The sequence below is a fragment of the Hippoglossus stenolepis genome, chromosome 18 (genome assembly GCF_022539355.2).
Source record: "Hippoglossus stenolepis isolate QCI-W04-F060 chromosome 18, HSTE1.2, whole genome shotgun sequence".
NCBI classification, from domain to species: Eukaryota; Metazoa; Chordata; class Actinopteri; order Pleuronectiformes; family Pleuronectidae; genus Hippoglossus; species Hippoglossus stenolepis.
Window position 1 is genome coordinate 11,427,018 of NC_061500.1, and position 144,179 is coordinate 11,571,196.

Below are 144,179 nucleotides of genomic sequence, written 5' to 3' on the forward strand. Positions count from 1 at the left end.
ATCAGTGACGCTCTCTGTTGCTAATATTTTGAAATGTCTCTTTTCAAATTGCCAGTACAAATGTAGAAGTGTCAAATCCAAACAGAGACAGGGTTCAGAGAGGGAAGTCACCAATCACATAAGACAAACCACCTGCAGCACAAACACAGTATAATTTTCAATCTTCCTATACTTCACTGCTGCTATCGATGGGTTCTGGACTGTGTAGTATTTCGACAGTGCAACAAGGATACAACAGCAACACCATGAAACCCAGAGAGGAAGGTTTGTCATATTCACTTTATTAGGATAATTCCAGACAAATCTAATACAGTATTTGATTCAGAGACAATATAAAAATACATGACATCAGTTGAATACTATCTCAACACATATTGGACCCATTTTAAATGGTAAAAGGCTGCACATTGGCAGAAAAATAACACTGTGTCTTATACTTTATAAAATCAAATCAGACATTCAGACTTATTGTGTGGGCTTCATAGGGGGTTTCTTTTGTAAAAAATTCCAGATTTCAAACATTTGCAAAAGAGACTAGAGGAAGATTATTCTGACAGAAATGTTGGCATACAGTACACCTACACACAGACACTCACACAATTGAGCATGCACACAGAAATGTGGTACATATAACATGTATATGCACACAAACACACACGCATATATTTCATTAACTGTGTATGGATCGCCTGAGGAGGAAGCTGTGGTCAGAGGCAATGAAGGGATTTGCAGGATTAACAATTGATTTAACTGACAGCCTGATTTTATATTCATATATACCTACTTGAGAATAGGTATATATAAGAATGCCTGACCTTTGAAAAAAAAATATATAAAGAATGGGTTTAATTTGCAGCATTTTATATCTCAAATGAAAAAATCTGTACTTGCTGCATTTTCACTTAAAGTTTGAGAGTTCAGTCAAAAAATCAACAACAACAACAGGATATTTAACTGAGATGCTACTTTATGGTGAAATAATCAAGATTATCCTTCTCCATCACACGCACTGAGGATACCACAATGCACACAACACAATGTCAGGATGTTAGCATCGGCGGAGATACGCTGTGTTCTTGGGCCGCGCGGGGGGGGGCATAACAGGTCAAACAGGGGGTAAAAGCAACAAACCACATGTACTGTCTGTGACATGTGCTGTGACACGCACTGCCTGCTGTATAATTGGGAAAAACACCAATCAATATGAGGATTTTAAAAACTATACAAAACAAATCTTGTGCATTTGGTAAGTGCCTTGATTTAGAGATTGTCCCAGTTCTTCAAATACATAAGAGAGGGAGGCGGGTTAAGAAAAATAGGAATATCATACAACACTTACAAAACAAAAAAAAACATTATTAAAACTACATATAGACACTACATACAAGTTCAACCTCATCATATTGCACAAATACTGAAGTGGCATTTTGTACTGGCCCTCTTTGTTCGGTCTCTACACGGATACATAAAGAAAATCTGCCGTGTACGGAGAAAACGTACACACACACACACACACACACACACACGGGGGGGAGCAAGCTACAGAGCTCAGATACATACAATGAGGAGACATTTCTAAAATGTCGTTGGTCTGGAAAACACTGAAATGTTTTAAGATTAGCTTGGAAGGTGAATAAATTATTCAAACAATCAAAAAAGAGGGAGGTGAGTAACTATAATGGCATGTGAATATATATATATATATATATATATGCATCAGTATATGAAATGTATATAAAGAAGATTTTTTAACATTACAATTCTGGTGCTTCTTGTATTGTAGATAGTATTTGAAAGGATGCCTGCTGAATCAAGAGGTTTGACATGTGATGGGAATATTTTCGAAGAGTGGCAGTAAAAATATAAAAATACATTTACACAGTGGAAGAAACAGTGGGTTCACGGATCAACCGTCACTCTACGACTGCAGCCCTCGTGGAATTCCCCCATCACGCAAGCTATCATGCATGTAAGCGATCACATGTAGCAAGAAAAAGCTGATATTTTCAACATCAAACTCATCTTTCTCAAATAATTTCCATATAATTAACAATGTTCAGTATAGCTGAAAAATAAAGCAAGAATTTAAAAAGGTAGTTGTCATTGGGTTAGAGCAGTTATCTTTACTGACTTATGTATTGTTGCAAACAGAACATACTAAATGTAGTTTTATACTATTGTTGCTTGTGATTATACCATCGAGTGCTAATGAGCTGTATCCAGAGCTGGGGTCGAATTTACAGTTTAAAGAAAAGCGGGGGAAACTTAAACTCAATATGCCAAATCTATTCATTGAAAAAAAAAATAATGCACAGATTTATTTTCCTAATTCATAAGAAATGCTAAATAATCAATCATAGAATATCACAGCCCTTTCGTTTGTACCTATACTTTTCAAGGAGTCGAGGTGGCGACTCTTCAGCCTGTGTCAACGTGTGCTTGTTCGAAAAGCTCCGCGTGGTGATCAATAACGTCCATTAGAGGTCTAAAAAATATTTTTCCCTTCCGCGGACTCGTCTCCGATCGCGAGACAGAGCAGAGCATTAGCGCCAATTAGTGGCACAGTGATATTGAACCTGAGCGAGGAACCTGGACCGTTTTATACCACATTTAATGTCAAAGTCTTGCTTTTTAAATAAGCAGAAGAGTGATGCTTTATGCAGCATAAACAGCTGCACCTTAGAGGGCAGTTCAGGCTGGCGATTAAATTGGCCAGAAAACACTTAAACGCAACACCTAAAGCATCTATTTTTGTATGTGTGTGTTATCACAGGCTTGAGTTTTTTTTACGGTTGCAACAAATCATCAGGAAGTGGTGATGGACTAATCCTGACGAGACCGGACAATGTGCAGAGGAAAAGTACAGGAATTCAACCTCCAGACAGACTATTTTAGGGAAACTCCACCCAGTGGGTGCAGCTGCATGAGTCCACATATAAACCTGAAAACTGATGTGCTAACTCCTCCTTATGGGCACATTACTCAGCTCTGAATACAGCCATACATCTCCATACTGCACATTACATGAGTGATTATTTCAAAGTTCCTTTTCCTAATAGTTTTATCGCTACCTTTTGGCCATAAACAAGATTTTAGATTGGTTTTGTTGGGTGATTAGAGAATCAAGAATGTTCCTCCAGCTTCCAAAAAAAGCTATGGGGTTACTATTTCTATATGGACGACCCGAGACCGCTTATTGCATAGCATGAAAATGGCACCATAACTTTTTGTTTTTGAGCTACAAATGACCCAGCGGGTCTGCTATAAAGTTAAACAGAACAAAAACAACATGAAAAAGACAGAAAGTAAGATTCAATTCACCAGAGAAATCCAGTGGTAAGTTTAAACTTAGCCCCGGACTTCTTAGCAATAGGAGGTAGCTGGTAACTCTTGACCTCGAACTCCAATTAGGACAAATACCCCTAAAAGTGAGCATTTAATTGGCCGAGAGATCCGAACACATCGAGCTTCTCAGTCCCCCGAGGTGTTGTTGATAACTTTTTGGACTGACCTAACTAAAGCCCTTTGTATTTTTTTGGTGGCTTAGATCTGAATGCAAAACGGCTTTTCATCTGTTTTTCAAAGTCGATTCTTTTGACTGGTTTGTCTCCTGTCTGACTATTATTGTGCTGCCGTCACACAAGCACAATTCACTGAAAGGAATGCGGTGAATTTCCTGTTAGCTCTTGGGGGATGTGGTTTGTTTTTCCTGTTGCTGGGAGCCTTTTTTTCTCTCTCTTGCCCTCTTTAACTTCCTGTCCAGGAGCTTGACAAAGAAGCTACAGAGGTGAGCGTCAGAAGCCACAGATTAGACGTCTGTTTATCTGTCACCTCGGCCCTGTGGGTTGTGCTTTTTTAAAATTTATTTATGTGAATTTAAAGAGAGGGCAGGATAGGGGATAAATGCTTCTCAAGCATTATTGAAGACAACAAAAGCACAAAACCCATATAGGTGACTTTGAGGGGAGATGGCGGCCCTGCTGGTGGTGCAGATTAGCATAATCTCATGCCATGCTGCTGGTCGGCGTGCTTTGGGTGCTTCCGATGCTAGCGTTAGCGCTGCTGTTCTCAGAGGGGGAAGGGTTGTTCGAAACTGGTTGTCGTTTGGCTCCTGAGCAGGGGCATCCTGAAGAAAGAGGCCAAAAAAACTATGAGAACATGATAACAAGAAAAGAACTGATGAAAAGACAAGAAAAGAGATACAAAAAAAAATCTCCTTACCTGAAAGACTTGCTGCAGTTGTGCTCATGTCTAATCCAGTTGGGTATCCTGAATCAAGCGGAATCAGCAGATGTGAAATTCAGACAAATATATAACGAGATCTGCTGTATCTTCACGCACAGACACTTCGTAATTAATCGTACATTTACCTGTTTTAATTTTGATGAACCACAGTGCTCCAATAAGTAAAACTCCAATCAGGAACCCTCCGAATGCAATGCCCAGGACACCAGGTAGACCGAAATCAAAGCACGGTGGGGCTGAAACATACACATAAAAAAAAACACAATGTATGCAAGCTTCAGTGACACAACAGCAACAACCGCAACGGATTGTTACTGCTATCGACAAACTATTGTGTTGTGTATTAAAGTGACAGTATTGTTGTGTGTTGATCCAGTTGCAATTTGTCAATGTAAGACCACTGACATGTTTCAGTATATTTTCAAATACTTTCCAGAGAAATAAGATTGGAGACATTTTTCCCTAATACTAGCAAACAGATTTTAGATATGATTATTGAACTTACTCCATTGAAACCTTACAACCATTTTATGGCGGTTCTTGAGAGTAGTGGTACTTCTGTCTCTAATGAATACAATATTTCTATGGCTCGTTTTTTTGCTGCGTTTAAAGAGATATGTCCATTTCAAATGATGGAACCATCACTGCCCACATGCTTCCATGCGTCTTTTACGTTGACATGGTTGCTAAGCAATATATCCACTAGAGGGCGGCGCACAGTTGACAGTTTACAACAGAAAACATAGAGGAGGTGGGGATAATCTCTTAAGAAAGAGGCAAAAGTGGCCACGTTGTGAATGGCAGCGGTCTGTGTTGCTTCTTTTAGACGGTGAATTATTTGTTCTATGATCATCTCGCTTTAACCATTCGGAACACTGCCCCCCCAACGTTTTTTCTGGTCATACTACTCCGTTCCATCAGTTTCATCCATATCCATAAGCTTACAGAAGACGTGCACAAATACGGACAATACGGCCTTTATAATGACTTTTGATGAAATAATGCGGAACTGTGATGGACGGTTACCACCACAGCTTTACGCCCACACAGACAGATTTTGTTGCAAGCTGAAACCAACAGCTGCCTCCACGGTTAGTTTAAAGATTCATGGTACAGATTTTCAAATGATGTTATGTCAAGTACTATATGATGTGTACAAGCTGAAGCGTGGCCCTTTAACACTGCCTCCCTCCCATCTCCTCGTTACCATGACAGCACAAGCAAGGCCCATGTAGAAATTATAACAGTCATTACTTTTGCAGGGTGACCTCAACCCAACAGAAATTAAAAAAAGGGTAAATTTGTACTTTATCATTTCCCCTTTTCTAATTTAATGATACAAATTTCACTTTACAATCAAGTTATGCATTTGGCGATGTTCTTTGGGCTGAGCTCTGTGCTGGCTCGCCATGCACAATGTGCTTCTCTGCTAACAGACTTAATAGAAAACATAAAACTCAGAGCCAGGGGCAATAAAAAAATCACTTTCCCTCGGAGCAGCTCTGAAAGAGAAAGAGAACAGGGCACAAACACTAAAACTTGATCAAGCCTCTGACATACAACACAGTGGCACAGACAGACTGTATTAGCCCGGCAAGGCCAACCCACAATTCTGCTCCACTCATTGTGGTCCGGCGAGGCCGTGGACGGATCACCTTGAGACGCACGTCATTTCGAGAAGGCTGTACAATAGATCATTGACAGTTTTCCCCTTCACTCAGACATCACCTAAAACTGCTCCGACATCTGATTGTACAAACAAACCACTCACTGGGCACCTATTGATCGCTGCTTCCAATTTCTAAGCTGGAAAAAAAATAACATACGCACATGCCAGAAAAATACTTTTGAAAAAGTCCTTGAAAATCATTTTCAAATCATTTCTTTTAAATAATTTGGACTCAGACCTGATCTAAACTTTGCTGCATCTGTATTCTCTGTATGAGAACAGGCCGTTAAATTGTCTCTAGACTTGAATCTGAACTTAAGGAGCTTCACACAAGCAAGCAGTCCACAGTCCCCACTGGAACATAATCCATGTGTGCATGCCATGGAATGCATATTAAGGAGAAAAAAAAAGGCATGCAAAGGTCTCTCCCCTTCTCCAGGTGCCTGTAGAGATGCTCCCACAAGTATCAGCAACGATGGTAAGAAACTAATCATCACCTTTGCATGAGTTTCTCTCACCTGCCTCCGCTGCCTCCTGCCTCCTGGTGGAAAGTGTGAGTCTAAGTACAACACTGAGCATCGCACAATACAGCTCTCCATTACTGATGTACACTAACGACAGAGGGTTTGTTTTGTAGAGACGTGCCACCACTGTGCATCATGTACATTTGAATAACTGATGCATGTAGTGCTACTGCCTCTGCTGTGTGAGCCTATAGATTACATCATTTCATGCTAATATCTGAACATTCATCATTGAGAACGGAGGTACAAAGTGTAATGGTGCACATGTCACTCATTAGAAGAATTCAATTGTTTTAATTAATTGAATTACAATAATATGCTCGTTTGATAAAACAATTGCAAATACCAACTGCATCAAACACGACTCAGAGCACTGAAACAGTGACATCTTGTGGCTGTTTGAACTAACCACATCTCCAACCGTCAACCCAGTTTGTTGTCGTGTCAGTGAGGAACATTACTTGACCCTGAATGGGATAAAACATCACAGCAAGCGTGATCGTGCTTTTCCTCTTGAGACTTTTTTTCTCAAGGCAATCAGTTGCTGTGTTAGTTTGTACAAGTGAGCCTTTGACAGCAAAGCTGAATAAACAGGAGCAGGAAGCAGAAGCTCCAGTGCAGGTGGACAGGAGGAGACAGGCAGCAGGCCTGTGCCGTGGCTCCCTGGAGCCCCCTTTATGAAAGCTACCAAACAGGAAGGATCGCTGAATGGAGCGCTCAGTCCTGCCCGGTGAAGGCAGAACGCAGCCCGCTCGCTCTGCTGATATAACCCTTGTATCTCTGACACCGGCTAAAGAATGAAGCCACGTAAGCAGAGCTACCGGACCAGCATTTTTCATTCACAGCTAATTCCATTCCTGTGTTTCAGCCGCGCCAGAAAAACATTTCTAACTGCAGACAACAGGACACAGGAAGGTAGGGATGAGTGGTTTAGTCAGCTTCCTCACCACACACACACACAGCAACACTGACACACCAGCCTCTGTGCGTGCAGAAAGCTTAAAAATAAACAATCCCTTTATCATTTTTACAAAGAACAAACTCCAGGTGTTCTTCTGAGCAGCGTCGACTTTCTTGTGCTCTTTTGCTTAGAAATGAATTTTCCTGGAGATTAATCACCCGTCTGGAGATTTCTGTCATCAGTCCAAACGCATCTTTCCCTGTTTGAGTCGACTGTGTTGAATGGTCCGACAATAGCACCAGGCCGGCTGTGTTTGGACAGCAACGCAGTCAGGCCCCACTTGGAAACACAAAGGACTTCACCTCCCTCCCCTGACGACCATTACTTCTGATTGTGGTCACAAGGTCATTCTGCAGACCTTCCTAAAGGACGAGGCTCTGCCCGAAACCCCCCTCGCCGGCTACACTGCATATCCTGAGTCCACTGCTATGACAACCGCCATGCACGGCATTTGTTGTGCACCGACAGCAACAATATGCATGAAAATTTAAGCAGCGGGCAGCAATGTACTGGCTGAGCATCGGACTCGGCAATTAAGTCCTGAAGGCAAGGAAAGGAAAATTCAAAAGTTTGTCTTTTTTATTTTGAGAGTTGGGAGACTTTGTTGTTAGAGAATAAAAATATGAAATATTCATCCTCATAGGGATGATTTGCCAAAAATGTGAAAATTGAACTCAAGGTCACCATCAAGACAACATCATGTGGAGACAACATTTCACACAGTCAAACTGTATGTATTTGGTGCAGTTTCATTATTGTGAAAGCAATTAGGTTTCTGTGTTAGTGTCTGTTAGAGAAATACTAATTCCAAATAAGGGTTTATAAAAAAGAAGATTATATTGATATAATAAGTATATAATTTATATCACTTTAAGACAGCTAAATCAATGTTACGTCAGTTTTAGTAAGTAAGATTCAATTAGAGGAAATGTTTAGTTTTAATAAAAAATATAATAGATGTAAGGAGATAAAACTGCTTAAGATTGAATTAAGACAGAACGCTGCCCCCAATGTGGATCAAAGTATCATCTGCTTCCATGAGCACAATTAAAAGAGTAAGAGAAAAAAATGAACTGGTTTATATTTTGGAGTTTAAACTGAACTCACTTGGTGGTTGCAGACACGGCTTGGTAACCTCCACCTTCACTTTTCCTCCTTCTCCACATGTCTAGTGAGGTGGTAAGAACAAGATGAAAACAACTTATCAACAAATCACAATGACAGAGGTTATGCATATTTTTAATTCCTTTACTAATTCCAATGTAACCTTTTATTTAAGAATAAAAGCATTTTCATCTTGATGAACTCCCACCTCACTGTAGCACAGTTTGACGGAGCACTCCAGGTCCCACGTGGTGGACATCACCTCTTCGAGCTGATCTAATGAGAAGCTGAGTCGAGTGCTGTTGGGGCAGGATTTCGAGGAGCAGGACTCCGGGATGAAGGGCAGTTCTTTTACGACAGGGAACGAACCCTTAGAGTACACGAAGCAGCTGATCACCTTGATGGTCAAGGCGATGTTCCCAAAAGTGTGACCTGAAATCTACAGGGGACAGAGACAACAACAAAAACTGTGAGAGAATGTAAATTCAAGAATCTGTAGTATCTGAGTATGGAAACAACTGCCAAGGAGGCCATGTGTTCACATCTGCTCATTTGTCTGTTCATGCAAAAAGATTATGCAAAAACTACCCTATGGATTTCTACGAAATTTGATGGTCGAATGCAGTACAAGTCAGAGAGGAAAGTATTAAACTTCACTTTCTTTTACGTTTGCGAAATCTGGCTTTTTCCAATATTTTCACAAATTTCCCAGTGAATAGTTTTGTAATAAATAGACGTTAAATGATTTCTTACCTCTGCATAGATTCTCTTGTCGCTCTGTACCTTGGTGCTGCCGTCCAGGGGAGAGCGGTAATCTGGGGAGGTGTACAGCTGCATCAGCAGAGGCATCTGGTGAGGAGCCGTAGTTGCGATTGGGTTGATTGGTTCTAGTGTTGGTTCTGCAACTGACAGAGGAACCAAAACAGGAAAATAAACTATATTATACAAACCATTTTGTTCAGATACTCTTTTGTGTTAAAAGCCTAAAGGAGTTAGAGTTGCAGCACAACACACAGTGTATGTAAAATAATACAGTGCATAGCAGTAATAGTGTGATAACAGTAATGATGATGGTGAAAATTACTTTGACTATTATTACAGCAGTCATTATCCTCCTGATTCTCATCTCGCTGCAGGGATTGTGTAACATGTATTATATGCAGAGCTATGACTTCTCACCATCTGCTCTAAGACACCTTTAAAAACAAATGTATAGCTTTCACTGTCTCACCTGCCCGGGCGTCATTATTCACAAGAACCAGTAAGATTGTGGAACTCGCTGGTCTGAGCTCAGTGTAGCTGGTGAACGTGCTGACATTAAAAACCTCTAAAGCCTTCCTTTGCACATCCCTCGCATTGTCACTGTTCAGCATGAGCAAGGGCTGGATTCTGATGTTGGGCAGCAGGATGTCATTGTTGGACTGTGGAAAAAGGGAAGACGCGCTCGGATTTAGAGGCTGTGTCGCACAAGAACATCTCTCAATCATTTCCACAGGAGTGGGCAAACTTATTGTGTGTGTAAGAAGTCAGTTAACTCTGTTATCAAGTGAGCGATGTAGCACTATTGACAACAGTTTTATCACAGACAGCAGATTCTTTGTCCTCTTTATGAAACCTGTCTCACATGTGCTGTTGTGGGACAATTAATGTGATAACTCTATGAGCCATAACTACTCTGTGTGTGTGTGTGTGTGTGTGTGTGTGTGTGTGTGTGTGTGTGTGTGTGTGTGTGTGTGTGTGTGTGTGTGTGTGTGTGTGTGTGCGTGTGCGTGTGTGCGTGTGTGTGTGTGTGCGTGTGTGTTCCAGGTATTACACAGTCACATTATGGAGACTTGTCTCCATAATGTGGATAAAGAGCAAATCCTCATCATGTAAATCATTACATTTAATATGAAGACATGTTTTAAGGTTAGGTTTAGGCTAAAGTAAGGTTTAGGTTTAGGTTAAGGTTTAAGTTAGGTTTAGGGTAAGGTTAGGTTTAGGAAAAGATTCAGTTTAGGGTTAACACGAGGGGCAGAGCCACACAGGGATAATAGTAGCTATGGTTAAGTTAAGTCTCCAGGAAATCAATGTAAGTCAATGTAATGTCCTCTGAAGTCATGGATATACGACTGTCTGGGTGTGTGTGTGTGTGTGTGTGTGTGTGTGTGTGTGTGTGTGTGTGTGTGTGTGTGTGTGTGTGTGTGTGTGTGTGTGTGTGTGTGTGTGTGCGTGTGCGTGTGTGCGTGCTTACACCAAACTGGGTGTACTGTGCATTGAGGACCGTCCACGTCGTTCCCTGAGGACCCCTGAGGAACACCCTGATCTTCTTTGTGTCAACACGCAGCGTTACATTGCTGCAACACAGACAACCACACATTACGTGTTTGCTAACAAAACCAAACAATAGAAACAACGCTACACGTGGTGAATTTCCAGTTTTACCTAACAATCGCATTCTCTGGGATGTTGATGATGTGAAGCTCGGCCCCATCCACTTGGTTTTTCGGGAGCTGCTGCGGCGAGCAAGACGAGAGCGAAGAAGCAAGAGGTGCGGCTTCAATCTGCAGGAAGTGCTTCTCGGCCGCGTCCTCATTTTTAAGTACACATTGATGAGACCCAGGTTTGGTTCCTGTAAACAAAAAGTAAAGTTAAATTCGAATCGTTGAGTATTTGTTGTTTGTAACAGAAAAATGACATTATGGGTACAAAAGAAGACAACAGCTCCATAAAACGGATTGCCAGCACTACTCATTCCTGCGGCAGTGGCGCAGTGATTGCAACAACTAATAAACAATTCTAGCCTGTAATTTGTATTGATTTACCAGTGGTGCTCTTGGAAACCATTTCCAGGAACACAACTGACGTTTAAATTTACGGTGTTGCACTTGTTGGTCAGTGCTGGGGAGTCACAGTCCGATCTGCAGGAGACCAAACTGCTGGGGCAGGCACATAAGCACCTTGCTGCGCTGTATATGGAAAAGAAGTCTCATGGGAGAACCCTGTGCTGCACTCAACTTTTGACCTGGTACACACTCGGCGCAATGCCCAAACTGCAATGCTGGAAAGTGGTGGGAGATACAAGTTTCCCGCAGCACCTCTTATAACCTCATCACACCAGCAGCAACACACGCAGCAGTGTGAAATACCCAACAGAATATTTTAAGCTTATTCTGCCGGGTTGGGTTTTTCACAACAGAATATTTGAACCGAGTTTGGGAAGTCGTGGATTATGCAGCAGGAGCGGTTTGAGGAAGTTGACATGTGTTGCCAGTAGAGCCCGACTGTATCGGCCGAGATGACCCTTCCACAGACATGTCGGTATCGGTGTTTGTTTGCAAATGTAGAAACTTTTATTTTACAGAATAAATGTGCAGATATATTTCTTAACTGACCTATTTTATCTACATTTTATATTTATAATATAGGTTATGTTTAGCTGTAAAATATTAATCCTCAATTAAATGTCTTTGTAGTTTGTCTTTCTTTAAGAAAATTGTACTCTCTTGATTCTTGTTGTTCTGGGTTTGTACCCTCATGGTCGAATGCACTTATTGTAAGTCGCTTTGGATAAAAGCCTCAGCTAAATGAAATGTAATGTAATGTCATAAGGTTTAAATAGTGACATCGAAGGATTTATTGCCAATTTAAAAAATTAAAATAAAAAATCATCTGATATATCAGTTTCGGTAATGTTTGACTCCCTATTGGTTGGGCACTAAATTCTAACCAAATTGATGACACAGTGGAAATTTTCAGTTATTAGCGACTATCTCTCAAAACTTCATGGGGTTAGGATATTTGTCGCAGTATTACTTCAAGCCACCTGTAAATACCACAGGTCGAGGCTGGCTTTAAGCTCAGCAACTACATAGAAAGTGCTTCTTTAAATATGGACAAACATTTCTCAATTGCACTTAATAACATGATAGCAGTGGAATCTCAAATCACAAGGAACCACGAGGGATATGTACATACTGTATTTTCTCCCCACCTACTTTGCAAATCATCCACTTGGCAGCGCACTAGTTGTGTAATCACTGCACACACTTTTCAAACGCCCACAACATCCTACATGAGTTCACCTAACACCCCAAAACAGGCCGAGACGCATGATGAAACAGCGATGTAAACTTCTACTGCAGTAGTTTTAATTCCCCTGCGGACTGTGGGCCAGTTATAGCACGAGCTAAAGCTAAGAGTGGCAGAACAACAAAGTGTTCAACATGCAATTTTAAACAACACAGTTAAAATAGCAAAAAGAGCAATACGGCCTTCAGGGACGTAAACCCATCACCTAAGGAAGTGGTTCCCAAACTAGTTGTCCAAAACCTACAGTACATCCGTATAATAGACATGGAGAAGGACAGGAAATCATAAAGAGAGATTAAAACCAAAGAGAAAGACACGACTCCATCTTAACCCATGTCAGAGCTCTGCTTTGGCTTCAACCCCCTTTAGGGAGGCTTTGCTTGGAAATAATTGTGCTTCATGGAGCATCCTGCTGCTACTGCTGCTTGCAAAAAGCAGCCAGTAATATCTTAATGTCCAGACTTAACTCAGCCATGTACGTTCAGCATTGCTAGCATTGCCAGCATGCAATGAAGTCTTGTCTTGATATTAACCGAGTCCTCAAACTTTTACATTTCATATACAGGGACTAAAAAAGGTCTCGTCGAGGGCCACAATGTTTTCACTATGATTTCATCAGAAAGAATTTTTAAGCACAAGTAAGATAAAAAAGAAGTCTGGTGATGAATTTTATCAAGAACCCTGGAAACAAAACCGCATCCATCCCTGATTACTGTACCGCAGACTCCCCCGTCGAGTTGTGTAAGGAGGAGATTTGTGTTTTGCCGACTGTAATTACTTTGCTCTCTTCAGCATCGAAAATACGGTTCGAGACCAAACAAAGACGCAGATAGCGGATCCCAGATAAACATCACGGGTGGCAGGGCTGATAAATCTGAAACACTTCAAGGCAGACAAAATCCTTTAGAGTGATCTGATGGAAATCTACCGTGTTGTCTGGTCTGCTTCCTCATTTCATGTATGGCATGTTAACATGCAATTAACTTCCTCCCAAAGACTGTAGATAAGTGGGCTGATCCCAAAAAGTGAAGCCAAAGTTTCTTGATGGCCCCCTGGTGGCTGGCTCCTCCATGTTCGAAAAGGGGACATGCTATGTACATGTTGTTTTTTTCCCTCAAATATGGTTTGTGTTTATTTAGAGAGTGGTCTTCATATTCAGAGCAGGACTTCTCTGACTCATGGTCAGATTTTGTAAAGCTTTCACTCGAAACCCTGCTCTTGCACTCAAATAGCTCCTGCTTGTGCTTAGACTCGCTCTGCTTGTGCTCAAACTGTGCACTTGCACTCGCCGTCAAATGCGAAACCTCTGCTCTCCGATCTTTTTCTTCTGCTTTTGCATTTTGTTTTTTGCACGTCTGTCAAACTTCCCCATCCAATAGAATGCCAGTTGTAGTGTGAACAGCTCTTTGTGCAGCAGCGGAGACACAGCTTCAGGATTCTCAGTCCTGCAGCAGGTCGCCTTGACAGTTTCAGAAAGAAAACTGCGAGCAGCCTCACCGCAGACCAAACAAACAACCCCTTCCAAACAGACATGTTTTGAACAGCACTCATCAGCCAGGTTGCACAAACAATTCTCACCTGTTGTTCCTGTTGATGAGATGATTATCAGGTTCCGGACGGTTGTGAAGGAAGTCACGCCGCCAAACTTCATACTTGCCCACTTGACCAGCTCCTCATCCTGAGTGGGGATGTCGTGCTTGTGGACATTGTTGGTATGTTGATTACCATGCATGGAAATCGATGAGTTATTGCTCAGCTGTAAAGCAGAAGTCCATGTCCTGTCGGTTAGTTTCATGAGAAGGCAATTTCCCGAAAGAGACACAGTCATAATCGCCTCGGCCGTAAAAAGGCATGAGTGTGTGTGTGTGTCACTCATTGCTACGGTAACAGAGGAATGACTGAGACAGCTTTGTATTTATTAACATATAAACCTCATGTCTGCGCTGATTTTGACACATCCAAACTTCTTTACCCATCCCTCTTATTCTCTTTTTTTTCCTAAACCTCCACCCGACTCTCCCTCCATTCTCTTAGCGGGGTCCTGTTAAAAAGAAATGTTTATTATGGTTAAGTGTCCACGAGCCCAGTTGCACAACCCTGTTGGAGCCAAGGTCTTTCCTTTGCTTCCTGAGTGGGGCCAGGAAATGGGACCTTTTTTAAGCTTTGTGCGTCACCGCTGTCGGCCTGAAATCTGGCTCCATACATGGTATAAATATATACATCTATCCCGTCGACGAGACACCGCTGTTTCCTCGTCTGGCCCGATGGGAAATAATGGGGGTTTACATTAAGCGTTGCATGATTAAGAAGGCAGGGGAAAAGGCCTCTAGACCATTAGTCCCATGTTAAAAGAAAAAAGACTCAACAAATAACAACTGAGAGCTTTTTTTTCTGTGTGTCCATTGAGGCTCCACCATCAATGGACTTTAATCCACTTGTGTTTGGCCTTCTCTTCTTCCGCAGTGCAAAGGCTGAATTTGTACAGCTCATTTGAATGGCGGCTACTTTCATAGACGAAAAACAATGAGACGATCGGCCAAAAATATCCTGTTTCAAATGAGAAGTTCTGCTAAAGTTCTGCTAAATTACATTTTTTATTTCATCTTCTTATATTCGTTTTTGTGCTCCCGTTTGAATTATTTCATTTTGTTTTATTCTTGGGCTGCACAATGGGCTGAACACAGACAGTGTGATTCATAATTACTGGATTCTGACTCAAACTATTCCGCCTCCTTTGTCTGTGGAAATAAGTAAGGAGGGGTAGTGCGATGAGTAATTTTAGAACCTACAGTTTATTAATTTTTTTATCAAGTCAAGTGTGTGTTTAAATGATGAGAATCACTCTCCCGACCTGTCGAGTGTGTTCAACTATTTGTGTGTTTTTTTGTGTGTCTTAAAATGGTGAAAGCCGAGTAAGCCTGAGGGAGTCATCGGTCCTTCTACATGAATATTTGATTGACTCGGGATCAAAAATAGCAAGACAGAGAACTGGAGGAATAAAAAGAAGGAAAGTCAGTCACGACAGGAGGAGGAGGAGGAGGAGGAGGAGGAGGAGGAGGAGGAGGAGGAGGAGGAGGAGGAGGAGGTAAGGGCCCGAACAGCAGGATGGGTAGAAGAAGGGAAATACCAATCGTAATCATTTGAGCGTTTAGAGTTGAATTAAACTCTCGACAGAAAAGTGGTTTGATATTCTGCAGGCTCACAGGAAAAGGTGAAGGAACCCAGAAGATGTTGTGAGTGGAAACAAGCATCTCTATCTACTGCAGATTTAAAAAAGCTCTGATTCTTTCCCATCAGCCCGTCCTGGGACTCACTGCTGTGCTCACACTTCATCTTCTCACCAAATCAATAACATTAGATTCATTCTATTCAATACTAATGTCTGCTGCTTTTTCCGGCAAGCAAAGTGCTGCATGATGTCCTGAAATAGATGTAAGATTCACAAAACTTTACGGACGGAAATCATCCTGACTTATTTAATCGAGATGTGGGGTTTTTTGCCCCTAAACTATATCTGCTGATCATAGCGGTCCTTAACTCATGTGAATATAGAAATACATCAACATATTAATTCATCTTATTTTATGCCGACCTGAAATTATTTTTGTGTTTTGAAGCAGTAAAAATAGTGAAAGGTTTTCCAAGTGATGCATTCAGGTTCAGGGGGAAAGCTCAGACATATTAAAGTCAGCAGCCTTGAATGTGAGGCATTTTTGTCGTGAACTCAAACATGGATTGTGAACACAAAGCTCAACCTTAGTGAGAGAGGCCATGTATTTCATTGGATCACTTGTTTTCTTTCATTTAGCCCACTGTCAAATCTCAAGTGCTCTGATCAATCAAACATTTCAGGACTGCACACGTTTCAAAGCACCATGATCAAATTTGTGGATAAAAATTAAGGTGAAAGTATGTGAACTGTAATTCTACCTCTCAGGGAAGTTTTAAATATAACGTTAATTCTGCACTGATATGAAAAGACACCAGTGACTGAATACACTGTAAAAAAAAAAAGGTCGGTGGTTCGATCCCTGACTCCTCCGATCTGCAGTTGATACTGAACACTTGACAGCTGTGCCGACAGCGTATGAATGGTGGCTGATAGAAAAGAAGTGCTGCGTGTAGAAGGGCTGTATGAATGTTTGCGTGAATGGTTGAGAACATTGAAAGTGCTTTATAAACACACTCCATTTACCGTCACTCAGGGATTCAGTCATTTGTAAAAAATAAATTTAACTTTTGACATTGGAAACAGCAAAATAGATTAAAACTGCTGTACTGACAAACATGCAGCAATGATCTACCCAATTAGTGAGACAGAATAAAAACAGAATCCTTTTACACCTGAAGATGCTTGATTTGTTTAAACATTAATTGAGTAGTTATAAATATCCCAGGAGTCGAGACCAAACTAAAACAAATCAATGTGAGGTGTGTTAACAAGTTTGAAAGTAGAGTTTTAGACAATCTCATTAATTTGGACCCATCAAGTCTTTTTAATAAAATGTCCTTGAAAGACTGTTTAGTTTGGACACGTTCACATAAGATGTTCTAACAAAGTCAAACTGAAAGACAATGTGTTTTTAGGTTCATCACCTACATACAAACACAATTTGACAAACCACAACAAGTGCCACCCGTTATCCTCAGAGAAGTATTATGTCTTCATTTAAATAGACACTCGAGCGGCTGAATAAAACTTTTGTGTTCTGTGGCCCCTGCAGATTTAATTCACAGATATAATCTGAGGACAGTGTGTAAACGTCAGAATCTCAAAGTTCATTGGGACATTAATTTTACAGCTCGGTGCCATCAGCCCCTCTCGTCGCTGGCCACGCTCAAACTCTTCTTCGATTTTATAGTATAGATAATAAAAACACACACACACACAGAGCGGCCTGATACACAGCAGCAGCCAGTACTTATGGAAAAGCAGCATGGTTCATTGTTTCTGTAAACAGGCTCACAGAGCTGCACAGCTGTGGCAGTTTGACTGTATGCAAACAGCTGGCACCAGACAAGAGCTACATGAGCAGGAAAAGATAAACTTTTATCGTCCCCCTCCGGAGAAATTTGTCCCGGACAAGTACATCTGGAGAAATCCGAAATTTAAACATTACTGACAAAAATAAACACTCACAACCTGTTAATTTTTCATGATTGGTTGGTACTTTTTAAAGAGCCTTGTGCATCAACAGCACACTGTAATGAAAAATGAGCTGGAGCTAGTGGTCTGTTGCAGGATCAGTGTTTTTGTCTGTTAACCTGAATGTGAAAATGAGGACACAAAGACATTTTACTCACATAAATGTGGACGTCAGCGTTGATGTTGTATAGAACGTAAATTGTGTTGGCCGACGTGAGGATGAGGTTCATTGGCTTGGCGTTTTCCATATTCAGAGAGAACATCCCCTGATCCTGCAGGGGAAGAAAAAAATAAAACATTTGTTATTTGAAATGTTATCTCACATCAGCACAAAAGTAAAAACTGACATATTGTAAGCGTAGACTTTTTTTAAAGATGGACGACGTGTCGCCAATTTATCCCACTATCTAGAAAAACGAACTGTCTTTTGGCGGCTGAGTCTGCACAGTGGAGCCGGGACACCGAGGTCCCTTCGATACACAAACTCAACCAGTTAGAATCAAATAACTACTTAAAACCAAAGTTACCAGAACAATAAGCACTTCAACACACATCAGTGTGAAACATGTATTTGAGGTTTGTTTGAACTATTTAGTTTAGATCATGTCCCATCTGCAAACATGGTGCAGGCAGGATTTATGAGCTATACTGAAGCCAGCAACCAGGGGGCGATCAAGTTGCTGTCTTGTCACCCATCTTTATATACAGGATATGATTAACATTAAGTTTAGAAATACACCCAAGAATGTCTTTTATCTATATATAAAGTTGACATATTTACAGTACCACTTGTTTCACTGCAGATTTAGTGCTTCTTTAGTTTGCATCTTCTATTTTCCTGTGAATGCCAAATAGTTTGGAGTCTATAATTGGGATGTAAATCTGCAGGTGCCATTAGCTTTAGTCGTCATAACTAGTCCCAAACCTTCACTTACACCATGGTGCCGTCCACATGGGAGGTACAGTGCCGCCCGTAGTGAATGTATTTGGTAGGTGTAGGATGCTGAATGTGTAAAATGTTATGCATATGCAAGGACATCTTCATCTGTGCAGCCTTGTCAACTGGAAACATATATTGCTGTCATGGGATCAATAAATGTAGACAGAGAAACAGGCTCCATGACAGGCTCTATTAAAATGCAATATGTTCCAGAGATCCATACTTTATTGCTAAGATTAGAAAGATAAAAACATCTTTTCACATACAAATTAATAGTAATTTTTATGACCTTTCTGAACATATGGGGATGGAAATCCTGATTTAAAGTCAGTATTTATTATTATACAGTTGTTTTTGATTCTGCAAAGCCTCTCGATCTGGCGTGGAGCGCCTCTACATGAACAGACCTCAAGTTGATGCGACGGAGAGACATTTAGCTCGCAGCACCAAGTTTAAAAATAGTTCCCGAATGCAGTTAAATTCTGTACAAGTTTGATTCCCTTTTTTTTACCCGGTTTAAAAAAAAAAATCAGTGAGGGAATGTGACAATTATCCTTGTTTTTGCGTCTGCGAAATGTCAACACATGCGTCTCTCCAGAAAAAGGCAGTGCCACTCATTTGACGAGGCTGTGTATATAGATAGGCAGGAAGGAGCTGTCTCTGCCGTCTGTCTCCAGTTTGACACCCACATTAATGCGGTAATGCAACGCCGAGCTATTATTAAACCTCTGTGCCGCACAAAAAACAAGGTATACAAGTCAAAAAGCAAGTCAAAAGCTATCAAAATTAATTATTAACCTGACGGGCAATGAATGAGCCGCGCTTTTTAATTTTAAGATTTACGTCATAACATTAGAAATCGTCTCTGGAGTACGAACAGAAGGAAGCATTTAAAACATTAACGCCAACAATAACCATAGGAAGAAGAATTTGGAGAAACCTAAAGTGTCGCTCGGAGCGATTTCAGCTATTTCTTCATTTGCAACCCGGTGTATTCCCACTTTCCTGTGCATACTGTACATAAAAGCTCATTAACATCATTTAACACATAATGTAATACCTCATTAAGCATATTTTCAGCTGAGGGTAACAGATTCACTAATCACCACCACAGTCACTCTATGAATCAGCCCTAATTAGCATGCTCCACACGTGAAAAGCTGTTTCAAGTTGAGTTTTATTCATATAAGTGGTGGTGAGCAAACCTTTTCACAGTATGATGTTTGCGTTCTAACGACTGAAATAATTCCAATTAATCTTAGCACTAATTCATTTTACTTCCGTAATAGCCCCGAAAAACTTCAAAAAGTTCAACTTTATGAATGTATCAGACAAAAACAACAGCTTGGAAATATCTGAGCGAGACTCTAATGGAAATGTTACATTCATATTTACACATTTCTGCTTTCATCCATCACGACGAACACTTTTTTTTCCTATCACTTTTGAAGATTGATTGTTTTCGGAGCAGAGCCTGTTGAGGAGACAACGAGCATGCTGGGCAAACAGTGTGAATCCCTGATATTAAATTAATTTACCCGCTACCTGATGCTGCAGGAGCCTTATGCGTGGGGATTGTGATGAGCTCTGGTCGGAGCTGTGAACATATTCAGAGTCGTAAAGAACAACCCGGGTCTGAGTGAACCGTCCAGAGAACAGCTCGGAAAAGAAGGAGGGATCGTAAAAACAATTCCACAAACAAACGTGATAAAAAAGGGAACGGTGGAGACAAATGGATCGACACTGTGAAAGGATGAGATTCTCTGTGCATACGTTTCACTTTTTGTCCAAGCCTGTGCATGTCAACTGTGTGCAACGCTGTGAACGGAGCCGCGGGTACAATCCCATTTTTATAAGACCCTCCCTTTTCATCCTGAGTGCAAAACTTTTATTCTAAATAAAGGATATACTGTAGCTCGATTGCCCTGAGGTCACAGGGAACATTAAAGAGACTGGGTTATTATCACAGGCAGAGACTCAGACACACGTCTTCCCAGAAAGGCTGCTTTGTTTTTTACCTTGAATCATGTTGCATAGAGTAATTTAATGAATGTCAGTTCCTACAGAGTTCATTGGGAGATAACTCACTGGTGTTTTCCTTATATAATCCTCTAATGAGCTTCATTGTCTGCCTCTCTACTTTCCCTCCCTTTTCGTTCGTTCGTGACTTTCATTCTTTCATCCTGAACCCTGAATCGCAACTGCGGCCGACCCCGATCACTCACCTTTGCTACTTTTGTTCCTGTGCTTTCAAGATACAATTGTTTTCCTTTTCAGGCTTTTTTATTTTTCTTCCTCGGGAGCATTTTTTTTTTTTTTTGACGGGCCTTTGCTGATGCAGTTTCCAGTTATTCTCCTTGGCTCTCCCCCTCAACTTGAATTGGCTCCGTTGGTGTAGTCTCCGCCTCGCGCCAAGAGCCCGGCCGTGCCCGGAGCCAGCGTGTGACATCAATGGCCCCCGCGTACGAGCGGCTCCACCCTATGAATTCTCCCGGCCTGTGCATGCAGCCCCCTTGATGTCCGTCTATAATTCTCCACACGCTCAAACGGAGTCGACTAGTAGGTTGTAAATCAGCGTGAAAACAAAGGGTTGGGGGGGGGGAAGAGGGTGATAAGAAAATTTAAAGGACAAATGGGACATGGGAAGCAAACCTCCCATCTGACTGAGCAGTTTGGCAAGGGATGAAGATGTCCCCCCACCTCTGTGTTTACAAGAGGAATCTGTTCTAAACAGTCCGGAGCAGATAAGAGGAGTCTGTGCTGAGAGATCTCGTGTCCACTATCTTCTTTCATTTGATAAAACATCTACTCATCATCCCACAGCAGAACAGGATATGCTAACTGTGCAATGTCCAATGCATCACGCAGCTCCAAAGTCAAATTCCTTTCGTGAACTCTCCGAAACCCCCACACCAATTTGTACTATTTCTGTCAGACAACTTGCTCCACTCTTCTTCTAAACTATGTGTCAAACTTTTTCTGGCACTGAAATATTTATTTATCACCCACACGGCATAATGTTCCTGCTATTTCGCTTCAGGCTTAATAAGATGACTGAGAGGAGCAATTCCCTAGTAATATGCTTTAAATCTATTTTGTCATCAAATAGCGTTTTTCCCTCTGATTTCCACTCCATTAAATATGATGTAACAGTTCAGTCTATTAAATGGGAGTTAAGACTTAAGATCTCAGCAACATGTCAGTAGACCCTGTTCTCTGAGGAAACCAAGGAAAACAATCATCAGCTCGCACACCGTGTAGCTAAGTAAAGTTAGAAAACTGTGTCCATCCTACCTGGTTTATCTGCAATGACGATTTCATAGTCAATGTTTTTCATAAAATGAAACTGAATTTGTTTTATTACTATTCATATAAGTAATATGAATCACTGAGCTGCTGTTATTTTTTTCTGTTAAGCAATCGAGACAGCCTTCAGACCCCAGTTCACACCATTTCAAAATAAAAGCTCTATAATTTAGATTTATGTAAAGCATTGCAGCAACTTAATAAACGTTGTGCTTTTACTTTGTATACAACCTGTTAAAGAGAAAGTGATTGTATAGATGTTGCTACCATGACAGAGATCAGCCCCCATGCCTCCTGTGAATGTCTACTCGCCAGTATGTAGAAATAAAAATAATCAAATGATCAAATGATCTGGCAGCGATTTTAACCCATGGGCTGCAAGTTGCAGAGTTGCTGCTGTAATTTGATGTTATGTTAATTTGAGGACGTAGAAGAAAAAAATGTCACCCAGTCCGGAATGATGCGGGATATAGTTTTTTTTAGAACATAAAAATGTATCTTTAGAGTCTTAAAATGATAAATTCAGATGAGTGAATTTTGTAGCATCCAGGCAGTATAAGTCAGCTTTAGTTTGTCGGTGAAGTTTTCCCTTCAGAGAAAAAACCCCTGACAGGATTTTATTAATTTTGTAGAGGTGATGGATTCTGGCAGGCGTTACACTGGTGTGATGGGGCCTTAGCTATAGAGTGCACACAGCACAAGTGCTTCGCTCCTCATAATCGCCGCCGAATGATTAAGAAAGACGGATGGAGCAAAAAATAATAAAAAGACAAATAAACGGCAGTTGCTTAACACAAGTTGTGTGAATGCACAACATAAAGAACCCTAACAAACAGGGGAAGCAAACAAACACTGATAAAGAAATGACTAATGTGAGCTGACCGACAACTCTGGACAGTGAAAAATGGAGTCTGGCACAGCAATAACCACATATAGATTAAAAGTTTTTCTGGAGCTACTTTTATTTGGGTGTCAGTCCTTTAAAAGTTTTAAAAATCAAAATGGCCCAAATACACGATCTACAATAATGGCCTGTGTGTGTGTGTGTGTGTGTGTGTGTGTGTGTGTGTGTGTGTGTGTGTGTGTGTGTGTGTGTGTGTGTGTGTGTGTAGCTTAAAAGGGGAATGCAGCAGACACAGACAAACATAAAAGCCTCTTACTTGCATCTGGTAATGGTTAGCTGGTTAAATTATTTCGTGGAGGAAAATATTTTTTTTATTTCAGAATCAGGGTTAGAGTTTGTTCAGCTACATTAAATGTACAACAATTTACTGTATAAGAAAAACTTGACAGGCGCTTAGGAGGGTCCATACCTCCACCACCAAGGCTAACTCCCTGTCTTTCCCTGTTAAAGAAAGGGAGGGGGGGAATTCCCCGGATCCACTCCAAAATTTAATGGGGTCTTTGTTGGGTTGTGACCTACCCCTCTACAGAATTTCATGGAAACCGGTTCAGTGGTTTTCGTGTACTCCTGCTGAATAACAAATAAACAGACAAACCCGATGAAAGCATGACCTTCTTTGCAAAGGCACTAAAGGTAAATGTACCAAAATGACAGTGGTCGCCTCACAGCAAGAAGGTCCCAGGTTAAAATCGTGATTTGGCCGCTGCCTCTCTGTGTGGAGTTTGCTTGTATTCCCTGTGCATGTGTGGATTTTCTCTGGGTACTCCTGCTTCCTCCCTCTATCCTAAGACATGCAGACTGGGGTTAAGTTGATTGAAGATTGTGTGAGTGTGAATTTTGTTTGTCTCTGTATGTTGGCCCTGAGAATTGTGACCTTTCCGGGGTGCATCCCTCCTGTTGCGCAATGTCAGCTGGGATTGGCTCCAGCTCCCCCTCAGAGGATAATCGATGACAGATGGACGGATGGACGTATGAATGTTGCTTCATTCTTCCCTCTTGCCTCTTTCTCTGTTTCATGTGAGATGTGCGCACTAACATCTCATCCTGCCAATCTCTGCTGTTAGTCGACCACATTGCACAAGTATAAAAACCACCTACTGCATTTTTTAAGAGATGTGTCATCTCCTTTGCATAGGTCGGCCTCCACAGTTGGGTTTGCTACATTTTAATGTTTGCAACAGACAGAGCCTCCTGCTGTAAAAGTAAACTCGGCATAATGCTCCAGACTGATTTCCCCACGTTTGCAAAAGTGCATTTCATAGACAGAAAGGTGTAAAGTGCACACATGGTGAACACATGTGGAATGCATAGACTTGACACACTGCTTCCTTCTGTTTGGTGTGACTGTGATCGATTAGCACACATAAGATGTTAGAAGAAACTATATTACTACGTAACAGTGACTGCCCACTTTAAGAATGGCTCTGGTTCAGGAAGTACATTTACATTTCATGTCATTTAGCCCACGCTTTTATCCCAAACGACTTCCAATTAGTGCCCAACTTGCCCAAGGACACTTCGGCATGGGCTGGGATTCAAGCTGCCGACCTTCTGGCTGGAGAACAACCACTCTACTCCTCAGCAACAGCCGACCATTTATTTTCTCCCTTGACGTTTCAGAAAATCCTTATAAAAAGAGTTTATGTCTGGAGCCAGGCCGAGCAGCTACAAGATGAATCGAGACCATAAAACATTTGATTCGCAGCAAAACAAAAAAACGGAAAATGGGAAAAAAAGCAAAGGTACAAGACTGTGTAGAGGTCGCTATTACGAATAAAACAAGATTTTCTTAAAAGACAGTTGATATCATACAGACTTGTGGCTTCTGCAGGAGCATTTCATATTTTTCACAATGTCCTATCATATGCTCTTTCTACCTTGGATGGTTAAAATATAATAGTTGATGACGATCAGAAAATGAATGGGATTTTTTTGCTTCCAGAATGCCTCTGTTGAGCTCAGCTGAGGATATTTTCCTTTTGCCTGTCGAGCAGGTTTTTCACTTGTTCACATTTTTCGCACTGGTTCCTCTGCATGTCGTTTGTGTGCGACGTGCTTACCGTGGCGCCAACGTTAAGGATGTGGACCTCTGCCTTGTCCTCTGTGACGAAGCTGGTCCAGCAGCCAATTAGCATCTCCCTCATGTGGAAGCACGGGTTGTTGTCAACCTTTTTCGGATCACATGTCTGACTCGAGGCTGGAAGAAATAAAGTACAAATGGTTAAGCAGTGTCAGCGGCAGTAAATAACAATTCGCGCCTCCAGCCTTAAAACTGGGGAGAACTTCTTGTATTATCAAGTCCGATAGTGCAAGTAGTGCCAGATTATCCACAACAATCTGCCATACTTCGACACGAACAGCCTATGAATGAAGACTTATTTGCGTGAAAGCCAATAAGCCGTTATCTACAGATAGATGAACCCAGCAACATTACAGATTCCATGTCTAAAAGGGGCTACGTTTGTTATAAGTCACCATGAAAGCTGTTCCCTGGTCTCGGAGGATGGATGTCAAACGTGTGGGTAGGACTATATTGTTTTAAAAAAACGGATCTTCTGGCTCACGTTTATCAGACGTGTCAGGACGCCGTGCTGCAGTCATCAATCAGGCCTGCTCACTATGCTTTCTGCTCCGAGTCAGCTGTTTAACCTGGGGATCTGTGACTCAGGAGGCTGGATTAATCGACGCGAGGCTGCGCGGCCATGGATGAGGTTGAGTATAAATGCCTGGTGTTTGACCTGGGCTATGTGTGTGTGTGGGTGTGTGTGTTCTATTGTGTTGGATTGCCGTGAGTGTGCTCACTTTAACCTGCCGAAGGTTATTGGCGGGGGACAAAATATGCTTCCTCTTTTCTCGAGAAGAACAGTGGAGACAGAATGCAGGGGTCAAATGTCTTTTCCAGCTCAATCAGAGAACTCTTTCCTGGCCCATATCCCATCTTTTACTGATTAAACACGAAAGAGTCTGACTGAGCATTATGAACGTCCTGTGGAATTGAGGGCTTTGTAGTACCCACCGTGGTGGATACAGGCAACATTCCATACTTCTACATTTTCGTTTGAAGAGCTTTAGAGCTGCTAAAACTAAGACGCTTGGAAATGCTTCTGGCCCCGTTTCACACAACAAACACTTTTCGGTCAAGACGTAGCCTTTGCTGATTCGTCAGGCTCCTATCACATGACCCCCTTCCAGATGAAAACAACCAGCATTACTCTTGGTTACCAGTGTAGTACACAACATGGATAATCAATTACAAACGCTGGTGACCCTGTTGTCTTTGCAAACAGCTGTTGTGCATTTTACAATGTTAACATTCGTAGGAGACGAGCTATTATTCAAGCAATCTGCGACGATTCCTTTTTACACCAGCACGCGCATTCCCAATGTACGTCAATAGTCACATGACATGCATTTTCAGGCGTGTAAGTATGGATGGGAATTAAAACTGATGCAGACCCAAACCGCTTGTTTGAAAATGTGTGTAGCCACGGTCTCAAACATTGATTTACTCCTCAGGGTGAAACCTTTAAGCCAACCCATCTTCACGATGTAGTGGGCTCTCGTGGGATCAGTCGAAACCACTCCGTCCTGTGCCTAATCACGAGATAAGCACATCTACAGCAAGATGAATATAAGCAATATACGCCTGAGCATCCACTGTGCGTGCCTCAATCACACCCAACAGTGGTGAGGCATACGAGCAAGCAAGTGTGATACCACAACAGAAGCATCTAATTTAGTGAGCAAATGCTGCATGACATCGTGCTCCACTGACTTTTATGATATATTTGGTCTGTTTACCCAGCAGGCATCAATCCCTCAGGGAGAGAGAGAGAGAGAGAGAGAGAGAGAGAGAGAGAGAGAGAGAGAGAGAGAGAGAGAGAGAGAGAGAGAGAGAGAGAGAGAGAGAGAGAGAGAGAGAGAGAGCGGAGGAGGTGTGGAGCATAGCGAGTGGGATGAGAGAAGAAAAGAGGAACAGAGAGGGAAGGGTTAATAGGAAATTGCAAAGTTTGGAAGGTCAACAGGATGTGCCTTATTTAGCAGGCGCACTAATCAAAGACCTTGGTCGAGGCAATGTCATCACTGGCAGTGGGGGGGGATGGACAGATTAAGTGGGGTAGAAAGCGATGAATGCAACGAACAACAGCAAAGAAGAGGGCGTGAGAACATGTTACATAATGTGTTCTTTTTTATATTTCATGGTTTTATGATTATCACTGATGGACAGAGACTTTTAATTTGATCGTAGTCATTTGTCTGATGGTGCTCATTGATTAACTTGTGTCCCAGTTTATCACCTCACTACGGTGGCCCTGAGGTGCAAATCACAATAGAAGACAACAACAAATCACAAAACAAGTGGAAAATGCATCCATCCAATCAGCAACGAGCCATGTTTATGTTACCTACTTTTTCAGTTAGATGTTAAAGCCGTTGTGTTTTGTGATTAGTTGTTGTGCTTTCTTATTTCTGATGGGTTTTCGTATTTGTCGTATTTTGGGATTTGTCGTTGCATTATCTCTTTTATCGTTGTGTTTTGTTGTCATATTTTTTCTTCGCCTCATCTGTTGTTTGTGTTTTTGTGTTTTGTTGATTTCCATAGTATTTTGCACTTCAGGGCCACCGTACCCCCCTTTATTTTTCCACCATCAAATTAAGGACACATTTGGCGCTGATTTGGAACAGGATGTGGGGGGGAAGGGTGTCATTTCTGTTTCTTATCCCTCTCAGCTTCGGACCACAGCTTTTCTAGCAAATCACGATGGAGAGCCATCCATGCTCCTTCGCCGTCTCTCATTCCCTCCCTCACCCCGGAGGTCAAGGCTGGTTTCCTGTTATTTTGGCCCTCTGTGCTAATGTCTGTTGCTCAATATCCACATCCATGAAGTTATTTCTCTCCTGTTCTGCTGTGACAGAGTTAATGGCCCATGACTGCTGCCGAGAGGTCTTGGCATAAATCACAACTGACTGTGTGTGTGTTTGTGTGCGTGCATGTGTGTGTGTTTGTGTGCGTGCATGCGTTCGTCACTAGTCTCCTTTTTACGAGACACCATAGGATATGAGGAACATTCATTTTGCCCTCATGACCCCGGAAATGCCAATGGCCTCTCTAAGCGGTTTGCTGGTAAATGAGGTATAGAAGAACCGTTCCATTCCCTGTCCTCTTTATCTACTTATATCAGTCGCCTCCATTTCCCATTCCATGAGAAGACATGTTTATGAATGTTGGTGATCTCCATTTAGATGTTAGGTATGAGAATAGAGACCATTAGGGAATTACAGAGCAAAGAAAATGGGCTCAATCCATGAAAAGTGTGTATAATCAGATTTTGAACTCAAAAGTTTGCCTTTATTCTTAATGCAGAATCAATGTCGGCAGATACAGATGTCATGGTTATTAATAAATGTGTAGTGGCTGGATAGACTACTGCCATTTACCATATTAAAAGACAGCATATGGTCAAATTAAAACACTTAACTGCCACATTTATTAAACTAGAAACATACAAAACATATTACACCGAAATGATTGAATGCTTTTATAATTAAGACCAACAAGTTTGCAGCCAAACTCGATAATGGCCAATTTGCTGTGACTGAAGCAGCCATTGGAGAGAGCACGAATTTGTGGACTGTGCCAATGTCTGAGAGTGATGAACAACCTGATGCATTTTAAAATTGCCCTCGGCAGTTCTCCTGGCTGTCTGCAGCACCCCGGAGCCACAATTAACAAGGAGAACAAACAACAACAAAAAAGGGAAACACCGTCTGGTGCCTTCACATGTCCAGGGTCTGTCTGCTCCTGCTTTCCCCGAACCATCAGGGCATTTCTGAAGAAGATAGCAGACGGGTTTGACCAAATCACAGACATCCTTTTCCCGCATGTGTTCAATTATGCATAGTGTCATCAAGCGAGAACCCACTAATGTGACCATTTTAGGACATGTCAGGGTCGGCTCAACACCAACTTTGTTCTGCTTCCATCAGTCTGTCGGCCTGTTTTGTTCAGATTAGCTGCATTTCATCTGGCTGACGTTTCAATAGTTGTGTTTCGTTGTAGCTGTTTTTATGAGCATTTCCAAAAACTAAATCTTCAAAAATCCCCCAAAACCTTTTTAAGCAGAATTAATGAAAAGGTAAATGTGATTAAAAGTGCAATAGAAACAGATACAGCGAATAATTAATGATGTACAGAAATCGCATGACTTCATTATCTCCTGGAGGAGGTTGTTTTCACCTCTGTCTGTTTATTGGTCGGTTTGTATGTTTGCAAGCAAGAATACACAAAATCAACCGAACAGATTTACACAGAACCTGCTGGAAGGATGGGACATGGGCCAAGAAAGAACCCAGTTAAATTTAAGGCAGATCCAGGAGTTTTTTTTTCCTTTTGTTAACATTGTGAGAAAGGGCATTTTTCAGCATTTTCATACATTTTTGAGAGAATCATTCTTTTTCTAATCAGGCACATTTAAGGGATTGATATTAATGAGTGTGTACACTTTGGTGCAGATCCAGAAAAAAATCTGTATCTAGTGAATTTAAATGTAAAAGTGGTTTGATAAGGGAACTGTTGGGCCTTGGCAGAGGTAGCGGCTCTACTGAGGGCCATTCTAGTTGTCCATGGAGTTTTTGATCATATCTTTAATCAAGAGCAGGGTATTTCATTGAGAGGAAATTATGTGAAAGGACTCACAATGAGCCAAAGAACATTTCATTGGTCAATGTCAAGCATGGCAGTCTGTTTGAAGGAGAATTTTGACAGGGTCATTTCATAAAAATCCAAAAGCGAGAGCAAAGATCTGGGAGCAGAAGTTGCGGGAACGAGAACAGCTTGACCATGGAGAGGAGAAGGCCTCAGACTAAAGCAATTCTGCAGCAACTGTTTATCTGAGTGCAGAAAAACTGTTTTTTACAGCACGAGCAGGGATTAGTTGAGAGAGAGAGAGAGAGAGAGAGAGACAGAACAGGTCTCTGCAGTCTTGAGGAAAAAGAAAAACAAAGAAAAACCTGAACATTAACTAAAGATAGTATCCTGAGAGTGAAAAAGAGGATGGCATCCCCCCATTTAACTCCCTTGCTAATCACCTACTGATTACAATGCTAGCATCATCGTGGTCGTGTGAAGTATACGAAGCTTAGACTGACAAATTAACTACTGCAATACTGATGTATACATTTCAACCATTCACACATTTTGCGGAAAAGAGTCAAATGACAGATTTATAGAGTGCAGCTATCCTGACCTGCAACCTCCCAGTAATGGACTGTCTCTGTGTGCATTCAAGTGTTATCTCAACTGTTACCTCCATTGTTTCCAGATTTAAATTAAAACACTCAGTAAAAATGTAATTAATCGAAAATGCCAATCTGATCCACCTACATGTTGCACTGCCCATGAGGGAATCAGTGCAACAAAGCTGAACTGAGGCCAGGAGCTGAGCCGGGGCGTTTACTGGAGACGTCAGGTGATTTATCATTATCAGCCATCAAAGTAGCCCTAGACACTGGCATCCCATGTTTCCATTTCTTCTTCTTTATCTTTATCCGAAATAGTTTGAACTAAAAAGCTACAAGTCCCTGACAGCTGCTATTAAGCGCAGAAAACTTCAGGCTTTCAATCTGCAACCTCTAGATGCCACTAAATCCTGCACACTGAACCTTTAACCGATCATCACTCTTGTGTATTTTAGTAACAATGCTTTGCTGGCATTATGTGTACAGGAAATACACTGTGGCTCCTTGCTGTCCAGTGAAAAGCAGAAGCAAAACATGTTGATGCACAGCAAAAAAAATCCAATATCATCACTTCTTGTTTCAGATACAAAGTGTCAGCAGGTCATTTTTCTGCAGGAAAAAAAATAAGTGCCTGTGTTCTGGTAACAGAGGTTAAAAGCAGAGGGAAGAGGGGAAACCTCCTGACTACAGGACAACAATCTTCATAAAAAGTAATTGGAAATTTAATGAATTCAAATAAAAGTTTTCTTGGACTAACAGATTTGTGCTGAGATTGTGAGCAGGGACTTTTTTGGAGGTTTTTTGAGACTTTATAGTGACACCAACACTCCTGCTCATGTTACTTATCCACATCTGCCAGTGAATTAAAGATCTCAAGAGCTGCTTACCAGTCTCCGGCACCGTTCCCTTAACTTTAAGAATCTGCGCTACGCTCGGGACTGACAGGCGCCGACGAGCCCTTGGATTTTTCATTTCTGTCAGACCTTAGCTAAACGTTGATTTAGATTCAAAGCATTGAGTGTACCTGGGGGCCGATAACTAGCTGCCTTTTCACTCACCTCAGGCGAGCAGGCAGGCAGGCTTGATTTCATGCCCTGTCTTTCATGTCCTGCCTCATTGTCAGTCACTGTGGCAAAGAGCATCAGCTACTCTGCCTAGAGTGCTCGATGCCAAACGAAACCTCGCAGAACTTTGCAGCTGGAGAGACTGGCTGCGTTTCAAAGAGAGACAGACAGGGAAGGGGGAAAAAAACTGGAGGGGAAACCCTGACAGCAGACAACGTCAAGACCAACTGTCTCCCTCGGTCCCCCGGGGTCGAGTAAACTGTTTGTGTCCAGGGTCGGGCGACGGAGTCATGATGGGGGGAAGGGGGAGGGAGGGGTCAGCGGCCGTATCAGAGTTATGTCTGAGAGGGAAAGGGGAACTTCAAGCCTGGCTCGACTTTCTCTCCCCTCTCTCTCTCTCTCGACTCCACATATGCATATACACACACACCTATTGTCCCGGAGTTTCCGCAACTGCAGATTGAGGCCTGACCATCCACAGGAAGGTAAACAAGGTCTTATCAGTGCTCTGCAGGGGCCCGCACTGTCCCCTGGCCTCTCACCCCTGCATACTGCACATTTTACACACTCAGCCCAACGCGCAGGTTTCCTGACCCATCTCACCTCCCCTCTTCCGAAGTCGCCAAATTGTTCCAAAAAAAAAATATGGCTGATTAATCTTGTCTGTTTTATGTATTAAAAAGAGTTTTATTTGCGTGCCTGTGCGCCAAGTGCTGCAGTGTTGGCTGGAGAGGAACAGAGGATGCGATAGCGGGTCTGGAGACAGCCTGTCTTCACACTCGCTCTGTTTACGCCTCTGGGAGCCATGCGGCCGTCGTCTCATCGCTGTCGGAAGCCGGCGGAACAACAAGTCCGACGCTGGCGTACAGAGGGACGGTGGCTCACTTCCTCCGTCGCTCGCTACACTCACTTTACGCCTTGTCGGCTGCTAGTCATTAGCCATACCGTATTAATTCGATGCAGATTAACGGGGTTGCAGTTCCCTGTGAGAAAGCTGCAGCTTGAGGCATGGAAAATATATCCTCATCCTCTCAGGTGATCTATTATATTCCAGATGCATCCTTTCCATTCGCTTACTGTATGTGGTGAGACGCCCCCCACCCCGGCCCCCCCGATGATGAAAGAGCACCAGCAAAACACAATTAATCATCTGAGAGTTAATTGGTGGACGGACAGACTAATTTAGCAAGTTTTAGTCTGACTGTGTGCGACCAAAGCAGACTGAAGCGTTCGGGATTCATCGCACAGTGGCTGCTCCCAATCACTCAGGATTGATGTAGCTTCACACAACATATGCTTCGTGTAGAATCAACAGAGATTAGCTCGTTCTACTTGACAGATTTTTGCCGGTATTTATTAATGTGTTCTAATATGAGGCTAGAATAGCAATGAAGGCGCTGATATTTTTCTCGAACTTATTTGATGGAGCCGAAAGTACAAACCATGATGCAAAGGTAAGGAAAAGTAGAGCCTGGTCGATTTAGAGGTTTGTCAAATTAATCTGCTGATAAGAGCCTTTCATCGGCGTTAATGTTTGCCGATGTAGAAATGTATTTTAACAGAAAAAACCATGTACGAAAAAATTTACATTTCTGTCTATTTTCTTTATTCAGTTTCTGTCTATTTGGTGTATTTCTCTCAATCAGGGGCTATTAAGGGGCCCCAACTTTCATTCACAACTCCTGATTCAGTAAGGTCCACATTAAAGTCATTCCTTGTTTACTGTTAGCTCTATAGCTTTGAGCAAATCCTTACAACATTGAATGTTGTATTTTGTTTACAATTTATAATTTTCCTTTGTGTACTTCAAAAAGAAACAAATTGTCTTTATTGTTAGTAAGTGGTGGGTTTTTGTTTAAATTTGAATAAACTAGACAACTGAGAGGATCACTTCAGGGACCAATCAGATTTCAACTGGGGCCAGTGCCCCCCTGGCCCCGCTCCTGGATCTGCCCCTGTACCCCTAACCCCCTATCTAAATATTGTAATGTGATGCAATTAAAGTTTGTTGACATATGTAAAAGACACCTATATTCTATTATATACAGCTGAGAAACAAAAATAATATATTTTCAAGTGATATATTTGAGTTTATATGGCCACGAGAAACAAAGCCTCTAAAAACGTTACGGTTTTTGAATCCTCTCACAGAGAGAACGATATGAGACAGCTTCTCGTTTATGATTTCATTTTCCCATTTAACTTATGGAAGTGTCTGGAGTGTGGAGAGTCTACAAGTGTAACGTCATTCCCTCGAGCATCTGTGAGAAGATTATTAAGTATCTCGAGTTAGACTGTTGGATTTGTTGTAGCTACTGTATGTGAGCAGATTAAAATAGTCTTTGAGTCATATATTCTGCTTATTTCACAGAAAGGGGAGGAAATGAAAAATCCGGTGTCCAAATCCGTCCCATCAAACGTGCACCACGTACGCGCACACAGTCAGACATCAGATCTCAGCTCTGTAAATACAGATTGACCGGTGTGGCACCTGAATCAACAGGAAAACTACCCACCCATGTGCTTGAATGAAGAGCCTCTGCCATTTTTACAGCACTCAGCTGAGCACTGACCACTTTAGAAACTAGGCCGGTCTACAGTTCACAGACAGATAGTATCTTCTCCTCAGGAAAAATGCCAAGTGCTTAAAGCAATAGCATTAAGTTTCTCTAAAATGCTATATCGGGTAAATATTCATTCCAACAAAGGATGACATTTGTTGGAATTTCTTTTATTATCTCGAGAGAAAAGTTCAAAGCAAAGAGTCTCCATTTGTCACAAAGCATTTTATGACATTTTACCCGGGAACATTTTGTTCAGCCAAAGAAGATTAAGAGACTGATGCTGCCCTACAAAATAGTTCCGCCATCAATTAAACCCACAAGAGAGATTTTAGTTCCAGTGAAATGAAGACGTATGATGGAGAACGCTGTTATCTGGAGTTTATTTAACCTGACTGGGGGTCCCTGCTACATTTCTTAAGCTTGTGCAGATCCCATGTTGGACCATGCTCAGACAGATCTGCGGATAAGAGCACATAATGCCATGCCTTATCTGCGTAGACTGCAGGCATGTTGACATGGGCACAAGCGGACGCCATGCTGACGAGGCGTTTATCTCGCCCGCGACTAATGAGCCATTCAGCGCTCATGCAATATATGCATAAGGAAAACTTTGGGGAGACTCGGCAGAGGGCCAGTATCTGGAATCTATATGATGAACGCTCACGATGTACTTAAGTCTTCATGTGCTTAAATGGTCAAGGCTCTGGCAAGTTGTTTGCATAGGAGATTACAATTAAGGTAATTCTGGTTTGCCATTTAGGGTTTAGGACAAGAGGGACCCGGTTATGTAACAGAGAGGTAAAGGCCAAAAGCTACATGAGGGCTATTGTTTTCAGCCTTTTCACATTTTCACCAAAAAGCAGATTTACATATTAACTACTAGACAGATTATTGCGAAACTTGGTGAAAAATCGCAGTATGGTTCAGGGAAGAACGCGGCAAATTTTGGTGCAGATTTGCATCAGAGGGCAGAGTCAGGGTATTTTTTTTTCCCTTTCAATTGAGATAGGATGTTTTTCGAATCATGTGTGAATCTTGATCTGAAAATCTGAATCTAATGGATTAAAATGTGGTAAGAAGTGGAGTTAGAAACCTCAAACTACCACCAATGTGTAGCCGAGCGTAATATGGCCTCGGCCTTGGCGGAGGTATGTCTGAAATAGTTGTGCACAACAACAGCCTGAATTATATTGCTGGTAATAAAAAGTGAAAATGAAAAATGAGGAGATGACTTGAAAGAGAGGCAGAGTATGCAGAGTATGCTGCACATACACACACTCATTTTCACCTGATAAGTTCTGGGATTTATTGTTAAAACGCAAAAAGTTGTTCCTTTTCGAACCATCTTGATACTAAGTGCGAGCTGCAGTGGAGATCACGTGGGAGCTGGAGGGGACGAGAGGAACGCGGCGTTAGGCTCCCTCGCCCGGCTCTCTGTATTCAAACAGAGGAAAAGCAAGGCGGTCAGAAATGGATTGTTATTTGGGAGGGGCATAACACTGAAGGAGATTGAAATCGGTCTGAGGCAGCGACAAGTGGTCGCGTCTCCCTGCCACCCAGTCTGACTGCAGGCAGAGCCGGCTCACTACAGTCAAACAGGGGAAGTGGACTGTTTTGACTCTCGACGCCATTTTTAACATGAACAGTTTTTTTTTCCTATACTTTCTTTTTGTTTTGCCCCTGGCGTATTCTACTGCAGCATGTCTTCTGAGAAATCTTTGTCATCTCTTTCCTTTTCTTTGTTTTTTTTTCTTATTCCCCCCCCACACCCCCACACCCCGACAGCCCATTTCTTTTAAATGGCAAAGTCCTTTCTTTCTTTTCTTGGTATTTTGGTCTTGGTATTTTATTTATTTTTCATCCGACGACTCACAGTCTTGTATTTCCACTTTGTCCAACTTGTGATTTAACTCCCCGTCTTTATCTGTGTCTTGTCCTTTTTCTCCTATCTCTCTGTTTCTTTAATCCCATATTTACTTCTCTTTCCCCTGATCTCCCTTCTGAACCACTTATCTGCTCTTTGACAGTTCCCAAAAAATTTGACCTCCCACTCCCTCGCTGTCTCCATGAATCAGTCTTTATGAATTCTGTTATCTCCGTCTGTCTGTCTGTCTCGCTCTCCTTCCCCGGTTGACATCCATTTTCAGACGGCCCTCCCTCCCCCCGTCGCGCTCTCCCTCACTCCCTCCTTCCTCTAGCGGCTCGCTAATCACTTTTGTACTTTTCCTTCAGCCCGTGGAGGGAGACTCTGGGGTAGGCAGAAATGCAAGCAGGCGGTCTGGCAGACAACATCATGATGCCTGGCTCCCACTGGGAAAGTTGTTGCAGCGGGGGGCATATTCAACACCACTTCCCAGGCAGGAAATGTCGCGCACGCAGTGGATGGAAATCGCAAAAATAGAAAGACTTCAGTCAGATGCGTAGATAATGGATTGTGTGTCAGACGGATAGAGTCGACTTTAAGTGGTGGCGGTTATTGTGTTTGCCATTAAAAAGTTGTCTGGAAAGTAAAATTTGAAAAACTTCTCAGAAGGACTTTACAAGTAAGCTGCTAGTGAGACATATGCATACGAAAAAATATGCATTTGCTGAAACGGGATTTAAAAGCCTTAAAAGGGAAAGTGGTCAAACCTTGTGAAGATAAAGTCGTCTTTGTGTCTCAGAAGTAAAGAGGAAATAACCCCCCGCTGATGTCATCCAGGTTATCTCAGCTTGTGCCCGGAAACTATAATATATATATATTATATAAACTATATATATATAAATATACCAGAAAGCCTGTGTTACAAATTGAGGTTTCGGGGTCTGTAAGACAAGGGTGTTTGCCAGGCAGATAATCTTTACTAAAAAGATGAGAAATTAAGGCATTTTTGGAGCTTCATGCAGCAACTAGAAATCAAGATATGATCAGCTTTCTGCTGCTTCATTTTTGACCAATATTATAATATATTAAGGGTGAAGTAGTTCACGTATTTGTACCAAAAATGACCGGTACAGGCCTTTTGGTTGAGCCCACGTTTACAGGCACTGAACCTGCAGAACTTGTTGTGTGCAGAACTCAATTTGAACACAATCCACATCATTTTTTATAGCAGCGGATACGTGGCCATACATACCTTTTTGAGAAGATGGGTTTTTAAGACATGTTGATAATAACCAAGTCTTGTAATCAATTCTTTTAATACTTTTGTAAATGTACTTCATTAGTAGGCAGCGAGTTGCAGTAGTATAACGTAACATGTAACGACTTAAAGAATGACCGCAGTTTAATGTAAAACACAATCAAAAATGAATACAAAATCATTGTAGAACCACTTTAAGGGGGACGTGAAATGTTTTGAAAAGTCGGTTATAGGCTACATTGCCTTTGCGATCATCACATCAATAAGGAAAGGTACCAAATTTATCTTCATTATATTCTTTTAAACACAGCTGTCATGACGTTTTAAAGTGTAGTGCATAACCAGAATTGAATAAACAAGATTAAGAAAGGAGCAATGTCCAGACTCAAACTGCAGAACTGACAGAATCCAAACACACGTCTTCAGCATGTTTTGTTAAAAAAGGAAGGATCAACATATAAAGGGAAGAACAAATTCCACCATTGCAAAGGCATCAGCGTCTGTATGATCCTGGCAAAAACATATTCCCCCAGTGAAATGACTGAAAGGGATTCACAGGTGCTCAGGAGATAAACCCACAGGCTGGACCATGTAAGGCCTCCAAAACAAACCGCAGCATTTTATACACAATCAACCACACAGGGAGGCAGCGTAGTGAAACTAAGACCGGGGCTGAAGCCGTCTGTTCCATTGGAGCCTGACGGACGGTCTGTTCAGAGATTATGGATGAGCCACAAACAAGAAAGCGAGGCCTGACTGATCCCAACATGTAGTGAAATTTTAATAATAAGGCTGCGAGGTGAAAGCAGGGATGATGAAACACACGGACAGGGGGTGGATTTTTTTTTTTCCTCTATAAATAATCCAGTGAAAACAGAATCTCATGACAGAATTTATCTGTTTTCATCAAATGTCAGGGTGAGATTAAGATTTGTGTCCGTGTTGGTTTTCCTCCAGCTCACGAAGACACAGACAGAGAGTCAGTGCTGGAACTACAGCAGTGGAGTCGGGTGGGCTAAACAAGATAACAACAGTTTTTACCAGCCAGCATTTTAAATCGTCCACAGACTCTTTAAAGTTTAATATTAGACAAAGTTTATTATTAGACAAACTCATGAGCCAATGGGAACATTTAGAATTTAAAAAAATAATGTGATTTGCTACATCATCTAATGTAAATCTAAATCATCTGGTATTTGGCCAATCATTATACTGCATCTGTCTAAAGGTAAAGTGTACATAAAGATGGACGACATGGCAGCTTCCTAAAAGTGAAGCCAAATCATCTTGATTTCCCCCTGGTGGCTGGCTGCAGTATAGGTCATGAACCCTACCTCCTCCATGTTAGAGGATAGGACCAAATAACAGATGTCAAACTTTCGTTGTCAAAGGACGGTTCTGTCATTTTAGGTTGGTTCCAATCACTGATCTATGATTGACAGCTGAGACTGACTTGCAATTGGGCGAGAGCATGTATCAGTGGGACCTCCACACTGTGGCTCCACCCCCTGTTCAGACTGTGGCTCCAAATGACATCACAAGGGCAAGATGCAGGTTACTTTGGCTTCATTTTTGTATAAAAGGGAGACGCATCGTCCATCTTTATACAGTCTATGATGTTCTTTAGTTTAATAGCTGCCGTATATTCAAACCATGCTTCCGACGTCATGATTTAATGATCCTTGTACGGAGTTGTCAAACTGCCGAACATATAAAAATTTGATATAAAGCTAAAACACATTATATCATGCCTTCCTGCAATAGGCCAGGAGTATCATGGGAATGGTTGCAGGCTAGAGGCTATTTTTGATTTACTTTTACTGTGTTTACTTCTTCTTTCGAGGAACTTTGGCAGTGTCTGCTTTCACAGTGACTTGCAGCTGGCATGGACGCTATTAAAAACAAACAGACCCCAAATCGCAGTGTAAATATTTTTTTTCACTGCGCCTTATTTAGTCTGAGAAAGTGTAAATTTGATTTCATATAGAGTGCACCGCTGGCCTCAGTGTGTCACGGCTGATGTTTGTGCTTCATCTGTGCGACAACATTGCAGCGCTGAGCCCAGGAGACTGTTTCAGAGAAAAATGACAAATTAATACGACAATACTGGACTGTAAAATGACAAATAAACAATGCACCACTGTTTTGATTAATGCTGCGACATTCAGCGCACAGAGTCACAGGCTGTCTGAGAACAGTGCCACAGCTCCCTCTGGGCCTCCACATAAAGCAGCTGTAGCAGATGCAACAAAAATAAATAAAGAGGAAAAAGAAAATTGTCGTAAGCTTCTTCCAAGAAAGAAAAAAATTGATAGCGAGAACAGGACTATGTGTCACAGAGGCAATTAAGGCTCCGCCAGCCGACAGCGAGACTGATCCCCTGCAGTGGAAGCTACATGAGGTCAACTCTCCGCAGGTCTGCCAGTTGGCCAAAAAATACTTCTGTATCCCCGCCACCAGCACCCCTGCTGAGAGGGTGTTTAGCACTTGTGGCAATATTGTGATTTGTCATACAGCAGGGTCAGCAGCGAAGCCAGATTCAGAGAACAGGCTTGTTTTTCTGGCCCATAATCTTAACAGTGATGTATACGCTCGCCAGGGCTGCTTTGCCTTATTTAAAAAGCAAATTGAAAATGCCAGTTCATCTTCCTGGTGTGTGTTTATAGGCCCAGAGGATGAGAAAGGTTATTTGGCACTTAAGTGTCTGTTTCACCTCCTAATATGGCATTGAATGATGACTGCGGACAAGTTATTTCGCTGCGAGTTAACGTTAAAACTGTGTCACATAATGGTAGGGTGCTTTGCGTTTGTTCTATTTTTATATGTTACAAATAGCAAAAACAATAACATGTAAAAGTGAAACCTCCCTATCATAGGGTTTAGGTGTTTAGAGATGTTCTGATACCAGTGTCGGAAATGCTTCCAGCCGAAGCGTGGTGAAGAAAAAGGGATTTCCGCTGGCGTAGCATTGGATAAAGTAGCTAAAACGTCTGATAAACAATATTTCATGCAGGAAAGTAAAACAGTGACTTTATAAATCAGTAAGAATTCAGTTTCGACGGTATGGCACCAGTGTTGCCAATGGCAACACCAGCAATCTCATAAACAATTAAAGAACCATCACATGAAAGATAGATACAAATATTTCTGTCTGTATCTTGTTATTTTTAATAGCTATCAAACTACAACTGTCAAACTAGATAAGAAAAGAAGTTCTCTGTCATTGATTCTCTGTATGTTTTGAGTAGCACACTAAATAATATATGTAAAAATATGTTCTATAAATTGTTATTAATATGTGTCTTTCGGCTGATACGCAGAGTTCAGATATTGTGAGCGGTGTCAGAAAACAGAGGGATGTGAGACACAAACATCAGTGCAGGGCACCGGGGAGAGCATGAAGCTGGATTGTGGCCTGAGGGCAAGGGCTGAGGTTTCAGATCCCTACTATGGATTACATGTTCGAATTTGATATGGATATGCAGCTATTGGAGGGAGGTGTTCAAAGGAGGACACGAGGAGGAGGACCATATCATATCTACCGGCTGCTCACATGATTTCTTGTGTCCTTAGTAGATTTTATTGTATCCCTTTATCATATTTATCTCCTCTTCTAATGAAATATCGTACACTGCCGCAGTCAGCATAAACCATCATTCAGCCCAGAGACGCCACAACAATTAGAACCTCTCTCCACAGACCCGCTGTAAAACCCTGATTTAGCTTGCAAAAACATAAAAAAGATACAAAAGAAAAGAAACACAATCACAAATAATGCTCTTTTATGTCCTGAGAATCAAACGATGTGAGAACACAAGACAAGATTGATGTCTGCCTTTGAACTGTGGGTTGCAACTGTTGAAATAAACCCTAGGAGGCCCATCTTAGGTTATACACATAAATAAATGCATGTTTCAGCATGAGCACCCAGAGATTTTTTATTTTTCATAGATGCTGAAAACACTGAACATCGGTTGGTGTGCTTACCAGAGAATGCAGCGGTGATGCAGAGAAGCAGAGCCAGCCTCACCGTGTGACCCTCCATGTCTGCTGAGTTTAAGTCTGAGGCGCTGGTGTGGGGCTGAGTCTGGGTCCCTGGGGGATGTGGAGGTACTCTTGGGGGGGCCAGAGGGTAGTTGCTGAAGCGTCCTTGTCTTGCGGCAGAGCAGCGATGACTGTGACAGCGGAAGAGCAGACAATTTTTCAGTCTTTAAAAAGGTCGAAAGGTCAGAGGGAGAGAATAAAAGAGGCGTGGAATCGATGAGGTGATGTGATGGTGGATAAGGATGGGGCTGATTTAGTGTTATACTCAGTGGACAATGTCACAAGTGTGTTGAATCTAACTGAAATCATGAAATAACACAAATATCTGATGCTGATTAATTAATATTAGTGACAACTCCTACATGAATATCAAAAGTTTAAACTTTAATTCTATGCAAGTAAATAATCAAGAAAACATTTGACATTGAGCAAAATGTTGCTTACATGCCTTAAATTCCTTCGCCGAATCAACCTCACAATATTTCTCTGCGTCTTCCCTCGAGCACAATGAGGGGTCTGAACCCACAGGGTTATCTGCTGGTCACTAGCTTCTGTTTCCGGAAGCACTACACGACATCGCTTTCTTTAAATAATATCACAATGCCCAGATCAGATAAGAGGGAGGGCTGCTCTTGTTATATGATTCATATAGCTGGAGGGGAAAGGAAGAGCCTGTATAAACTGTTTATGCACTTCCAAAGGAAAAGATGAAAAAAAAAAAAAAAATCACGTTATTTCCCTGGACTTCAAACTGTAAGTGGGAGAAAATAGCTACAACTTGCAGTGTATTTCATAAAAGTGTGCTTCAGAAATAAATGTAATAAAAGTGTGAAAAAGCAAGTGTGTCCACTAGGACTGGATGAATAAACAACATCGGTAATTCTCGTAATATTATTTTCCTCAATGGCAATATTAAAACAGTGTTATATATTCACTTCAATTTGCTTTACGCACTTTTAGCTGCTTCCTGTTTCATATGTGTCTTTGAGCATCGTTAGAACCGTGATACAAATAAAATGTATCATTTTTATTATCAATATTATCATTATTCTGTACAATTGCTGTGTGATCTTCGCATTGCTGTTACATTCTTTCTTATTATTTGCTTTTTAACTGTTTAGTATTGTAAAGCCCATTGTGACTGTATACAATTATGTATATTATGTAACTTTAAATAATCTTTAAATATATCAAAGTTGTTGATTATTATTTTATATTTATTATTATTATCATCTGTATAATGCTTATGCATAACCTAATCACAGTGAGGAGGTACAACATAACACATTCACTCAGGAGCATAATTCAGTATTTAAACTTCAAACGAGCAATAATTTCACATTTATCATGATAATTATCGATATCGACCAGTGATGGAATGTATTATTTTGAAATATGTCGCCCAGACCTTGCATCCATTTGCAGTAAACTGCTAATTTAATCAATGAGGCGAAATAACCCACTAAAATGAACAGGAAATATCCCTTAAATAATATTAACAGCCTCTTTAGCCACAATCAACAATTAGTTCGCACTTTCTACAACTTTATGACTTTATCAGTAACGGTGCTGATGATTTCACGAGCCTCATAATAAAGTTGAGTGGTCGAGCAGAGAGTTTACTCACTGTCGTCTCTTCTATCAGAGAAATACAACAGCCCTCACGTCCTCTGGGCTCAGTACGAGTGAACAACACAGTGAAGAATCACACAAACTCACCTTCTCGTGCTTGTATAAGTTGTCTTGGTGGAGTAAGTCAGGCTGAGTAATCCACAGGAGAGGAGGTGACAGCTCTCAGAGGTTTCACGGTGTCAGGACTTGGGCAAAACTTTTTCACTGCAGCCCTGGGCGGTGCACATTTACTTTTATACTCCTCCCACCACCGGCCTCTTCCTCCTCCTCCTCCTGCTCTTGCTGGGGGGGTTTTCTTGCTGCCCACTGTCACGCATCGTCCTGTCTGCTCCACAGAGTCCACTGGCTGCGTGTAAATCTGTCAACTCAACGACTGATTTGCAGTTTTCAACCCTGAATGTTAGAGGTGTCAGAAATACTGAGCTGCTCCTCGACCTCCAGGCACCAGGCTGCAGAGAGAAGAGAGGACAACATGTCCAACTGTTTCTATAGACCCCCAAAACACACACAGCTCTGAGGGGAAATCTGATTAGGTAGATGCATAACATTAGGTAAATAGATTAGATAAAATAGATTTCATTTAGAAAAGGAGAACATGAAAAAAAGTAAAAGGAGAGAGAGAGAGAGAGAGAGAGAGAGAGAGAGAGAGAGAGAGAGAGAGAGAGAGAGAGAGAGATACAGAGTAAGAGATAAATATATATATATATATAGGGATTTTATGCATAAATTAAATATTAAATATTAAGTAAAAATGTATATATAGGCCTAAATATGCTGATATTCATACATAAACACAATCTATAAATGCATATACATATACACATGTATATATTTATACAAACATGCATACATGCCTTTAACGGAATTTCTGTCAAAGAACAGTCCACATATGGAAGCAAATCAATAAAAACTTCTAATATGTTGGGGGGTTTTAGGGGGAAAAAAGTCATAAATTTGAAAATTTGGAGTTAAATTGACTCATTGATGATGTTGATGGCTGGTTTTACTTTCCCATGATAACATGGATTGAAAATGGTTAATTGTTGTTGCACTTTCCAGATTACAAAACAAGGGTTTTCTTGAGAAAGAGGGAGGATGAGGGTTTGATCCACAAAGGATCTGATTTGAAACACTTCATAATCACAGTTTTATCTGACATCTGACTGTTTCTTTTAATCAGTTATCAGGCCGCACTTAGTCTGAATCCCACACAGTGGTTGCCCAGGAGCTGCTGTAGTCCTTACAGTGAAGGATGAACCCAGTTTCATGACTCTTGGAGGGGTGATTTCCTTTAATACTAGCAGTTACACCTTTTTATATGTGGCTGTTTGCTGTAAAAAGGTATATAGATAGATGGGAAAGTGGAATTCAGCCATGGTGGCACGGTGGTACAGCGGTTATAGCCTCACACAAAGAAGGTTAAACCCCCTTTTCAATGATGAGGCCTCTTTGCAGTTTTCATGTTCTCCCTGTGCCTGCGTGAGATTTCCTTCCTTGTTTGCGTCTATATGTCGAGACGGATAAGCCGTATAGTGGATGAAAGCATGGAATCCAGACATCATTTGTTTTCTTGTTTATATCCCTGTGCTTTTCCGAGTGCGACGTGGCGGAATGTTTTCCTTACAGTGTGCACGTCAACCTGAGAGGACGTGCAATAGATTAAAAATAAGTTTGAAAAAAACACTTGTATGTGGAATGTAGACCAACCATTGTGTCAGACTTTCAGTTTCTGGTCAGCAGGTATGCTTTGTGGATTTTCAAACAAAGGAACAAGCCAGCAAACCTGAAACAGAGTAAAATCCAGGGAAGGTAACTAAACCAAAGGACGAGGAAATCCAACATGTGATGTGAACCAACCAGCAGAATGGAACCACGAGGAGATGGAGGGATGCTAACAGACAAATTGAGAGAGAGGGACACAGAGACTAAAGGAGGCAGAGATTATTGAACTCAGGTGTGACACATGAGAGCAGGAGCAGATCAAGAAGGAGGGAAACCAGAGAAAGACAGGAAGTTAAGCGAGAGAGGAAAGAAGCTTAAAGTTAAAAAACAGGAATTAATTAACCCAAAGTGTAAAGAAAGATGTAACTCAAGAAAATCTAAATATAATAAACCAAAGTCCAAGTCCCAAAAGTCCACCAAGGCCCAAGTTTCCATCTGAAAGCGCATTTAATTCCACTTGATCCAGAAATGTATTTGGATCTGCATCAAATTGTGCACACTCATAGATTTCTATCCATTAAAATGCCCCTAAAGCCCCAAAGGGTGAAATCTTTTCATCTTGTACGTACAAGTAATGACACTCATGTTTCTCCATATAAGAGCAGCAAGAATTTCGTAACCTGACATTCAAGGGTGAAAGTTAAACTTGATTAGCTGAGTTCTCGCCATCATGGTGACTGTGTGAGTCCGAAATCGATAAAAAAAAAACACCTTGAAATGTTAAAGGAGGCGATACAAAAAATCCCTGGATCCACTTCTTTTTGTACATCTGCTTCAAAATGTCATTGGGGTTGTTTTGGTCCATGTCCCATTCCTCCACCAAGTTTTGTGGGAATCCGTTCAGTAGTTTCAGTGTAATCCTGCAGAACAACAAACAACAAACAAACAGACAGGGGCAGTAATGTAACGTCCTTGGCAGCAGTCAATAAAAGATACATATTCAGTTTGAATTTGAAACATTTTATCAGTGATTTGATCTTGATTTGTATCTACATATTAAATATTGGATATATATTTTAGTCTTGTTTAGAGGAGCATTTAATTTTGGCTGCTGCTCCACCACCATCTTATAATGAAAAATAGGTAGTAGACACAACATCCCTCTGCACAGAGCAGACCCAGATGAGTCATGATCCCATCAAATCAACTCTCCGCACAGGAGCAGCAGAGGAGAAAAAACAGATCTAGTACAGACTTTTAAAAAAGGCCACAGAAGCATTTAGAATAATTACAGAACGGCCGTAGCAAATAAAATTATACAAACCGCAACTATGTCTCTGTGTCTCTCTCTCTGTGCGTCATGTGTATATGTCATTTTGTTACCTTTGCCAAGGAGGTTATGTTTTCACCTCTGTCCGTTTGCTTCTTGGTTTGTTTGTTCGTAAGCAAGATAAAGCCAAGATGACCAGACGGATTACCACGGAACTTAGTGAAAGGATGTTAAATGGGTCAGGAAAGAACCCAACTATGGGTCCTTGGCGGAGGAATAACTAGGTAAACTTCTTCCTAATTCTGATATTCCAAAAAATAAATAAGTAAACATTGAAATGAAATGATCAAATGACTCATGCAGCATCATTTAATGTTAATTGTTTTAAATTGAGAGTCAGGTGCTCTGTAGAGCCTTGAGCTCAGGTCTAACCTTGATTGCAGATCACGAGCGCTGAATGACACTTCTGGCGCAGCAATTACGTCGTTGTCACAGGATGATGATGCACAAAAACAACGTCAGCCATATCCAATGTTTATTGTACACGTAGTATTGATACTTAAAAAGCACGTCCAATGACCGTGTGTAAATGTAGAAATAAACTTGTGTGCCGCGGTTCGTGCTGTGATGCGCTGCTCTCCTCCAATCATATATTTTACCACCACAACTCATAGATCTGTCTCTTGCTGGTCATAAAAAAACACAATACGCCATCAAAATATTAGGGACATACGCTAAAAACAGACAGTTTTAAAACCGGTCTGTTAAAATGCCGGCAAACATAAACCTGTCTGTCTTTATCCTCACGATAATTCAGATGATTTTGAGAAGAATAAGAGGGACTGGAGTCCCCAGAGAGAGAAGGCCGATGCGACACCTTGAATGCAATGCACTGAGATACATTGAGTCCACTGTATAAGGTATGAAAAATATCTTGTAAAAATAGGCCTTATTTTCTAAGACTCGTTGATATTCTGCGTAGTGACTGTGAACTCGCCTCGACCTCCTTCCTTCAGGCAGCGTGAACAAAGAAAAGCTCCTGGGATGCAACACTAAATAGAGACAGTTTTACGCTCCCTGCATTCTTTGTTAATTAAATACAGCAATCCTCACTTCTGCTTAATGGCCATATGTCAAAGTTGGCATTCGTTTTTAGGTGCTGCTTCACATCTGAGGTTGGACAGAGGACGCTGGGTTTCACTGAAGCACTTCTCCTCCTTCAATGGCTTTCCTTTTCCTTTTTTTTCCCTTTTTTTAATGGAGCCTGACCCCAGCTCTCCATCCCCACCCATGAGTGGTGTTTCAATAACAGGAAACAATCGGCCATCGTCTTTCATCGTAAGTTGACGTTGGTTCCCGCATGGTGCCACTGGGTCTCTGTGGTGCCAGCCGGCCGGCCGGCCAGCCAGCCAGTCAGCCAGCCAGCCAGCAGAGGAGAGACAGAGAGAATAAAGACTACGCGCCGGCTCACTTGTTTCCTTATCGTCCTCCAAGGGGATCTGACGCATGGCCCTCGCGGCAGTAATATCCGAGACTGATATGAGGCGAACAGATTCCTGTCAGACTCACAAAACTGTTAAATGTACATACACAGTTCCATAAGGCGGCTAACTGAGAAACATGTATTATTCTATTGGTGAAATCACTTTTAAATGTAATTCAAGGTTTTTTGCTCAGAGTGAGGAAGCTAGGATTTAAAGAAATGAGTGATCCTGGTTGTTTACCCCCACCAAGGAAGTTATGTTTTCTACTGCGTTTGTTAGTTAGGAGGTTCATTTCACTTTCAGAATCCACTCATTTGTTCCAATGGGGCTTTGATTGTTATCGACAGACCGAAAGATGCGCATCTTCATACCGTAGAGTCCTGACATTTAGTTTAGTACATGAACCAACTTGTTCTTGAAGGAAATGCAGGAGATAAACCTGCAGCTCCGCCGCCAGTAGCAGACACACAGCGCGTGTGAAAAACAGACAACCGACACGCAGCTGATCTGCGGTGCAACAACAGCCAGTGAGTCCAGAGAGTTGGGGGATCGACAGTGAAGACTGGGAGATCGACCGGTAGATCGCGATCGACGGGTTGGCGACCACTGGTCTAGATAATCAATGGGAAACACTGATTTGACAAGGCGAGATAGAGCATTAGCCCCGGCAGAGGAATCAGCTCTCTGACTAACCTTCTAGTTTTTTCATTACCATTTGACTGTTGGTTTGTATATTAGCAGGATTACACAAAAACTCCACAATTGATTTTAGTGAAACTTTGTGACAGGGCCAATGAAATACACGTACAATTTTTGAGTGGGTTTGATTTAAGGTTCAGTTTGAAGAATTTAGTGACCTCTAGTGGTGAAGTTGTATATTGCAGCTGAACACCCCTCACCTCACCCTGCCCTACCAAACATGAAGGAGAACCTGTGGTAGCCTCCAGTTGTCATAAAAAGGTTTAGTTTGTCCAGTTTGGACGACTGTAAAAAACATGGCCGCCTCCGTAGAGAGGACCCGCTCCCGATGTAAATATAAAGTATTTAAATATGAAGGGCTCATTCTAGGGTAAAGGAAATAACAATTCATACGATTTAAATGATCACACACTAGTGAAAACATCACTAGGATTATTTTATATGAAATTTCTGCTAACCCTTTCACCTTAATCTTATGCGGCCAAAGTTTTTGTGAATTTCTCAAGAAATAATAACACAGGGAGAAGGATGGTTGCACATGTTGTGCACTTTTGTGCTTCAACCTTTCTTATACTAATACAGTAGACACAAAAGTATTGTGTGCGCATATATATATATTATGCAGCCTTGCACACGGTATTCATGCATTCAGTTTGTCTGTGGCAACCTTTGATTTTCTTTTTGTCAAGGCTGCAGTATGTTTTCCACCTCATCCATTTCTGTTGATACCAAACTGAAATGTGATATTAATAACTGCTCTCCTTGCAATAATGTCACACTCTGCAGCGGCAGCCGCAGCATTAAAAGCCCACTATTATACAAAGTGCATTTTAAGGTCCATCTGGAGGAAGCCTCACACAGACAGACACATATGCAACTTGATTATTAACCCCTCTGAATAATCATTAAGTATCTTTCAAGGACTTAAAACCATGTCTTCTGCAAGAGGGTTGAAAAATAAATGATTTAGTTAACACCTATCTGCATGTAAATGAATACGTGATCCTCACCAGGCTTTTCCCTGTGGGAGCTATTTACCAAACAGTGGTACACTACATTTGAGGGAACCAAAAATAAATATACTTGCACATCCCTTCCTGTGTTGTAGGGTTTTGATTAATTGCCTGGGTTGGCTCGGGTTTGAGATGAGTATTTATATCAAACATTTTTGGTACAATCCTTTTTAATCCTACCACTGGAGGGCCTCTGAAATTAAAAATGTTCAAAGCCTCCCATAGCGTCTTTAAGTAAATTGCCAGCTGTCTTGTTTGCTCCAGTGTTCTGTACTTGCCACATCGAGAAGTGGTCCTTCAAATAATCTTCTTGGGGGTTTTGATCCTCTAACTGCAGAGCACAGTGACACACAGGCTCACAGTGTCTCTCACATGTCTCTGCTGTACGTGCTGAGCTCCACCCGCCACCCCCTTTCTTCCACCTTTGTTTTGTACCTTTATTAGGTAAGAGCAGCATTCCTAGCATTCCGGCAGCATCCTCGATGACTTCATGAAAGTGCTTACAGACGCCTTTGCTTGATTGACTTTCCGACAGACACATCCTGTCCCCCCCCCCTCCACCTTCAGAAGCCGTTTTCCTCTTCCTCATCCCGACAGCGCACAGTCATGATCAGAGCTCCCCTTGGAGAGTTGTCCGGATACCTGTTGGGCTGTTTGCTTGGCCAGCTGGAAGTGTGTGTGCGTGTGTGTCTGTGTGCGTGTGTGTGGAAGGTGAGAGGTAAAGGAAGACCTGGAGGAATTGTGACCGTGATGAACTATGGCTGCAGCAGCCTGTCCTGCATCCTGTTGTGTCTACATGATTTCTGAAAAGCGTTTCCTTTTTCAACTTGCAAGGGCTGTTTGTGTGTGTGTGTGTGTGTGTGTGTGTGTGTGTGTTTGTGTCTGGGTTAAGTATGTCTTTGTTCATGGTTGCTCACATTGTCAGTAATATGCAGTAGATTGCACTTCACTGGAAACCACCACTAATAAATTAACAAGTCCAATTTTACGTATTTTTCCTATACTTTAATTTTCTTCTTTTACATTCACCACTTTAATGTTACACATGTACATCTTCATGAAAAACTACAATGTTTCTGTGTTTTAAATACCGGAATAATAAAAATCCACAGTGGCTGCCATCGCTCAACGGCATAATCGCAGTTCTTTTCCCATGATCTCTTGACACTGGACGAGAGAAGACAGGGGAAAAAACTGTGTTACGTGCATGTTGGCTCCACAGTGAGCAGCTTAAAGGTCAGGAGGCGTTTGACCTCCTGCGCACAAGACGTCACGTAGTTACAGAATGGAGGCGAGACTTTTATGAATAAACAAATGGATTTTATAGATGCGGCTTTAAGTGGAATCGTTGTTGCGTGAGCTCAGAATTGTAGATTCTTATTGTTGGAGTAGAAGTGGAGTCGAGGCATCTTTTCACCCGTCATAGATTCTGTTGTGTTTAGTCATGTTGTCGCTCATGTTTTGTCCTCATGATATTGACACGGATGGAATAAAAAGAATAAAAACAACAACCAGACACTGCTCATCTAGTCACGTTATTTTAGTGCATCAACAGCCTTGGACACTTGGCCGAAGACCTCGTCCACTGGCAGCTCAGAGTCAACCTGGGGCGAAACAAGAATAGATATAGAAGATATAGAGCAGTATATGTCAGATTTTACTAAAATTATTTTGTTTTTTTTAGTTTTCACTGTAGAATGGCGGCCACACTCACCTTCCTCACGATACCACGGCTCTCGTAGAAGGAAATGACCGGCTCTGTCGCTTTGTAGTACAGGTCCAGACGCTTCTTGATGGTCTCCTCGTTGTCGTCGGAGCGGCCGCTGGTCTCGCCGCGCTTCAGGAGCCTCTTGACCATCGTCTCGCCTTTGGCGTCAACATACAGCAGCAGGCAGGGTTTGCCGATCTGGGAATCCAAACGGTTGACTTATTCATGCTCGTTCTTTTCCCTTCATGCAGGGATGAATTACAGACAAAACACCTCACGCCCTCCTCCTACCTTCTTCTCAAACTCCTCGCCCTGCTTCACCTCACGGGGGTAGCCATCGATGAGGAAGCCCTTGGAGACGGCAGCCTTGGCGATCATGGCGTCCTTGATCATGTCCAAAACTGTGTCCTGCAAGTAGGCCCCGGAATATCATCTCAAGCCCTCACAAAGGTATCACAACCCTTTGACTTATCAGTATTATCGAACCAAAGTATTGGTTCCTCTCTCACCAGGGGCACGAGCTCTCCCTTCTGCATGATGGCCTGGAGCTGCTTGCCCCTCTCAGAGCCAGAAGCCACCTCGGCACGGAGCAGATCGCCAGATGACAGGTGGGTGTAGCCGTACTTTGCCACTATCTTCTCACACTGGGTGCCCTTTCCAGAGCCAGGCCCACCTGAAGAAGAAGTTTAGTGATTAAAAATGTGCTGAAGCTTAAAAACGGAGACAAAGCTCATGTCATGTGTACTCACCCACAACAAAGATGATCTTGGCATCTTTAATTTTGTCTGAAAAGAGCACGTACAGAAGAGGTCAAAGAGTCAAAATTTGCGAACAAACCAGGTTGGGTGAGTACATGAGGAAAGTTCCTTTTGAAACAAACCCTCTCGATGGTGAGATGTAGAATCAGTGGTGCAGGTATTCCCCATGTCTGTCTGTGCTATAGTGCAGGTTTGTGCTATAGCTCAAACAGTGTTGCCATGGCAACTGTTGTCACCTAAGTAACTGCTTACATGAAACTAAAGGAAAAGTCTGAGCTACATAAAGATCATATAAATGTTGATAATAAAAGATAAATGTAATATATTTAGATTTTATTTTAATGAAAACACAGAATTATGACTTCTGACTATTTTAAAAACTATATCATACTTACTATTTTACGAGTCTAGCATTCTGAATGAATACAGTGTCATAATAAAAAAATTATGTTGCTAATGAAATGTGATATCATTTATTTCTCAGTATAAATGATATAACATATCTAAGTGCAGTATCTTTAAATGTAATATGAAGACAGTCACTGTATTCTCAAAATCTACCAGGAGAGGGCAGTAGAGTCCAAGAAACAACAGCACTTCAGCTCATATAGCCAATAATAAAAATCGAAACATTTTCCACACCAGTGAATCTTCATGAATGAAGTCATTTGAATCAAAGGTGTATTATTTACCTGCCATTGTGTTGCGTTATAAGAGGACTTTCCTTCAACTAAAAGACACAAAAAGACACAATTAATTTCATTGAGGCAAAATAATTAACATGGGTCACAATTTTTTGGGTTAGTCCATTATTGTACAGTAAACCGACACAGACAGTATACTATGTGAAAGTGGACAGTAGGTATCAGGAAGGGGCTCCATTTTAAGGCTGTACACACTCTCTCTCTCTCACACACACAAACACACACACACAAACAAACACACACACACACACACACACACACACACACACACAGCACAACCGAGGACAGTTACCCGTTTAATCCGGAAAATCAGAGGATTGTGAAATAATAAATACTATCAATAACACTATCTAATGCAGTGGTCGCCAAACCGGGCGTGTCCGTTAATGGCGGAGGAGCGTTTCACTTTCCGAATGGATTCAGAAAGTGAAACTCTGGAGTGCTTTTACTTTGAAACGGGTTCAGGAAGTGTTGTAAATACGTTTGTGTCATAGACAGATAAACAGTGTGTTCCACTGCCGAATAAACAGAGAAAATGATCTTTTACCTGAGTTTTAATGTTTATCTGTTGAAATTATTTCACACACATGCATTTTAAAATGTTTAAACCACTTTCTGTATGCGTTTCAAAATAACTCCAGCGTTTCTGTTGACGGAATCCATTCTTTTGTTTAAAAAGTTTTTATTGTGAAATATTTGCAGGAGCGATACACGCACGGCTTTATACTTTAGAGTACTTTGAGTACAAGGGACTACTTTCATACAAGGAAATAGTCACATTTATGGCCATATTCAAGTCAAAGTCCATGTACAAAACATTGTGCAGCTCCTCTGCAGAACATATTGTTGAACTGAAGCTAAATATGGTGCACTGAACAGATGCTGTAAATATGAATTGATATTAATGTGAATATTGTTCATTGAAAAGATAAAGATGCATAACTGCCTTTCTTTGTGTATATTTATGCTCGTACATTCAGCCTTTAACAGAAATTGCAAAAACTAATAAATATGACCCTCCTCGGTGGGTTTCTTGGAAGATATCAGGCTGGTAGATCTCGGCTTATGTTTGGAATTAAAAAGTGATCTTGGGCTCGAAAAAGTTGGTGACCACTGATAATGTATCAAGAAACACATTTCTTTGACATATTAACCCTCTGGATGATGTAACACTAGCAGTATTAATCATTTTGATAATGTTATGTCAGCATGTGCATGTACATAAACTATTCTAAGCAGCATTTACAGTATGAGAGTCTCAACACTTAACACGCTTCACCAGTTTAAAACCTATTAAAATAATCTATAAAAATCTATTATTAAAGCTATGTTTAAATAAAGAAAGACGCAGGGGTGGTACATTTAGATATAAAAGAGAAAATAAACAAAGGCACTCTTGCTGTGGAACAACTAAACAGCCTTTATTAGTGTAGCTGTAATATGGCAAAGATGAAAAACAAGGCACCTATTCAGGATGTCTACATACATTTTATTATTACTATTTACTTGCCAATCTTTCCTATTTTTCACGTATTTTGAAAAATAAAAACAGTCTTTACCTGATTGCTGTAAATGGTGTTTATTTCATGCTCCTAATTCAGAATAAGATCTAGTCCTTCAACCTTTGATCTGCACAGGAGTGTAGTTATATATTGTTAGTACTGACTTTTTCTACAGAAGACAACAGCCACAAACTGTAGTTTCCTGTTTACACATTTCTTTCAGACTTGGAGACAGAAATGAGGGGAAGGAGGAATGAGGAAGGCGGCTGGCCGAGTATTTGGGCCATGTGTAAAAAGATATTGTATCTTCAAGTGGCTGCCTGTGCCTGTGTCATGTGCTCGGGTTGAAAATTAATGTGTTTGACTTTAAATAACTTGCTTTGACAGGTGCTGCCTGGGCCAAAATAGTTTCTCCACAGGCCGAACACCCCACACGCTGTCATAGAGACTTTCACCTTTCCATGCGGTTACGCTTACCCCAGTTTTGGTTGTAGTGTTACTTACATCACTTACAGACAGGTGTGTACTAATCAAGTAACATGAGAAGTTGCTGCCCTGACTTTTTGTGAAACCAGATTCGTAACAAGAAGCAAACAGGTGATTTCTTACATTACATGTTGGGATTTGGTCGTCATGGAGAAAAGTTCTTATCATAATCAAAAATATATTTGTAGGTTTTGTGTGACAAGAGTCGAATTTGACCTCGCAGGAATCTGGCTGTTTACTCACTGGCACCTGCCTGCTATACAAACAAATCTGTAACTGTGGTGCCAGGCTGATTAATAAGCTGTAACAGTGATAGAAAGGTGATATGATACAGTAGATGCTTTTACAATGCAGCATGGGACAAAAATATGAATTACTGTTGTATTGCACGAGGTCCAACTGACAGATTCTCATAGGGCTCGAACTAACACGTGTTCCCTGGTTAACTGTAACGACACATCACACCAAATACTCCCATCTTGTTCTCTGGTTCTCACTCGCTCTGCTCCTCAGCTCTACTGCTGCCACTTCTCAGGTGTCCGGTTTTATGTGAGCGTCCATTAATCCTGTGGTCGTGCAAATGTCACTCGGAGGCCGGCGTCCGAGTCAGCACAGAGCCGGTTTGGGAATCCCACTCTGGCCTATTATGGTGCCATCTTTTGAGTCCTCCCCTGCTTCTTTGGCACTTACTTTGGCACTTACACCAAATACTGTGCTGTGAATTATGGAAGTGAAAACTATATGCAGTGAAATTGCCCTCATGCATTTCCCAGCTGAGGCCGTATCAGTGCTGGATTTTGTGACATGTGGACAAAGCCATTTGGATTTTATACGGCTGTGGCTGTGGGGTAGAGCGGTCGTCCTCCAACCAGAAGGTCGGCAGTTTGATCCTCAGTCTTCACCATTTGCATGCCGAAGTGTCCCTGGGCAAGATACTGAGCCCCTAAATGGCCCTTCATAGATGTTAAATGCACTATAGTAAGTCGCTTTTGATAACAGCGTCCGCCAAATGACATGTAGTAATGTAATAAATACAAGGACTGGCTCCATATTGTTTCCCTTCAAATCCCTTGAAGCTTACAGTTGCAGAAATAATGCAATACCATGCAACTGCAGAAACATTAAAGATATAGTCACATGCTTGATATTACATCTACAGATACCAGATTCACCCAAATGTCAAGTGAGTCCCACCCTCATGTCTTATTAGACTTTTTTAAACATGCAGCCCGGCTAAAAAAAGACCCTGCCAGTCTGCAGCTGTTAAGGGATAGTGTGTCAAGACGGCTGCATGGAGATGAAGCTTTCACTCACTGCGCCCTGGAAGTATAGCAACAGCAAAGTACTGAGCGGTTCATGTATTTGTACATTCTCCCCACACACCGTTTAGTTACTAAGGAACTCTGCACATTAATTGGGCGTACTGTCTCTTTAAGGGAGAACAGGGGAACCTTTGACGTCAGTGCAGTGGTAGATATTCCATGTTGTTTGTGAAAGGATGGAGCGACATTAATTCATTGTGTGCGTGTGTGTGTGTGTGCGTGTTCTAAATTGCAAACTTCCTCTCATAGGAATCAATAGCACTCAGCCGCCTATCAGCTGTTCATGACCATTACTGAGGCTAAACGGCATGACAGTGGAATTAGAGTGTGAGAGCAGCTAGTGTGGAATTGTCCTTTAATGGGTGGAGGTGAAGGAGAATGTTTAAATGACATCAGGGTGGAGGCGGAGCGAAAAACAAATCTGGAGAAGAAAATCCTGTTTTGTATTTTGCATAGCCGTTATGAGTGTCATAACTGTACATGACACACACACACACACACACACACACACACACACACACACGCCTCTGCCCTGCACAGAACAACCTGATCCTCTGACATTGTCGACCATTTTTAAACAGTGTGACTGGTTAAAGTTTGTCGAGAAGCCAGATGACAGTTTACCATTACAGTCTTGTGTTATTCTCCATCCCATCATACAGCTCTGCCCACTCTCACTCCCTCTCTCTGACATCTCTCCATTCCTCTCCTCTCCCTCTGACAGCGTTCACACCCAGCCCCTGCCATTTTCCTGCCGATTCTTCCTCAGTGGAGCCTTTTGTCCTCTGTACTGACCTCTCTCTTGTCGTGTGGCTCTAGATCCCAGTGCAAGGGGCTGCTATCCCTGGATCCCTGTGAGTGTGTGTCTGCACAGTTCCTGCTGCACGGCAGCCCTCCCTCCCCCTTGCCATGCCTTTTTATAGCTCAGCTGAGCCTGCTCAGGCTGCGTTGCATTCTGGGTGAGAGGGAGGAAGAACTGGCGAAGGGAGGGAGGGAGGGACGAAGAGGAGAGGATGAATGACAGGAGGGTGAAATAAGAAGCAGCGGGAGAAGAAGAGAGGGGCTGTGGTCGAGGGTTTTGTTTCAGGTCATTAGGTAATAAATGTTCAGAGTGTATCCCAGCAACTTCCTTTTTAGAAATGAGATTTTGTGGTTTAATTATTATTCGTTGGTGTGAACAGAGGAACACAGATGGGGAATCAACCTTTAAGGGAAACAATAATCTGCTATAACACCACTACGAGTTCGCTTGAAACTGGGAATATTACACAGCAGTTTTGGAGTAGGTGCAATCGGGGAAGAAAAGAAAATCACAACAAAGAAAAACGGAAGCTGAATAAAAATATGTGTGGTTTGATAAATTCTTTACATTCCCTCTCACTCTTGGTCGTGCAAACGGGAAGCTTTGTGGCCCTTTGTGCTTTGTTCCACTGGAGATTGTGCTTGAGAAATCCAGTCCGTTGATTGTGTTGCTCTCAGTAGACCCAGGACTTATTTTCTAATACAATGAATAGGATAAAATTGTGTGCCAAAGTGTTACTTATGTGATTTTCCTAACCTAAAAAAAAGAGGAATTTATACGTAGAGACTTGAGAATTTTTTTTAAATCAAAAACAGCACTGTACGGGCCCGAGCACTTGCGATCTCCATGTTACGGGCATTTTGTGCATCGCGGGAAGGATAAACACCACTTCTTGCGTCCGTCACGCGGCACTGGACCACGCCCACTAATGACGCATTACGGCCCACGCCACCAGGTGTAGACCACACAATCAAAATTTTATGTAAATCTAATTAAAGTTGTAAAACGGAGCTTACCTCTTTTTGGCAGTTGGTGGTGCTACCACCATCACTACATACAGATTAATAGATCTGTTCAGGTCAAAAACACACTTGTTTCTCTTCAGATCGTATAAATCGTTCACCTTTGAAACAGTCCAAGACATCAGAGGAATCTATGACCACTAACATGAAAACAAACTGACAACACGGAATTCTTTGCTTAATAAATCCTTTGAAGTGTTGTTTTATATAAAGCCTGGGTGGAGTTAATTAGTAAGTCACAAACCAGTGTTATTCTTTCATCTTAACCCTTTGTTCCACAACATGGGTCAAAAGTTAGTTTTTATTGTCTGAATGAATTTTATCATTCACTATCTTGTTTTTGATTACCACAAATCATTATTTTCCTTTTTCCTTTATAAACAAATGTAAATTTTGTATTTCTACATCACTTTTACACACATGGGTCCAAAATGACCTATACAGTATGTATTCACTACGGAACACCTGTCATTCATTTCACACAGCTGCTTTTGCACATCTGATGCATGTAAGTCATATTTTACAATCCATTACTAGTGAGAAAGAGAAATATGTACAATACTAACTAGCTGTTAGCTAGCTAGCTTCTTTTCTGGCTAGCTAACCATTGCTAGATCAACAAAATAAAACTCGAAATATAACAGTATATACTTAATAGACTGATTGATATGAAGAATAAGCTGGGACTGTAATCACAGGTGAAAATGTTGGTGCTTACTGGACAATGCAGTGGAGTTAAAAAAGACTTCCTGTTTCAGACAACTAAGTAGATGGCGCTATGACTCTGAGTTAATATTGACATATGGAGCTGTTCAGGCCGGGACACTGATCATGTGACAGAATTTCGGTGCTGATTGGACAATGCACAGTGGAGTTATGAAAACTTTGTCTCTTTTGGCGAAGGATCAACCTTTAGTGCACCTCAATGTCTACACGGTTTGAGTTAATGTCACAATTCTGACCATGGTCTTGTCTGAGCTCATTTGAGCGGTTTATTGTAAAGCACTGTGACGATGAGTCAATATTGACACATGGATCTGTTCAGGGAGGGACTGTGATCTTGTGAAAGAGGCTTGAGGCGGATTGGACAATGCACAGAGGAGTTATAATAAATCCCTCTTTTTTGGCGAATCATCAAACTTTGATGCCACGCCACACAGTGTGACGAAAACTCACAATTTGACTTAGTTTTCATCTCCAAGGAGTCAAGATGACACTCACCGAATTCCACGTTGATCTGATTAAATGAGTTTGTTAAAATACACAACGTGTAAAACGGCAAAAATCCAAAATGTCCGACTTCCTGTTGCGTTAATCAAATTGGTGCCGGGCTTTTTTTTTCGTCCGGTCATGATACCATGTACCGAATGTCGTGAAGATCGGTTAAACCAGACGGAATTGCTGCGTTTTAGGGGGCGCAGTTAGGCCATTTTGCCACGCCCATTTTGAATTACCCCAGAATACGTACATTTTCATCAGGCCTGACGACTGACGAGTTTGGTGAGTTTGAGTATTTTCCAGCCGTCAAAAATGTGATTAATTTTCCTGAATAATAAAACGAAAAGCAATAGGGCCTTCACACTTTTAGGTGTTCGGGCCCTAATCACTGCCCAGTAGTTGTACACTTCCTGGTAAAAAATTGAGGAGGCAAACTTGAGATACCATGTTCACAAGGCAACATATGGGCTTAGTTAGGTCACGGTGGCCTTGACCTATGACCTTTGACCACCAAATTCTAATCAGCTCGAGCGTGAGTCCAACTGAACACTTCTACCAAATTTGTTGTTTGTTGGCGGCGCAGAGGCACAACTTCACAAAAACGGAGACCAACAAAACATCTGTAACATTTTATTAAAAGCATGAAAGGACATATTCACGTCCTCGAAAAGGAACATAAATACAAAATATATTTATATGTACAAATTATGGCAGAGACAAACAGAAGCGTACCGAGTACTTTCTAAAAATGTTAATTCACAAAAACCAGAAAGGAGGACATATTAAATGTATCTCCCAATGTGTCGTTTATCAAAGAGAGGTGAATCAAATGATGCGTTCTGGTTCAGAACTCAGCAACTCTAAAAGGATTGAGGTACAAAAATTAGTTAAGCAATAATTCTGGATAAAAAGATTAAATTTGTTTTGCTCTGTACATTCAATTTAGAAATGTTATGCAGTTTTTACGTCACTTGCTTTCATAACAACAAATGGATAGAAAGGAAAATCGACTACCTCATTTTGCCTATGCTGCTGCTGCTGCAAAAAGTATCTCTAAATTACAAGGTAGAAGTTTGCAAAACCTTGCAGCTGAAACCAGATGAGAGTTTTCACAGTTGTCGTACCTGGAGCAGAATATTAGCGTTACAGTGCGGCCCTGCAAATATTCAGGAAAGGAAATGTCCTTCATCCCCAACACTCTGTAGCTCAACAGAAGTAATACAACATTCTGACCACAGGGAGGCACTGTACCAGCACCACAAACTAGAACTCAATAATGTTCATGGCATTAGCACCCACCTTATGCATCAGTTTTTATTTCTATGTTAGTTAATGATGAAAATAATAATAATGGCAGTAAGTAGTAGTCTGTTATCAGATGTTCAGAACAGTTTGGACATCACTATTTTGTTTTAAACGAGTAGAGATACGAACCGGACGTTGAATTATCGCACAACTCTAAATCTTAAAATCTATGAAATAAGCAACTTCTTTCAATCATTTGGCCAGTAACCTTGGTTACTGTATACTGTGTGAGGAGGCTGATGCATTTTAAAAAAATGCATGAATTCACATCATAGACAGCGATGTGGCTCTTAATCGAGTCCGTCTTGACTTTGTTGGCGGAAGTGAAATGTTGCATATCGATCTTGTTCACGCTGACAGAAACAGTTTGTTTTAACACTGGGAGGCCGCGTTTAATACTGTTACTGCACAAATAACACTAGTTCTCTGGGAGCACTGGGAACCGCACAAATCAAATGATAAAAGCAGCATCGATCTGAGGGACTGAATTGACACAATTTGTTAGAAATCCTCATGTTTCAGTGCAAATCTACAATTTCGTTCTCATATTTCCCTAAACTCCGCTTCCGTCATTGAATCTCTGTGATTTCCACGACTTGATAAGATACTGTATGTCCGTCATGTGCTTCTAAAAACCACAGCTGACACCAGTGAATACAATCTTGAGTCTGAAAAATGCTGATTAAGGCATTAGATTGAAGACACATTTGCACGTTTCAAACTTAACCTTGTGTTGTCTTCATTCCCTCAACCACCTTGCATCGTTTCTGCCGTCTTTCTGCTTATATTTACACACATTTAGAGCATAACACACCGAGCAACATTTCATAGGTTACCGCCTATTGCACATGGAATTTTGTCTTGTTGTTAAAAAAACATGAAAACGTGTTAGTTCAGCCTTAGGTGTTGAATGTCAGCTTGTCCTTCTTTTCGTTTTTTCTCCTGCTTTTTTTTTTTATTTAATTTTTTAACTTTCTTTGACATAGAGTTGTGCAGTGTTATTCACCGAGTCCTAGCTGGAAAACCCGCCAGGCGGCTCCGGATCAGGCGACTCGGGGTCGTCCTGGTCGTCTGAGGGCAGCTGGACGCGCTGCTCGTCCATACGCTTGGCCTGCACCCTCTGGATCAGACTGAAGAAGTCTTCGTCGGGCACCGTGGGCGCGTGGGGGCCGGCTTCTGGCGGGGAGCATCGCTGGTCATCAATCCTGGAGGACTGTGGGCAGAAAGATCAATACATTTAGGGAGCGGAGTGAAAAATGTGACATAACACTACCGAGTCCATGTTTGACTTCGACTTAAGACCCAATGTTTCCATGACAACCTTCTCCAAAGTCTATATAGCTAATAATAAAGAATATACGAGGATCAAAAACTTGAGTTCTTCTCATATGCGAGTGGTGTTCTCACCTGGCACTTGATAAGCATGTTGAAGAAGTCGTCGCTGGGCTCCTGATGATCTCCCTCGCCCACCAGGTGTCCCAGGTTGTTATGGGTAATCCTCAGGCCCGGGAGGTTACCAAGATTTACCCGCTGGTCGTCGAGGCGGCGGCTCTGGGAGCTGGCGATCAAATCGAACAGCTCCTCAGTCTGGGGGGAGGTGGTAAATGCAGGATCTAAGAGGAGAGGGAGGAGCCCAGTTAGTGAAAATCATAGCCTGACAAAAAAATGACCCCACAGTTCATGGGTTATGTTGGTTTCAAGTCTTCTTCAAACCAGCACGATGTTCATTTTGTAAATTCTGGTCCCATTTTGAGTATAATAGACAATAAAATGCGATATGCATTGCGGCATGGATACCATGTGATTGAAAGCTAGTACCATCCAATGGGTAGAGGTCGCAGATGTCGGTGGGCGTGTAGTTTCCCTAAACTCTCAGTCAGCCCCCCCCTGCTCCTCCCAATACCTTACTTCTGGTTTCAAAATACTAAAATGGCGCCGGCCAAAATTCCAAACTCAAGGCTTCAAAACGGCACATAACAATTGGTGACATCACAGGGATTTCCACATGGTGCAAATGAGTTCACGTAACTAAAATTCAAAATTAATTCTAAGTGTTTAACTAAAATTAAAGCTCCACTGACCTATCATGTCGTTCAGCGCGGCGTTCTCAGCATCTTCGCCGTTCTGTGCCTCATCAAGGTGGCAGCGCTGGTCATCCATGCGGCTGCTCTGGAACTTGCTGAGGAGGTCAAAGAAGCAGTCTTCATCGGAGGGGTCACGGCCCAACTTCTAAAAAGGAAATCAAAAACAACAACAGGTGAACAGAGCCGTCTTTGCGACCATCTTGAAACCCTGTCATTACCTCCTGTTGGTTAGCAGGTTGCACAAAAACTACTGAACGTATTACCACGAAACTTGGTGGAAGGATGTGGTTTGGTATCCAGATCCAGGATTTCCTTTCACTTTCTTTACACTTTCAACAGCGCCATTGATTTCTCATGGATGGATTTTGACTTATATCTGTGAGCGTGAAGAATTTGGTGCAGATCCCCCCCCCAAAAAAAAAAATCAGGATCTAGTGAATTTAAATATGGTTTCATAAGGCTACTGTTGGGCCTTGGTTAAGGTTTGTGTCCTTTGAGTGGCCTTCTTTTATCAAGCTTTTACTGTTTTCATTATCTTTAGGTCACAAAAAAACTATTCTGTGCTTCACTCTGCAGCAGGAGCCAATCCCAACTGACTTGGTTTATGAAAAAAAATAATATGGTTCACTTTTTCCTGGATGACTTAGTTATGTCGAAACTGTGCCTTTATCCAAGAAACATGATCCGCAGGTGAAATCATTAAACTCAATTCCATTATGAGTTGCATAATGAGGATCATGAAGACGGCCAGCTTGTGTGGAGGTGATTAACTCACGAGGGGACGGGCCTTCCTGGTGAGACTACCTTGACCTAGATACTGAAGCTTGGACCATATCACAGAATGTAAAAATAAACAACCCATTTACATGTAAGTAAAAAGGGATCACGTGGTGGTAACCTGGAAAATCAGGTGGAAATATCAAGAGATGAAGCTGTAGCTGCTTTTTAGTATGATAGGGTTGTGTGGTTTTTCCATCAGAGCTAAATGAGCGAAGTCAATGTTATCTTTTAAATCACTCCTCATACCTTCTGTTTATATTTTTCACGTTTTGTTGTTCTTAGATTGACTGTGTGCTCTGTAAAATATGTTATATAATAATAATAATAATAATAATAATAATAATAATAATAATAATAAAAGTGTCACTTAACATAAAATGCTTCCTTTATTTTTAACTTCCACACATGAGCAGGGAAGTTGTTAAACTCCAGCTGTTGGTTTCAGAATCAGTTGGCAGAGCCCGTAATGTGCGTGTAACTCTAATTAATGATCAGCTGATCAATTATTCAATCACTGTCAAGCCAAGTCATTAAAGTCCACTTTGTGTTAGTGATGCTCTCACCCACTGTCACAGTCTAAATTATTGTTTTGCAGCTTTGCAACTGAAGGGGATAATTCTTTTATCAACAATGATTTGGATTTTATTTTTAAAAAATTATGTTCGACCAAGTATTCTGGCAATCAGGTGGTCAGGTCTTGTGATGCCGACGGACAAAACTGCCAACAGAGATCAGATAGCAGCAAAAACAATAAAATATAAAAAACAAGCTTTCCACTGCATCGTGAATTAAATAATGTTCAATAATACAACAGCAGTTTGAATTTTATACTTCATCCAACTTATCCTACAAATGTCAAAGGCTTCTCTTAGAAATCCCTGAGGTCTGTTCCAAGGACCGGGTTTAGTCTCTGGAAAACTGCAGAGTAAAAACTGGAATATCCTCAAATCTGGAACATGAACCGTTGACAACAGAAGATAAGCTGTGGCCAGAACATTTCAAAATAATCAATAAAATCCCCCAAAAATTCTTCAATCAATCAGTTACAATAAAGCAGCGTTTGCAAAAATTTAAAGAAAATGCCAAACAAGTCTTAGAATCAATAACTAAACAAAAAACAATAGAATAAATTTCTTAGATTCCCTCCCAATTATTTTAAACTAATAGTTGCGCAACAGTATCACAGGATGGTTGACAGTGAAATGTTATGAATATAGTTTTATAACGGATGACGTGTCTTCTCGTGCATTTAAATTTATTTAGTCCCTCTTCAGCTTCACGTATTCCACAAAACATCTTACACCTCGGTGATAACAAACAAAACCCACGACACTGTGCTGCAGAGTTGCACAGAAGCAGCAGAGGTCGTGACAGGCTGATCCTCATTAAAAAGACTTTCTGACGATACTGTCCCTCCCGACCACGCCTCAACAAACTGACCCAAATAACAATGAGACTATATTAACTCCTTAAAGTGGTAAAATGTGTACGACCAAAACAAAAGAAGATTTGACAGCAACTAGTTGAAAAATTGAAAACCACTTTGCCTAGAGCAAACTGCGCAGCAGGTCGGTGTCAGCAGACTCCTGATATCAGGCAGCAGAATCTCTGCTTCTCCACGGCTACGTTTTCTATTACAAAAATCCCACCATGGTTCAACATACATTTTACTTATTTAAACAGTGAAATACCTCTCGACGCAACACACTGTTACTCCACAGTGTCAAACATCTACGGGAGAAAAGTTAGTAACCTCCAGTGTCCTTTGCACCGTCTTGTTATTCAAGCTGTAAAACGTAATTGAATCATCTTACCAGCGGCACTTTGTCTTTGTCCTCTATCTTTCCGACTCGCTATCTCTCTCTCTCTCTCTCCGAGCTCTCTCTCTCTCTCTCCGAGCTCTCTTTTCCCCCTCGCTCTGTCCGCACACACACCTCGCTCACACTCCCCCCGTCTCCCCCTACTGTCTCCCACCACTTTACATCACTCTCTCTCCCTCTCTCTCTCTGCTCGCCTGCTGTACTCAACTCCCTCCCTCCAATTTCCTCTCCTTGTCTATCCCTCTATTTCTTCCTCCTTTTAATCTCTACCATCCCCTCACTCCTCCTCTCCCTCTCTCTCTCTCTCCCTCTGCGGCTCTACTGCAGGCCATTTTTGTCCCGTCCCGTTCACTGTGGGAAAACAACTCATTATGGGAAGCAAATGAGAGGGGGTGGGGGGGGCTGACCCTGTGGGGAGGATGGCGGTTCTGTGATCAAGGTCACATTATCAGGAGAGAGCTGCTGGTGGTGGGCGAAGGGGAGCACTGGGGTGTAAAGATGGCTCCATCGATGAGTAAACTGCACGCCAGCATCGGCCGCCAGCGAGAGACGGTGGCGCCGCATTAGAAAGGCGACGCTGTGGTTTTTATTTATTTGGATCAGGTGTGACTTATAGCAGTTGGGTCCTTGTCCCCCCCACGGCCTCCGTGCAGATCAACTCACTTCCCTTTTCTGCATTGTCCAATTAATCAAGTAGGCCAGAGGGAGAGAACGAGGGGGAGAGGAACACGTGATAATGAGAGAGCGAAAAGAGGCAGGAAGACAGTGACAGAAGAAATGATGTTGTGTGTATGTGTGTTTCACAGCTACAGTTCTGTGAGGTGATGCCATCATGGATGACAAAGGAAGTAATAAGAAATCTATTTGCCGTGTTTGACATCACAAATGTGTCTGGAATTGAAAAGCTCCCTCACCTCGCTGTCTTGCCAGTGTTGCATCTTGCACGATACAGAGAAGAAAGAAGAAAAATAAAAAATAAATCGCTGTTGTATTTTCCTCTCAAGATGTGAAAAACAACATTACAAATCTAGGGTAGTCTGAATTTTTTTTTTTTTTTTTTTTTAAATTCTACAAAGTCTACACTGCCAAGATAAAGAAGAAATTAGCATGTTCATCCAGGTTTCATGTTTCCATCACTGCTGATTGGAGCCAGAGCCGATAAAAAACAAATTTGACCAGGGACTGAACGATGATTGTCTCCATTCCCACAGCAGACAAAAGCCAGATATTAGTGTGTGTAAGTGGGTTTTTTAACCAATGGAAAAGAGGCTTTGGGAAAAACCCGCTAACTTCACTTTTAAGCCATTTTTAAGTTGACAAAACTTGACAACATAAAGTAAATAAAACGAAAATAAAAATGCTAGATTGTGAACATAACTTAATCACGATCAAACCTAATCCTCATTTGATGGTTCCACAAAGTTGGTTTACCATTTATTTTTAAAATATATTTGGATTACATCTATTTACATTGAAGATACAGTAAATCCTAATGTCATCCCAAGGTGGATTTCTCTCTGACTTATAGCTTTTGGGAAGAGCAGCCAAAGTTCACAGACCCACAGCTACTTTTAGAAAATTGGCAGAGAAAAAAAAAAAAAAAAGCGTATCCTTCAATTTCCCCTGTGTCCCCCTGTGATGAACTATCATCATGCAGCCCAGTAATGTTCTCTCTCTTCTAGGACATCAGCCTCCTGATTACAACAATTAGCTTTGTCACAGAAACAGCCATTAGATGCTGTGGGCAACGCTGAATATCAGGGATATAACAGCTGTGAAACCACATCTTCATTAAGAATCTAGTTCACAGCGAAGGGATCACCGTTGGGCATTTAATAAGATACCTACATAGCCGACATCTTACACAAGCTCATGGGAAATTAAAGGAAACGGTCCCAATTTAAACTCTGTCTAATTTTTTTCCTCGCGATTTCTTCAATGCAGAAGCCCTGAAGACGAGTCAGAGAGGGGACGAAGAACAGAGAAAGTAGAAAAGGGAATTCAGCAGTCGGCGTGTCAGATCCCCTCGATAACATCTCCCGTATTTTCTCAGGTGGGCTCTCATGGCTCAAGGATAAATGGCTGGAATATCTTAGATTTAAAATTAATTATTATTATTGCAGATGTTGGTGCGCTGCTTCAGATTTGAGGCACGCAATTTAATTAGAGCTTGTGCAGTGTTTTTCTGTCATAAGCAAATAACACTGTGCTGTGTATCTGAAATAATATGCAATAGCTCATTAGAAAGGCTGTATATGAAGAGGGATGAGACGTCTCCACTTCCTCCCACTGTCCAGAAAAGAAGCCAAAACAACCAGAATACAAACGCTACCATCTTGCGCATTTGGAGCCAGAGTCTGCGCAGTAGGTCCCACGGATACATGCGCTCAACGAAGAGTCAGTCAGTTTCACTGCATTTTTACAGCATCAAATAGATGATTTAAACCGAACTTACCAGAAAAATTAACAGAAGTACAAACATCAGTGTGATAAGGACTACCTAAAATGAGTTAAACCATCTTTGAACAAAAAATGTCAACGCGTACTTTGACTTTGGTCCATTTCCCATAGGTTAACATGGAGGAGGCAGGGTTTATGACCTATACTGCAGCCAGCCACAAGGAGGCGATCTAGACGCTTTGCCATTTGTTATCTTTATGTAGATCTTGTATGATGCATATAAGCCTGAAAGGTTAATAATTACAACGCTAAAGCCAAAAATAGAGGTTTAAAGGGATATGAAAATATATTCCTTGAGGGATGAGGAGATTGATCTCACACTCTTATCTGTACGAATAATATGAAGCTACTGTGAGAAGTGGGTTAGCTTAGCATAAAGATTGGAAAGGGGGGGGGGGAAATCAGAGCGCGCAATGCATCGCAATAATAAACAAAAACAGCCACTCACTGGCACTGGAGGCGGAACTTGCACAGTGATGTCGTCAGAGTCCAGCGGAGAGTCCAACCACGGCCTTTCGTCCGACGACTGACTGTCGGGGTAGCCTTTCCTTTTGCCGGGCTGTGACAGCTGACTCTTGGATCTCCTGGGTATACTCTCCAAGTCTTGGTTCTCACCGTTCTGCAGTAAAAAGGACACATTGTTTTCCGTGAGGGACCGATGGCGGTTTGGTGGAGCGGTGTGGGGATCACACGATACACACACAGCTCGCGCCGGACTGAAATATGAGGGAGAGAAATCACCTTGTCTGAAGAGTACTTCCACAGCTCTACACTGTCCATGCTGTTTCTCTTGGTGAATTTGGGTCTTGCTCCTAATGAAAAAAAAAATAGATACGTAATTAAACATTTAAATATCCCACAGCTTTAGAATCTGTCATAGACTTTATTCTAAATTTGTTCCACTTGCTGATTCGAGCATGCAAGGGGCTCTTTGTTTGTCCTCTTTTTTTCTGCAGCGGTCTGTAATGTCAGTAGTGGTCCTGTGACGTGCGCGCAGACTGTGAGGTTTAGGGAGACAAGCGAGCAAACAATCTGAATAAGAGTCTGTTTGCCAGCCTTGCACCAGGGAGGGATATGTGGGCCATTGGTGTGAGTTTCTGCCTGGAGAAGGGTTCATGAAAGCAAACATCACACAAAAGCCAGGCTGACTGCAGAGATAAAGACCGTTCAGCTCCTCCACGCTTTCGTTATGCGAGTTCTCTCAATTATGTGAGTGAGTGGATCGTTTGAGGTCCATTTATAATAATCTGCTTTATTTGAGGATAAATAGTTGAAAATAGACTGTGTCTCTATGTTGCTTTGAAAATGTGAAAACCCCTTGGCTCTTGGTCACATTTAGTGGACTCAGTCAAAACACAACATGTGTTAGGTCATTCTCACTTTAAGTCAGCTTCACATGACCTATAGCTATGAACACGAACAGTATTCTCAGTAATCAAGACAACACACCAAATACAGAGTTCAATAGATCAGAATCTAAAATTATTATTTATCATCAATAGTTTTAAAGTGACAATTATTTTTATTATTCATTTTAAGTTTATTTAAATCCCAATGATTAAACCCCTGGGTTTAACTTGAAATTAAACCCATTAGCCATTGTTTTGTGACTGACACACACACACACACACACACACACACACACACACACACACACACACACACACACACACACACACACACACACACACACACACACACACACACACACACACACACACACACACACACACACACACACACACACACACGATTAAGGAAACTGAGTAACTCGCTTCCATGGCGGTTAAGAAATCGAGTCACATGAAACACTGACGCAGAGGAAAACAGTGGCTGAGTATATGGGTAATTCCACCTTCAGAGTAAGAGCGGCATGTGATTCTTTTGTTTACTTGTTTGACTGAACATTTTTCATTGTGCCAAAATCTACAGCTGAATAAATCACAAGGAGAAACACAACCACAAAGGTCATCACAGAATTCAATCTGAAGTAAATTGTTGGAATCTGCTGAATGTGACCAGATTAAAGTTTACATTATGACCATATAAGGGTCTAAACATCATTTGTACTGTACCATGATTAAAGAGCAAATTCTAATTTTATTTAAGTCAATTGCACAATAGTTATAATTAATACAACTTAAGAACAAGGACCTTCACTCTGATATATGTAAATTAAACTGAATGATTGCATATCTCATTATCTGAACAACTTAAATGAGTGGGAACAGTATTGCAATGTTTCAATGACAAAATAAATAAGTGGTATTAAGTCATTCCATTTATAACATCCACTAGGTGTACATGACAAAGATTTTTTAAGTATCTCTTAAATCAAACTCTCCGTGATTTATTATATTCATTTGTATACACTCCTGTTTAAAGGAAAAGTTCCACATTTTGAGAGATATGCTTATTTTTGTTTGGCAGAGAGTTCAATTAGGATATCAATACCACTCTTACTTCTATCCTTAAAATACAAAGCTACAGCCAGCTAGCTTAGCATTACGACTGGGAATAGTTAAAGCTTGGCTCTGTCCAAAGGTGATCTGCCAGCACCTCACTTATAAAATACAAATAAGGTAGAAAGAACTTGAAGTGTTACCTTGCATCTCAAACTCGGAGCTGGAGGGCGAGAGGTCGCTCTCATTGACGCCCAGAACCTCCATCAGCTGCTCCACGTTCATCCTGGCTGTCAGTTCCCCATTCCTGTCTCCAATCTGAGGGAGAAATACAAAGACGGGGACGAGGATTAAACTAATTAGTTCAAATACAAGAAGACTTAACTTTTAACTTTTAACGAATACTGTGTCATACCTCCTTCGAGATGTCCAGGTGCTTTCGTGCATAGTGAAGAGCTTGTTTGTGGTTCGCTAAAGACACGTATGCATTCCCCAGACTCCAGCAGGCACGGCCTTCACCGACCCTATTAAACCACAAACACACATATACACATTCAAAAAACTATTCCTCCGCTTATGCATGCGAGTGTGTGCCTGCATTAGATGTAGTTTACACGAACTCTACCTGTCAGTCAGCTCCTGGGCGATATACAGGTGTTTCAGGTGGTAGTCTATGGCCTTCTCATACTCCTGCAGAAGAGTGTAGGTGTTTCCCAGGCTGTAGCAGGCCTGAGCCTCCATCACCTGGTCCCTCAGCTGCCTGGACAGCTGCAAAGTTTTCCTGAAGGAAAAGAAAAATTATGGTAAAGAGGGAAATGAAGGGAGGTTTTGTAGATGAAGACAAAGTCTTCAAAGTTTTTTTCTTTCTTGTGTTTTAAGAGTTCAAATAATGCATCAGAATCATTTATATTCCCATATAGTCTCATTTTCTCTTTTGCATTTCATCCAACCTCCACTAGATGTCACACTGCCCTCTTTCCTCACCTGTAGTACTCTGTGGCTGTGTTGAACTGGCCCAGGAAGATCAGGGCATTCCCCAGGTTACTGTACGCCCGCCGCTCTGCTGCCTTGTCCCCAAATTCTTTGGCAATGGATAATCGCTGTGAATGACACAGCAGCGAGGGTCAAGTCAAACCACAACAGCACAATATATGTATATTAAAAAAACAGGTAAGTTCAACCAAATCACGTCATTTTACTTTTCTTAAGACTTTTCTTTAGACCCAGTGTACAAGCACAGGCTGTTACGCAAGTTCATGCTGTGAGCTCTGCTGAGCACATCATTTCATCACCAGAGGTGCTGCTGCAGCAGTGGTGCATCAAATCAGCCCCTCTGCTTTGGAAGCAGCATGCTCTCCTCTGTTGCACACTGATAGATCTGTGATGGGGCAACGAGAGCGCCTTCTCCCATGAGCAAACAAGTGGTTTACAAAGGAGAGTGACAGGAAACACATGCGGGGAAGCCTGAAGCCATTCTTACCAATGATTCACCAGAAACCAATTTCCTCCTTTTTTTCCTTTCTACCAGGGGCTATCAATCTCTGCACACAGTGTGATGGTACAGCACGAGATGGATCAGGATCCACTTACAAACTCAGGGAGGTGAGAAACATGGTAGAGGTAGCAGCGCCTGCTGTCTTGTATTAGCACTGCACTAGGAAATAACACATATTTTGATGAAACACTATGTTGTATTCACACTCTATCCCTGTCCTTGCATTCACTGCATAGCTGGCAGCGAGCACAAGGACAGTTATTCTCTTATGTAGTTTGCATAAAAATGGATTCAGTGAAATGAAAGTAATCAACACTTTCTATACAAGAGGTCAGTTCCTCCTTCTCTCTGGAAACTGAATATTTTGCATGTAGAATCTTATCTAGCTTTCTCAACATGGAGCAAATACATTCAGTTTGCTAATTCACTGAGTGTAGTCATCTTTATAAAGGGGTTATCTTCTTATTACTATGAAATATGCGACACTGATGCTGCACATCTTCATCATCAAATAAACACTTAGGACTTGGTCTGTCATAAAGGATAAAGCTCAACTTTTGATCACAAACACAATCCTCCATCTTTGATCACAAAGTGATTTGACTAAGTCATAACCTCCTGTTACTTAGTGGTAGTTATCACTAATTCAATTCAGTGGGAACCACTTCTGGGCTGCATATGACAGAAGTGAATGAAGAGAGTGGACAGGATGATGAATGACACAAGGCAAATTAATATGTGATGCTGTGGCTGCAGGGACGACACTCAAAACATTCATGGCCAAGAGGTTGATACAAACTTGTTCAGTATTGTGATATTAAGTTTAAGATTCAATTATCTTTTATTCATATTTTGTATTCATCAAAACATTAATAAAAGATAATTGAAAGCAATTCCCCTCTGATCAAGTCCATTTTATACACATTCTGCTGCAGATAATAACACAGCATCTTCAAAGTCACTGAACAGCTGCAAGATGAACAACCTTGTGTCACTTATAAAAGTTAGGGTGCTGTTCTGCTGACACAGTGTCCCCGTTCTGTTCTGGCACATTAACAAGGCTGATAAATCACACGGGGGGATGCTGTAGAGACACGAACACGATGCTGGTGAACATTGTGCGGGTTTCTCACCTGCCGATGGAACTTGATCGCTTCGACAAAGTTCCCCAGCAGGTAGTGGGTGTTTCCCAGGTTCCCGTAGGCTCTCCCCTGAGCAGCTCGGTCTCCAAGTTCTTTCACCAGGCACAAGTTCATCCTGCAGAGGAATTTACATACCACTTAAGTAGCTGAATGTAAATGATAAGTAGTATCTTAAATATATGGAGTCAATGTACTTGTTCTACAGATAATCATGCTGTCATTGGAAAGCAATCTAAATGGCAAATTCATGTTCTGCATATGAAAATGCAAGATTTTAGAGAATAGAACGGCTCATTTTAGGTTGTGAAATTGTGAAAATGCTGCAGCCAAAGCTTGGACCAAAATAGAATTACAAATTTGAGCAAATTTGCAGGTAAATTAAGAGAAAACTCAAATCCAGATGTGGTGGGCAGTCACAGACGTATTGAGGAACAGCTGAATAACCACCAAAGGTGAGTCAAAGTAGTAACCCTTACCTATTTAACTGATAATTCATAGAATGCAGTGAAACTCTATTTTCCATGCTGCTTCTGTGATTTTCTGTTGTGCACATTCTCGACACTGTCAACTATACATACTCATAAAATCCAGTGGCCCTTTGCAGTGTGTCTCTGACTTCAGCAGGCAGGTCCCCCGGTTCCTGGGTGCAGCCCCATAACTGCTGTTTGCCCTTTGCATGAAACACATTTCCTATGTTGTACAGAGCTCGGGCTTCTCCAACCTACAGCCAGAAAATATAGAGATAAGGAAAAGAAAGATTAAAGTTAGTCGGGTTGGACAGATTTCCAGCTTTGTCATGAATCGTTTCTTGTGCAGTGTAACAGCCAAGATCGATCGAAGGCTCCTGACAGGCCGTCGGATGGTCGGGTGAATTTCTGACAGAAACTTTGGTCAGTCGTCTTCATGCTCTCGCACCGTCGAATCGATCCCCGAACTCAGCGCCTTTTTTCTCACTTTGCCTGTGTGATATGGTAATCAAAGTGAAACCAGAACACGGCGACTTGACACATCATCCGGACAGAAAACAGAGAGGCCGGGCTGGTCGAGCTAAAGCAACAGCAAACCTGCCTGATGGATGTTTCTTCCTCTTTCTATCATGTCCCGACATACCGGAGAGAAATGTCGTCACCTCTTTTTGGACGGCAGTACAATTCACCCTCTCTACAATTATGAAAGAAAGAAATTTCGACTTCTTTTTCTTTGACGAGAGTTTGACTGGTCCGGAGGGGCCGACAGATACATACGGTGTGAGCAATCAGGTTGTTTCTTGATGGTCGGACCGAGCAGCACAACAATCATGAGCTTTGGTTTTCAATTGCCAACGATTTACTCGAACAGTGTCAGTTGGAATCTAACAATATTTCTAAAACTGCACAGTGTACGTCCAGCTTAAGGAGCAGATAAACATACAAAGGTCTCAATGTATTGGTGCGTCTGAAGAGCTTTTAAGGACATGCTATTGAAAGGAAATAAAAACCTGCATGTTACCTTGTCCCCCTGCTCTTGAGAAATATCCAAATGTCTCTGACAGCAAACAACAGCCTCATCGTAGCGCCCCAACACTTTCAACGTGTTCCCGAGGTTCCCACTGGCTTTTCCTTCTCCGATCCTGTCTCCTATTGTTCTGAGAAAGCAAACGAAGACACACTGGGTGTTAGGTAACAAAGACCACAGTCATTTAGTTAAACAGTAGCCATTAAGAAGAGATGCTGTGTAGCATTATTTTTAATTGGTGGCTCACTTCCCGAGGACCAGGTCCCAGTGGCCCTGGTGAGACCATAACTTAACAAGATAAATCTCCCCCGGGTCTTTAATCACTTCCCTGCTGAAACACCAGCTGCACTCACTGCAGGGGAGCAGATTACTTATATGAGCTTAATACCCAGCTGCTCCTTGTTGACTCTTACTATATGAAAGTCCCCTCACTTTTCTTGGAATATTCATCGTCTGAATCAAAACAAAATTAAATCAGCTGATGATCCTTTATGCATTTGATACATTACATCAAATCTGTTGGAGACAGTGACCTGGTTCTTCCACGTCTGACAACATCTATATATCAAAGAGTAGAAGAGTCATAAATACATAATTCAGGCAAAGGCAAACCTCTCTTTCTATTTATCTCTTATTATTTATCATTGATTATTGTATCAGAACACAACTTAGAATTTTAGTTAATTTAATTGTTGCAGCTCATTTGTTCTAAACTATATTGGTTTATTAGCTGATGACTCAAAAACATATTAAACTGAAAATCCATAATTTTCAATATAAAATCTGTTCAACTTGACAAAAAAAAAGCACCTTCACATTAGAGGTGATATTAATTCTATTTCATCTGAGATAAATTTGTGTAGTAAGTTTTGTATGGGATTCATCTGGTTTGGTTTGCTGGAATAAATAAATACATCTTTTTACTTTTCTTTCACGCCTGGGACTTAAAACAGATAAATATTATAGAGGGTGAACAAATAATAGAAACTCAAGCCTCTATTACCTGATTTTTATGTTTTTTTATGAATATATCTCATCTGATATAGCAGTATTGGAATTTTTTGTCTTTAATAGCAGTGTTGGCAGCGGCCCCCAAAATTCAACATCAGTCAGGCTCAATTAAAGGGTGCACAACTTGCCTGGCCAAGGTCAGGTCATGTCTGTGGTACTCCAGGGCTTTGCCATACTCCTTGAGGTAGAAGTAAGCATTGCCCAGCTGGCTGTAGATGGCACTGAGGGTCTTCAGGTCTTCTGTGCCGACCTGAACGGCTGCCTCAAAGAACGCTGTCCCGCCTTTAAAGTCTCCAGCCTTGCACAGCCGCTCTCCTTCCAAGGCCAACTCCAGGCAAGAGGCCTCCATCCTAAATGTTGCATAAACAAACAGGTAACTATTGTTAACACACGAGCATGGTCAGTGATGTCAGTGATATGGCCCCTTAGTATTGAGGCAGTGCAACTTCTTCTCAGGCCAAGGCACAAATTGGCAGTATCACCATGACAACAAGGTCCAGCCATATCCGTGGACTGTTGCCTTAGCAACTGAGTTTAAGCTCTAAGATGAGCACCTTGAAAAACGTGATCCACTTTTCATTCATTACTGCTCATATGAGCCTGATCTTTTACATGCAATCCTTGACGCATTTATAAAGACAGTTTTTTTCTTTGCGTATAAAGCCGATGATGCCTTACAACATTTTCTGACAGTAAGAGACTAAAAGTAATGTCATATTTTATACTATGTATGGTGAATGCTTTCTATGACTTGGATAAAAGAGGAAACCAACATGGTAAAAGAGATGTCAAATTTGTGTCAATTGACAAGTTTCTTCTTATAACATATTAATCAAATTATAGCAATCAAATTATAGCAGTATAAAATAAGTGTGGTATTGTGTAGCATGTACCAAATATTCATGAATCTAAATATTGATGCATCTAGTCAGATTGGATGTATCTGTCCCAAAGTGAGCGCAGTCACAACCAGTGCAATAAGGGGTTTCATCAGTGAGTTGTATCCAGAACTATACTGTACATCCCAGATTAATTGCATAATCCAGGATAAACTGAAGACCAGCCAATCTGGTTGCAGCTCCAAATTCCAGATAAGGTACTAGAATGTATAGCTAAGCAAGGATTATCCTCGAATCTAAATCAGTTTTTACAAAAGTCACCATTAAAAAAGGAATTGCAAGGAGATGCTCACCACAACGATGTTTGTATTCTATAGTCATGTAAAAATGAAATGTACTTCTGGCTTCCAGCTTGCCAAAAATTGGACTGTCACTAATGCCAAAACGATTCATTGTAACTGATAATAGTAATTTACCAGAGTAGTTACCATTTGTCACTAGGTTTGCAAAACCAAGCGACAAGATGAACACAGTTCTGGGCAGTACCTGTGCTTTTGCTTGGTTCGCACTCTGTCCACATACACCTGAAGCTCCAAGTGTAAAGGCTTTAGCATGGCCTGAGGTCGGGGTCCCCGGTGGACGAGTCGACATGTCGCGCTCTCTGCCCCGGTCAGAGGGCAGGGCGCAAATGCCATGAGGGTTAACAGGCAAGAGCTACGTCGAAAACCCTACACAGAGATTGCAGTCCGTTCAAGTAGTACACTTACCACTTAAAATACAATGAGACTATGAGTGATATGATATATATAGATGGGATTTCCAGCTACAAAAACAGGTCCATATGAAGTCAGTATTGTCCACTGAATAACTCCAGTAGAATCTACAATGTCAGCAACATTGTAGCAAACCTGGAAGAATTCCAGCTGAAAGCTCTACACGCAGTCCGAGAACAGCCAAGAATCACATCTGCTTTTCAAGTCCAGTCCTCGAGAACGTTCCAGAAAACCAAATGTTGGACCCTCTGCTCTCCAAGCCGAGACAGTCAGGAGGGGATTGTAGAAAATTCCACAAAAGACCAGATCCAGTTTCAAATGTTTTTCTAAGCAAAAACATGTTGGTCAAGAGTCTACAAAGGGCAGGTTTCACATATCCAAGTGGACTTCATGAAAAAGGTTGAGATGTTCAGTTCTTCGCCCCCAAGAAGAAGTGTTCTCTCATTTGACCCTCGTCAACTTGGGGGGGGGGGGAAACCAGTGACGACAAAGTGAGTGCAATTCATCTAAGCTTGACCAATGCCCCAATGAGAGACAGAGGGGAAGGATGCGAGACAGAAAGAGCGGATCGCTAATCCAGTGACCTGCAACTCGTTGCTGGAGACCACACAGCGCAGTGAGCGGCCCAGACTAATCCAACTCTCTGCTGACACCGGCAGAAACTTCAGTAGGTCACCGGCCAGGGCTAATAAGACTGTGAGTGAAGGGGATGCCAGGATATGAATGAAAACACTAGACTTGTACTGATGTTTATCAATTGTTTTAACTAAAATCTCAAATAAACATTATGATATTCTCAGTTGAACAACTGAATATGGAAACGAAACTTACACAAGTTTAAAAAAAAACTGTTCTTTTCACTACAAAATAATCAAACACGAGTCAGTACCCTCAGACACACCCTTAGATAAGTATGCGTAAACAGGCGACATCTGTCTGTACACGTTCGTTTCGCCCATGTTTGTGCACGTCTTCTGAAAGTTAACAGATATGGACAAAAGAGAAGAAATGGAGTAGTACCACAAGAAAATCGTGGGGGGCAGTTTCGCCGATAGTTCAGGCGAGACATCCATAAAACACAAGGAAGAAATTTCACCATCCACATGTTGCAAAGTATTTCATTTCCTCACGGACCACCGCCATGTACAACGTGGCCGCTTTAGCCTCATTCCTAAGAGGTAGATAATCACAACCTTCTCCACCATCACCATGTTTGTTTTGTTAGAAACTCTCGACTCTGTTCTTCCCTCTAGTGGATGCATTGCTTAACAACCATGACAAATACAGGACGCATGGAAATATATGGGCAGTGACGGTTACGTTGTTTTAAAAACAAATGTGTCTTGTTAACGGCAGCATAAATGAGCCTTTAGAGCAGGACAGGACTTTTTTTCCACGTCAGACATTCAACTTGTTATGAGCAGAAAAAGCCCATGTGCTAAATATAACATCAACAACAACAACTGCTTTTGTCCTATTCAAGTGTCCCAGTGAGCCGTGTCGGTAACGGGACCCTGGAACTAAAGCGGCTAAATGGAATTCAGCCATCATTAATTTTATGATTCATGGCAGTGCTTTTGTTTCTGGTCTACTCGAAACAAAGGTAATGCAGTGACGCCTAAGAAACCACAGACTGACACCATAGGATGTAGCCATGCATACCCTCATTGAGCTAGAAACATAGTTTGACCCTGTGTTACTCACCACAGGAGTATCTAACACAGAGTTCTTCCTTCTCTCCCTATGTATATGAAATGTTACACTGTGGTACAAATATATATTGTGAGAGTACATCTCCCAAATATTCAGTTGAAAAACTTTCAATGGATTAAAACTAACCAGATAGATGTTGTTGGCTGTCCTGGCAAAGTCTGAACTAACCACATTTATACCTGACACATGATGGTACCTCATGTATAATCATAAATGATGATAATTATAAATACTACCAACAATTCAGCTCATTAAAATATAAGACAGCCCACAATGACGTTATACAGACATTTTAAAAAGGAAACTTACCTGAAGGACAAAAGGTCTGATGCAAGACGAAGCTGCCGTCATATCACTCTAGAACTACTGCCACTACAACAGCTCAGTTTTAACCAGTGGCTCTTTGAGCGCAATAAACATCTAAAATAAAAAGTTCAGTATCCAAAAGGTGAAATGAAACGTCCAAACTGCCTTCATCATAACGAATGATGCGATGTGATGAGTGCTGTTGTGGGGGAAAACACATCCAGGCCCTGGGGCAAAAGCACTCCAAACATCTTTTGGCAATAACATCGCTCTGTAAAGGCGGACAGAGGTGGTTACCAGGGTAGAAAACAGTCAATAAAAATGTGCAAGGTCGTGTCCTCTGTATTAAATAAATGGATTTAACAGCAGCAGTCTGGATTTTTATGGGGGGAGACTCTACAGCTCTGAGAACCCTCAGCCAGAATGAAACGGGGGGGACTACAGGATGGAGGTCGACTACAAAAGAAGATGAAATATTTCACTCACAACAAGTCTAAAAACTTCAGTCAACTGTAGACGCAGAGGCTTTGGAAATATATCAATGCAGTGTCTTCAGGGAAAGTTGAGGCAAGTAGCTACGGGGGTGTTGTGACCAGACAAAGGGCAGCAGATGTCCAGGTGCAGACGGTGATGTTAACTACCACAAAGTTGTAAATCCTTGAGTTTTCATGGTTTGTGGAAAATGGGTGTAGCCTTAAAAAGGCCTGGCCACTTGGTTAAGGAACTTCAGCTGTGCAGTTGTAAAGTCAGAGGCAAATATATCACACCTTATCTAGGTCAAAATCGGTAAATGAAAAGTACAGCTTGATGGCTAGCCTGACCGTTAAACGACAGACGGAACAAGGATAAAAGACTGAGAAAGAGGCCTTTACGGACTTGTCAGAAAAAAAATAGGACAAGAAATAAAAGACCAACAAGGGATTTGTCTTTTTGAGAGATGGTTTTCACAAAGTGACTTTCATTCTTGTCATCTTTGTGGTTGGCAGAAGAATGGATCTGTGCAGTGTGGTCTGCCTTTTCTCTCCTCTGATTACCACTCTAATTGGTCTGTTTGAGAGACACTCATCCCATAATAGCCTGCCTGTGGTCTGAGAGATTCAGTCTCCCAGTGCTGTTGCCATGGCAGCAGAGCGCACATGTAATATATTGGTCAGGTTTCAGGGAGGAAGTTACAGAGGTGAAACTGAGGTTTGTGTGTGAGCCAAACTGCGCAAGGTCTCAGGTTCGCCCTTTCACTGGGAAAAAGAACAAGGTGAACCATATTTCACAATGCACCTTCTACCTCTTGTATCACTCTTTTCTTTGGTCTTTGTGAATTCATATCCATTCTGTCCGCCTTCTTACCATGACAGTGCAACAACATTGAATAATATTCAAACAATCAGCATTTGTACCAACAGTCTAAAACAACCTTTTTCTAGGTCTAGATTCATTCATATGTGATCAAAACTGTGTCTCAACGAGCTTAGCATGCCCATGACCGGAACTGCACAAAATCAGAATACAGTAAGTCTCTAGTTTATGTTTCCAGCTGTACTTCATTGAGCCTCTGCAAAAATACATTTACTGCAAATGTTTGTCATTCCAACCCATCACCAATGGACCAAACAGAGTTTTCTCCGTCTTAGAGATAGGGTGAGGAGCTTGGACATCCGGGGGGAATCTGGAAGTCAAACCGCTTCTCCTTCCCAGCAAAAGGGGATAGTTGAGGCACACACAACTGGGAGAAGACCCAGGGGTCGACCCAGAAATCTCTGGAGGGATTACATATCCCATCTGGCCTGAGCAGGCCAGCAGGAAAGCATTGCTGGGGAGAGGGATGTCTGGAATACCCTACTTGACTGGGTACCTCTGCGACTTGAGCTCGAATACGTGGGAGACAATTGAGGGTGTTTCACGCTCTCCATCAAACCACAGTGTTTCAACATGTCACAATGAAAGTGCGTCTGAAAGTGCGTTTTTAGGAAGCAGTCCTTTGGATTCACCTCAGAAAGTACAAGTTAATAAGTACAGGTCAACTCCAGATTACTGTCAAATATGGTTAAATATGGAGTAGGACAATCCATAAAGGCAACTAAAATATATGGTGCAATAATTAATGCTCATATATGAAAACACAACATGAATTTAATTCTATATAAGATAAGTTCAGTTAAGTTTTTGTTAATGGAGCTTTTATTTGATCCATAGATCCTTGTTGCAAATTCTGTTCCCATGAGTCCTGGCTTAGCTAAGAAACTCTGCACACTAATCCAGCCATAATTACAGAGTGCCGCGGCTCGTTGTCACGGAAACCAAAGAGAAACTCTCTAGGAATGTTTTTTTCCTCTTGCAGTGCACGGCTCTTCCAGCTAGAGCAGAGCTTTCTCCGGCTTCCTTCTTTTGTCTGATTCTGCTGTAAAACTGCTTTTTCATTCTGCACGATTCTGTTTCCCTGAGCTCACAAAACTTGCTGTCAGTGTGTGATATTAACTGAGCAGTATCATCAACTGTGGACCAAGAATAAGCAGAGATTTTTTATTTTTAAGTTACAATATCACATTAGATTTTCAGGAATGAAATCGATTGTATTTTTTTTTTATTTGGTGGCCGGATTTCAAGATTCCCTGCATAAATGATGTCATATTTACAATATTCTGCATTATTTTCATAAGCATTCATTTCAAAGATCTACGATGTAGTCTCTGAAGAGCATGACAATGATTCTTATATATCCTTTCAGAATAAGGTGACATTTAAAGACACCTCCACTTAGGCACATGATGTGTAAATAAGGACATGAAACTGTTGTTGCTTTTAGTCAGTACGAGGGTGACGGTATAATCTTAAACAGTTGTGGGCACTGATCATCAACCACTGTGCAAGACTGCAAAGAATAAGCAATGTGATGCCACTTCAGATAAGTAATGACATCTCAGCAACAACTCACAGACCAAACTTTCTGGAGGTCTTGATTATATTATAAACTAACTTTGATGAAAATGTAACCAATTTCAAAACATATATATATATTTGAAATTCAACCTGACTTTTGTAATCACTCTGAACACTGTTAATCTTTAAATCTCATACTGCTAAGACAAATATGGATAAGGTGGATAAGAGCTTTAAAACGATATGGGACCATTTCAATGTGACATACAAGGACAATATGGCCAGAGTCCCCCGAAAAATTTAAAACTTGGTTAGCCGCTATTCTCCTTATGATCCCAGATACATGAAATTTCAGTTTCATGGGTTTATCATGTGACCAAATCAGCATAACAAATTTCTAAACAAAAAGGTATTTTAGATAGATCAATATTTCCATTAACCACACTGAGCCTGACAAACACATAGGTTGCGTCCTCCCAACATGACTACAGGAGCTGTTTGGTGACAAAGACCCCACACGTAATACATATATCCACAACCCTCATGGTGGAAAAGGTCATGTATTGACTTTATCTGTTTGTAAAATAGAGGGAGAGCAATCACACCGGGTAGATCTGACCATATGACCGTGAGCAGCACTGTGACGCACTCTTTGTATTTATCTTTGTGTGTGTTCAAGTGTGTGTTTGTGTGTCTGTGTTTGTTCAAGTGTGTGTGTGTGTGTGTGTGTGTGTGTGTGTGTGTGTGTGTGTGTGTGTGTGTGTGTGTGTGTGTGTGTGTGTGTGTGTGTGTCAGGACGTGACAACCTTGCAGGGCTTATGAATGTCACTGTGCAGGTCAACAGTTAGAAACAGCCCCAGCAGCTCATTATGGTTCCACTCAATAAAGACAGTGACAGTCTGTAAAGTCTAAAAGTTCGTCAGTTAAATATGTGACTACATTACAATAAAGTACATTACAGTTTTAACACAATTACCTTATTGTTTTTGCATAGTCCATCGGTGATATGACTGATTCAACAACACTTGATTGAAAACAAAAACGTGGATGCCCCTGATCAGCTCAGTGTTATAAGAGATAAGCAATTTTCAAAATGTCAAAATATAAAGCAGTGACGCATCAAGTTTTACCATTGGCCAGGAAACACATGACATGATTGGTAGGGTGACACATTAAATGAGATTAATCGATCAACTGATTAGTCGCTCAACAGAAAATTAAAAAGGAACCTTTTTGATCTTGTCAATTTTGGCTTTTCAAAAGTGAGACTTTGACAATTTGCATTGCCATTTATGGGATATTATTATTATTAGATTATCTTTGGTTGAATAATATGATTATTCTGAGCTTTATTGTTATTCCTGAAGTTATGGGGAAACTTTTGATTTGTTTGTAAATGATCAAAAATGAAAATAATAATAGTTGCTTACCTGGTAATAAGAAGTATAAACATAATGCCTTAAATGTAATGGTTGTCTATGATGATGTCTAGGATATGTAAAGAGCATTGTTAAATGTTTAATATGAATAAAATGTATTGTCATTATTGTTATTGATATTATGTTTTGTCAAAACTGAATAATCACAATCTTTGTGTTGGATCGTCCTCAGATGGGACTTCCATTGACAGACAGTGTGAAGCTCGGGTTAAAACTGTTTGACAACATGCAAATATACAGACAGTGACACAAGATGAGACAGACAATGTGCAAATGAGAGGGAACGTGGTCATCACATATTCACCGAGTATGAAAAACATGTGTCGAACTGCTACCGACCACATGCACCTAATATGCCTCAGGTTTCAATAGAACTATGTAACTGCACTAAAATGTGTTTGAACCATCTCAGGTGTGCAAAACCTTTACACTGTATATATTCTGTTTACATTGTACATACTACTTTCTATTGTGTTTTTATTGTATTTAATTAATATCAATGAGCGTATATTGTCACTGTGCACTCTTGCTGCTGGTAAATTTCCCCATAGTTGGACTAATAAAGGATTATCTTATCTTTTCATCTATTATTATATCTTATCTTTCAGACTCGGGGCATCTGTGCATCTTGTGTTCACTGCTCTATAAAATCTGAGCCATGTGCACTGTCAAATGTTGTCCAACCTGTGCATGCACATGCACATGCACATGCACACACTGTATCTTCCTCCTACGTGCACATTTTATGAGGCTCCTCTCAGTCTGGCACATTCCAGCCGCAGCAGCTCTATGACCCGGGCCAGGAATGAGGCTTGGATCCGGGCTCTGGCTGCAGCTGTGACCGGCTCCTGGGCTTTAATAATAATGTAAAAAAAATAAAAATCACAGGGAGCTGGCTGGTCAACCCCCCCCCCTCTCCTGCCTGACTCCTCCTTCCGAGGAGAACAGGAGCTGGCTGGTATAACCCTCCTCTTCTTCTCCTATTCAGCCGCTCCCTGTTGTTGTGTCTCCCCCTAACAGACCCAGCACCCTGACCCCCTGTCACCCACCCCCCTCCGGTCCTCCGCTTCCTACCTGGAGTGCAGCCTCTTACTGGCCAGATCCTGGTCCACACCGTTAGCAGCCGACTGAGCCATAGCCCCGCTGCTCAGCTGCCTTCCTCCCGCTGCGGAGCCTCCTCTTCCCGGTGACTTCCTCCACAGGCAGCTCCCACTTTCCTCCTTCTCCTCTGCTGCGTCTCTCCCTCTGTCTCCTCTTCTTCTTCCTCACCTTTCTTCTTCCTCTCCCTCACTCTTCCTCTCCCTCACTCTGCAGCAGCGATGGCAGCCGCTCAGGAAGTGAGGAAGTGAGGTGTCAGGCTGAAGACACCATAAAAGCACGAGGCCCCGCCCCCTCAGCGTAACGTCACGGGCACAGGGCGTTCCTTATGAGTGTGTGTGTGTGTGTGTGTGTGTGTGTGTGTGTGTGTGTGTGTGTGTGTGTGTGTGTGTGTGTGTGTGTGTGGTGGCGAACGAGGCCAAAGTGTGTTTACACCTTCATCAACTCACTTCATCTACACACACGCTGTGTCTTCTCCTGCAAGTCTGATGCTCTGTGAGTCTGAAACATAAGATAAGATAAGATAAGATAAGATAAGATAAGATAAGATAAGATAAGATAAGACAAGACAAGACAAGACAAGACAGGATCAGATAAGTCAAAGTCAACTTTATTGTCAATTCTGCCATATGTACAGGTCAGGACATAGACATGATTACAATTTTCTCTGATCCCCGGTGTAAATATATAAGTAGACAGAATAAGTACGCAACATAGTAAGTACTCAAAACATAGTACAAAGTACAACATAGTATTCATTCACACATGATGGATAGGATGAAGAAGCGTAGAGCAAATCAGAATAGTGCAAAAATAAGATATGCTTATATAAGATAAGAAAATCCTTTATTAGTCCCACTATGGGGAAATTTACCTTTAGCAAAAGTGCTCAGTGACAATATATGCTCATTAAAATGAATGAAGTACAATAAAAACACAGTAGAAAGTAGTGTGTACAATGTAAACATAATATATAGAGTGTAAAGGTTTTTCACATGTGATAGTGACATTGCACAGATAGTTTAAAGAGAAGAGGAGTCCTGCACACTTTCCTGTACTTGCAGAAAAACTTTAACTTTTTGTTTCGGGCCTGTGGCCCTTCCTCTGATGAAGGCAAACGAAAACCTGTTTACCTGATGAAGTTAAAAATCATCAGGTAAACCAACGCTGTTTTTCTCCTCCGCACATATATACTGTATTTTTAAGATGTGCATTGGCTTCACGGTGTTGTTCTACGGATGGTTTAAACACATTTTAGTGCAGTTACATAGTTCTAATGAAAACCTGAGTGAGACGTATTGGGTGCATGTGGTCGGTAGCAGTTCGACACATGTTTTTCATAATTGGCGAATATGTGATGACCACGTTCCCTCTCATTTGCACATTGTCTGTCTCATCTTGTGTCACTGTGTGTATATCTGCATGTTGTGAAACAGTTTTAACCTGAGCTTCACACTGTCTGTCAATGGAAGTCCCATCTGAGGACGATCCAACACAAAGATTGTGATTATTCAGTTTTGACAAAACACAATAATAACAATAATAATACTCATAATACATTTTATTTGTATTGCACTTTTAACAATGCTCTTACATATCAGATACATCATCATAGAAGACCAATAAATTTAGGGCATTATGTTTATACTTTTTATTACCAGGGCTGCAACTGTTATTATTTTCATTATTGATAATTTCCCAACAAACCAAATGTTTTCCCAATATATATATGTCGTATTTACTTCTTAGTCTCTTTTCCCGTCGTCCTTAGTCTCTGTCTCTTTTCCGTCGAGTTTTCATGAGACTTGAAGCATAGCATCATGAATAGTGAATGGTTTTTTTAACTGACTTTATTTATGTCCTTTTTGTCCTTCATCACTGCAAGGTGAGAGGACAAAATTCTCCTTATGATAATGATTTTGTGAATATGGATGATGTGCTAATTCTTACTCGGCTGTTCATGTATGAAACATCTAAATGACCCAGTTATCAGGTATAAAAAACTCTTTATCAAGCTAATAGATAGATATGTAATATTTCTGTAATGGGTAAAAGAACATAAATCTGTCATGTGACAAACCTTGTCTGGGACCATGTCAGACGCCATCATCCATTAAAAGGAGCTGATTGAGAAAATCGTTTTTTAGAGCTTTCAAAACAAGAATTCAATGTGTTGCCAGAACTGTTCATCCCGGTGAGAATCAGCCCACCAGCCACTTAGCTCTCAATGTGCTGTTTGTCTGGTCTGTCAGAGTTCACCTCACCCTCAGGTTACGTTTCCCTCCCGCCCCCTGAGAGTCAGCGAGCTGACACCCACCCACATCTACCTGAGGGTTGGTTACATAACAAGCAAAAGAGAAACAAGGCTCCTCACAAGGTCCTTCCTTTGTGTAAGACTGGAGGGAAAAGTGCATCAATACTCTACTGCTGCCACTGAGACCTGAACAAGGATAAGCTCTAAGAAAAGAGATGGAAGACAATTCTCTTACAAATCACTGAATTCACCAGGTTTAAAATGTGACCAAACATTGTATTTACTTGTTGTAAAAAATACCAAGTGATATTACTGTTCATGTGTGAGTTACATTAAATCAAGCTAATTTCAAATCAACTTTGTTTAAATGCTACAGACGTACTCTACATGTGCTGACATGGCATGTTGCACAGTTACTATCTGATTTGTCGTCACCACTGTCATCGGCCACATTTGGTCCAAACTGCAAAGCACAGCAACTTTCCACTCACCTGTCAGTCCTGCACTTTGTCTTCATGCAGCAGCATCTCACAGCCCTGTGCCATGTCACTCCGATTTGTGTCACGCCACCTCCCCGGGTCTATGACAGGTTTCTGTGGGCGCCAAGCCTTGACAATGTTTGAGTAAAATGTTTGTGACGCACATCTGAATATTTTAAGCATGCCAGTATATGTGCTGGGTTCATAACTGAATAAGGTACTATTAGTAAGGTGACAAATATATCACATATACAGTATATGATGTACAGTGGGGGGGGGACAGTATGTGACTCTGTTTAGATTCTTCTCGTGTCACCCTGGTTATGCTTGTGCTGTCACTGCAAAAATAAATGGAAAGAATGGAGTGGCCTTTCTGTTAGTGTTTGTTATTCCATACTGTATATCTAACCTAAGAGTGTATATAGTGTGGCATATAGAGCGTATAAAATGGTATATGTCATGTAGAGCATATACAGTATGGTATATGCTACTTAGAGCGTATATAGTACATTTAATTTAGAACATATCTACAGTTTGATAAATGTCATTTACAGCATTTAGGGCAGAAATATGACATGCTTTATAATCAATTATATTGTTTGGACTTTACTAATGTTTTCTCATGTTTTGTATTTACTTTTTTTTTTTTTTTCCTAAGATTCACCAAATAAGCATACAACGCTGTCCTAAATATTTGTATTTGTAAACTTACCTTTTCTAAATATTTGAAAAGAGTTTTATCAGAGGTCTCTGCAGTACCCAAAGTTCACCATAAGATGGCAGCAAAGCACCAGTGGATGACAAGGCTGACAGAACTAGTTCTGGATTCTGGAGCTTCACAGCAAAACAAGTCCAGCATTTATAAAAATGATAATAATATTATAATGAAATGAACACAATTCATTGAAATACAGCTTAATAACAATATAAAAATAGTACCTGCTATTTAGGCTACAGAGGTTTGAAAAGAAGTTAAAAAATGACTGAATGTTGTTTGGCCACTTGTTCCACTCGACTGGAAGAATCTGTCTGAAGACATTATTCTTTCCTGTGTTCTTACTTTTATGTAACTGCTTGTTTGAATGAACTTTGCTTTTAGCTGTTAACGTTTCATTGCGTTATTAAATTCCAGCGACCCTTATGTAATAGTCTGTTTCTCGGATTCTTATGACTGGGACATATTTCACTTTTTGCATCATTTTTTGTTTATTTGTTTATTTTGTTTTCATTACTGCGCTATAGCGCCTTATGTGAATGTGGACCAACACCGATGAACATGGATACATATACAGGAATACAGATTTTTGTCATTTGTTTTTGTAAATATTTGAAAGTAAACCAATTTTAAATAGTACATAGTTTGTGTGAATACGTTTTTATACAACGTGTAAAAGTTGTATTAATTGTGCTGTAATGTTGTCCTGTTGTTTTGGCTGCAGCATATCTGGTTGATGGCTTTTCTCTGCTCCTTAATGCTCCTCGTCACTCACACTAACATGTTGGCAGCAGCCTGACAAATGTATAATGAGATAAATATACAGAGGCAGACACACTTCCAACCCCCTTCAGCCACCACGCCGGGAAATCAAGTGTCCCTTAATAAACAGAGGATAAGACAGAATAAATATTAAATATGTCTGATAAGCTTAAAGGATCAGTGCCTGCTGGTGAATGCGGGTCTGCTGTGAATTTAATAATTTGATGCAGGAAAAGTCATGAAAAGAAAACAGCTGGTGTTGTTTTAAAACAAAAACTCTTCATCTTACACTGTCCCAGATGACTTTGCTATTATGAATAATCCAATTTATTCAGTTTCTATTCATCATTTCAGTGAAATAATTTATTTATATTATTCCAAAATATTAATATGGTTTTATTGTACCGTTTAGCTATCATTTTGTAAGCGTGCTGCATATATAAACTAAATGAATGTCATATGTTTCTGTGTTATTCAAAACTCCTGGTTTAATAAACTGAGGATGATAAGAAAAATATCCCTGGAGGACAAAGGAGCAGCCATTAATCTTTAGAGTATGTTCCTATTTGTTTTGGTGCAATATTATATCATTGCATTGGGAACCACTCATATTAATGAAATGTCATTTGTATACTCAGAATAATAAGCCCCACCAGGGAGCTACTTTATATTCCTAAATTCTGTGTTTTGTTCTTTTTCCCTGTTTTTCCCCTTTGCTGTTTATTTTTGTTGTTTTATTTCCTTAATCCTCAGGCGGTGTATTGGTCAGATCTTCTGTAAAAGGCAGCGAGAGTGACGGCTCATTACAGACAACAAGGAGCAACCAAAAAGCTAAATGAGATTGAAGTAAGCTGATTTCAGATTTAAACTGAGCAACTCAAATTTGTTTCTCTTCTATGAGGCAGCAGCTCGTTTCATGAAAAAACAAAACCATCTGCCCTCCACATATCAGTTGGGTTATATACTGTTCCATCACTGTTTTGAAAGAGTCAAAATACGTGAGGGATTAAAATCGTCAGTGGTGACGTGTGTTTGGTCCAAAGAAAACAAGTTGGTCAATGTAAAGCAGCATCAAAAAGGTCATTCCCACCCTGAAGCCACCAGTCCAATCGAACCCGGAAGATGTGTATTTTGCAAAATCCATGAGCCAATCACAAATGGAGCAGGAAAGGTTCGAAATAAATCTCCAGGATTTTAGACGTTCGGTTGTGTATCTGTGGCAGCGTTTGTGCGACTTGTTGTCATAGCTGATGTTTTCTGTTGTTGTATCAGCATCGAGGGATTAGTTTGTGCCGTAAAGCTTTTATAGTTGCCAGCTTTTATTTCCTTATCGATGATAAAGATATTAGAGATGTAAAAAAATATATAATAAATAAACAAACCATGTGTTCCAATTAGAGGAAAATGTAATTTGCTTATTCTCAAGTTTTATATTATTTGCCACAAAAGAAACAGAGGATGTATCTGGTGAGACAATTGACTGCTGGGAACATGTTGTTGGACAGAACGAAGCTCATTCGGCTTTAAACACTAACAGGATTGTTTTTAAGTTTGTTTTGCTTGACTTTAATCACTTTGACCAGAAAATATTTGTGACTTGGATTCTGAGTTCAGTCCAGGGTGAGGCTGCTGTAGTCGACTCTGGCTTCACTTGTTTTGACCTTTGAACTCAGTTCTTTTGGCTCGTTAGTAAATTCTCTTTCCAATCAAATCAATGATCTCTGGAAAGTAGGTAAATTCAAAACCTCCGTTGGAATTACCTGTACCAGGCTGGGTAGTTGAATGGAACTGTTTTATTATTAATATTATTAGTATTAGTAGTAGTAGTAGTATTTTTTGTATTATTATTAGTATTGTTTTTTTTCCCCAAATAGATATAGATAGATATCTATATAGATATAGATATAGAAATACATATTATACAAAAATGTATACAAAAAATCTATTGCCGCAAAACTTTATTCCAGAAACTTGAATTTGTAATTTGTTTCTTTTGTTCTATAAATTCACGCATTCAGATATATGAATGCATTTTTTATTACGTCCGAAAAAGAACTGCAGGCTGTAGAATTATATGTGAACATCATTTTACAAACTCAAAACCTTAATGAACTTAATTTGACATCGTATACTGCTTCCATAACAGTTTTACAGTCGTCATCCTTCTCCAATTTTCCAACTATCAAAACCACTTCAATCACTTCTTCATACAAATTCAAGGCAGCAACACAGTTTAGCTGCAACTTGTGTACACTAGGCGTTTAAATATGTAAAGCTTGAGCTTATATAATATACATACAGTATGTGGACTAAGCCTGTTTAAAACACTTGACCTCTCATGTGAGACAGTCGGAAGATTACCTTCAATCTGTGACCTCACTGATTTAATCAGTGGGATTAACAGTTTTCTAAAGACGTGCTCATAAACTTTGCAACTTTATGAAGTGATTTTATGTTGTTGTTTTTATTCTCTGGGTCATTCTCTTTTCATTCCACACAATATTTAACACCATGTATGTGTGTTGTCACCTTTTACAAAATTGTACAGTAATAAAAGTAGTAGGCAGACAGGTATTGCCGAAGAATAAAATGCAATACTTTACTCAGTTATGTACCAGAAATACACTACGTCAGGGAAAACAGATGCCAGGAAGTGTTCATTGCTAACACACTGTGCGTCATGACACTTACGTTACAACATAATATGTCATGTCAAAGTTTACGTCATTGCCAATCCAATAATGTGTAAATTCATCAGTGGTGGAGAAAGTACTCATATAGTTTACGTAAATACACAAAAATCGACGTAAGTAAAACTAAATTTACCACATCAGCTTTTTCGCTTAGCGCTTTGCTCTCGTTCAAGGAGGAAGGATCTATGGTTACCTTCCCATCTCGGTATTGGTAACTTTTAAAAATGGAATGTGAACATGTGGAGCAAAATATTGTAAAAATGTAGCGGAGTAGTAAGTTCAGATTTGCTGATATACAGTATGTCATAAAAGTGAAAAGTACTAGAAAATAAATCTACTTAAGTAAAGATTCATGAAACATGTACTTAAGTGCAGTAACAAAGTAAATGTACTTTGTTACATTCAATCAATGAATTACATTTTTATCCGAATCAAATAAACAAGTCCACTACGATAGCCTGGTTTCTCTTCCTGTGTTGTTTTGTCTCGGCCGTATTATTACCTATAAAACATCTGGGCTCTCTGAGAGCCGGGCATCAGGCCTACAGCAGCTCATTGTTTCACACTACATCAAAACCTGCCTCTTTTCTGTGCTGTTTGGAGTGATAAAGCAATCTCTCAACAAAACTAAGTGATGTCAGCGGGCCAGGAGGGAGAAAACAATTTGCGTAATGGAAAAATCAGAGCTAATCTTCTGCCGAACTCAGGAGCTTCGAGCGTAGATAAAGGGAGCGAGAGAGAGAGAGAGAGAGAGAGAGAGAGAGAGAGAGAAGGGGAACAGCGATGGATGAGCCTTTAAATCTGAGAGTCCAATGTGAGCTGGTGTGTCTCAGCCTGCACGTCCTTAAACCTTGTTGCCTCAAAGCAGTCGCTGAGACAATGCTTCGGTCTGCAACAATCCCTTATTATGGCATCACAGTAGTTTGCCTCTTTCTCCCCACCATCATACAGACACATTTCCAGGTGCATCATCTGACAAATGGCTGCATCTTTAGAGTGAGCATCACATTCTCTGTGTGTGAATTAGAGTAAGAGCAGAATGTTGACAGTGATCGAGAGTTTAGAAGAGTTTTTAATTGAAATTCCAGTAGTTTATAACCTTAGATTTTACAAAGGAAACAAAGGCTGAGGTCCCCAAGAAAGTTGATATTTTTATAAATAAACATTTAAATTTTACAATAAATTACAAATGTATCTATCTATAGGCCTTTATACTGTACATTAGTATGCATTGATCCTTTACAATGTTAAAACAGGTCACTGGTTTTCCATGTTGTGGCTGCTGGTGAAGTTTTTGAACTTAGTCATGTCAGAATGAACTCTTTCATAACAGACTATGAATATAAACCAATCAGCCTGAACTTTATAACCATTTACCTGTTTCAATGTTGACTGGTATGTTTTTCCTCTATTGGAACATCAAGATGTATGGGTATAGGTTGATGTTCTCCTGACAGCCAAGGGGTGGCAGTGTTGTTTATTCCTCTGTGGTGGGTATAGGTCAAGATGGACAGATGCATATAAGAGATCAGCATAAAGTTCACAACAATCTCGGTCGCATTAAAGTAAATGTAAAAACAATACTCACATTCCCACATATACACTGACATTTGCCTTAAAAATCCCTCCTTCCCTTGTGATTTCAATGTAAATGATCAGTCCACAGTTTCTGTTTTTTGTTTTGCAAAAGGATGTTCTAAGTGTGAGTTAAAAGTGGTATGAGGCTGCTGCAGTCTGCATTAGTCAACTAGAGTGGATGTACTATAATATTGAAGTTTATATATGAAAGTGGATTTCCGAATTCAATATTTCTCTCTTCAAGTGAAGCAGATCTGACCTTTGAAGAAAGTGTCGACAAAACAAATCTGATTTTTATTACATCAGATCTGGGCCTCTCTCATATGTGATCCTAGATGTGAAATACATCATATCAGGTCAGATTAGAATTCATGTTGGTTTCACCCTGAGCGCCTGTCGTCATCTTTCAGTGTCTGTACCTCAGAACCTCCAGATTAACAAGGAGGAGAGCAACAACAGCACCAGGGGTCTATGGAGAGACAAGGAAGTTCAAGATTTGTTGGACATTCTCATCCTGCTTAGGATTTTTGAGGATTGTACAAATTACATTATTATTATTGTTGTTATTATTGTACTTACCTGGCTGGTGTTTCAGTTTAATCTGTGCATGAGTGGCAGTTTAAGATGCATCAGCACAAAAAGATCAGATGTTACTAAAAGATTTGTCTCGACCATGAAGGTCTGCAACGTGAACAAAGCCAAGAGGAACCTTTGGAATAGAAAGACTTGTGAAACTATCCTTATATAATGTTGACACCTTATCTAGTTCATGTGCTTTCCATGCTAAGCCACTGGTCTAAAAATTAATCTAAGTTGTCATGAGTAGAAACATCTGCACTTGGTTCCGTTTTCAAATGAGGGAGAGAACCTGAAATTCACAAAATTGGCAGGGGGTCTCGGGACCCTCACCCAACTAGTGCCTATGTGTGTTAATGCACAAGTATTAGCGTCTGATTGACGTCTGATAAAATGATAATGGAAAAAGTTGTCATGATTTCCTGTCCATCAGATTGACTTCTTGATTTTAACTGCTATCTTTTAATGAGTGGCATCGCTTTTGACTTTGTATTTCTGTCACCACTTTGTCTTTTTATGAAGAAGGTCTACATCAACACTGTCCAAGGCTGACAGGACAGTAGTTACACATGTCACTATCTGCTGTCAACAATAGTTTCCATGGAGATGGTCCTTATCACTAAGTGCAACATTCCTCACCTTCACTAAGCTTCTTAATCTTGACATTTTCGCTTGTCCCATTATTGAGTTCTAGATTAAACTAATTTGGAAACGTATTAGTGATCATTTGAGCGATCCGTTGAGCGAGCGGGCAAGTTGCTGAGGACTGCATGTGGGGATGAGATCTCTCAAGTTATTGATTTGTGTTCACAGCTAATACCCAGCCCCTCCTCCTGTACTGAGCGTTATCTCCCATTAAGCCGCTGTACCCCCAAAGAAAGTTATTATCCAGTTGGGAGAAACAGAGAATCCACACTCAGGAGTGTAGAGCTGATCCGTTTCCCCTTCCAGAGGCAAAGGCAAACATTGAAGATCGACTGCTGGAGAACAGGGAAGGAGGCTTCGACTAAAAAACAAGCACTGCAGTGTGTGTGTGTGTGTGTGTGTGTGTGTGTGTGTGTCTGTGTGTTACTAAGCATTGTATAAGGACTGCAAGAGAGAAACCGGGGAATCTGTCTCTCCGTCCGTCTGTCTGTCTGTCTGGCGGTGTGATAATGCTGCGCCTTATGACGCTGCTTGCCTCTCTGTTGTGGCTCCTTGTTCTTGGCCTACTTTGGGAGAGGTGAATTGAGGGCAACTCGAGTCTGTGGGTAAGGGGATTAGGTCTCCAAACACGCTCCTCTCCAGTTTGGGATTTTGCCCCGATGCCAGACACTTAAAGTCTGCCAGGGATTAAGATAAAGAGAGAAGTAAGAGCGGCGTGCATTGTGGTGCGCGTGGGTAGAATGTTTTCAACAACAAAAAAGGAGGAGGAAGAGAGGGCGGGTGGTGGTTGATAAAAAAAAAAATAAGATGTATCGTGGTGATATGATCTAATACGCCAATGCAACATTTGCTGACCTATTTGCCTGCGGCTCGTGCCACGATGTCGGTCAGTATGTTTTTAGGGGATAAGACATAATAATGAAGAGGCTGTTCTTTTCATTTCCTTTGTATTAGTGGATGATCTCTTCTCAATTCAGTGATTTAATTAGGAAATGGCTCAAATCCTTCCTCAATATTGTAGCTCACACAGTTTCCTGATGTAGCAAACAAAAACTCTTTGCATCACATGGGTGCACGTTGTTGAGGAGCAAACCAAGAAGAACGATGACCCATCTGAAATCAAGGCCATCTTTGCCTCTATCCTGCTGACTGCCTGAATTTTCAGTGTTGTTATAAAACAGAACATCATCTGCGTAAAGTGACATTTGCTGAAAGTCCAAGATTTGCCTAAATACTGTGAAATCAATTTAGTATCTAGAGAACAGGTGAAATCAAGGATAAATGAAGCCACCGTTTAACAGGTATGTTGCACTGAAAACAAACACGCAAGTCACATGAATTATTTATGAGATTAAATGATAAGCAAATGAGATTGACAAATTAATGCCCCTGAACCTCTTATACTTGGCTTTCAGGAGTCTTCATAAGAGTCTTTTCCTTTGTCTTGACAGAGGGTGTGTTTGTATGGGGGGGGTGTCTGGAGGCTCCTCCTGGGCAAGAGGCCGCTGCTCCATCAGGCTCCTCCAAGAAAGTGGGTCATGAGTCTGAGACTGTGGGATTACCGACCATCAGGCAGGCGTGTGCCGGGCCACCTCTTATCCGCAATGTTTAGACCCCCCCCTCGCTCCCCCACTCGTCCCCTCAGCGGAAAAGAAAGGCAAAAAAACACCCGTCCTCCACCACCCAATGGGTACACAAACATCTTCAGCCATAGGGCTCTGTCTTAACGATCTAAGCGGATGGTGTAATCCACATGGTGCGAGTGCATTGAGGGCGTGTCCAATAAAAAAAAGTTGCTGCACCAGGCACTTGAGTCTTACTTTGGAATCGAGCAGACTATTTGTGTGTACATGCATTGTGAACCTGCCTATTTACATATATGCATATTACCATCTTGATGATCTCTGTAAACAGATTCTGCATGTGAACATGTAGAAATCTGGAGGTGTGTGACAAGATTTTGGGGCCAGAAACCTTCATGTTTCAATTTCTACCATGACCAATCACGTTTGGAGAGCACAAGAGGCAGATCACATTGAACCAAATGCATCGGCCTTAAGCATTTTAATATATCTGCACTTATAAGCAGATAGCTGTTAATTGAGATTAGCCTAAATGTTGTCTGATACAAAAAGTATCACTGTTTGTGTTCTGTGTGGAGAAATGTTCGACTCAGACCATGAACAGGGTGAACGATGAACAAAAGACGAGGTCTTGGCCCGGATATCCACTGTCTACACGGGAAGCCGCAAAATACTGGCCATTGCACCCAGAGGCTAAAATGTCGCCAGACGATAGCATATGGGGTCTGACATTGCTTTCTTGGTAACGCTGAAACCAGGTTTTTATGGGACAAAATCAAAATCTCTTTCAATGGCCTCAAGATAGCAACGCACTAACAATGAACCTAACCGCACATACATACTAACACCCCTCTGGGCCCTCAGAGGTATAAGCATTTGCTAATTAAATAGTATGGGCACTGGATGGTGAAGTGTCATTGGTCTAAAACTGGCACTCACATCTCCCTTGGAGACACCAATTAGTGCTGGTCATTCTCACAAACAGGAGAACAAACAAACCAAATGGAATGACTGAGGGAAGAGCACATCATGTTTCAACTTCTTAAGTCATGGAAAGGCATATTCACAACAGTGTCAGTGGAAAACTTACACAAATAGAAAAAAAAGTGTCAGCGCATCACCCGAGGGTGTGGGATCTGTACAGTGTTCCCAATGAATAATTTACAGAAACCCAGCCGGCTCAGCAATAATGAAATCTAATGGCGACACAATGATGAATGCAAGCTTTTAAACAGCTGACCCCCGTGATACTAATGGCAGGCCGGTTGTCTGGTAGGCTCTGACGTGGAGTATGATTAATCAGCAAATAAATTACTAATAAGAAATACATTCATTTTGCAGCGGCATGATTACATCCATCATCCGAGGTCACCGTTGCCATGTACAGTCGCTAATCAGTGTCGCTCTCTCTGCTTTCTGCGTGGTGATGGCAAAAGAAAGGGATACATCACCGGCAGAGAGCGGGGACTTTGAGAGGTGGTTACAAAGTAAATGTTGGGGAAAAAGGAAGATGGGAGGGGGAGTTGACGAATGCAAGAGAGTTCAGGACTTAGTTAAAATGAAACAGATTACAATAGTTTGTTGAGTTTCATGGTGTAGAGAGAGAACTCATCTGCTCATTTCATTGTTTTGGTTCAGGTTTGGTGGGGGGCTGGGGCAGGGGGTGGGGGGGATACTGTGTCTGGCTGGGAGAGAGAGAAAGAGAGAGAGAGAAAGAGAGATCAGGGATTTCAATTAAAGCTCATTACTATGGCCTCTTTAAAATGCAAAAAGTATTTGTTACATGTGTCTACATGCGTATACAAGGCAGCATGTTACAAGAGAGTTTCATTAATTACTTGGGTTGAGATTTTGCCTCGATAAAACCACACTTCAGATCAACATTATTTCTGAACAAAATGTTTGAATCAGACGTCAGATACAGATGCAGCTGAAAAATGTTGCATTTGTTTGAATTATGGTAAATGCTCTGTATTTATATTGCGCTTTTCTAGTCTTGATGACCCCTCTGTGTGCTTTACAGCATAGTTTTTGCCATTCACCCACACATTCATATAGTGCAGCACTTACTTGCCACATCACTCAAATGGCTCAGGGGCTTCCCAAGGACACTTTGGCAAGCAGAATAGGGGATCAAACCGCCGACATATTGGTTAGTGGACGACCCACAGCTCATATTCATATAATCTTATTTTGTTTGTCTGGTTAACTGAAGTGTATTTTCCAACGTCTGTTTTATTCTCCACTTGTGCTTCTTTGGCATTTTAGATTCCATAATATAACACTGTACAACTTTGACAATAGAATACAACTCACAATGGAAAACAGGGAATATTGTGTATGGTCTTTTATGTCTATATTTGTGAAATAAGATTTTCATCAAATATGTACAGTACATAATAGAAATCTAATGGTATCAGTCAAAAGATGTGTTTTTAGGCGGAGGAAACTATAGAATTCCCACAGAAGAGAATACAAAAACAAAAACAAGTAAATGAACTTGTGTAAACTGAGCAGAAGACTTTAAACCAGCAGCAGAATCCAACAAGGTAAAAACCGTATTGAAGAAAAGAGATGTATAATAACAACATACATATGACATTTCTTTATGGACCACAATAATAAAGAAATCCCATCAAGGCTTCAAAAGCCCATTAGGTCTATATAATTTCATCTATATACGTCTATATAATTCCAACCACTTTATGGACATAAAGCTCAAATCACCAGTGAGTGTCTTAGCGTTCCTTATTATCCCTTGTTATTTTTTCCACTGAGATGTACCACCTACAAACCAGACAGACCCCACGGCAGGCCAACATCTGTAATGACAAGCCCTGCCTGAAAGGTTTGACCCCTGACCTCCCGGGCATTATGTCTGCCTCCAGGGTGGCTTATCATTGCTCTAAAAAGCTGATAGTTCCCACCCCGGACAAAGACGGGTAAAACACACCACCGGGTCAAACGTAACCAGTCAGGGTCCCCAGACACTGCGTCGGAACTGACTTAACAGCAACCCCCCACCCCCCTGCATGTACGTAAATGGATGGACAGTTGTTGGCCTTCATTGTCTGAGCATGAATCCGGGGACACATGTTGGGTGGTAAAAGTGTCAAGGCCTGACTGAGGAGCCATTGTGCCGGTTTCCAGTGGTAGCACTCAGGCTTTGTTCCCTGTGTTGTTCATCATTAGCATATCAATATTCAAAGGGGCTGATGGCGGGCAGAGGTGGCAGCCTTTTGAGCCTGGAGTAGACCCTCATGCACAAATAATGCAACCTGCATTCAACTCTTGAGGGGCAGCTGTTGAGCTAAACCCATATGTGGTGAGAGGATTGATGGATCATATCTGCAATAAAAGAGGAGCCGAGTTTGGGAGCATTTCGTCTCGGGATGTCCGAAGATCATTTTAAATGTCCGACAGTGCACATGCAACACTTTTGACCCATTTCTCCACTTCTCTCAGGCCGACTAACAAAAGGGGCTAAATGGTGCTGGTCAGCTGCAACACCCCCCCCCCTTCTTCAACTCCAGCCAGCTGACCCCAAGACTGGCAGGCCGGGGGACAGTTAGCCCCTGTGTGTGTGTGTGTGTGTGTGTGTGTGTGTTTGAGGGGCACAGCCACCAGAGTGTCGGTTACTCCGACGGCCAAGCGGAATAGCGGTTGGGCAGTTTAGCCAGCTGCTGAGGGAGCGAGCCGCGGCTGGCCTGGTCAGTGAAACCTTGCCAGATGGAGCCATTTCAAAACAATGAGTGCTGCTCGCTAGGGTTTGAAACATGGAGGCCGGTTGCTGAAGGGACGTCCAGGGTGGACCTGCAAGGGGATCGTGGCTGCTGTTTACGATATTCTGAAATATTATTTGGATCAGAAACTTTTGGTTTCTAGTTTTAGCGAAACACCTTTTTTTTACTTGTCTGTGCAGCAGCGACTGATGCAAACCTAAGTGAGAAGCATCTGAACACACTCTGATTCAGTTGTCATGTCTCGCTAAGTATTTCCCCCCCCTCTTTCACACACATTTACTCTCTTCCTCCTTCCCCTCAGACAGCAACAGGCCGAGGTGTCCTGGGACCACTCCGCTTAGGAGTAACCAAGCCTGGGTAATGAGGTGTGTGATTGGTCCCCTCCCTCCCGGACAAGGCCAGTCTTCGGAGGACATGATTGATAATGACAGGAGCACAATGGCCGCCCGGTGTCAGAGGGGTGGCACGGCCACACATGGACCCCCTGCAGAAAGACTCGGCCATCCAGCTCAGCTGTGCTTAAGCAGTTACACACACACACACACACACACACACACACACACACACACACACACACACACACACAGTATATGCTCATACATGTACACAATGCAGGACACAGAGCCACTTGTGGACATATGCGAGCATGTAAAATGTACACACAAAGACAGACCACATGTTCCAGTATGGGCTTGTAAAAACACATGAATAACAGCCGACACATTGAGATGCAGTCAGGTTAAATACTTGAACAATTACTAAAAGTAAACTTTCTAAATGTTTCATTAATCTACTTATTTTGCCAAATTCTGCATTAAAAAAGCGGAATTTTTAAAAATGAAATAAAATGCAAAATTGGCTGAAAGTATTTGGTTATTATACTTTATAGAATGTTATTGACAAATATAGACATTTTCAGTTATATTATATACAATATATGAGTTATAAGTTTTTTTTCTAAATAATAATAAATATGGAGCTATATTTTGTCTCCCTCATCATCAGACAGTGAGTGCACATTAAAATAATTGTTTCATTTTTATTTACACCTCCTAAAAAAGGGGGATGTATTTTTTTCCCACCGGCATCATTTCGGTGCAAAAATGCAAATATAAGCGGAGCCCACTCTCTGTCATACATGAAGCACGACCGATCTGAATAAAGATTTGTATTCATAAACCTGCTCCTTTCCCTTTGCGGGTGAGTGCCCCCACTTGAGCGAGAGCAGTGGTTTCATCCGCGGCCCAACCATTTGTTCTTTTGAAGCGACCCTCATTCACCGAGCACTCGACGGCCTGTTGAACCTGCTCATATTCAAGGTCAAAAATCAACTTGTAATAGGTGCAACAGGCTGAGTCTTTACATGGAGGGCCATTAGGGGCTGATTGCAGCTGCTTGCTCGAGTGGGACCCAGGTGTATTAACACTTTACCAATTTCCTGCGATGATGCTCGAAGATTTCAAAGAGGACAAACAAAACAGGATAAAAGCATTGGCATGTTTTTTTGGTGGGGGGGGTGTTGGCTTATTGTAATATTAATGAGAGGCAAGAAAAACAAGATCTTATTGAAGAAAAAATAAAGAGACTTAAGAGAAGTGGTGGAAATGTCTTTCATCCATTTTATTGTTTTTTCCGACATGAGCAAAAATTTTATGGATATTGTACATTTCTGCTCTACTGCTACATTATGAGGTCTGGGACGAGTCTTCTTTCTGTTCCCAGAGTCAGAACTAAACATGGAATTCAGTTTTTATGATCCGCAAACGAGAACTGCAGGTTGGTTGGAACTTTTAGTCCCTTTAATTTGCCGCTGCCTTTTATCAAACCAAATAATTACTCATTTCTTACACTGCGCTGTTTTATTGTTCTCTATGTAGCTCGTTTAATGCGTCTTTTTGTATTGTCTCATGTTGTTTTTACAGTTTGTAATACTGCCTTTTATATTTTATGTAAAGCACTTTGAACTGATTTGTTGTTGAAATGTGCTATAAAAATAAACGTGCCTCGTCTTGCCTATCAAAATAAAAATGACTGTGATGCTTCATAATTCATCACCAGTGTTACGACGGCATCACAAACACAAACCCGAAGAGACACAGCGGATGAGAGGAGAAGAAAAGCACTTGTGTTGTTTTGCTTCTTAGCTCTTGTGATGCCGCTCTGGCTTTAGGATCCCCAGTCACTGTGCACGGCTCCTTCCAGATTTACAAACTATTCTCCCTTAATCTGCCTAAAGATCCACACTGGCTTGTTGACCAGAGATTACTGGCCACAAAAACACAAACATCCATGAAAACAACCATCCACTGGACATTGATTTTCTTTTTGTTTTTAAGGGTGTGTGTAGTGGAATTGCTGGATGGACGGATGAGAGGGTGTCAAGTAGGAGAGGTATAATGAGAAAAGAAAAGGGAAAAAAGATGAGATGGTTGATTTCCAAGTTTGGGAGGCTAATTGTCCTGAGTGGACTAATGAACAGCAGAGGTCTAATTGGCTTACACCACTCGTGGGCCCGTGTGCGTGCTGGGCGAGTACAATTGAATCAAAGCTGTAGGACTACGTCAGAGGAGTTTGGTGCGTTGTGTTGGTAATTGGCACAGTGTCAGAGGGACGGGGGCGCATGGCACGTAGCCAAAATAGTGCGCCCCGGCTGTGCGCAAGCGCGTGTTGGAGATGCAAATTTACAAGAAACACAAATAAGATTTAGATTTTTTGGGCATTTCTGCATTTGACAGGTTTTTTTCTCTACCTTGATCAATCACATAAATTATATTCTGCGTAATGGTTGTCATATTCCTAAATCTAGAATTGAAAAGAAATTGTGAACTTTTCTATTTTCATTTATTACAGCATCTCAAACAATCAAAAAACACTTGTAGTATCATTTGTTTGTGTTTATTAGTTTAATTATTATTACTTATAGCTTATATTATTGTCTGCGTAATGGTCATATTCCTAAATCTATAGGTAGACCCTTCTAAAAATTTTGATGGAAAAAACACTATTTTTTTTCTGAACTTTCCTCTTTTTAACGTAAAACGGCATTTTAAACGAATATATGTCAATAAACTAATTTGTCTATTCATCATTTACCCTTTATAACACCAGCTCGACTAACGTAACGGCACGCACGCTCCGTCCACTTGTGTCATTAATGCGATGCGGTCTATTTTTACCCCAAACAAAAGAGAGACGCAGCGATGGAAACGCAGGACAACAATGTCCCGTGAGCGGAGCCCAATTGCCCCATTGTGCGCCTTGAAAGACGGACACGTGCAACACAGCACAAGATAAGGAGCAAAGAGGGGGGAGGGTGCGTGTGTGTGAGTGTATACGCGGGATATAGGAGCAGCACACACGCCTCCAGCCCGTTTAGAGACCCCCCTCCTCCTCCTCCTCCTCCTCCTCCTCCTCCGTTCAGCACCCTGGACAGAGGCAGCGCTGACCGCCGCTTTACTTCAAGTCGAGGTGAAGACGCAGGCTGCCGGACTCTCAGTCAGTCAGACAGACAGTCAGTCAGTCAGTCAGGTGGTCAATGGTCACACACTTCTCCCTCCACCTCATCTCGACAAGCTTCATCAACAGGGAATCAAAGAATCAAACTTCATGAATATTCAAAGTTTGCGTCCTGGGCGGCTGACAAGAGGAGGAAGGTCCACGGAGGTGCTTTCCTGCGTTTTCCACAAATCCAGCTTCCATCGAACAGAGCTCGACTCACTCTCCAGAGGATAAATCACCGGGGGAAGTGCGGCTTTTAAATCCGTCTCCAATTCAGTAGCTGGTTAGACTTTTTTTTTTCTTCATTCAATTTTAGTAAAGTCGTGCGTCTCTACCTCTTGGATCATCGGAACATCTCCAAAAATGTTGCTCGAACACCCGGGGTCAAGTTGTCAGAGCACCGGGAATTTCTCTCGGTACAGTTCAGGCCAAGGTAAGATCCGCAGTTTGACTCATTTTCACTGTGTGTTATGATTTGGGGAAAGAGAGCAATACGCTTTAATTGACGCCCCGGGGTCCGTGAATGGGCCACAATAAGGCGTGAAATAGAGGATAATGGGCCACAAGCGAATCAGCGCAGCATGACGGGAGGTGGCTCTTGTTTTGCTGTGTGAACTCTTGACAAGCGTGAAACGGACACAGGGAAGTGCTTGTGTTATATTGTGGGAAAACACACACAGCCCTGCAAAAAAGCTTTCACACATATGTTGGGTTTGTGGTTTGGAACTGTCCAAATGGGGAAAATGCAGGTTTTAGAAGTTGCAAGAACCCCCTGTATCATTTAACCCAGGCTGTTTGGATGCGCTTCTTTTGCGCTGCGTGTGGGAGACGTTATGAATCTGTAATGAGCCTTCATTGTCGCAAAAGAGTCACACCAACAGATGTTATGCGCGTGCTGTCATTTCGCACATGCTGCCCCGCGGTTGTCACGGGAGCGCACGCAGCCAGGGCGCACAGAGGGCGGATGTGTGGAGGGGAGACCGTGCGCCCACCCGGACGGAGGGACCCACCCGCGGACGACAGACTGCAAGCAGGCGAGCCGGAGCTGCTCCCCCACCAACAGGTGTCACATTCCTGCCCTGACAGGTGGGACACCTGAGGGAAAAGGTGGAGGTGGTGGGGCCTGGAATAGTGACGCCATTTTACGCTTTCGATAAAGAGCCAACTTGTTGATCTAAATATTTAGTGGCATTCAAGGATAAAAGGGAGGATTCCATTTTGATAAGTTTGGCCTGTTTCTGGAATAAGCTTTTGCGCAGTTCTGCTTGACAGGCTGAGGTCTCTTTACGCAAAATAAGACCTATTTTAATTTAATGTTAGATTGACTTTGAAAAAAATGCTTCTTGGAGATAAATGAGAATTTGAAATTAATTAAATTTACAATTTCATATGGAAAAAAAAAGAGATTTTCTTCTGCGTCTTTCTCTAACGCACTGACCCTTACTCTGATGGTCATTTTATCGCTTTGTTGTCGCATTACTGTCGGCCTCTCCCCCCTCAAAAGTAAAGCGATCAATACGACATAAAAATTATTACAAAGCTGAGAAGTAAAGAGGGGGCACCCGTGGACCCCAGCAGCCTTCTCCAAAACGCTTTTCATATACTCCTGAAATACAGGCAAATAGGACATTGATTTTAGATTCATCAGCGGCGCGCGTGGCTGTGGCACTACCCGTGATTTCCCCAGACGCTCTTTTGTGCCAAGGATCAGTGTCAATAAAATTTATTGGGGTGTTGGCCCGATCAACATGTTATTGAACAGCCAATCTCTCCCCTAAATAAACACTTGTCTTTGAGCACTCTGCTGCAACACTTCATACGTGTGTACGTGTGTACGTGTGTACGTGTACGTGTGGGTGTGGGTGGGTGTGTGTGTGAGAGAGAGATAGAAGATCATTGAAACGACTTATTTATAATCAAAGTAAGTTTCTTGTTATTCGAACAATAATAATGGAATTATAAGATGCTACCGAGTGTGGAAATACGAGCAATTATATTATAGAATAGAGCATTTATAAAAGAAGAAGAATTTAAGGCCCGATGGTATTTTCATTTTTCAAAGAAACGCAATCAATAAATAAATTCCTGACAGAAAATAACAAACCAAACAAGCTTCGAAACAAGATGTAGCGTTTCCCCAGGCCCCAGTCTTTACGCACGACACTCCTGAAATCGATATGAAAATGGATTGCCATGAAAATACTACTTTACAGAATAAACCAACAACATCATTGGGCCCAGTTTTTCTGGTTTGTGATTTGTAATTTTAGTCGTGTCCATCATGGTGCAGTTTCCACACGGGGGTCATTGATATCAGCCTGTTGATGTTGTGCCTAAAGGCGCAGGGGTTGCTTGGTTTCTAACTCGAAACAATTTACGTCCTCCAAGATAAAGCAATATAGAAACAGTTGATATAGTCTGATGCGTGGAAATGTCTCTTCTCCTTTTTCCAAAAGCAATGTGCGGTGTGTGGCTCTCGTAGTTTACAAAACCGTGATTGCACAAATGTGCCTTTTTAAGAAGTAAAAAAGTAATTCCCTCTTGTGCTCAATATAATGACAATAGGCAAAATAATATTATGAATACAACGTTAGTCATTTCATAGTTGAAGAAAAGTGGATTTGTAATAATTCAAATTCAGTCCACAAATGAAAAGTGGAGTTAATGGAACTAAATATCTTTTTTGACGTCCCCTTGTCTGAAAAGTAATGGTATACAATAAAGTAACGCGTCCCCGAGTAGCGTTACCACCCAACACTGAACCTCCTATTTGCCTCCCCCTCCTCACCTCCTGTTTTTTCCTCTTCCGGGTAAGGTAGCCCTCGGTAGGCAGGTGATGTTAATCTATCTCCCTGTCGCCCATGGAAACGGTGCAGCTCGTATAATCCTGACCAGGGCTCCAACAGCCCCGCGTTGCAAAACTCCACACCGCTCACCGGTGAGCTTTTTTGCTCGCTCTACGACAAAAATACTGACGGCGTGTGTTTGTGGGTAAACCGTCCAAAGACGAGGGGGATTTGCGTGAATGTGAGCGTAAAATCATGCGCGATGGACGGACACGGTGAGCGCAACTCTCCAAAAGAGGCACAGAACAACACGGAGATGCTCCTCGCTCTGCTGTCCCAAAGTGAGCAGCTACGGAAAGGTAACCAAGAGCAAAGATATGATCGATTCATCCTGTTTTTGCATTGTTTATCTTTCCCGATATTGATTTGTACAGAGTCGTCATAACATGACCATACATGTTGGAGCATGGCGTCTTTCAGTGGGCCTTCAAAGTGTTGACTGTTGGACTCGTTCACTCTGCTGATGATGTTCCATGCGCGTGTCCGTATCATCACTGCTGTGTGGATTATGGATGCTACAGCTGTGCATTTGTGTTGATTTGGGGGAATTGTCCTGTCATCAGCAACAGTCTTTGCCATGTGCAAATTTCGTTGCTCGAAGTCTTGTAAAATGCCATTTCCAGGCTTTTAATATTTTGTTTATCCAATATGTCCGGTTAAATTTCGATCTATTTCTATTTTGGTTTTGGAGGATAAATCAGCCTTTAATCCGCTTCCCCAGCGTTTTGAACTGGTAAATTGGTTTTACGCATTTTTTACGCATTTGTTCTATGGATTCAGAAGGTCGTGCATGTTGAAGAATTACACATGCACGTTAAATTGTTGTATTTTCACGATCAATACAATCACGACCCTACCTTTATTTACCAATACACCGTCATTTCTGAACAGACAGGCTACCAGCTGGGTATTGGAGTGACCTGCTCCAAAGTTACACACAAACGTAGAGATTTCGATTCGGATCAAGCATCTACAACTTCGACTTATCAGGCTTTAACCTTTGTTTATCCATATGATCGGCTAAGTGTCGACATATTTCGATATTTGTTTTGGAGGATGGATCGGGCTAAACTCCAGCACTAAGGAGTAAAATGGAAAATTATTTTTACGCATTTTTACGCACTGGTTTAGAGGGTTGTACACGCTGAAGAGTAACAGGAACACATGCACATTGTGCAAGTTGTGTGTGTTTACGATCACTACAATCATGATTCCACCTCCGCTGCCATTTTGAACAGGCAAGCTACTGTATGAGCAGAGTATTTGATTGACCTGGGAATTCGCGTTTGAAGATATTTCTATTGAGATTATGCATCTCCATTTTTTGATATTCCATGTGGGGCCCTGCACGGTGAGATCGCCTCGGACACGTTTGTCGGTCTGTACCTTTTGGAGACTATAGGCCGCAGTTTTCTAGTTTGTACAGAGCGCGTTGAATAAGTGATGAGCTGGGTACACCTGTTTCTTGACGTGGCTCCCTGTGCAGGGCTCGCCGGCGATGCCAGAAGAAACGGTTCGTTAATGTTGCATGAATTGTCCACAACAGAACAATGGGAACGCGATTCCTGCGGATGGAATATGAAGTGGTTGAGCTTCGTTTAATTAGTAATAAAGAGGCCTGATAACGTCTTTCTCGACATGTCAGCAGCTGCTAATCCTTATTTTTTACTTTGGCTATTTGTTACGTTGAGTGAATATTGTTCGACAGCCTCATAGATCCGTCATATAACTGCAGACATTTTAACAATGAATGAACTGTTAATTCTATAAGATGGTTATTTACACCTCGATTAGAAAAGCTTCTCATAATTTAAATCCTGCGATACATGCTTCCCTCAATCTGATTTACACAGAAAATAAATGTCATTTATATCCTTCACGTTATGTATTTATGTTTGCATCGTTATTCACTGATGCCCATGTTTATTTCTAATAATTCTATAACAGGCTTTTAAACTAATTGATTAAGTGTGGGAATGTGACTATTGTAATTATATCTTACTGAAGCCTAAATACAGCAGTGTTTGCAAATTGAATGCAGTCGTTAAATGAATAAGAAAGCTCCTAATTGTTGTTTATTTTGATACATTTACCTGTTCAAGGCTTGTGGTGGTTATATAGAATAATATGGACAGTGAGAAGTTATGTAAGATGGATTGAAATAATATTTTAGGTACATAAGGTAAATATGCGTTTCTTGTATAGTGGCATTTATCCATATACTAAACAAGGCTAATAAAGAATGTGTTTGATTGTATTTGCAATCGGATCCCACTCCTTGCTTTTACGCCATTATGCTTTATTTTGGTTTATACATTTAATGTTTTATTAATTGATAAATAACAGACATGTTACTGGGTGAATAATAATTATAACAAAGTTGGTAGAAGAGACAGTATATTAGGTACAAAATAACCTTTGCTGCAATCGTTTTTATTATACGTCAATTTAATTTGCACTCCTGTAAAATGTGTACATTATTTTAAAGATTGTTTTAAAATAAAAATGGCCACATGTTCAAATATTTAAAACGAGAAGAAAAGCAAAATTGAAGACATTTTGTGTCCATCTGAAATGAAATCATCATTACGCATTTCTTTGTACAGAATATTCACGCTGCTGATGTTTATTTTTAGCTACAAAGCTTATTGAGGGTCTTGCATAATTGAACAGGTCCAACCATCAGCAGATTAGTATGTTAAGTGTCCGCACATTACGCACAAGACGCGGGGTTCAGATGTCATTCGGCGCGTCGGTGGCACATTCACCCAACGACGACATTTTGACTGAAAACTGATGTCGTGATTCCATCGTGTCTCCTGCAGAAATCCCAGTGTGCGCGGGCTGCAGTCAGCACATCGTGGACCGCTTCATCCTCAAGGTGCTGGACCGCCAGTGGCACAGCAAGTGCCTGAAATGCAGCGACTGCCAGGCTCAGCTGGCGGACAAGTGCTTCAGCAGGGGCGACAGCGTCTACTGCAAAGAGGATTTCTTCAAGTGAGTACATCCCAGGACTCATCTCAACATGGTTTTCGTCGATTTTTCTATGGCAAAAATACCCGTTTTTATAGCTATACAATTTATATTTATGGTTTTATTGATGTCGACTTTCTGATTTTCCAAAAGGAGATTCGGGACCAAGTGCGCAGCGTGTCAGCAGGGGATACCGCCCACACAGGTGGTGAGGAGGGCGCAGGACTTCGTCTACCACCTGCACTGCTTCGCCTGCATCGTGTGCAAGAGGCAACTGGCCACAGGGGACGAGTACTACCTGATGGAGGACAGCAGGCTGGTCTGCAAGGGCGACTACGAGACCGCCAAACAGAGAGGTGTGTGTGTACGTCTGGTCTGGAGAAAAAACAACATGCGCAGTGTTTTACGCATGGGGGATGGGGGGCAAAAAGGTCTGCATGGCCTGTTTGTGCGTCAAGTTAAATACATGACGTGACAATGAGGTCACCCATAAACTCTGACCCACCTGTGCTAATTGCATCGTTGCCCGCAACCCAATCGATGGGGAGCTGCGTAAAGAGGAGGCCCAGAGGCTTTACACTCTGCTCCTGAATGGATCCGTTTACAATAACTCTTCATATTGTTCCCGTGTGCAGAGGACACACACACACACACACACACACACACACACACACACACACACACACACACACACACACACACACACACACACACACACACACACACACACACACACACACACACACACACACACACACACACACACACACACACACACGGTCTTTGTGTCTGTGCTCCTATTATTTACAACATGATAATTATATCATGCTTCTAAATGCTATTGGTGCATTAATTGTTCATCTACAATGATTTGAAGATATGTTTCAAATTAAAAGAAAAGATTTAATGGAATAAAATGACACATGGTATATTTTTACATTTAGAGTGCATGCACATTTTGGTTGTGTTTATAGGCTTAAGCCACCTACTCTAATTCATGTATTAGTAGTGTAAAGGTAGTTAGCAGGAACTCATATGTGGCTCAAACAGCAGTGTACCAGTTGTGTACTAAAACTGAATGTACAAGACACAAATAACAATAACTCAGATATGCTTCTGGATTGTTAATTATTGCATCTCTTTTTTAAATTATGTAACATTTAATTTGGGGGTCATCTCTTATAGGGACAATATTCTAGATATAGTATAGATTGCAAAAGAAGATGTTCAGTGACGACAGTACAATACTATACATAATACTATTAATAGGCATATCTACCTACAAGTAAGTAATATGTGTTTTGCGTGATTCTTTACGTTCATGTGGGCCTGGTTATTGCTACAGATTCTCAATTTGAGGGCAATTGCATGTGTTTTTCTTTCAGTTGATTTGTGGCTGTCAAATATACCAGAATGTGTGTTGTCACGAAATAGTTAACAGATGCTCATGTTTTTTGCCACACACTGTTTACACGCCTACAACACATTTTCATCAGATCCCCAGTTTAATACCAACACCATTAACTTTACGGAAAAAAATCCCAGCAGCCTCTGCTCCTCGCAGGACAGCCCGGCCATGGTCAAGTTTTATCTCCCCATCTGTTTGTTTGAATTTACTGCTCGACACCAAGCACTGATTTATGCAGCAACTTTTCGCAAAAAACACACACGTTTATTTTACTAATGAGAGGGCGCAATTACTTGGGCAGCATCCATTTGGATGATGGTTTTTTTTTGTATTTTGCTGTGCTGGCCAACAGATGTGCAGACATGATGCAATTAGGCACAGGATGCCAGAGTTTAGTTTATAGGCAGAAGAACATTTATCCATTTATGATGAATTAGAATGTTGTGTATTTAAGAGGCTGTTCTATATCATCAGTTGCTATAGAGTAAACATAATTTTTTTGTTTTATTATCATTGATTGAATAGATACAGTAAACTTCACTATTAACTATGCAATATTCATTTCCGTTGGTGCAATTCAATGGCTAATGGGCTGTTTCACTGTATTCTCACTGTATATATTTAGTTTTCACTCTATATATTATATCCTATTGTAGTTATATTTTATAATTCATTGTATTTATATTGCATGTTTATTCATTATTACTTTCCTGGTGTCTATTTTTCAATTGCCTCCTATGCTGCTGCAAATTTCCCCATTGTGGGACTAATACAGGATTATCTCTTATTTTACGTTATAGGCTCTTTCTCTACATGGGACACTTTATTCTATATACTAGCGACAACAAATAATTCAAACACTGACATGGACACAGTTAAAAACATTGTTAGACCATTACTCTCTTCATTCCTGACAAAAAGCAAGATTGACATTCTTGAGTTCTCACATATGAACAGAATATGTTCAATCCCAGCTCACATTGTGTATCGTCCGCTCATTGTTTCAGAAGCAGACTCGACTGCAAAAAGGCCACGAACAACCATCACGGCCAAGCAGCTGGAAACGCTGAAGAACGCCTACAACAACTCCCCCAAACCTGCACGCCATGTTCGAGAGCAGCTATCGTCAGAGACGGGCCTGGACATGCGAGTTGTGCAGGTAAAAAGCTGCACATTATTATCCATTAAAGGCGATTCCATTAGTGTCTGGACTTCATTATCAAGGGACAATCGCGGTTGAACTGGCACAAGCTCACCGTACGACAAAGTGCGTTGTGTGGGGGGAATTTACGGCCAGATTGAGTAAAATGAAGTCCGAGCGAAAGTCAGCGTGGTTTAAGTGCAAGCTCGTTAACAATGCTAAGAGGGGCCCTCGCATATTGTCCACTGCTGAGGAGCCGCACACTGGTCGCTGGGTGGTGGTCATATATATTGTTTTATTTGCAAGGACAAAAGTAGAGACGGAAGCCACTAAAATGCTTTTCATTATTCAGTAAAATGGAGGGGGTGAAGGGGGGTTCACACTCAGGGCGGAATATCATTAAGGAGAATGTAAAACTGCTCTTTGTGCTTGTGACTGAAATGGATTAATTTTGTGTGCGAGATGAAATTAAAACAGAAATGGGTCATTCATGCATTTTGTGTCAGAAACTGTAAACGACAGCATGGTGAGATTTGAGACACTTTCCATTCGGACCATATACGCTGCACGTGTATTTTATGTTTTCGAATGTGAAAGCAAGAAAACGATACAGTACATACATGTACTGACTAATTGAAGTCAGCCGCACACTAACCTGTCTGTCCCCGGAGGAATTACAACTTGTAGCTGTTGTGAAGTTCATTAAGTGAGTGATAAATCTAGTGCAGGGGACGCTGCAGAGTCCCAGGATTACTGTTCAGTGTCACTGCTTTAGTTCCCCCCACTTGAACTCATCCAAGTGGGGAGTCGTGTCCAGACAGTCCTTGAAAGTTCACTTTTTTTTTTTAATGCGTAAAAGCAGGATATGTGCATCAAGGAAAGAGGACTTTGATGTAGCAGACTTTGGCTTGTGTGTGAGAAACATGAGGGCTAAAAACTAAAAGGGTATTTTTATAGTTAAGGTCTTTTACAAAACCTTATTTGGAAAAATGTATAAGTTTGTTTTAAAGAGTGAAATGTATTTTAGGAAATAATAACATTCATTACATGATAATAGATCTTGTATTTCTACCCGGCAGGTTTGGTTTCAGAACAGACGGGCTAAAGAGAAAAGGCTGAAGAAAGACGCCGGTCGGCAGAGGTGGGGCCAGTACTTCCGCAACATGAAGCGTTCGCGGGGGAGCTCCAAATCTGATAAGGACAGCATCCAGGAGGAGGGGATGGACAGCGACGCAGAGGTGTCCTTCACAGGTAAAGACTCCACAGCACTCAATGAGCCCAATCACAGAGGCCATCGCAGTAATTATGGCTTTGTTCAATTCAAGTGTCCCTGTTGGTTTATCTAACCCCGACCACGGTATGTCGTTGAGCCAGAAAACACAAGGCCAAGACCTCGAAAGAAACTGAACAAGCCAAAATGGAATTCAGCCATCAGTAATTTTATTATTTACACCTAAATGTTTACATCTACTATGACAGGACAAAATGTCTTCCACAAAAAGAGGCCTATCGTATTTCACAATTTATAACATTTGCTGTCATAAAGGGCTTTAGAATATCAATGTAAACTCATCTTACTACATTGAGGCATTTTTATTAAATGTGTTTTTCAGATGGGAGAATGCCTTTGCTAAAAAGGTGGATGTGTGGCAATGTTAAAAATGCAAAATTCATGTTTTGTATAGTTCCAGATAAGATTGATATATTCCTGAAATGGTTTATCAACGCCAGGAGAAGTTTAATTGTTATTTTCCGTTCAAACATGATCTTGGTGGCAAGCTGACCGCTAACTCATTAGCATGATGTAAGGAACATGCTATAGGAACATGCTTTTTTAAATCTTTTTTTATTTTATTTTTTTTACTCTATCCTGGCATTTTATTCTGCAGTTTGTGCAACGTTTCATTTCAAAATAAGTAACTGAGGAGGGGAAACGCTCTCCAAGCTATTGGGAAGCAACCTTGATTAGCTGGGGCAGCCCGGCTTATTTTAATTTGTTCGGCCATAAAGAACCAACAAATGTTTTACACTTCTCATAATATACTAGATCACTAACTTGGTGTGTGCTTTGCTATTTGCAGCACTTTTTGCCATGTGCTTGCTCCCTCTACCGTGTGTGGTATGGTCCATTACATTTTTACCATCCACGCAGTCAGACCTCGTAGTCTGGATACCTGCCACTTGGAATCTGATGCACGTGAGATCGATCTTCGTGCTCGAGCACGTGCATTAACATTATCAATTTAATTCATTCTGTGGTAAATGCTGATTCTAAAGTACTTACAAAACTGCACCCTGTCTCGTGTCTGGTGATGAGTCCTCAGTTTAGGGCTCTCTGAACATAATGTGAGATAGGCTATTAGTTCAGATTTACTTTGCTGCCATACTTGTCCTAAATCCATTGAAATAAGATGGTTATGTTTTACTGGAATAAAAGAAATGTACAAAAATGTCTTACGGAATTTATAAATTTTGCCTTCTTTTCCTCTTTGCACAGATGAACCACCCATGTCAGAGCTTGGCCACACCAACGGCATCTACAGCAGCCTCAGCGAGTCCTCTCCGGGCATGGTCGGCCGCCAAGGGGGCAACAGCCACGGCTCCTTCCCCCTGGAGCACGGCGTCCTGCCCTCTCAAGACCAGTTCCACGACATTCGCTCCAACAGCCCGTACGGCCTTCCTCAGTCGCCAGGGTCACTGCAGGCGCTACCCAGGCACCAGCCTCTCATCTCGAGCCTGGTCTACCCTGAGTCCGGCCTTTCTATCATGACGCAGGGCAGCGGGCCCGGGATCAACCCTGCAGTGAGAGTCTCCATGGGGGCAGCCAACGGACCCAGCTCGGACCTCTCGACGGGCAGCAGCGGAGGATACCCAGACTTTCCTGCCAGTCCTGCCTCCTGGTTAGACGAAGTGGACCATGGGCAGTTTTGATTGGTTATGGACAAGACATTGGACAATTTTTTTCTTGGTTTTCTGTGTCTTCTGTTGGATTTTAGGAAATGGGCAGTGATCGTGTTAAGGACTAGACTTCTATCCTTGGCTTGGATCTCACCAACATCTGATTTACAGGTATTAGCGTTCAATATCTGGATAGAATGGGGGAAGAGATATGCCCCTCCTCAAAAGCACTTACAGTCTTACAGCCTAACAGTCGTCCATCACTAGTAGAAGTGTAGAAAAAGAAAGGAATCTGTCAAAATTGTTTTCATTTTGCAGATACCACAATAAGCTTTTTTCAGAACAATGTACAGACTCAATCATTTGGATCTTCACACCCTCTTATTCTCATCTCCTCCCACTGCTATCTGTTTTCTACAGTGAGTTCAGGTGCAGAATTCCGTTCTAAGATCAGAGTCTTTAAATGTCTGGTTGTTGCCAAATGTCTACATATATATAAATATAATGGTTTATCATTGTGGAGACTTTATTTTTATACAAACCCCTTCTTGGACATGAATAAGAACCCAGATGTGAGGACTTTGTACATTCTTAAACAGGGACATAGACAAAAATGTAGATGTTGTCTTAAATGGTACCTAGGGGTCCAATTACTTCTATGCATTTGTGTGTTCTCAGATGTATCTTGTTCGTTTTGTTCTACTGAAAACAACCCCCCGAGGACCAACTGCTATGGCACCCGGGGTCTAATGTATATGTTTGTTTATGTGGGAAATGTTTTATGTCTTATTTATTCCTTCTGGTGATGATAATGATGATGATTCCTGATTAAATGGCAGGACTTTAATAAATTTGTCACCTTAAGCAAGATGGAGTTCTATCCTTTTTGGCTGGATTACTCAACTGTGCATCATATAAGCCAAAATAAGTAATATGCATGTTTAAAGAACATCATTTTGAACATAGGGAAAGTTTTAAAGTATTTTTTACAATTTGGGTATTTCTCGTAAAAGAAAAGAAACACGTGCCAACAAACCACGTAGAGTAATCCTTCATATTTATCTTATGTCTTACGTGCGGCATCCATCCCATACATTTAATTTGTAGCATACCCCAGCGCTGGCAGTGAAACCAGAGCGAGCCCACCGTTCGGCTGCGTCTGCAAATTGAGTCCCTGGCTAACTACCAACAGTGTATCAGGGGTTCAACAGCTCTTTAGTGCAGAAATTTGATGCAGACAGAGTCAACTCATCAATTCAGAGATTACTGGGTCTTGTTTGCCCAAATGCCGCCATGGGAAAGGAATCTCCAATCCATTAGCTGAGAAGGGATCAAGTGCCCCTTGTGAATTTCCTCATTTGTTTAGTTAATTCAAAGTCAGGTTCAATTAAATAGATTAAACTGTAAACGTGTGTGTGGGGTTGAGTGTGTGTGTGAGTGGTATGTGCACGAAGATGCATGTTTATGTATCTGGTTCGGGGAATGGCTTGTGATATCATACAGACACTTAGGGTTTTGAGTTGTGCTTTACATCATTTGTCACATTTTAAACCTTTGGCTCTCCTTAACAACTTTTATTATTTATCGGTGGGTACGCCTCTCTCGAGACCTCAAAGTTCTCAACTGAGTCATCCTAACAGTTTCAAATTTGTTTATTTAGGTGAACCAAGGTGGAAAGTAGCTCTGAACATTTACTAATCTATTGTAGTTAATTTCAGGTATTTCGATTTTATATCAAGCTTATTAAATTTCTGTAGTTTCAAGTTTACAAAATTAAATATAAAACATCAATTAAAAATTCTGATACTGTCCTATGGATCAAACTGTTAAAAAAAAAAAACTGAATTAGCTGCCTTACTAAAATGCTGTTTACACGTCAATGCATAAACTATTACAATATATATACCAATTATAATCAATACTATGACTAGGTCACTTTGCATTTATACATTTGCTACTTCAAGTACGATTTCTTCATAGTAATTTTATATTTTTACATTGTATTCATAACTGTTACACTAAATACACACTTCTTTAATGCAGAATCAATGCACAAGTAAAAAAGAATATTTGAGACAAAGCATTTAAAAAGGTCCAGTGTGTAAGATTTTGTTGAAAGGGATCTATTGGCAGAAATTGAATATAAAATAATCCTAGTGATGTTTACACTAGTGTGTTTCATCTAAATTGTATTTTTCTTTACCCTAGAATGGCCCCTTTATATTTACATCTCTACGGAGGCCGCCATGTTTTCTTACAGTAACCCAGACTGGATTTTCATTATTGTGTTTTCTAAGTTCATGCAATAGTATCAGTCTGCATGATTGTGCAACTTCGTTTGTCTGTGCATGCGTGTTTGGGCAGATCTGTACACTATCACATGCATGATGGTGATACCCAGCTGTCCTCCAACCTTTTCTCTGAGAAGTATAATCCCCAGCATCCCCTGCCATTAATGGCTGCCTGCTGCGCTCCTCAGTTTCCCCTGAACAAGAAAAGGAACACCAGACAGGATCCTCAGCTGAATCCTTCCAGCTGAGTGGCAGGTATCACTGTTGCCTCGCAAAAGCGGCAGGTGCGTAACCCGAGCCAAAGAGTGTTTGGCAAAGACAGGAGAGGGGGTGAGAGTGAAGTGTCGAAGGCTGTGTTAATCTCCTGCGATATCCGCCTCCGTCAGTTTACTTGCCCGTTTGTTTTTGGGGTCAGACAGGCTGATTTGTCGCAGACCCAGAGCAAACAGGAAGTGCTTGGTTTAAATGTCTAAGCTGTTAATTGTGGTTCTGTTTAACAACGGGGGAACTAATGCTTGCATGTGTACTTGTAGGATTCTAAATTATCTTTGGATTTGTTGACCGCATGGCATTTGAGGTCAAGCCATTTCTTAGTGAATGATCCCACTTTGCCTCACCTTGAGCTCCGCCTCGCAGCAGGTGTGAGAATTTGGTGACCATGGGATGAACTCACCTATAACAAATAACTGGGATTATCCCACCCCACTCTTCCAGATTGAGTTGGAAACCCAGCATTTTCGGAGGAAAGAATTAGATTAAGTTGCAATTTGTGAGATGGGTTGTATAAGACCGGCAGAAGGTGAGGTGTCAGTGAGGCGTTAGCTTTAACAATCCATACACAGGCTGCTTCACGATGAGTAAATTTGAAACAGGACACAGGTATCCTTCTAAAAGACTCGGCCATTAGTTTTGGGTTATGTTTTGGCCTTGATTGGTTTTGATTGGTCGAAAAAGTTAATCATTTATGAGCAATAAAATCTGACATGTAATTTCAGAGGTAGACCTTTTAATTTCAAATCTTTAACCAGTAAATTGTTGAAGAATACACTGATTTAATGTAATTAAAACTAATTATATACAGCCATATAATTACTGATTCATTTTTAATTATATTATTTATTTATATTTTAGAAATAGTAGTTCATCATCTTTATCACATCTTTGGGTGTAACGGGGTGTTTTCATACAACCAAGAAATGTATAAGGATTTTTTTTATTCAAAATTTGTTTTAAATACAAAACAAAAAATATGGATGTGACTTGTTCTCAAAATATTAAACAATTATAAAAAGGTATAGACTATAAGGTGTAAATTTTGAAACATAAACTGCTAAGGGTTGCCTATTGCTTACAGTGACTGTTAAACTGTTGCTTTTAACTGTCCTTTCTGTAAAGGACTCTAAGCCTGGCAATACGCCTGTTGTGTCTCTCACACACACACACACACACACACACACACACACACACACACACACACACACACACACACACACACACACACACACACACACACACACACACACACACACACACACACACACACACACACCAGGCCCCCAGTCCTATGTCAGATGGTGCTGAGTAAATCAGGTCTGACAATAACACCTCCCCTGGGTCCTACACATCACAGCTACAATTCAGACCTAATGGAGCAGCAACGGAGGGGAGGCTGCGTGCGTGCGTGTGTGTGTGTGCAAATGTATGCATGGTGGCAGCGGCGTGCTCTTTTTTCATTTTGGGACCTCAGGGGAAGGATGAAGAGAGGAGGTAGTAGAGGAGGGGGGGGAACAGTGGATTATCCATGTTACAGATATCAATCAATTAAGTGTTAATGAATAAGATCCTCCAGTGGTTGAGGCCTCGTGGTTGTGCAGAGGCAGAGATTGAAAAAGTAAAAGGTAGATACAGAGAACTAAGATGAAGGAAAGATTAGTTGGACTTGTGCATCATATCTAGTAGATACGATTTTGGTTTGGGCCTTTTCAAAAAACTAAAACAAACATTCAAGAGTAATAAGCATAAAAATGTTTCATTTCAGTTCCTTAAATATATTCTATATAGACAATAGAATGTTTTCAATTAAATATTCATATTTTCAAATAGCAGCCCAAAACCACAAAGCACAAAAACTTAAAAAGAGAAAGTACACGTTGCATAGCATGGTGTGTTCTTGATGGTGCACGGAGGAGCAAACAAACTGCAAACTCAGCACTTGACCAACAGGATACTTTTGTTTATGCCCGAGATTAATGGCGGCCGCATTAAAGCAATCTAACTAATCAACACGGTCATTAGCGTGTGTTTTCCCTGACAACTTTAATCAAATCCATCACGGCTCCACCTCGCCATTACCCCACAGGCCGGATAATTATCTCTTCATTTCATTTTGCGATGGGATTGCAATATCCAGTAATCTGTCTGCGATGCTTGACTGAAATGAACATTCATATCAGGAGCGTTCGTCGTCGTAGCTCTTCTTCTCGACGCTGCGTTCAAATGTTTGTCATTTTTTATGAGAGCATTTCATACGAGCTTTAACTGTGGAGTGTGCGCATGAGACACATACTGATTTCCGGCTGCATTTTTCACCCCCACTATTATCACTTAATACTATTATTAAATCAAAAAATGTCTTAATTAGAAATCCCCTGTTCTACTGATTTTTAAATGATAAAAAACAAGGAAAACCAAGCAGCTCCTTTACTTTTTGATAAACGACCAAAACGCCCAATTACTGAATCTGGATTTAATTAATTTTCTGTATCAGCTGAGTAATTGAGTAATCATGCCAGCATTAATTGTTTTTTTATAGGTTATAAATCTTCCATCGAACAATCCTGCTGGTTTGGTTTGTAGATGGAGGATAACAACAATGAAGTTGCTTTAGAAAATGTTTGTTGTGGCAACGGCAGATACTTTTTTTATCATATTCATCTCAACGTTTTCAATTTCTGATGCTCTATTCCCTCTGTGTTTTGCCTTTTTATTACTGTTGTCAGGATTCATAACAGCACGTGCTTATAGTGGCCTCACAGCGGGATAATCACCCCTTTTCTCATTAGGAGCCTTGGCTCTGCAGAGGGCCATCGCGGGGCCCTTTGGCATCTAAGAGGTGTTAACAGCTCCCCACGGGAGGCTGTCTGGCTCCCACATAACCCTCGACCTCCCCGCCCACGACCGCAACACTCACCAAACCACTCAGACTCACAGATGGTCGCTTCACCAGCAGCCAGCCATCATGCTTTTCAATTATCGCTGCGCCGGGGAAGGCCATTGCTCAGCTGTCACCGCTAAAGGGACGCGGGGGACAGGAGAGGAGCCAGAGAGCGGGAGACGGAGAATTCCAGCATCCAAAACTTAGAAAAACACAAAGAAGAGATATTCAATTTAGTGGAGGAATTACACGCATGGTTCTAGATGACTAACAAAAATCCAACCATGGGAGCTGCGATACATCTGACCATCAAAGAGGTGCCGGTCCTCCTTGTGCCCACTCTACTCTGATCTCTGGCTAAAGGAGCTGATGAATCACTTAGTATAATTATTGTATTGGAAGTCAGCAGTTGAGGGGAGCTGAAGCATGTGAGCACGGATCACATTTGTTGAGATGGGGGGGACACAGAGGGCAAATCCTGCATGTTTGTTTGTCGGTGTTTTAATTTGAAACTTGCAAGAAAGAAAGAAAGAAAGCATCCCCATAGGCTTTTATTCTGTATGAGTGTGAATGGAACCCAGACTATTAAGACTTTTAGACCTTCATATGTTACAAGTGCCATCTCTTTCTAAAATACTTTAGTAGAAGTGCTTCAAATATTGACTACTTCAAAAAGCTTCAACATTTAATCCATATTTTGACCTACAGAGGCCACCATTGTGTTATGTGCACAATGCACTCTGGCCCAATTGCTTTAATTGGTTGCTCATTTGCGCTCAACTTTGACTAAACCACCACCACCCGCTGCAAATATAACCAAACTGCAGAGAAACTACAAATGTAATGCCACACTGTGCTGCTTTCGGTTGCAGTGTTTGGTCAAAGGGCAACAAAGTGATGTAAGTTTTCACGCTAAAGTGTTTGCGCTAAACTAAGCCAACACCTGTATGGTGTCATATTTCCTTACAAGAAAAGAAATGAGCAAATTTCTCAGAATTACAAGTCCTAAATGGAGTGTATGATTATTTTGTGACATTTAATAACTTTATTGACACTTTAAAGCTCAACTAATCCCCTTCCTATAACAGCTATTGTTGTGTTTAGGGAGCCTCAAATAATTAATGAGGTCAGAGCCACTTCTTCTCTCATTCAAAGGCAAGTTATTGTGTTCAGTTTTCACACCATTGCCATGCTATTTTTGGTCAATTTCTTCTCAAAGCACAATTAGTTAAGTTATAGTTAAAGTTTTATTTCTAAGAAGATGTATAAAATGTATTGAATCCGCGATTTTAGGATTGTTCTATGTATAAATCTGACAAATAGCATGTCTGTAAATCCATTTGTTGCATTTAGCCTTAACACGCGGCCTCAGATTTCTATTGGACTATTTCCAACCGAAAGCACGCCATTTGTCTTTTCCCAGCGAGAGGAAGTAATCCCGCTTCAGTCCGAGGGCGCCCCAAGGTCACCGCCATCAGTTGCCAACGCTCAATCCAGGTTGGAACATTTGTTCTCAGCCCCCTCTCTGCCTCTCAACCCCTTTGCTTGTTGTTTTCTTTCCCTTTTTTTTTTCATAATTCATGTCAAAGGATCTCTGGAGAGATGAGTGAGGGTGGTGTGTGTTGGGGTAGGAGGGGCGGGGGTGGAGAGGACAAGGGGGTGGAGAGGGCACACACTTAATCCCCGGGTCAAGATGTATTTATTGAAGATTAATAACCGAGCAGCAATCTCATCATGCTCTCGATGATTTTATAATTTGGTTTCTGGGGGGAAGGATCAGGGGACAAAAAACAAGAGGGAGCTGCAGAACTATTGTTAACACAGGAGAATGAATGCACTACAGTTATTTCCATGATGCGTTTTTAGGCTTAAGCACTGTTTCTGTGAGGGTTTATGCATTACAGGGTACGACTTGTACAAAACACAAAGACAAACACAAACACACACATCAATCCATCCATCCTGTCGTGCATGTTTCAATTACACTGAAAGGAATCTTTCTCGTATAAGACAAGTTAAAACACAACAACTTCTCGTTTGACAAGTTGTAACCAACCTCTTTTTCAAACAGTACACTGTTTGCAGTGTAATAGGGATTGTGGATTTACCATATTCCCTGATTTTACCATAACCATTATTTTTAGAAAATGGTCATGCTTAAATTTCTGTGACACGTTTAGTATTTCATTCTTTTATGGTAGTTTTTTTTATTTTTGAACCATGCATTTTGCAACGTTGCTCTATAAATAAAAATATTATTAATATTATCATCATCACAGTACCCTGTATAGTAACTTGTTTGTTTTGTTTATTTTATAAACATCACATAATCTATACTGTACATCCCATCTTACCACAAATAACCGTATGTCTTCATTTGGAAGCACCTGAAGTTGAGGGGGAGGTATAGAAGTTATGGTTATTATACTGATATTTAAGCATATAGTGTTTGACCAAAGAATAACACTAAGAATTGAATGAAAATGTTAATGCAGATGTCGAACCTTAGTGCACTTCACTGATAAACGGTCCAACTCTACCTATGCATCTATACCAGGCTCCTCTCCTGTGGAACCAGCTCCCTCTCTGGGTTCGGGAGGCAGACACCATCTCTACATTTTAGGCTAAACTTAAAACGTTCCTTTTTGATAAAGCCTATAGTAAGGGCTGGATCAGGTGAGTCCCGAACCATCCCTTAGTTATGCTGCTATGCTGCTGGGGGAACTCATGCACTGAGCACTTCTCTCCCTCTCTCGCTCTCTCTCTGCCCCCACATTCATTTATATATTTTAATACATGTCAGTAACTGTGTCTTTTTCCTCCCATAGTCACTCTCTCTCTCTTTGCAGGTATCTCTGACTCCAGAGCTGCAGGATAACAACTATTATTATTATTAACAATAATACTTATTAATTAATTAATTATTATATAAATTGTTGCTGCTATCATGAATAATCAATAACATCTTTACACTGTTATTGTTTTAATTATAACTGGTCAGAGCTGATACCTGATGGTGCAAGTGTTCCTGGTCTCTCTCCCCCTCCCCCTATCTCTCTTTCTCTCTCTTCTCTCCCCTACCCCTCTTTTCCACCCATCTCTCCTCTCCTCCCCATTTTCCCCTGCTCACCCCAACCGGTCGAGGCAGATGGTTGCCCACATTGAGTCTGGTTCTAGAGGTTTCTTCCAGTTAATGAGGGAGTTTTTCCTGTTGGGTTTCTCTATACAAAAAAAAAGGTCTTGACCTTCTATGTAAAGTGCCTTGAGATTATGTATATTATGATTTGGCACTATACAAATAAAATTGGATTTAATTGAATTATAGTGCAACCCGATATTTTCACTTTGGTTGAAATCAAGTATATAGTTTGTGTGAATATTGCATATATGTAGAGTAGCAGCATCCGTCTCATTCGCTTAATGGACGTGTTGCATATTATCGGATCAAACACCACAGGAGAGGGAGAGGTGGAGGAAGAGATACCTTTCGTCACCAAGCAACAGTGGGAGAAAAATGGTAAAAAGATAAATTTCAGCCGAGGGTAAAGGTTCAAAGTTCAAGGTGCAGTCTCCCATCCAAATTTATTTATACCCCTAATAATCATGAGTGGATTGAATAGATTGTTTGTCCCTGACCTTGGTGATCAGGCGAACCTTACGCCACTATATCAACGCGGACAGGTAGACATGTCTGCGCGGCGTGACGGCTGCCACAGTCGGCACAGAGACAGAGAAGGAAGGAAGGATGGAGGGGAGGGAGGGAGGGAGGTATGTATGTAGAGTAGAAGTGATGGGAGGTGAAGGGGCACCGCGTTTGCATTTTGTATGGAATGAGGAGCAATACTGAAGGATGTGTGAAGGACGCAGAGGGCAAAATGTGCAGTGTGTTTTTATTTTTGCATATGAGGGTGCCTGTGCGCGCGTGTGTGTGTGTGTGTGTGTGTGTGTGTGTGTGTGAGAGAGACAGTAAAAAAGAGGCCTAGACATTCTTGAAGAGTAACAACACTGGGCTCACTGGTCTGTGCAGGCTGGAATAGACCAGGTAGCAGGGGCGTTGCAACAGGATAGACAAGGCAGGCCATTACCTGCGGCCCCGGGGCGAGAGGGGGACCCTTATAATTGCTGATTATGATGCTCCACAGCAATGACAATTTGTAAAATTCTGTAATTGGCTACATACAGAATACTGCAACAACACCATGGTCGAAAAAAACCACTAAAAAGGCCCCATCCTACTTTCTGCTGAAAGCTTTGTAATAGAGGCTTGGTGAAGGTCTAGAAATGCACGATGTATAATGTGTCAGAGAGGGAGATTTACTCCTTTACAATCATTATTTATGTGTATGCACAGTCTGCACTTTGGCATCATGTGTTTTTTTTTCTGTTTTGGGGAGGTCAGTTTCTGCGGTTGTGGCTCAGGAGACGAGGTAGAGCGGCTCGTCCACTGGCTAGAAGATCGGCGGTTCGATCCCAATCTTCCATCTTGCCTGGGGCCCCCAAAATCCCAGTAAAATGCTCCGGGAAAATGTCTAAGTCAACAAATGTGATGTTGCACCTTTAGTAAGTGTATCAGCTTTACCTTTGACCAATGGGGAATGTAAAAGCTCACAGATTAAGGGTTCAGTCGTGGTCGAGTATAAAAGCGTCACCATCTCACTGATTACAACATCAAAACCCGTTCTGAACTTTCTCCCCCGCTCAGCACGTCCCTCCCGAGGCGAGGCCATCGCTTGAATCTCCGAGCATTAGCCATCAACCGGCCATCCCTGGTTACATTAAATGTATTTAGATCTTACAAAGTGCTCCCCCTTGACTCCATCACTTCTTTAAATGACTCAAGAAGCAAAGAAAAGGAGGATGGAGAGGAGGGGGGGGGCGGTGGCGAACTGGAGAAAAGGGTTGCTCGGGGATTTACGGTGACTAAATGCAGGGGTCAGGCAGGGTGTGTGGCGGCGGTATTGATCAGCGAGCCATGCAGCGCACACGTGGCCCGAACCCTGACCCTTAAACAGCGAATGAATCTCAATCCAATAGACTGGAGTGTCTGGTGCAGCGTGCACACACACACACACACACACACACACACACACACACACACGCGCACACGCGCACACGCGCACACACTGCACAAATACATATGTACAAATACACTTGTGATCTCACTGCCATTGCTACTAAACAACACACTGCCCCCTCTGTCCCCGATCGATATCAGCAGAGCATGATTTCCACATTATGGATTGGCAGTTCCTTAATAAAAGAAAAGATGGGGGTCTGTGTGAGTACTGATGTTTGTGTGGGCAGTGTTTCTCCTAAGATACTGAAATAAAGGAGATTGATGTCATAATTCCAGCAGCAGCAGGTTTCAGGAGCTGAAAGGCCTTTTTTTTTTAATACCATACGCAAAACACACAAACACTGACTGGGCCTGTCCAGTCAGCCCTTAAAGAGCGGGCTGCTTCACACACATACATGGAAAACATCTCCAGATAAGGAAAAAAGGTTAATGGGTAAAAAATAAAGCAGGAAACGATCAAACGTCCTGCTCCCACCTCTAATTACACTAATTGGATGAAATCCACACAAGGACACGTGGATGAGAATTATGGCATCAGCAGAGATAATAACATGCACCCACAAGGACAGAGGGAATGATACACACTGAAATATTGTGGAAGAAATTCCTGTACACAAAACTCCTATCAGGATCGTAACATAAACAAATGTGAATTTTTCCCACATATTCACACTGTTACATTTTCATGATCACTTTTATTTATTTATTGAAAAAGCAGCTGTCAGATAAAGTCCAAACATGATATTAATATATAGATATTACTTCACAGGAAATCAAATAAAAAATTTAAGAGTTTATAAAACTAAATTAAATTAAATGATTTAATTAGTATTCGTGATTGTTTGTTTTCAACTTGAATGAAAATAGTTAATGCAATTGAAAATATTAAATTGATTGTATACTTTTAAAAAATTTGATATTGATCCATATTTGAATTGATTAATCAAAATTCATCACTAGTGTTTCAATATTTTGTCGACATAAATGGGGCCACTTTCTTAATTATTTCTTACAGCACACTTGTTTTTTCAGTTCCTATTTTGGAATCATGTAATTCATTGTGCGTCTTTGTTTTGCTTTGACAAACACTACACGTCACAGGCAGCGGATTAAATCGTCACATCCAGAGTTCACAGTATAAACTTAAAGCAAAAAAATAAGTCCTTATATAAAAACAAATATGGTATTTTTTACAATGTGATTGTATTGGGATTACTGTAAATTTAAATGCTGGTTTTATACACCCATAATAAAATAGTTACTCTAACAAAATAAAGCACGTTTCTAATCTGCATTATGTTTCTTATGAGGTTTATTGAGGTTGAGATCAGCCTCTGTTTTACAGTACTTACAATATTACATTTATTTTGATCGGACCTTTTTCGACTCAGTCCCATATGTAGATTGCCTACCTTCATAAGTGCACAGTAAAATCTCCAAACAAAAAAAAACCCCTGCTGGGATTATTCTAATGTCAATGAAAGGCTCCGCTCTTTATTTAATGCCCGCGTCCACTTTGCATTTCTGAGATCTTGACGCTGACACCCCCCCTCGACCCTGCCCAGTCCGCACAGGCATGACACAAACATAAGGCTTTACTAATAATCACTTCTTCTATCTTCTTAACTCCCCCGACCACATGCATGTGCCCATACACACCAGAAAGAAACACACACACACATGCACACGCACACACACACATCCTGCTCTCCAACAAACACAAAACCCTTTTACATAATGAAATTACATAGAGTCATATGTTACATCGTCCACTAGAGTTATGGGTGCGTTTTACATAAAATTCACATCGGGGACATTGTCCGAGATGCATGTGTGCATACGGATTTACATTTTAGAGGGTATTAAAGAAATGAGCGGGGTGCAGTAAAATAGGAAGGAGGGGAAAAAATGAAAAAGCGCCCCAATTTCCTGTTCTATCATCTCAAATCCTGGAAGCGATAAATAACGCAAACACACACCCACTTTCTCTGTCGACCACCCTCATAGGCCCACTCTCACTTGCACAGGAAATAAAATCAAAGACACATCTGTGCATTGGGTGATTTACTTGTACAATAAAATAAAATATTTGTTTCACTAAACCCCCCCAAAAAAACATACTTCCTCGTGCAATGATTTAATCACTGCTAAAGACAAATAAATATTTGATATCTAAATAGTGAACGTCTTCACCAACTGGAACCCAACTTGTGCTTTTCTCACTTTATTCCCCCCATCTCTTCATTCATGCAGATCACCAGGGGCTTCAGTCCTTCCTTAATCCAACACGGCTCCACGAATTCCAACGAGGCAAATCTCATATTTCTAAACACTGGATTATGCTTTTCTTTTATTACTGCTGAAGCTGCAGGAGAGTCGCTGGGGTTAGGGGGTGGGGGGTGGGGGTAAGGCCGAACTGATAGGATTACCAGAAAAGCCTGCAGACTTAAACAAGAAGGGGGGAATAATAAAAATGAAAAAAAAAAAATACAGATATGTGTTCATTAAGATGATGACTGAATAAAAGAAGGGCTAAAAATACTGGTAAAAGGTAAAAGTAGGTCTGACACAGAACTATAATCCCAACATAAGCTCAAAAGCAATTCAACAATGACACAAGACGCAAACACACATGATTACATGTGGTGAGTAGAAACTTGGTGCGCACACACACACACAAATAACGCACACACACACACACAGACGTTTACTTTAAAGAAATGTGAATACTAGCTGAGTTAAAGGAAAAAAATGATGCAGCCAGTGCACAAACATAAACTTGCAGATAAAACCATCTCGTGTGAATGTGGGCCGGATGCTGCAGATGACCTTGTCACGGCACTGACCCCAGCTATTACCTACATGTGTGCATTTTCCACACGTTCCACCTTTATGAGCGTAATAACACCATCAGGCCTCGGCGTCTCGTCACGGTGAGAACGGCCAAGAAAGGGAAGATGGGAGAGAGGGAGAGGGACGGTGGCGCAGGCCGGGAGACGCAGCGGGGGACGGGGGGAAAAAATGACCTTGCTGGAAAATAACAACAGCAACCCTTAATGTGTTGCATTACAAGATGTGTGATAAAACACTTTTATGGGGAGGGCCGTAAATGCTGCGGTCTCATCCCCGCACTGTGCCCACTCAGCGGCCCATTTTGTCAATGTGCGTGTGTGTGTGTGAGTGGGGAGGGGGGGTGGTGGTGGTGTCCAGTGTCCAGATCCGGTGATCTGGACACTGCTCATGATGGTGGGGAGTCAGCAGCACGGACTAATTATCTTTGTTCTCACCTTGGTGCAGGTTTACTCTGCGTGGATGAATATATCCCCCCCCCCCTCTCTGAATTCACAGACACACTCATGTGTTGTCTGTGGACCTTTTCTTCCTGCTTGAGGAAAACCTCTGATCACTTTTATGAATATCTCTTATGTCTTGTATCGTGATGACGGCTTGGACGTGGCTTCTCGGACGTGGCTTCTTCAAGTTGCTTTTAAGAAGTTGTTTTTCATGTTTCTCTTTCCAGTGCTGTGTGTATGTGGGCTGTTAGAGCAGCTTACTGTATATGGAGTATAAGGACTCAGCATTGCCCCCTATTGGACATACCTCAGAATAACAGCACCCTGGTGTATAAGGTGTTTTTAAACAAAAGATGTCATCAAACTAAAATGGTTTAATTATTGATTAATCTGATAGTTTATACAATAAAATGTCAGAAATTTTAAAAGTCTGAGGTGATATCTTAAAATTACATGTTTTGGTTGAAGCAACAGCCAAAACCCAAAGATATCCAGTTTGCTACTACATGAGAGAAAAACAAGGAAATGTTTCCTGCTTGAAAAATGACTTAATCAGTTAGATTAATTATCTGTCAATTGACTAAATCGATAAACTGATTGATTGCTTCAGCTCTAAAATACTTTTCTTTAGAGCTGAAGCTAAGATAAGTTAAGATAAAATGAGATAATCCTTTATTAGTCAGGGAAATTTGCAATAAAAAGGTATACACTCAGTAAAACGAATAAATAGGTAAAGATACACAGAAATATGAAAGATGACAGTATGGAAATTAGTATGTAAAAAGCAAATCCCAAAAGCTGCTGCACAACAGTGATTAGTTACATTTGATGCCAGTATTAAGATATTATTTTTTAAAGTTTATTATGTTAGAAGAAAAATTTAGTTGTACAATGACTCACAGGCTTTTCTGTGGAATCTGTGCCAAAACCTTATTTTTCTGGCATGTCAATGATTATGTTTATCCTAATTATCATTTTTGTTTCGGTATCTGTGTTGTTGCTTGTAGGTCACACACATTTCCAGCTACACATACTACTGCCTACATGCAAGTTTCTCCATCCTTTCCTCTTTTCAGTCATTGAAAATATGATTTCTATACTGCTCTCTCTTTCTCTGGCTCCTTCCTCATTCCTGTCTTTGTCTGCTTCCCTCAATCCCTCCCTCTCTCCCTCTGTCACTCTTTCGCCGCTTCACCTTCTAACCCGCTTGTGGACCCTGACAGTCCTTCCAGCCCTCGTACCCAGGCGGTGTAGATGTTAGGCCAGGACTTATCGATCAGACTATAAATTACCCATGCATCACCTCTCCTCTCCTCTGCTCTCCCCGTCGCGTGTCTCACAAACTGCCTGAGACGAAAAGGAAAGGGTGGGATGGGGGGGTATAGAGACAGTCTCCGGCAAATTGTTAATTAAATACGAATCAATCCTCTGCCATTTATCAGGCCATGCGTCCACCTCACCTTTAAGAGGGGGGAGGACGGGGTGGGGGGGAATCAATAAGGCAGACTGAGGGGAGGGATAAGTGTTTAATCCACCAATCAAACTATATCATGGCCATTATAGAGTGACAACTGGACATTATGGGGTGAACGGGGTGGGTTCACAATTTAGCATCTTTTAGCCTCCTTACGTAGCATTCAATAAGTATTGCATTAGGTTGCAGCATGTACAGATCAAATATAAAGGTAAACGGACTGTATTGATATAGTGCTTTTCCAGTCAGTACATGTCGCATTCACCCACACACACCATGGGGATCGAACCAACAATCCCTCTGGTTAGTGGACAACACTCAAGATAGCATATGGATGTAGGCCACTTCAGGCACTTCAGGCTAATTCCACAGCGACAACTAGGATCGCATTCATATCTATATGCTAATGTTCAGTTTGGTTAACCAAAGTGCACACGTGAATTTGAGTGTATGTGTACTTTATACAAATATTTACATTATATCCTGTATTTTCTGTAAGCGTGAATATATTTTCATCATAAATATGAACAAAATTTATGTTTCGTGATGATGATTTGTCGGTCTGTGTGTGAAGTTCTCAGTGATGTGTTAATTATTTCAGCACCAGCTGACCAGAGAGAGACTCACCCAAAGTCTATAAATCTGCGCAGTCTGAGAATAACAAGAGATCTGACCCCCTCAGCTGTAAATCTGAGGCGCAGACTAAAGTTAGGAGAGGCAGGAAAACGATCCTGATAGGAGTTTTAGCACATTTACATTGACAGAAATGTCTCACACAGTAGCTCATTTTGTGGTGAGAAAACAGCCAGCGGATGTCGACGTGGATCTGAAGTCCTGTGACCTTTGATTCTTCTAACACTGAGATGTACTATGTGACTTCTGTTGACTAAACTAATTCAATTTCTTATAAATTCATGTTAAAGTAGCAAAATATTTTTCAAATTTATCAAGAGAAATCGGTTAGAAAAAGAAAATTACTAAAATGCTCACAACAATAATGCTAGCGATTGAATTAACCTTATGAACGCTGCCATCTTTTAGAGCCAGAGTCAGCACAGGAGTGATCGGGGGATTTAGCCACAGTAGCGATAGGCACGCTTGACCAATCAGAGTAAGTTTCAGCTTTCAATCATGATGTTTCAACACCCACCCATACATCAGAGTTAAAAGACCTACCTAAAATCACAGAAAACATCAATAATACAGAAAGAATTATTCAACATGTATTTTTCCTTTGCAGTTTGGTCCATGTCCACTCCATTTACATGGAGGTTGATTTACGACCCATACTGCAGCCAGCCAACAGGGGGCTACCGAGTCCCATTGGCTTCACTTTTGGGGAGCAGTCATGTCTTCCATCGTTATACGTAGTGTGTTCACCATGTTCATGCCAATATAACAATATAACTAGCACATCTCAGTTGGTGCTTCTGCTGCTACTTGCTTGTAAACCAAAGAAATTTGATCCGATGATGGAGCTAGATGAATGGTCAGGGGTATACTAAATGGTTCCAGTTCATTCTGAGGGGAGTATGAATGTCTGCAGTAAATATTACAGCAATGCATCCAATAATTGAGATATTTTAATTGAAACAAGTAAACCTCAAAGTGGAGAGGGGATCAGTAAACAGAAAAAAAGAATGACCTCCTGAGCTTATAGGAATATTAAAACAATTATTAAAATATTCTTAATAAACTCCCTGTAAAAATGTTCAATAGATAGATATGTATAATAAGAAAATCCTCAGTATCAACAAACATTTTGTCTTAACGTGCCTGACTGACAGTGTTTTTATAACCACTGTTAAACCACGGCCAACTCTCACGTCTCCTTCCCTAAGAACCCTGGGAGCTTAACAATCATCCAACATCTGTCTGAAGCCCGGAGAAAGGCAGAGGCCCAGATGTCAGAGAGATTGGTCTTATGGGAGTAGGCTTCTTGGCCCCTTCACTGGGCAACCCAGTCAGTGAACTAGGATTAAAGTTACGACACAAACCCCGGAGCCAAACATAGCCCGACTCCAACCTCAGATTCAAAGTGTGCATGTGCATATATTTTTTGTTTAGATGTAGATTGGCTTTTTTGTATTTCTATGTCTGTTTCTTTTCTTTTCTTTAGCCCGTGTGTTTTCCTGGGTGGGCGGCAGAGCTGGCTCCGGGCAGCTGGATTGTCCTCTATTAGTGTTGCTTCTGTTTCGCAGCTGTAATCCCCTCCGCTGGAGCCTCGCCTCACTCCTAATCTGAGGCACAATCTCTCCTGCAGATGGTTCTCTCCTTAAGCACCGCAAAAGAAGTGAGCTCATCCCCCATCTCTCCTGTTATCCCCCTGTTATCTCTCAACTCTCTCATCCCTTTCTCCCAACATTACTCTCTCATTTCTCATCCCCAACACTTGATTTCCCCCAGAACTGTTGAGGCAAAGAACACGTTCACATGTGCCATCAGAATGTGTGAATGTTTCAACCCAACGCTCTGCTTTTTATTTTAAATCCACTGGGACGAACATAGAATCTGGCACAAACATGAAAACTATAAATATATCAGACAACGGAGGGAAGAAATCTGCTCATTTTCAATTAGATCTTATTTTTGTATTTTATTCCCCATCATTCTTCCAGTTAAACTTACAGTGTCATCAATAGATTTCAACTACATTTGGAGATAAAAAGGAAGAATACTACCTACCATACTACTAAGAATACACCTGACATGTCAGTAATGGTCCAGCACTTAAACTGGACTTCTTTCATATTTCAAAGATATGAAGGGTGCGTGGCACTACGGTGGCCCTGAGGGTCAAAACACAACATAATTTTGGAAAATATAAGAACATTACAACATTAAAACATTTTACAAAACACAACATTTCAGAAAACAACCCTTCATAAAATGATATTTCGGGAAAACATTTAACAAAACAATATTTCGAAAAAACATGTCACATCACAAAAAACAGTGTTGAATTTGCCGTTAGAAATAAAATATATGGTATTTAAAATCCATCTAATTTATTTTCTTCTGAATGACAAGACCATTAGGTAATTTCCTGACATTTGATCATTTGTTGTAAAAAGTTTTTTTTCTCTTAAAGAATCACATGAAAAATCTGCACTGCATAGCCTTTTCTGAACTGTGTGGCTCTGTTACTAAACACTCACATCATCCCACTCAATTAGAGAATCAGCTGACCTCTCCCTGGAGGACCTTTACTTTTTCCACTCCCCCCAATAGCCACAGTAATAGGCCACAATTGATAGTCCACTCTGATAGGCAGTTTTCTCTAAATGCTGTTCCAGGAGGGGCAAGGCAAAGAAGGAGATGAAGGATGAGGGGGCGACGAACAATAATCCAGGGCAGGTTTCTATGGCAACGAGGAAATGAGAGCCAGGTATACAATGTGAGCAGAAAGCCGGGAGGCCCGGTGCCGTAATCTGGTGTTATCAGAATGGCAGGGAACGCGAAGTAAAGCTTTTGGTGTAGGAAATGGATTACGGAGCATGATTCACTGCGGAGAGAGAGAGAAGCCCGAGGAGAGACCGAAGAGGGGGGGAGGTGGGCAGCGGAGATGAGAGTTGCGGCACCATTTTTCACAGCAGACAAAAACATTTGCTGGGATATCAATTTGGAGCGGAGAAGCAGTCTTCTCCTCCTGCCCCATCATCCATCATCTTTTCGTACTAACCACCACTTGGGCACTCCAGCCCCCCAGCCCCCCCCATCCCCCCACCCACGCTGCAGCCACCCACACACATGCACACACTTACAAACCATTACCCTCTGTTTTCCTCCCACTCACACATACGAGAACACATGAAAACTTTCTGCTACCTCATGCAATTACAAACATGCAGAGACCCGCACTGGATGCAATGCAAGGCCTGTCACCAACAGGATATAGCAGTGTGACCCGCGGGTGCTGCGTGTGGGAAGAAAATGCAAAGTGGAGCTGAAAATGCAGAGCCTCGCGTGGTTTGTGTTGCGAAGGCGGGGGCCGAGCGGGGTGCCACGGCCGCCGGCTCCCCAGTCTTCTCTCATTAGCGCCAGTAGGGGAGACCCCACCCTCTGGCTGCCCCCTTATTGGCACCTTTGCCTGCACCCCATCACTCATCTCCCAGCCATCATCCATCACCCATCGCGATCAATAGGAGGCCACGCATTCATCAGCCCCTGGGTGCTGATGGGAAAGAGGAGGGTCGGCGAGGGGAAGCAGGGGGGGGATGGAGTGAGGGATCACATGGTACAGCGAGGAGAGGAGAAAAAGCGGCGAGAATATTTGAAAGTGAGAAAAACCGACTTAAAAAAAAAAAAGGAGAAATGAAGGAGGAGGAGTCATGCAGGAGGAAATTTGAGGATAAGAGCTGACGAGAGAGGGGTGCACCGTTACACCACAAAGATGGCAACAGAATTTTAACTTGTTTATGGGTCGCAGTGTCACAGAGATGAAATTGAATATGTTTTTGGACGCGAGGTATGAAAATGTATCGAGGTACATTAAAATGTAAAACAAAACTATAGCAGTCTGGGGAATGAATGAATGTCATTAATGTAGCGATGAGGAGAGAAGGCTTGTCTAATTCACCACAGTCACATTCCCAGGTGACAGTGATGAAGCCATCATAATGATAAGTGGGGATTCTGTGCAGCTCGTCGCTACGTGAAGGGTGGCATGAAAAAACTGAAAGATCCTTAAGGGCAAAGAGAGAAATATAACTGAGGGGAGGTTTAATGTGCATGATTACACACACACACACACACACACACACACACACACACACACACACACACACACACACACACACACACACACACACACACACACACACACACACACACACACACACACACACACACACACACACACACACACCGAGAACATAATGGTGCAATGTCACTGTCAGTCATTCAGTGGTTGTCAGTTTCCGGCAAGGCTCTGCACTTTGTGCTGACAGCCCATAAGTTGTGCCGACACACACACGCGCTGGCTCAGGCCTTTCCCTCCCCTGACTGAAGGTGGACCGGAATAGATCGCACTTTAAGATGATGGATGCTCCCTCTGCCCAGAAAGGTTAGGGTTGGGGCGATAAGTTACTGAGCACCACGTTCAGGGCGACTTGTAGAGGTTGCCAACAAATATACAGTAATTGTGATTGCTTGACAGACATGAACCTCCGTGCCGGCTGAACCACAACATGGTGCACTTTGGTGGAAAATGTGGGGAAAAGAGTAATTATTTACCACACAAAGTTATGTTTTCACCCGTTTGTTTGTTTGTGAGAAATATTAAGCAGAAACATGGATACAGGACAGATTACCACAAAATTTGGTGGAGAGAGCTGTGTGGGTCACTGAGAAACCCATTCAATTTCTGAGTTTTATTTGGTAGTTTTTCCTTATTCTTGTTGAGGGTTAAGAACACAGGATGTCCGACCTTGTTAAGCCCTATGAGACAAATAGTGATTTGTGAATAATGGCTTTACAATTAAAATTTGATTGATTGATATCTATGAGTGTGTGAAATTTGGCCGGCGTACGGCTTAGGCCAATAAACCGGACAAAGGAGAAGATGATTTTGGTACTAAATAGAAGACACATTATATGGCGGTGATGCACCTTGATGTTGGTTACCACCCGCCAATAAACTGAGCAAAGAAGAAGCTTGATTGAATTTAAGGGGACTGTTGTGCCTTTGCAGAAGGACGTGCTCTACAGAGTGCAAAGTTAAACACATTTTTACCAATAAGGTGACATTTAGGAAGTCACAATCTCTTTTATTCCCTTCATCTGCAAAAGGAAATACTGAAGTGCACACAGAGAAGAGGAAAAATATCAAACCGGGCCATTAGACATATAAATCAGTCTCTCTGGTGGAAACTGGACCTTCTAAGGCCAGGTGAGAGAGTGTTTATCCCAACCACTCTGCCCCATTTAGGCATCACCAAGGGAGCAGAGCAAAAAGAGCTGCAGGTTAGGTGACATGTCCAGAGGGCACACCACCACCACCACCACCAACCACCTGAAGTCATCCAGTCCCCAGGTCCCCTCTGGGCCTATGTGTCAGATGTCACTCTCAGGTTACGAACCCCAGGTCTCCATCTGCCGGATGCTCTCACTGGGTTATTCAGGAGAGGCTAAACGCTCTTTGTCGTGAGCTGACGGGGACAAAACCCCACCTGGGCCGGATAAGCCAGCACAAGCTCCGCAGCAAGTCTGCTCTCGTGGCATGGAAATGTTGTTACATGCTGGGAATCGTGGAGGAACTAATTATCAAGTGAGGAAAGATTTTAGGTGTGGAATTGCTGGAACAAAGATTTTACAAAGCAAATAAAATAAGAAAATAGCTTTTGTTATTAATCTAAAGGACTAATTTAAAATAATATTTCAGTCTGAGGATAGCAGAGACACTGAAACTATCTGATCAGAAGATAATTTTGACAAAATCATGAAGCAGTTCAAATAAACACAAGTTTTCACAGTGAGAAATGAACAATAAGACAGCACCTCCTTCTCCAAGGCCCACAAGTCCCCTTCGATTCATTTAAGCTGCAACAAATTGTACACAGTGCTCTAAATATGCCTTTTTCTAAATTATTTTTTTTCATCAAGATCCTTGAATTATTCTCTAGGAAATTCGTGAAAATGTCGCAAAAAACAAACACCCAATTTCACAATGTTAATGTTAGACAGTGATAAACAACATTCAGCCGCAAATTCGAAAGAGTTCTTTCTTGGCCCATATCCAATCCCAAGAAATTTGGTAAGTCGTTTTTTGCACAATCCTTGTTCGAGGTAATAAACACATTTTATCAAGGTACATATGTTTCAAAAGACATAGTTACAAACAGGGTGGTAAACAACTTTTCAGTTCGAAGCAGATAAGCGTAAAGTTTGACGTTTCTCTTTCAGCTCTTTCTCCTGATGATGTGACCTTTTACACCTTACAGGCTGTGTGGCTCTATTCATGTATTTTTAACATTTCATTGCGAGGCCAATCCTTTGTCCTTAGTTCACACGCATGCACACAGCTAAGCTAAACAAATGTGCAGCACATGCTTGTGTATACGTACGTGCATCGGTGTGTCTGCGTGTGTGCCCGTGTAAAGGGAGACCAGTTGCAGTTTACGTCTGTGTTTAATATTGGAGGAGTTTTGGGTAACCGCAAACCTGCAAAGCTGGGGTCACCGTGTGTGAAGATGGACACCTGATCCGCAGCACTGCTGAACACGGCTATTGTTAAAAAAGAAAAAAACTGCCTGGAGGACTGATAGCCACCTCCCTGATTTTGTTCCGTTTGCATCACTCATTTATACATTTTATATCTGTCAGAGGATTTCGATGCTAAGTTCTCATTTGTTTCTACATACAGCTTAAAACTGGAATTCTTCTCCATGTGTAATAACTGAATAGCAACAATATAAAATATATACAAGGAGGAAATCTCTCATTGAACATTTCTTGGGTTTATTCTCCATATTAAGACAAATAAGATAATTCAATAGCAGTTTAAGAGTTTGTGATGTTAAATCAGCTATAATCAGATTTTACATATTAACTCTGTGCTGTTCCTTCCTTCTTTGGTGCGGACAATCAAACTTTTCAGTTTAGTCTCAACCATGTAGCTTCAATGTCTGCATTAGTCCTTTCTATTCTTATTGTAACTCATTTCTTCCCATTAGCTCATGGACTCACCCACAATAGTTAATGACCTAATTAAAAACTGCATTTAACAGGAAAGTTACATTTAAACAATTCTGCTGGAACAGAACCTAGAAGTCCCAGCTTGACCAACGACTTCTATACAACAAATACAAAACAATTTAGGTAAACTAATTTATAGTCTAACCCCACCTCACCTTTCTTTACTGTGTTGATGCAGTGAGGTTAGGTCACCTGCTTTCCTGACCCTTGAACTTTTGACCCCTGACATCACGTCGCTCAGAGCAGCATGCCGAGGTATTTCTTTTTGTGGCTCGGGCAGATCTGGAATTGGCAGGTTAAAGGAAGAGTGGTATCGGAGCTGGGGTACTTGTGTACTAACTGTATCATTCATGGGGCTCTGATAAAGATACCAGATCATCCTGGTGCTTTGCTGCAGATTAGGAGACGGCCTTCGAAAACCGATGCGTTTATCTTGTGTTTTCTATCTAGGCCACGTTTTGGTTCAACTCACATGTGGGTCTTGCTGTTTTCTTTTTAATTGATGGCCGTAACTGATACAAGGGTAGTGACAATAGTGATATATGTGTGCGTGTGTGTGTGTGTGTGTGTGTGTGTGTGTGTGTGTGTGTGTGCGCATGTATGTGTGTTCAACAAGTGAAGCTAAGTAAAAAACCTTTTAAGAAATAGATTTTAAACATGCAATACACAAATTATCCGATTTCTATGTCTCAGTCGGCCTGGTTTGAAAAATCCAACGCACGATTCAAACGTCACATCTCATGCACTCATACTTTACCACTGTGAAGTCATTTGCAGCATAAATCTCCTTGCATTAAAATGTTCTCTTGAGCTGGTCAAGAGGGTTGACGGGGCAGCGCGGTTCAAACGTAAATCAGCATAAGTGATCGGATAGATTTTTCTGTGTTAATGTAACGTGCGCCTTGGCATGCGCAATAAGTCAAACGACGGGAGGGAGAGTGAAGGGGGCCAGCGTCCAGCCTTCTATTTGCCAAACCAATGTGGTTGGGTCATCAAATCGACAATGTGATTGACCCATCAATTGACCCCTGCTGACCTCTCAGGCCAATCAGGCTAATGGCGGCCAGTGGCTCGAGCTGTAGCTCACGAGTACCCTTTCACTCGCGCCGGTTAGTGGTGTAGCCACAAGCACACAAACGGACATGCAGGTCTATCTCACACCCTAGGTTACTAAGCCGTCTCAATTTTAACTGCCTGTATTGGCACTCCCTTCACTGTTGACTCTTGTTCAGACTGACCTTTGTCTCCCTGCATGCTTGTTAAAATCAACAGGCCCTGGAACGTTTCACTTTATGATGCAATACCAAAAAATGCCTGCCAGCCTTAACCCGTTTTTGGAATTCCAACTTTTGGATAGAGAAGTAGAGGTGTCCTGATATCTACTCTATATCGAAAATTTATCTAAATGACAATTTTGACCTTTGTTGATGGAATCGCCTCTCAACACCCTCAAGTTGGTCCCATTCGGCATTCATCTGCAGAAAAGCAAAACACTTCAACGTCTACTCTGCAACTAGCATTGGTAAGTAGCATTAGCAGCAAGTTACCAGTTATCTGCAGCTGCACCGCTGAGACCTCATGGCCCCTGCTGGAGGCAAAGATAACACAGACACACCAACTGAACTGCAAAATCCTCCCACTACACTGGTGTAGAAATGTTATGTCAATGACAACAGCAATAATATGAAAGGCACCTGCTGTTCTTTGATGTGACGAGTGCACATCGCAGTTACAAGAAGGGTCACTAGAGGGAAGAAGGGTGCCCTCTATGACTTCTTTAAGTTTTTGTTTGTGCTGTGTGTTTTGACCAATGAACTAAATTGTTACATTTCATTTTTATTTTTTTAACAACATGGCCTTTCTGTGGTAGATTCCAAACACTATCACACTTCATTCCATGTACCCTGTCCTGTTAAAGATGAATTTAAAAAAGCTCTTGTCTGAGCATGAAACACTTGATCTGTTGATCCTTACAATGAAGACTAACTAGACTAACATAGAGTAGCTGTTTTGTTTAATTTCTTAAAACCAAATGGTAAAGTTGATGTCAAAAGTCAAATCGAATCATTGATTCTGAGAATTATCTCGCTCGTAATTCACAGTCTTGTGTAAACCGCAAAAAATACAACCAATCATAAAAATGCAGAATCATCATATTCCATCTGAACTATGTCACATAAATCGATGCGTTTCCGCAGACTGAACCTCCACAGATCAATGGGGTGTGTGCGTGTATTGATCTGATCCAGTATGTGGCACCTGGATCATGTTTCCACTTATTTGATGTAATAGTAGTGTATGGATCCTTAATTGACAAGGGGTGTCGTTCCAGACTTAACAAAGAGGTGAGAGCTCGCTGACAACAAATACTTGTGATGTCCCAAGATTAGAAGAGCTCATAGTCACATTTTCTTCCTGAAAACCTTCAACTACAAATTTTTTGTGTAACACACCATCATTATAACAACATCCATATCTCACACTGAACCTGCTTTAGACTGAGATACAAGTCAGGGCACACAAACATGTCAAAATGTATACCTGCTTAATGACTGGACAAGATAATGTTACTTAGACACCCACATTTCAAGTTACACCCATCGAAAAAACGAAACTGACCCTCTCATAACTCTTTGGATCCAAATGATCAGGTGCCTTATTTTTCACAAGAAATGTAGAATTTGCAGCCCTGTGTGAAATACTCATAGTAGTTATCTAGTATCATTAAGTAAGTATCATTCAACATGATCACAGACACGTGCACAACACCATGTATGTATTGATGTGAATCATGAAAAGTGCGTCACATTTTCACTTCATCCCACTGAGGTATGGTCAAGTGTTTTCTGATAAGTTTGGTTTTAATTAGTTATTTGATGCTTTAGCAATGAGGTGAAACACCATGATTGACAGCTGAGACTCACGTTTGGAAACTTCCATGCTGGGGAACCACACACACAGGCTACTGAGCAGACTGGTTTCAATTGACGTCATCAGCACAAGATGGCCGTGTTCGTATGAAGATAATTTGGGCTTCATTTCTGTATAGTGGGAGGAAGAGGAGACACATAGTCCGTCTTTATATACAGTTAAACAGCAAATTCAAATTATAAGCCTGAAGAGCTATTACAGCAACAAATTGTCTTGCTAGAGGAGCAAAGACGAACGGATCCAAAAGAGTTAGACTGGGACCAGTTTCATTGACATAAAATCATAAAGGAGTGGGAGGAAAAAAAGCAATGAGATGACACACTGCTGGTAACTGGGCATAGTGAGCCTGTTCATTTGACTATATGGCCAAACAACAGTGCTCAAATTACTTTGTTACCGCGGCTCAATTTTTTAAACTGCATAAACTTCAGACAAAAATAGTAACTGACAAAACATAAAAAAGAACATAAAAGTGACATGTGCCTGTAACACACTTTTTAAGCCATTCGCCAGACATGAATATCCGCACAATTGGGTCCAGGCTTTCACACATGAACAACGCAGCAGGTGATTCTCCGCTCAGCGTTTGGGTGAGGGAAGGCGCCTGCTGTTTTCTCACATGGGCTCATTCGGACGATCTCCGTCCTCATAGAGGAGCTCAACGGAGAAACTGACACAGAAAATCTTCCATTTTTGCCAGTTTTTCCATATTATATTAAGTTGACTTCAATGCAGCCTCGTGTCTTTGCAACAATCAATCTCTCTCTCCTTCTCTTGGTCTCTCCCGCCACAATATCAACCGAAATAAATTGCACATCTTCTCCAAACAGAGCAATTTCTCCGCCATCTGTTCACCGACGTAAATCAGGGCTTGTTGATGTAAACCTCCTCCTTCGTCAGCCCCCCCCAGTGAGGACTGAAACAGGCCTAATCCCTTCGTCTCCCCAGCCCTCTAAATCATCCCTGCATATTAATGGCTCTATGCATCACGACCAGATAGAAATAGGTCCGTATGCAAAATATGCACAAACAAAAAAAAGTGGAAAGACCTCATTGGAGGCTCGTAATAAAGAAGAACAGAGAACTTAAGTTTAAAAAAAAGATATCCAGAGCAATACTTTGTAACTCAATATCACTCTTTTAATCCCTTCAACTGGAATTATTTAAAACCTTAAAACGGACATATGCACTGTTTTGAACCAATGCAATTATTTATTTTAAACCCTACATCCTGACTTTCACTATCCCTCTCATTGTCATGTAGTGAACATCTGACAGTGGCCTCACTTCAATGCGCTCCCCTCACAGTCCTGCCCAAACACCTCATCTTTCATCCTTTGGTTCGAGCTTCACAACCTCGTCATCTGCCCATACAGATGTTTCCACATCAGTCAATAATCCAGCCTAGCCCCAATTTATGCCAAGGATTAACACTCGCCGGGGCCCAATCCAGCCACATGGGTCTGGAGAAAGGAGAGACAGACAAGAAAAAGGATTCTGCCGCGACGACGCCAGTGAACCGTTCAGCGGTTCATCCCGTTATTTCCACTTTCGAGGCAAATTTTAAGAGGCAAAACGTAATCTTGGATTATTGGAATTATAAAAAACAGGATAATATTCCAAAATTGTAGCATTTCCCCACGGTTAACTCATCTCTATGTACGACGGAAACCACTATTGACACATGTGAACTTGTTTGGCGAGCTGTTAAAATCATAGAGGTCGTACAAAAAACAACCTGTAAAACTTTGCATTTCAGTAGTTCAAAGTAACATGTGGCCAGATTAATACTTGGGAACTATTGCGCAGTAGAAGCAGGTTTTAATGACAACAGATGGCTTGAGGGGATTATGAAACACACCCACACACACACACACACACCCACACACAAGATAATGAATGTGTGTGAAAAAAATAAAACAGGAGGACTGAAAGTGTTTGAACAGTCTTGGGTCTATTTCCTTCATAATTCAACTTTATATAGCAAAGCAACTTGGACGCCACCGTCTGACCTGACTGCTTGCATCATGTTTTATTTTAATTAGTTTAATTGGGTACTTAATTTGCTCTCCGCGGCTTGGCAACCTCTGCGCACCTAACTGCCTTGGACGTGGATCAGTGTTAGGCCCTTTTCCCATCTTTTAATTTTATTTATTTAGCTTTTTTTCCCCCAAGTTTCTCATGAATAATTTGACTCCCCAACAGAAAAACAGGCTCACGCTGAGGGACAACTTGGCAGCCGCACGCTCCACATTCCTTAGGATCAAATAAAAGTGGGCAGAAGCTTCTATTACCAAAATGAAACTAATACATGAGAACATAAAAGCGGATACAGTATATTTTCATATATGTGGCCAAAGTTTTTGCTCGACGGGCCTAATGGATCTTTCTATAGGAGATCCACAGAGCCGCTTTATAACACGGCACAGCGCAAACATGGCTTTGATTAAACTTTCACTAATTAAAGCCTCCCTCATCTTATTAGCCCGAATAATTGATTTAATTTGTCTTAGCTCAACTATTGGCTGTGACCTCTACTTAGTTAATGAATTAATTGATTGAGCCCAAGTGTGTTTGGAGGAGTCAAAGAGGATTTTGACATGTTGCCCCTTTAATCTTGCTCACTCCAGACGCTCTTTGGGTCATGATGGCGATGCATTGGCAACAGCTTTTTTTTGGGAGGGGGAGCAGGAGGCGAAGCTTTAGCTGCGGATTGCAGAAACGCCAAGAGCGCGGGGCCGATTTGTCCTTCTGCAGTTTGTCAGCGAAAGAAGAAATAGCCTTGGCAATGACATTTTTAAAGCACCATTCCTCAGTTGCTCTCAAACTTGGAAAGAAACTTGAAACCGCAGCACAGAATATACTTCCTAACACTTTTCCCCGGCCAAGCTCCACCTTCGGCTAGATGAGGCGATACTCTAAAGGTCCTCATGTTTTGGAGGGGAAAGATACGAGTCGATAATATTGCCATAATGCATGATTAGAACCAGTATACATCCTTTACAAGGGCACTTGGATGCCTAAATCACGATGCTCCAGTTTACTGGCGTCGTTTTTCTTGGTAATGGTACAAGACAGAGGAGCATCCTCAGCTCGGATGCAGTTATTAACCAGATGCACGGGAAAGGCAACATTTTAACTTGGCCCCATTTAGCTAGAATGGTGCTGTATATGTCAATTTGTCAAGGGATGCAATAATGCTGGAAATTGATTTTTTTTTTTTCGTCAAAGGGGCCCATGAAGGAAGGAAGAGAGACAACCTGGTGCTGGGGAAATTGAATATACTGTTCTTAAAGCAGAAACCTGAACGAACATCGCCCTCTAGTGGTAGAAAATAAAATTGTCTCTCTGGTGTGCAAAAGCCAACCACAAGCATCTCATCCAGCCTTTTTCTCATGAATAAGTAAAAATTAAATGAAATGTTTAAGGCAAATACAAACATTTTTTTTCAAATTCTAGTCTGCAAATACATCTCAGTGCATTCACAGTCAATCTGAAAATAACCTCTCCCTTTGTAGGCCTGCGTTCCTGTGAAGCAGATTAGACCATTATGAAACATTCAATTTGGGACTTGGCATCGCAGCTAATTTCAAACATTGCTTTGTTCGGTTGTATCAGTGAAATAGGTCAACTCATGTGATTAGGACTAATTAAAGAGAAAGCGAGCAGCTGATCTGTGTTGGATAACAGAAGGTTGAGGCCTTTGTCCATTTTGGCAAGATTGATTTGTCTTACATACTTGAATAAAAATAAAGTGTAACCAAACTTATAATCCTGATTTCATGTTTCCCCATAAAATGGTAATGGGACCTGTTTTGAATGGAAGGACAGATCAGTTATAGAATAGATGGATTGTTATGGGGGTTGGGGGTGATTCAGGTGTGGAGAGACGTGTTTAATTTGAACATTATACTCTATTCATTTTCATAATATTCTTGAATTATATTTGGTTTATTTTCTCTTTAGATGATGTTGTTTGTGGTATTAATTGTTTTTACTTGGTTTGGTTGTTTCTGTTGTTCTCTTGTTCTTGCAGGTTTCTTTCTAAATAACTGATCAAATAAATCCAGAATTTGTCCAACTTAAATGTGAACTTGCACAGAGCTTGTTTCAACATCATGTCGTTTTAGCTTGAACTCTGTATCCTTTCCTACTGAGCCAACTTTATTTATACCCGAGAAAAGAATTTGGTTCTTCACCCCTCGACAAGCGAAGTCAACCTTCAGGGTATTTCTTTTCCCAAATAACCACCATTAATCTTCTAACCAGAAAATAGTGCAGGCCATTACAGGTACACAACTCAAGGGAGTTACAGAGGAAGATACAGAAAAAAGTTTCTTGCTAAACGGATTAAACTCAGCCGGGAAGTACAACAACCTGGGCAGTAGCCTCTGGCTCATTCAGAGTCCCAAAAAATCCACTTGTGGGCCAAGATAGAGAAACTTTTACTGCTGAATGGAAGCATCTGATAAGTCTGTGATTTACAGCTGAGGTTCTTAAAATTTTCAGCCCCTAACCCCCAAAATAAAAGAGCCAAAGACTTGAGGATATATCAACTACATGCACATGTCACAACGTTTCCTGTGTTGCTGTAAATCGACCTTAATACAACTGATTCTGTCGCTAATCTGTCACAATCACCTCAGGGGTCAGGTGACAATGAAAATCAGAGAGCAGTTTACACATTTTCTAATTTGCAGTTTTATTTTACATTTTAACTGTTGCAGCACCAAAACTGTTTTCTTGCTCTGTGTTGCTGCTCCGGAGCTACTTCAGAATTATTCCTTGTCATTAGTGAGTCCTCTTCAAACAGTTCTGAAACAGTCACTTTTTTTTTTGCTTTATATAAACAGTCTGTTACAGAGTGAAGCGTTCATCCTACCTGGTGAATCTGCAATAAAGATGTTATGGTCAATGTTACAATTTTAAAATTAAATTAAACTGAACTTGTTTATCATCGTTCCCATAGGAGGTGTATATGTGAGTTTGAATGAGTTACTGAACTGCTGTTATTTTTTCAGACATGGGGGGCAGCGTGCTAACAAGGCCGAGTTGAACATGTCCCTTCTATGTCTTCTGATAAACTACACACAGACGTTCAGGGAATTACATAATTTTTTTCTTTTCTAAGAATCATGGTTAGGATATTTTATTTGTAATCCCCAGGGGTCCTGAACCAAAGTTTAGAAACCACAGATTCAAAATATAGAAAATTTTGGGGGACTTTTTGTCTGGCTTCAAAATTTCCGTGT

At 41.3% G+C, this 144,179-nt stretch overlaps 4 protein-coding genes across 9 annotated transcripts; 1 reads left to right on the forward strand and 3 right to left on the reverse strand.

Moving 5' to 3' along the window:
* Positions 1-260: 260 nt before the first annotated feature.
* On the reverse strand, positions 261-44,640 carry eng (endoglin). Its single transcript, XM_035184297.2, has 15 exons — positions 44,243-44,640; positions 42,623-42,984; positions 40,847-41,034; positions 24,931-25,067; positions 17,879-17,992; positions 14,153-14,330; positions 10,928-11,114; positions 10,737-10,839; positions 9,735-9,924; positions 9,257-9,408; positions 8,712-8,942; positions 8,507-8,567; positions 4,371-4,481; positions 4,222-4,269; positions 261-4,126 (listed from the first exon to the last, which is right to left on the reverse strand). The coding sequence occupies exons 3-15, from the start codon at positions 40,902-40,904 to the stop codon at positions 4,005-4,007; spliced, it is 1,692 nt and encodes a 563-aa protein (XP_035040188.1). The 5' UTR covers positions 40,905-41,034; positions 42,623-42,984; positions 44,243-44,640; the 3' UTR covers positions 261-4,004.
* Positions 44,641-49,653: 5,013 nt separating this feature from the next.
* On the reverse strand, positions 49,654-56,094 carry ak1 (adenylate kinase 1). The gene is made up of 7 exons (XM_035184096.2): positions 55,939-56,094; positions 51,822-51,859; positions 51,121-51,156; positions 50,881-51,044; positions 50,663-50,779; positions 50,378-50,569; positions 49,654-50,267 (listed from the first exon to the last, which is right to left on the reverse strand). The coding sequence occupies exons 2-7, from the start codon at positions 51,826-51,828 to the stop codon at positions 50,199-50,201; spliced, it is 585 nt and encodes a 194-aa protein (XP_035039987.1). The 5' UTR covers positions 51,829-51,859; positions 55,939-56,094; the 3' UTR covers positions 49,654-50,198.
* Positions 56,095-58,799: 2,705 nt separating this feature from the next.
* Positions 58,800-83,475, reverse strand: gpsm1b (G protein signaling modulator 1b). Of its 3 annotated transcripts, none has more exons than XM_035184668.2 (14): positions 83,197-83,475; positions 74,307-74,528; positions 73,162-73,297; positions 72,252-72,394; positions 71,665-71,788; positions 70,021-70,136; positions 69,662-69,817; positions 69,452-69,560; positions 69,240-69,354; positions 67,376-67,446; positions 67,083-67,253; positions 61,572-61,719; positions 60,898-61,103; positions 58,800-60,703 (listed from the first exon to the last, which is right to left on the reverse strand). In XM_035184668.2, the coding sequence occupies exons 1-14, from the start codon at positions 83,256-83,258 to the stop codon at positions 60,503-60,505; spliced, it is 1,980 nt and encodes a 659-aa protein (XP_035040559.1). In that variant the 5' UTR covers positions 83,259-83,475; the 3' UTR covers positions 58,800-60,502. The 3 variants fall into 3 exon arrangements, with proteins under 3 accessions (XP_035040559.1, XP_035040560.1, XP_035040558.1); XM_035184669.2 differs by lacking the exon at positions 83,197-83,475 and adding an exon at positions 77,813-77,971; XM_035184667.2 differs by lacking the exon at positions 83,197-83,475 and adding an exon at positions 75,564-76,228.
* Positions 83,476-101,647: 18,172 nt separating this feature from the next.
* On the forward strand, positions 101,648-113,880 carry lhx3 (LIM homeobox 3). Of its 4 annotated transcripts, none has more exons than XM_035183899.2 (6): positions 101,648-102,179; positions 107,418-107,589; positions 107,719-107,921; positions 109,981-110,132; positions 111,194-111,365; positions 112,612-113,880. In XM_035183899.2, the coding sequence occupies exons 1-6, from the start codon at positions 102,110-102,112 to the stop codon at positions 113,043-113,045; spliced, it is 1,203 nt and encodes a 400-aa protein (XP_035039790.1). In that variant the 5' UTR covers positions 101,648-102,109; the 3' UTR covers positions 113,046-113,880. The 4 variants fall into 4 exon arrangements, with proteins under 4 accessions (XP_035039790.1, XP_035039787.1, XP_035039788.1 ...); XM_035183896.2 differs by lacking the exon at positions 101,648-102,179 and adding an exon at positions 102,611-102,832; XM_035183897.2 differs by lacking the exon at positions 101,648-102,179 and adding an exon at positions 102,611-102,832 and having other exon boundaries at positions 107,722-107,921.
* Positions 113,881-144,179: the final 30,299 nt, after the last annotated feature.

What these genes read in the sequence shown, in the direction of transcription:
- eng (XM_035184297.2), bottom strand. Translation starts at nt 40,904, where the DNA reads ATGGAGGGTCACACGGTGAGGCTGGCTCTGCTTCTCTGCATCACCGCT. An exon ending in ACGCTGACGTCCACATTTAT is followed by an intron (nt 14,331 to 17,878) that starts GTGAGTAAAATG and finishes TCTGCTTTACAG; the next exon opens with CTGAGCAATAACTCATCGAT. An exon ending in TCAAACTGTGCTACAGTGAG is followed by an intron (nt 8,568 to 8,711) that starts GTGGGAGTTCAT and finishes CCACCTCACTAG; the next exon opens with ACATGTGGAGAAGGAGGAAA.
- ak1 (XM_035184096.2), bottom strand. An exon ending in CAAGATCATCTTTGTTGTGG is followed by an intron (nt 51,045 to 51,120) that starts GTGAGTACACAT and finishes CTTCTTCTTCAG; the next exon opens with GTGGGCCTGGCTCTGGAAAG. An exon ending in GCCGTGGTATCGTGAGGAAG is followed by an intron (nt 50,268 to 50,377) that starts GTGAGTGTGGCC and finishes GTTTCGCCCCAG; the next exon opens with GTTGACTCTGAGCTGCCAGT.
- gpsm1b (XM_035184667.2), bottom strand. Translation starts at nt 75,712, where the DNA reads ATGGCATTTGCGCCCTGCCCTCTGACCGGGGCAGAGAGCGCGACATGT. An exon ending in ACAGCCACAGAGTACTACAG is followed by an intron (nt 69,818 to 70,020) that starts GTGAGGAAAGAG and finishes CTTTTCCTTCAG; the next exon opens with GAAAACTTTGCAGCTGTCCA. An exon ending in ACCTGGACATCTCGAAGGAG is followed by an intron (nt 69,355 to 69,451) that starts GTATGACACAGT and finishes TTTCTCCCTCAG; the next exon opens with ATTGGAGACAGGAATGGGGA.
- lhx3 (XM_035183896.2), top strand. Translation starts at nt 102,628, where the DNA reads ATGTTATGCGCGTGCTGTCATTTCGCACATGCTGCCCCGCGGTTGTCA. An exon ending in TCACATTCCTGCCCTGACAG is followed by an intron (nt 102,833 to 107,417) that starts GTGGGACACCTG and finishes TGTCTCCTGCAG; the next exon opens with AAATCCCAGTGTGCGCGGGC. An exon ending in CGAGACCGCCAAACAGAGAG is followed by an intron (nt 107,922 to 109,980) that starts GTGTGTGTGTAC and finishes TCATTGTTTCAG; the next exon opens with AAGCAGACTCGACTGCAAAA.